The 113,940-nt window shown below is 41.6% G+C and overlaps 4 protein-coding genes across 4 annotated transcripts in view; 1 reads left to right on the top strand and 3 right to left on the bottom strand.

The window, feature by feature from the left end:
* The first annotated feature begins 461 nt into the window (after window positions 1-461).
* On the top strand, window positions 462-6,572 carry chgb (chromogranin B). The gene is made up of 9 exons (XM_072449945.1): window positions 462-522; window positions 640-686; window positions 777-867; window positions 1,788-2,136; window positions 3,502-3,876; window positions 4,486-4,731; window positions 4,785-4,796; window positions 5,223-5,286; window positions 6,356-6,572. Exons 1-9 carry the CDS (start codon window positions 477-479, stop codon window positions 6,434-6,436), a joined length of 1,311 nt encoding a protein of 436 aa, XP_072306046.1. The 5' UTR covers window positions 462-476; the 3' UTR covers window positions 6,437-6,572.
* A 4,724-nt stretch (window positions 6,573-11,296) lies between these two features.
* On the bottom strand, window positions 11,297-40,568 carry trmt6 (tRNA methyltransferase 6 non-catalytic subunit). The gene is made up of 12 exons (XM_072440128.1): window positions 40,346-40,568; window positions 39,191-39,315; window positions 38,964-39,076; window positions 38,777-38,868; window positions 38,111-38,194; window positions 37,906-38,030; window positions 33,469-33,639; window positions 26,491-26,639; window positions 20,527-20,612; window positions 17,440-17,542; window positions 13,175-13,261; window positions 11,297-11,981 (listed from the first exon to the last, which is right to left on the bottom strand). Exons 1-12 carry the CDS (start codon window positions 40,441-40,443, stop codon window positions 11,796-11,798), a joined length of 1,419 nt encoding a protein of 472 aa, XP_072296229.1. The 5' UTR covers window positions 40,444-40,568; the 3' UTR covers window positions 11,297-11,795.
* Window positions 40,569-45,703: 5,135 nt separating this feature from the next.
* Window positions 45,704-67,797, bottom strand: fermt1 (FERM domain containing kindlin 1). The gene is made up of 16 exons (XM_072440127.1): window positions 67,698-67,797; window positions 64,539-64,684; window positions 62,626-62,723; window positions 61,195-61,330; window positions 59,659-59,787; window positions 57,110-57,293; window positions 55,638-55,740; window positions 55,431-55,538; window positions 52,328-52,459; window positions 52,145-52,194; window positions 51,222-51,346; window positions 50,451-50,557; window positions 49,419-49,643; window positions 48,122-48,246; window positions 46,600-46,741; window positions 45,704-45,918 (listed from the first exon to the last, which is right to left on the bottom strand). The coding sequence occupies exons 2-16, from the start codon at window positions 64,675-64,677 to the stop codon at window positions 45,745-45,747; spliced, it is 1,977 nt and encodes a 658-aa protein (XP_072296228.1). The 5' UTR covers window positions 64,678-64,684; window positions 67,698-67,797; the 3' UTR covers window positions 45,704-45,744.
* Window positions 67,798-112,610: 44,813 nt separating this feature from the next.
* bmp2b (bone morphogenetic protein 2b) overlaps window positions 112,611-113,940 on the bottom strand; it is a 7,374-nt gene continuing 6,044 nt past the window's right edge. Inside the window, exon 3 of the mRNA XM_072440126.1 lies at window positions 112,611-113,823. Coding sequence (XP_072296227.1) covers window positions 112,961-113,823 — 863 coding nt within the window. The 3' untranslated portion in view covers window positions 112,611-112,960. The remainder of the gene's footprint in view (window positions 113,824-113,940) is intronic.

The raw sequence follows: 113,940 nt of genomic DNA, 5'->3' as shown, positions 1-113,940 counted from the left end.
TATAAAGCTGCAGCGGTGGCGCAGTGTTTACACAAAGCGTCTTGTACCCGCCCCCCGGAGCACCCGTCTCCGTGGGCTCCTCGTGACATTCACCCCCACCACAACAACCGCGCGCACGCTCCCCAGCAGCCACTTCATCCTGTCAAACCTTGCCGTCCTCCTGCCTTTACGCGTCAGAACTCTCATTGACACTAAACGCGTGATTCTATTATCGTTTCCAATCAAGTATCGACAGCGGTTCGGCGCCAATACCGGGGTTCTAATGAGTCATGACACGAAATGAGCCTCGAGCCTTCCTCCCACGCGCGTTTCCAGCCCACTCCGCGCTTTATTAGAGGCGCGGGGAGAGCTCCCGAGTCATCAGAGCGGCAGAGCGCACCGTGAGCGCAGTACAGTCTCTCAATCACGGGAGTCGGTCGCGGGCTCGTCCACCGCATTTCCCTGGATAAAAAACAAAAAAACATCCCGAATCCAAGATGAGACTCCTTTTGGTGCTCGCAGTGATCGCCAGCCTCCTCTCTGGTGAGTACAAAGGCAGAAATTGCGCGTCGAACTACTTCAGGACCATGGACAGAGGTCGACGCAAACGCGCACCCGCCGCTAACGGACTTTTCTTTATTTGTTTTGCTTTTACCACAGAGAGTCAAGCGCTTCCCGTGGGCAAGGAAGGCCAGCGGGAGGACGTGGTAACTATTCCGTGATGATGATGATAAAACAGATTGATTGGAGTGGATTTGACCGCCGCGGGCTGAGTTTTATGTCGCGTTCGTTTGCAGGTCACGCGCTGCTTGGTGGAGGTTCTGTCCAAGGCGCTTTCCAAACCGGACTCGAAGCTCGACCAAGAGTGCAAAGACATCATATACGCAGGTTTGTGTAACATTATTAGACTTCATGTGGTAAATATTGAGGTTTTAGCTCTGTTTTGTTTGATAAATGAGTTATGTGAGTACCACAAATTGTAAAAAGAGGGGCAAGTTGTTGAATTGTTGGGAAATTCAAGCTCACAGATAAAGACTATCATAGGATTTTCAGTTTTTAAACGCCCATTAGACAGAAAGAGAGAGGTTGGAATAGTAATAGGGGCCAAACTTTATAACCCAGAACGCAAGAGCAGCATTTTATACAATTAATGTGGCTTTAACACAAAAGTGGGACATTCTAAAGAAGTGGGACGAGGGACAGGTTTTCACCCAAACATGAAGCTAAAATGAATAAAGATGACTTTATCAAATCAATTACAAATAAGTCTGCTGGAACTTAATACAAGAAAAATATGTACAGCATGCAAACTGTCTTTATTGTATTGTGTAATTTAAAAAAGACGGGAAAAATAGATCATATATATCAAACAGCTTTATCTCACCTTGCAATATCTAGAATTGCTCTTTGCACCAAATCTGTGTTTTCTAGTTTCTGTAATAAAAGCAAAAACACCAGGGAAAGGACAAAAAATAAAAGAGACAGTAAAATAAATAAAAGAGATAAGTAAATAAGTAGATCAAATTTTGAGCATGCACGTCACAATGAACATTTCATTGTGACGTGCATGAAAACAAGAACAAATCCACCACAGAATTAAGACTATGACAGGATATCTGTGTTGGCCCTGCGACAAGTGGGGTGTTCCCCGCCTTAGGCCCGAAGTCACTGGGATAGGCTCCAGTCACCCGCGACCCCAAAAGGGAACAAGTGGTAGAAAATGGATGGATGGACAGGATATCTTAAAGAACAGAACGATTAGACTCGATTGTTAGACTTTTTTGGGACCGATCTCCTTTGTGCTCCAGGCGTCAAACACGCTCCCGCCGCGGACAAGAAGAGCGCCGATGTCGGCCAAGGTCAGGCCGAAGTCCCGGGGGCCAACGGCGCCGACGCGACAGACATCCAAAGTCTCCTGAAAGCCGCGGGGGAGAGGCGCGAGACCCCGGGGGACGAGTCGTGGGGTCCGGCCGACGCGGGGGGCGAGCGGGAGAAGAGGAGCTGGAGGCCGGGACGCGTCCACCAGAGGAAACACAAGCGGGACGAGGAGGCGGAGGAGGACTTCGACCGCAGCCAGGAGAGCTGGGGCCTGGACAAGCGAGGGGAGGACGAGGGCGACGAGGAGGAGGTGGAGAAGAGGGCGAGCTGGAGGCCGAGGTAAAGCCGCGCGCGTCCTCTCAAAAACATGTCACGCGCGTTTGTAAATGGGCCCGACGCAGAATCGATGTCGCAATGTGTTGTTTTTGTTGTTTAAGTGTTCATTTAGTCACAAAAGAGCTAAGAATCGTGCTTTATGTCGTTCCTTCTGCCTTTTTATCATCTCGTTGTTCTTTTTCTTTTTGATACCGTCGTAATAACAGATTAGTGGAGGGAATTTGCACGAGAAAGGATGGAATAATACCTCTTTTTTTGTACTGAAATAGATTTGGAAACACTGATATGGACAAAGAGTGCAAGCCTTCGACGTTTTCTTTTCCCCTAATGGCACCTATCTGTTTTTGCAAATGAACTCTTGACTTAAATTGTGTAATTTTGGGGTTATCAAACTGAGACGAGATTTCACAGTTTTAGCTTAAAGTGACGTATGACAGGTTTTTACGATTCTCTAATTTTGACTTTATTTGAAGTAGACATACCTGTGGTACATGTACATTTTAGTTTTACACCAATTGAGTAGGTGTTTGTGGAGAGAACGTAGAAAGATTGGTAGGAAAATGACAGGAAGTGACATCACACAAGGGACTCCAGTCAAAGTTTATGCAGAATTTACATAAAAGAAACAACCTTTTTGACCCTTTAAACATTAATTGAACAAAAATGTTGCGCTCATATATTTTTGACATTAGATGAGTTTCGGCGCAGTGTTTGCTGGGTAATTGCCTAGTGCGACGTCATCAATTACAAACAGGAAGTGACATTATAAACCTAAAAAATGTGCTATTCTGTGATAACATTTTTTATAATTTTTTAGCAACATTTTAAATAAATAAAACTTAACTGCATTATAGTTTAATGAGTCGTCCGACCTGTAGGGGGCGCTTTAATGCAAATATTTTTGAACCATAAAAAGTAAAGGCCTAGCATAAGAAAGTGCATAACTGTTTTTTGTTTAATACATAAATTAGTCTAACTTTTCTCACTGTGCCTTTACTCAAATGTACAGTCACAGGTTCAAGGTGCACTACACATGCTCGTCTCCATGGAGATGTTACTGCTTTGCCTGCATGTCCCATAGTATAGCATTAAACGCATCCATCTTGCATTATTTCTTCCAATTACAGGCGTTTTTATGCTCAAACACAGCTCGAAAAGCATGCCATCTCACTGTAAGCTGGAGCCGCCTCGCCACAGATCTAACTTGGCCTGGTGGCGATCAGTAGGTTTAACGCCATACCGTGGAACTTTCTGGGCAAAGTGAGACGAGTCGGTTTGCGGGAAGAAGTCAACGGTTACTTTCAAAATCGAACGAAACGGACAACCGAGCGAGTCGCCCTTTAACCTCGACCAACTCTTGTCGCTTAGATACCAACAACGCAAACACAAACGCGACGAAGAGCCTCTGGGACTGTCGGAGGGGGACGACGAGCGCAGCCAGGAGGCGTGGGACGTGGACAAGCGCGTCTGGAGGCCCACTCACCGGTACCACCACAAGAAGAGGCTGCGCTCCAGACGCGGGGACGAGGAGGACGAGGAGGACGACGGGCAGCGCAGCCAGGAGTCGTGGGGTCTGGAGGACGAGCGCGACAAAAGGAGCTGGAAAACGGGACGAGTTCACCAGAGGAGACAGAGGAGGGACGAGGAGGTGTCCGAGGAGGCCCGCGAGGAGCCGGACGATGAACGCAGCCAGGAATACTGGGATTTTGACCCGCGGGAGAAGAGAGACTGGAAAGCGGGAAGGTAAGAGACATTTATACTACTACTACTACTGCTACTTCTAGAACTACTACTACTGTTTCTACCACTACTACTATTACTGTTTCTTCTACAAGTACAGCAGCTATTACTGTATCTACTGCAACTACTACTGTATCTACTGCAACTATTATTGTTTCTACTGCAACTACTACTGTATCTACTGCAACTATTATTTTTTCTACTGCAACTACTGCAACTATTAGTTTCTACTACAACTATTATTGTTTCTACTACAACTATTACTGTATCTACTGCAACTACTGTAACTATTACTGTATCTACTGCAACTACTGCAACTATTATTGTCTCTACTGCAACTATTATTTTTTTCTACTGCAACTACTGCAACTATTAGTTTCTACTACAACTATTACTGTATCTACTGCAACTACTGCAACTATTACTGTATCTACTGCAACTACTGCAACTATTACTGTATCTACTGCAACTACTGCAACTATTATTGTTTCTACTACAACTATTATTGTTTCTACTGCAACTATTACTGTTTCTACTACTACTACCACCACTACCACCACCACTACTATTAAAAACGTGGAAAATGATCAAACGTTCTCAAAAACGCCGCAGGTTCCACCAGAGGAGACACAAGCGCGACGAGGAGTTCACGGAGCCGGACAACTACCGGAGCCAGGAATACTGGGACTTTGACATAGACAAGCGCGACTGGAGATCCGGCCGTCACCACCAGAGGAGGCACAAGCGCGGCGACGACGAGGACGGCGAACGCAGCCAAGAATCCTGGGGCCTGGACAAGCGGGACGAGGAGGCGAACAGGTACGGTCACAAAAAGAGACTGAACGGGCGCAACAGGAGGTCTAACCCTAACCCTGATGGACGGGACGATGGACAGTGATCAGGGTCTGGAGGCCGGCACACAGGTACCGTCACAAAAAGAGGCTGCACCGGCGCGACAGGGGGTCGACTGAGGGGGGGCGGGACGATGGGCGGGGACGAGGCTCAAACCGAGCCGAGCAGAACGGTTCTAAAGCCTTATTTTAGCTTGTCGTTGTGTCTTGTGTGTTCTATTGCCTTTGTGCAGCACTGTGGGTCGTTGTGGTGTTTTTATAAATAAAGTTGGTTCGACAACTCATGAAAGACGGACAAAATATAACACGTAATTTACTTTCATAGCAGCATTTGTACAAAAAGCAGTTATCCCTTTCACAGCGATTAAAGTGAACTTTCTGCGTTTTTAATCTCCACGAAATACTCTGTAAAATCAACAGTGACGTAAGATAATGCAAACCGTTTATTCAACACTATTTACGAACCGTCTTCAAACGTTTTGCTGGTTGTGGTTTCAGGAGTGTGATGGAGAAACGTGAGCCGTGGATGAACGGAGGATGCTTCCATCCAGCTTCTGGCAAGGTACAAAAAACACCCCCAAAAAAAGACGAAAAAGTCATTTCAACTTCTAAATTCAGATGTTTTTTGGGCATTTATCCACTCTGTAATCTCGTAATTGTGTGCAGATGGTTAAGTTGTTTAAACTGTTAAATAAACCGGCTGCTCGACCCTTTTGATCACGACGAGGCGATAAGAAACACGCCTTGAGGAACTGTTGAAGCTTGAAATGGAAACGAAAAGGCAAAATTTGCAGCCACTTTTACGTAATCGCTCAAATCCAGCAGTGAAGTATAAACTGTGCCGTTAACAGAAGGTAAAGCTGAACAATTGTGCAAAGAAACACGACGCGATTGTGAGTTTTCTTCACGTTTGTGCAAGTTTTGTGAGAAAAACATGGGAAATCATTCAAATTATGTAACATCACAATTTAAAGTGACGTATGACAGGTTTTACGATTTTATAATTTTGACTTTGTTTGGTGTATTTGTACCTGTTGTACATATAAATTATAGTTTTACACCAATCAAGCAGGTATTTGTGGTGAAAATGTTGAAAAATCTGTAGAAAATTCATTCTAGTCTAAGTTTATGCATAGACACAAAGAAACAACTTTTTTGACTCTCTAAACATTAATTCGACAAAATAAAGTGGCTCTCATATATTTTTATTTGTCAAATAAAAACAATTGTGACATTAGATGAGTTTTTGCCCAGTATTTGATGGGTTGATTTCCTTGTGTGATGTCATCAATTACAAACAGGAAGTGAAATTAAAAACCTATAAAATGTAATGTAAAGAAAAGATTTAAAGTGCCCAAGGCAGCTTGGGACGACTTGTTGAACAAAAATGCTGTTGAGATAAATTAATACTTTCCATTTTTGCAAAAAAAAAAATTTCAATACACATTATCATAGAACAGCAATTATTTTTAAGTTTATCATTTTACCTGCTTTTTGTAACTGATGACTTCACACTAGGACATTACAAGGCAATCACCGGGACAAAACGGGGCAATCTAATGTCACAATTCTTATAACGTTTTTTTTTTTTTTTATAAAAGAAGTATAATTTTTGTATCTTTTTCTAACAGGAAAAGCAGCTGGAAAATCTGGCAGCGATGGACCTGGAGTTGCAGAAAATCGCCGGAAAGTTGCATGAAAACGCTGCATAAACCCGACGTCCTGAAGTTCAGATCCGACAGTTTGTTCTCGTCCATTTATTGTGCTTAGAATTGGGAAAAAAAGCCCACAAAAATAACATTCCTGGAGCCGTTATGATTTATCTTTTACTGTCTTTATGTCTTTACTGGATATATTCTGCATGGGAATGTAACTGTTTGTATAGAGAAGATTAACATGTGAAAATGAAGTCTATTGAAATACTCTTAAATGTACAATTATGTCCTGTTCCGGTCAATAAAGAAACTATTAGTGGACCAAAAGTACAAGTGATTCTGTTTTAATTCTGTGCGAGTACAAATGATTCACGGGCAAAACTGATAAATCTGTGACAAATGACACAGGGAAAGAATAAGTGAACTAAAGTTAAAAAAAATAAAATAAGATGTAGGTATAGATAAAGTGGAAATCAAAACATTCATAAGTGGACCTCTTCCAAACATCGACAGGAGGATAAACAAGTTTAGCCGGCTGCTTCAGCTGAACACATGGCTGACCAAAGAGTGAATTTCTTTCTATTCTGGAAACGAGAGGACCTGTTTAAGAGAAATGGCCCCCACCTATGCAGAGGTGGAGTGAGGGTGCTGACAGAGAACCTGCTCCACGCTCTGAGGCATTGGACTGGGCCTGGACACAGGGCCGGCCCAGCCTATAAGCGAACTAAGCAGCCGCGTAGGGCCCCGAGGTGTTAATAGGGCCCCCAATCTGGCAACCCGTCTTATGAGAAGTGCAAGCGCAGCGTGCGCCACTAGTGTAGTAGCGCCGCTGGCGCGGCAGCGCACACAGCGGTAACATATAAGGCACAAACCGCATTTATTTGTAATGACAATCTGGCAACCGAGACACCAAACCTGCGCTGATTGGGCAACTGCATTATGCGCGAGCAGAACAAGAGCAAAACATAAACACAACAGAACGTGGTCCCTGCGTGGTCCTCATGTCCAGAGGAATATATCCCCCCGATGCCGAAAAACGAAAGAAGAAACTTCTTGACGATGTAAAGAAACTGCAAACTCAACAACACTTTCCAGGTATTGAACTTCTCTTAATGCTGCTGTTTGAAACAACACGAGTCTGTCACGTTAGTTCGCTCAGGCTGGAGGCGACGAAAGCTCTGCCCCGCGCATAATATGTGTCTGAATGAAAGATAATAAGCTTAACATTTACACCAGCCCGGGAGTGTTAGCTGCAGGTGAGGCCGGTGAGGGGCCTCTATGCCCCGGGTCACTAAGAGGCGGAGATCCGGTCCGGACGAGCGCCATCTCGTCCAGAACCTCTGACGTGAGACTTTGGAGTGAACAGTGTGCGGCCCCTGTCCCGGGCCCCTGTCCCGGGCCCCTGTCCCGGGCCCCTGTCCCGGGCCCCTGTCCCGGGCCCCTGTCCCGGGCCCCTGTGCAGCCTCAGTCAGAGATGAGCGGGTTTGAGTTTGCGTCCCTCTCTCTCACATCACCATGTGTGAGATCAATCGTGACTCGTGATGTCTGTTTTACTTTGACTTCTTAAAGTGCAATGAGAGGAACGTAAAGGTGCAGGAGTCCAGTGTGGTGTTCTGATCAGAACAAACATTTATATTGTAATTCACTTTTAATAGAGCAATAAAACATTTCAATTTATTTAAAAAGCATCATTAGACTATTTGTTATAAATTATAATAAATTGATAGTGAAAAATAACCAGACATATTATGATTACGTCTGTTATAGAATAATACTATATATTTTTATACAAAAGTGGCAAAGTTGCAGAAACACAGTCTCTTCACTATAGCGAGGTTTGGACCTTCACTTCTAGTTCTGTTCATTCTCTGGGAATAACATGTTTGCACTGTTTTATCAGTGTTAATTGTTAATCAAGCAATGCTTATGCCATTTGTTTAATTTAATATAACTTGTTTTGTCACTTTGGCAAGAAGGAACAGTTGGGAGTTGTAAAAGATAAATTAGTAAGGATAACTATTACTTTTACATTTTCAGTTAAAATTAATCAATTTGACCATCATTATTTTTCATAGCCAATATTGTATTGAGTAATTAAGTACACTAATGTATTAATAACTGGCTTTAGTCATTTTCTCCTGGCACAGTTTCATCACATCATCATTTTATAGCATTACAACCTCAACATTTTACTCTTACTTTAGCCGGCTGGACCACATTAAAATGCACCAGAAGACCCAAAAAAGCTCTGAAAATTTCTGGGGGAGGGCCCCCAGACCCCCCTGTTCATTAATTTAAACTAATGTGGCTGTCGACCCTTAACGCCCACAAATACGCACAAAAACATATCTGGGACGTGTGTTATTTGTACAGGGAGTAGAGGTGATGTCAGCGGAATACCAAGTTGCATTGTGGGATTTAAGTTATCAATATTTGAGTTTGTGAGGTGTTGAGAATAAAGTAACTGTCAAACAGATGCCCTGGAGTTTTGGTGCGCTTTGTTTGCGTTGAAGAAAGTTCCCATATGTGAATTGTTTACTGACAATGGCAATAAAACTGATTCTGACGACGTGGTGAGGGGCCCCCAAAAATGTTTTCGCTTAGGGCCCCCTGAAGGCTTGGGCCGGCCCTGCCTGGACAGGGTCCATCAGCCAGAGACCGAGCCAATGTTTCAACATCAACAGCACCACAACCACAGCCTCCACCAAAGGATTCATCAGCAGCCGCTCCACCACCACCAGAAAAGGATTCAGCTCCAGCTGCTCCACATTCACCTCCACCGCCTCCAGCGAAGGACTCATCAGCAACAGCACCACAACAATCTTCAAAGTCCTCGGACCCATCTGTGACAGGCTCGACAACATCCCTGTCAATGCCCCTGCCTTCACACCAGCCCTGGATTCTCCCTGCAACATCTACTCCCACTACAGATTCCTCATTCTCCTTCTCATCTCCACTCTCACCCATGGGCCTTCCCAGCCATTTTGAATGTCTGATCAAATCAGGCCTTAAGATGGCTCCACTCACGCCCAATATAGCAAGATCAAGAGTTATGTCAATACATAACAACTCTTCCCTGCACAAGCCGACACCAACAAAAGCCCCACCACCCATTCTCCCTCGCCTTTCACCTGGTATCTTCCATAGATAGGATACATTGGATCTCAGCGTTGCCGAGACTTATGGTCATTATGGTCATATTAAAAATCAAACCGGCCCTATGTAAAAATAGCCCCCCCAGTGCTATTTCTGTAGTCACATCATACAGATGGGAAAACAAAATGCAAGTCAGTGCTGCCCAATCTGGGAAATTTGACTCATATTCCCTGTGAAAAGATAAAGCCCAGTCCCACTGAAACTAGTCTGAAACTTGCTGTGCTAAATGTCAGATCCTAATAATAATAATTTTATTTCTTCTTATAATCTTGATTTTATGTTTTTAACTGAAACATGGCTTGACAAAAACACAGGAAATGTAGTTCTGATAGAATCTGCTCCACGCAATTTTAAGTTTGAATCTGAAACACGAGAAAACAAAAAAGGGGGTGGAGTCTGAGCTGTCTTTAGGGATGAAATAATTACCCGCAGGTTGTCTTTTGGAGTGTTTACATCATTTGAGTATGTATCCTTTAAAATGGAGCTAAAACGGTCTCCATCCATTCTCTTCATTGTTTTATACAAGCCTCCCCAGCACTGCCAAAGTTTTATTGATGATTTTACTGAGATGCTTTCAGTCATATGCACAGACTTTGATGGTTTGGTCATTACAGGTGATTTCAATGTGCATGTTGATAATATTTGTGACAGAAACGCTAAAGAGCTTGATGCTGTCCTTGAAACCTTCAGTCTTACTCAGCATGTGAGAGGCCCCACCCACAGCAAAGGACACACTCTAGATCTCATAATTACAAAGGGGGTAAATATTTCAAATGTTAATGTGATCGATGTTGCTCTGTCTGATCATTTCTGTGTCTGTTTCTCCCAAACCTCCGGTTGGTCCTGCAGTTGTTCAGAGGAGACACATAAGTGATGGCACAGGTGCACTGTTTATGGAAATGATAAACTTTGAAAATGTCTCATGTTCTAATGTAAATGATTTGTTGAACTCTGTTACATCTAGTGTTTTGAATGTTCTGGACACCATCGCCCCTATAAAGGCTAAAATGGTTAAAAATAAGCAGAAGGCGCCGTGGAGAAATGATGATTCGGTCAGGGCACAGAAAAGGGAGTGCCGCAGGGCTGAACGGAAATGGCGCAAGTCAAAGCTCCAGGTTCAAAAAGAGATTTACAAAGAAAAGCTGAACATGTACAACCTAATCTTATGTAGAACTAGGGAAAGATATTTTTCTGAAATAATTGGAAGCTACAGTAACAACTCGCGTGTCCTGTTTGCCACAGTAAACAGATTAACAAACCCTCTAGCTCTTCAGAGACAGCTCAAACTGTCTTTCTCCGTCTTCATTTTGTCCCGAACACCGAGGGAACTATTCTATCTATTATGATAGATCAATGCGCTTAGACACGCGGAAACGTGCTGCTCTGCTGGGGACGAGCCGACGAGGCTGCAGGTGAGTGGTAGGTGCGTTTTATGATTGATATGTGGCAGGACTAATCGGCAGTCCACGCCACGAGGAAATAAAGACTCAGATTTGGCGCCAAAAAATCGTCCATCATTCCTTTAAATAATTGTCAACTAGTCATCAAATAATCCTTTTCTGAACTGTTCAACTCCAAAACATGCTGAGACGTTATAAGAAGTTATAAAAACACAAAGAAGGAAAGACAACAAAATGAACCAAAAATGTTTGTTTTTAATAAAAACTATATTTTTCCATAATTAAAACATTTTCATGCAACATCACAGAAGCTTTATTTCAGTCATTTTTTTTTATAAATGTCATTGACTGATTATCCAAATAATTGTTAGTTGCAGCACTAGTCTAAACCAGGTCTGAAGCAGGACTAAAAGACCACAAACAATCCAGATCTAAACAAGGACAATACCAGGACATAATCAGGCCTAAACTAGATCCAAACCAGGATTAGAGCCGCTTCACTTCGCTGCGTAAACTAGGTCAACTCTCCCACAGGAGGACTTTTTGTTTTTTCGTTCTTAACCTATAAAGACTCAACATTTACGAGGCATTACAGACATCGTACCATTCATTAACGCTTGTGTTTTCTCTTTGTTTAGAAAACCATTAACTGGAATGATCCTGCTTCAGTTCCATTGGTGTCGAGTAGTTTGAATATTTACGTTTATGGTTTTGTTTCTGTCGCCAAACGTGTCGCCCCTGAACACGTTACTGTGCCAGAACGACGCGCCCCACTGTTTGAGGACCGCTGTACTGGAGTCACAAAAACCAGACCGCTCTTTCCTCCTCGGGATGTGGCGGCGGCGGGTCCGATCGCCCGCTCATGCGTCCGTCGTCTTCAGTCTCTTTGGCGCAGGCTCGTCTTCGCCTCGTGATGCGGCCGGGTCGGGCTGGGCGGGTTTGGGCGGGGCCGGCTTGGACTGGCCGGAAGCGACGGTGGTCCCTGAGAGGAGGAAGCCACTGCCCCCGCTCATCAGCAGCAGGGGGTGTGACCGGTTTGGAAGCACCTGAAGAAGAAGCCGAGTCAGAACAGAAGAAGAAAGCAGGAAATAGATGATGTCATGATAATACGCAGAGACAACAATAGAGCCACAGAAATATGGGTTTGGTAAAAACAATACTTCAATTAATTAAAGTTGGAACAATATTTTTTAGGGCTTGATATTCAATCAAGAGCCATTTTCTGAAAGATTTGAGCTCAGGAGGAGAAAATATTTAACATTTGGGCAGGGAGATATTGACAAAAACAAATCTCCTTTTATTTTTTTAGTATCCTGATAATGATGTCAAACCAACAGAGTTAAAACATGTCCTTATAAACATATTATTTGAGGTTTTATAACTAGACAAATGTGAAACTCTTATTTGCATTCCTACTTTCATTCTGCTCTTTTTGATACTATTGCTTTATTGGTTTAAACAATAAACTCGACATTCAAATTCAAAAAACAACATTCACAATATATCTACATTTCCATATACTGCCCACCACTAATAAACTATATCTATATAATCTCTATAACTCATTAATGACAACTTAATTACTGCAGGGTTTCATTCTGCCATTTATCTATTCATAGCAGCTCAAAGTGATATTGTTAATTTAAAAAAAAAAAGAAAGAAAAAGATTCAATGGTTCAAAATCGGGATGAGAAAACCTGGAGTAAAAAGTCAGTTGAACGAGAGCAGTTCGTTTTGACATTGCAATACCCTCTCCAGATATTCAACATATTTAAGACTCATTAGAAACATTACCACGCGTAGCATCGCTTTGTGTAGTTCATTACCGTTAGCGATTAGCATCAAAATGAGCATACACGTTAACAACCGTGTAATTAAAAAAATCTCAAATCTAACAAAAAACGTAGCAGGCAACAAGGGTTTGAAAATCAAGTTTTAGTGTTATTTCTTCTTCTTTGGTGTTTTACTGCGGTTGGTATCCAAGTGTTACATTACCGCCACCTACTGTACTTGTAAGACTTTGAATTTTTTTCAGTTAGCGTTATTTCAGTTCAGTTATTTATTCAGTGAACTTCAGAAAATGAGGCCGGAAATTGAAGATTGACTCAAATTCCTTGTTGCCAATGTAATCAGAATATGAACGACAACCATTAAAATGAATGGACAGAGGGTTTACATCAGTACTAGGCTGTGATTAACTCCTGATGATGATTTACCGCTGCGACACATGGTACATTACCTGATAGTGCCTGAGCCAGGTGTTTGTGAGCTGGAGGTTGAGCGTTCCTCCTTGTTCCTTGAGTTTGGTGTAGCACTCGACGAGCGGCTGCAGAGGAAACACAAATCATCCACACGGAGACGATCAAAGTGGAATCATTCGTAGATGCGTTTATACTGCTTGCTCGCACAGAAGCCGTTATTATGAAGTGTTGCCGCTCGCTTTTAAACGGCTTTCATTACATTACAGTAAAGGACAATGGGTGTGTTATTGGTTTTGCACAGTATGGCATTAAACGCATCTATAAAAAAGCCTTTTTCCCCCAGTGCGGACGGTTCCATTGCTCAGAAAATGCTAATAAAAATGCATTCACTCTTATTGTGAGCAGGGTGGCCTCTCCACAGATCTGGCTTCTTATTCATAAAGTGTGAGAATGTGCAAAAATGTAATCTATAAAAAGACAACTTGACATGGAAAAGACCGATCCGGTCCAAAAACCTACGAAGGAGACACACAGAGCAACATCACCACCGTGGAACGTCACCACCGTGGAACGTCACCACCGTGGAACGTCACCACCGTGGAACGTCACCACCGTGGAACATACTTCTGTGTAAATATCTCATCTTACAACGTAACACTCACTAAGCACGAGCTCAGGAGCAGATGAACCAGACGTGAGGACACAAACACAGGTAAATCAAGGGTCATCAAGGACAGTAGAGACAGAGGTAGGGACAGTAGGGACAGAGGAGACAGTAGGGACAGTAGTAGGGACAAAGGAGACAGTAGTAGGGACAGAGGAGACAGTAGTAGGGACAGAGGGGACAGTAGGGACAGTAAGGACAGAGGGGACAGTAAGGACAGAGAGGACAGCTGTGATGTGTTTTCTGTTTGTTAAGCTTCAAAATGCGGTGAAGTTAATTACAATCCAACTCATATTCAGATTAGTCTAATTTGACCAGCAAGCGGACCACTGGGACACCACGAGACCCCCGGTTCAAAAAACAACCGGTACTACCGTGTACTATATATCCATGAGTACACATCTCATATTACGCCGTTAAAACAGAAGGTCATTAGGCCAAAGCGCGCCTCCCCATGGTACAACCAAGAACTGCGTTCACATAAACAAAGAGTTAGAAAGTTAGAGGGATTATTTCGTCGCTCTCACACCGAAGAATCCCTAAAAGCATGGAAAAGTTGCCTGCTGTCCTATAAGCAGGCTCTGCGTAAGGCCCAAACCAGATATTATTCAAATCTAATAGAAGTCAACAAAAGTAACACTAAATTCCTTTTCAGCACTGTAGCTAGGCTAACAAACTGTCACAGTGCAGTAGAGCCCTCAATCCCAGCTACACTTAGCTCTGATGATTTCCTCCTATTTTTTAATAATAAAATAAAAACAATCAGAGATAAATTAGATGAAATTACCCCCGCTATTAGCCCTGAACTAGCCCAAGCTGTAAATCTAACGTCCCATATAAATCCACCTGTAAACCTAGAAAGGTTCACAGCTGTTGATCAAGCAGAGATAACTTCAGCCATTATGTCCTCTAAAAGCTCAACTTGTGTCCTAGACCCCATTCCAAGCAGACTCCTCAAAGACATTCTTCCCCTAATTATAGACTCTATTCTTAATATAATAAATACTTCACTCGAAAGTGGCTATGTTCCACAGTCCTTCAAACATGCAGTCATTAAACCTCTTCTGAAAAAGCCTAATCTAGATCCCGACCTATCTGTAAACTACAGACCTATTTCAAATCTTCCCTTCGTCTCTAAAATCCTTGAAAAAGTTGTAGTAAAACAGCTTTGTCGCCACCTGCAGGACAATAACTTATTTGAAGTTTTCCAGTCAGGGTTCAGAGCCCACCACAGCACTGAAACTGCACTAGTTAAAGTCACAAATGATTTGTTATTAGCCGCTGACGATGGACTGGTCTCAATCCTGGTTCTGTTGGACCTCAGCGCAGCGTTTGACACCATCGACCACAACATTCTACTGCAGAGGTTAGAATGTGATGTAGGTGTTGGAGGAACAGCCCTCAGCTGGTTTAAATCCTATCTATCTGATAGGTTCCAATTTGTTAATGTAAACCAGAGCTCCTCACCAAGCTCTAAAGTAATTTACGGTGTGCCACAGGGTTCGGTACTCGGTCCAATTCTGTTTACTCTTTATATGCTGCCATTAGGCAACATTATCAGAAAGCATGACATTAATTTCCACTGCTATGCAGACGACACTCAGCTGTATTTATCAATGAAACCTGATCAGAGCGATCAAGTAGACAGACTTAGTACTTGTGTGAAGGAGATAAAAACCTGGATGACACTAAACTACCTGCTTCTTAACCCTGAAAAAACCGAGGTCATTGTGCTTGGCCCTAAGCATCTACGAGACTCTCTATCTGAGCAGATAGCTACACTGGACAATGTCAGTGTAGCCTCCAGTTCTACTGTAAGAAACCTTGGAGTCTTATTTGACCAGGAGCTCTCATTTAAAGCTCATATAAATCAAGCTTGTAAAACAGCCTATTTCCATTTGCGCAACATCGCCAAAATCAGAAGAATCCTGCCTAAAAGTGATGCCGAAAAACTTATCCATGCATTTGTAACGACTAGATTAGACTACTGTAACTCCTGCTTGCAGCGTGTCCTAAAAGCTCCATAAAAAGCTTTCAACTGGTTCAAAATGCAGCAGCAAGATTACTAACAGGAACAAAAAGAAGAGAGCACATTACGCCAGTGCTGAAGTCTCTTCACTGGCTCCCCGTCGAGTCCAGAATCAAATTCAAAATTCTACTCTTGACCTACAAAGCCATAAATGACATGGCCCCATCCTACCTCAAAGATGCTATAGAACCATATCATCCAAACAGAGCTCTTCGCTCTCAGAATGCTGGCCTTCTGGTGGTGCCAAGAGTCTCTAAAAGTACTGTAGGAGGTAGAGCGTTTAGCTACCAAGCTCCTGTGTTATGGAATCAGCTCCCGACCCATGTTAAATATGCTGACACAGTCTCTTCATTTAAGTCCAGGCTTAAAACGTTCCTCTTCGAAATCGCTTATGGTCAGAGTAGTTAGGAACAGAAAGATAAACCCACAGCTTCAGCTACGCTGCCCTAGGAGTAACTGCTGGGGGAAGTATGACAGCTTGAGCACTATCCTCTTCTTCTTCTGACTACTTATGCTATCAAACAATATTTATTTTTTGATTCCACTTGAAAACTGTTCACCGCCTTCTTTTCTTTCTCTCACTCCTGAGGACCTGTGGACCCAGATGCCCCTCCCCTGGTGAAGTGGTCCCTGCCCTGTGTGGACGGTCCCTCATCTGCCTGAAGAGTGGCTCCAGTTCGCCTCAGTCGGTCCCTCTTCTGCCTGAAGAGTGGGTCCAGCTCGCCTCCGACGGTCCCTCATCTGCTTGAAGAGTGGGTCCAGCTCGCCTCCGACGGTCCCTCTTCTGCCTGAAGAGTGGGTCCAGCTCGACTCAGACGGTCCCTCTTCTGCCTGAAGAGTGGGTCCAGCTCGACTCAGACGGTCCCTCTTCTGCCTGAAGAGTGGGTCCAGCTCGACTCAGACGGTCCCTCATCTGCCTGAAGAGTGGGTCCAGCTCGACTCAGACGGTCCCTCTTCTGCCTGAAGAGTGGGTCCAGCTCCAGTCTCCTCGTGTCCGTCTGTCCGTCTGTGAGAGTCGGATCTCTCCTTCACTGGAACTCCTCCAGGTTTCTACGCTTTTTTCCCAAAGAGGTTTTTTTGTAGTTTTTCCTGGCCGAGAAGGAGAGTCTAAGGACAGAGGACCCTGGGACATTGTCCCTCGCCACCACAGACATTGTCTGACTTCATCGCCACCACAGACATTGTCTGACTCCATCGCCACCACAGACATTGTTGATTCATTTCTCCCTGTGGCCCTCAGAGCCAACTGTTGTTGTGATTTTGGGCCTTACAAAAATAAATTGATTTAGATTTTTTTTTTTTTTGATTACATCATGTTTTCAAGTTTGCGGCTTTTATTCAGCAGTACGGTAAGTGTTTTCTTATATCGTGAAAGCCTAAATAATTCAGCTTAAACAAGGGTTTAAACAAGACTCTTCAGAGCTAGTAAAGGTGTCCAAAGTAGTAAAAGTGGAAACTAATCATAGACAGTGGAATGGTGCAGAGGACATTTCCCTCTGGAGCCGTGAGCAATAAAAGACACATTTGCAGCTAATGAGAGACAGTAACTAATAGGTCTCATTTGACGTCTAATTCTGTTGTTATTGTTCCGGTAAATGCTCAGGTCTCACCTCTTTGTACTGGGAGTAGACCACAAAGGGCCTGGAGGGGGCGAGCAGCGGCAGCAGGCCCATTAGGACGGGGCAAGGGTGGAACCGACTCGCAATGACCAACCTGAGGAAACACACACAAGATGGAGCACATCTGTCATCGGAGGAGGGAAATGTCAACAAGTCAATAATTATATGAATGTTGTGTTGAACTGGGGCTGAAACTAATCATTATTTTAGCAATCAAATAGTCAGACATTTTTCACATTTGTCGACAGGTCAAACTATTCTTTCTATTCTACGTTTAAGTGAGAGTTCATGAGAGTCTGTCCAACCAGTCCACATGTGCTCTGTGGACCTGGAGAAGGCTTTTGACCGTGTCCTTAGGGATCATCTCAAAATGGGTTGAAGCTTAAAAGACGGCATTTTTTCGTCTCTCTCTGTACCCCCTCCCCCCCTCAAAAGACTAAAAATGTTTTTGTCATCACAGAAAATGTTACGCGTTGATAAAACCATAGTAGCTTGATAGACCCTGCTCACCTCTAGTCCCTGAAAATCCTTTGGTATGTTTATCAGTAGAAGTTTTGAGATGATCGATCCCTTAGGGGGGTGTCCTTCGGGAGGGTGATATGGGGGGGGGGGGGGGGTGTTCTTGGGGGGGTGTCCTTTGGGGGGTGTCCTTTGCTCTGGGAGTACAGGGTCACAATATAATAGTAAAAACTCAAAGAGAAATACTTGTTTTAGAAGCAAAAATAGCACATTTAATTTGCTCCATAAACCTTTTCACTTGCCGTTTATGTCACTTTATATTACTTTATCGTTCAGAAAGTTCTTAAAGCTGGTCACACACTTGAGGAAAGGTGATCAATAGAAGATCAAGAGAAAAATCGTAAAATTGTCATTTCATTCTCATTCTCATAATAGTAACATCCCAATTTGAAAATGTTGCAAAAATAGAGTTGCTAAAGGATAAAAATGGGGCCAAACTATGTAAAAAACATGCGTGCTTGTGGGAAATCTTAGTCCTTTCACATTTGTCTGATACACAAACTTCTGTACATTTAAAAAGGCACTTATTGGCCCACTTGTGTTGGATTACGCTTTAACAAACGCCATCAACAGTACATTATATTTATGGAAATGAACAGTAAGCACTATCGGACAGAAGCATATGGATGGCGCACGACTAACGCTGAAAGGCACAGATTTAACGCCCATTGTTGAGATTAATCCCTTGTTTTATGAAGCTGCATGGGAGTTCATAAAATACTTTGATTTAGCGCGCCCCGGGAAATTGCGTTACGCCGGTGCTCTTTATGAAGGGCGTGTGCAGCCGAGCGGAGGAAGTCGATATACTGTAGGGCCCCGGCGCTGGGGGCCTTCCATCATCCGTCACAATATCGCTATATAAAGCAGGCAGTTCATTTCATTTGACAGAAAAGTGCAAAGCCATCACTTTCTTTCTCCTTGTAAGGGCACGAAACATCATGTGACTACGGCGACGCCGGGATAACTAATGCGAGGTCGATGCGTGACGCTACGATCATGAGCAGAAGTAGGAGGAGCTTTTTATTCCTGAGAGCCACATTGGAATATTGGCATGTTTAGTTAATTATTTATGTTTATTTGATAGAGACAAGTTTATTTATACTGACAACATTTTATACCGATTATCATTGTCCGTCCCTAGTTCGGCTTTTACATTAAAAATGACACGTATTTTCCCGACTATGAGTCGCACCTTTTTTCATAGTTTGGCTCAGGTGCGACTTATGTGATATTATTCTTTATTTTCACACTGGCAACCACATTTCAAATGTTGATTATTTTCACACTGATAACCACAAGAGGGCACTCTAGGCTCTAAGCAACGCAGAAGAAGAATCTGCACTTCCTCTTCCTCTGGAGTTTGTGGAGTTGTTTAGAAGTGACACAGAGGAAGAAGAATTCAATGGAATTCAATGCTTTGGTAAACTTGTTAGCATGTTCTTTATGTTATAGTTATCTGAATAACTGTTCATATGTTACGTTAACATACCAGACACTTACCACAGTTCTGTCTGTGCCTCATGTAGCTGAAGGTGTTAGCGTTAGCATACGTATTCACCATGTTCTCTAATCTGTTATAATTTTAAATTGTCTGTTCTTGGTCTTGAATTTTATCAAAGAAATTTCCCCTAAAAATGTGACTTAAATGCGACTCCAGCGTGATTTATATATATTTTTTCTTCTCTATTATTAATTCTTTGGCTCGTGTGACTTATACTCCGGAGCGACTTATAGTCCAGAAAATTCAGTAACAAAACATTTCGAAGATGGTTACACATCTGACCTTTGAAAGTCTGAGTTCTCTTTTGAAAAGGACCCAGCTCGTTTCTCTTCAGTTCATCCCTTGTGCAGCGAAAGGCGAATGTCTAAAAGTCGTTTTACGCCTCTGCAGTTTCCACTCTGAGCTCCTCTGGTGACTCGCTCGACTGTCCCGAGGAACTCAAAACAACCGCGCTGTGACCTACTCATGTTGTGGATGGGCCCGGCCTAATCTTATACCGTTATTTATTTCATTTGAACCATTTAAGAGATTTATGAATAAAGAAATAAATCAAATGTGTTCCATAATTGATTTTGTTTGTTTATAACCAGTACTGACAAACCCGGGACGTTAAAGTGTTTTTTCTTCCACCCATGAATATTTTTGAAGTATTACTTAGCCGTTTAATAGTTAGTCTTTATATAGTGCTGATCCTGCTGGACCCGGACCCACTATTTGAGAAACAGTGCTCTAAATTGTATTTTTTAGTGTTTTTTTTAACCGTAATCACAGAGATTTATAGTGATAGTGATTAGAAGTACCGCACACTTCCAGATCGAGCATAATGGAGGGACGGTCTGCTGTGATTGGTCAGTGTGAAGCGATGTTTAGGCACGAATTATGGGTGAGAAAAAGTTTAATGTCACAGTTTGATTAGGTTTAGGAACAGTTAAGGTGAGGAAAATGTGTAGAGTTTTACTGTGTACGGCACCGTTCTCTGTTGACGTCAGAGTGGCTGATGTGACTGCGATTGTGACGATGACGATTGTGACGATGTCGGGGTCTAAAGAGACACTCACCCGTCAGCGTTCCTGTCCACCAGCACCGCAGCAGCAGCCGCCAGCTTCCTGCGCTTCTCATCCGAGCGCTGCTTCTTCTCCTGCTCCTTTTAGATTTAAAACGTGCATTACAACAACAGCAAAATACAGGTGTAGGAGAATGAAGATGTGAAATTCCTCAACTGCAAGATAACAGGAAAACCTCTCTGAACAATGGAGGTTTTTCTCTCTTTCCTCACCACAGGAGGGCTGTGGTACTTTTGTGATAACAGACATTCTCCCCTAACAAACATTCCGTACAGGAAGACTGCCGTCGATGAAAATTATGTTTTATGTGATAATGTCATGAATGTTTGTCTGGATCTGCTCCATACACCGCATGTTTTACCTTGTGTTATGCATTTTTCACTGTTTAAGGTTTTATGTTTCGACGCTTTAACTCGAGTGCCCATCAAAGGTGAAAGAAGATGTAAAATGTATCTACCTCAAGAAATAATGTGCACAAAATGCTAAAAGTGTTTAACGTGTAAATGTTAAAACAGGGTTTAATGTTTTTTTTCCAAAATTACGTTATTCCAGTTTTATTTTTCTCGGTCAGGACTACGTTAAACAGGAAGTCGTCGCACTAGCGCCCGCCCCTTCCGCTTTCAGCCGCCCCTGCGCGCTTTGGACAAAAACGAAGCTCCCGCAGGCATACTCGTCTTCTTTCTTTTGTCTTTCTCTTTTGAAGCCGTCTCCACGGATGAGCTTTGACCCTTCCTTTGTCTCAACAAGCGTCCGACACGTGCGTCGACAACGCTAGGCCAGCTACGTTGCCCTCTGAACTCTGAAAACACCTGGAAACACCTGGAATTAAGCTAAGCGCTAACCGGACAGAGACTTTCTTTTTCTACCTTGTTTATTTTCTTTTTGAAGTAATCTACGTCGTTTACGTGGATCAGCGCTACGTTCTCATCTGAGTAAAGGCCACGTGAGGAGCCAACACGCCGCTAACGCGTTCCATCGCTAAGAGAGGAACTCTGGACCGGTTTCAAGCCACGTGCCACGCGGCAGCACGGCCGCCGCCGCCCCGCGGCAGCACGGCCGCCGCCGCCCCGCGGCAGCACGGACGCCGCCGCCCCGCGGCAGCACGGACGCCGCTGCCTTTGTCACGGACTCCCCCTGCTGACACGCACACGAGACGGACCGAGTTCTACAAACCGTAAGCCGATCTCGGTGTGTGGTCTTAATTTGCAGTGTGGCGTGATTTGGGTAGATCTGGTAACTCTTCCTCCTCCCTTAGCTCCTCATTTTCCCTCTTTTTGATATAGATTAGCATAGACACGTTTGATCGTTCAAGGGAAAAACCCTAGTTTAACACGACTACCTGCATGAATCTGCTGTCATCTGATACGAACATCACCTGTGATTTACCTGCATGAATCAGCTGCTCCGGTGCCATTTTGATTGCCTTTTGACAAATAAACTACACGAAAGAGTTACTGACTATTGTTTGTTTGATTAGACTATGTGTAAGTCCCTGAATCGTGAAGTCAGCCCTTCAGATTATTTTAACGAACGCGATTGAGGACCTTATTTTAGCTTTAGATTTTATCCTGGTGCCCCGCGATCAATAAGAATATGTTGCTAAATCCTCCTTAATCATAAACTGAATATCTGTAGCTTGAGACCCTACACAGGCACAAGCAAATAACATGAATCCCCTTTCAAGTAGAGAGCTTTGTAACTTTGTGCAACTACTGTAAGTATAAGACCAGTTGCTCTGGAGGCTAATTAAAGATGCACTGGATAACTTCATGGAGATGTTATTGCTTTGCCTAGAACAGGGCCGTCCACACTTAATACACTGAGGGACAGAGTTAGGTTTTGGATGTCAGGGTTAGTGGAGGGCGGTACATTTAGTGAAGCTTTGACAGAGCCAAGTGTACTTTTAATGAAGAACAATGATTTTACATTTGGGCCAATTCAGCGAGAGACCTGAGGGCCAACAAACACCGGTCGCAGGGCCGCATTTGGCACCCGGGCCATAGTTTGGATGCCCCCAACCTAGAAAGTCCTACAGAATCTCTTAAGAGTTTGCAGTAGAAACGTTTTATAATTAAATGTCAGATTTATGTCACAAAATGATTCTTTTACCAGACTTTTCACCAGTTTCTCAGGACAAAAACAGAATATACCCATTTATGAGAAAAACTTTGAATAATGCAGGTTTAAATGCTTTACTGTGGAACATTGCAGACAAAGCATCTCCATAAAGTGGCAGAACTCCAGAAAAGTTACACACTGCACCTTTAAAAAGAGCTTTAAGAGTTACCCACAAAAGCTACAAACAAAAACAGCATTTCTTTTGCTCTTTTTCCATCAAAACTCTTAAATATTTAGTTTAGACCAAACTAAATGTAAGACAAGGCATATTTAGATACAAATAAACAGTGTAGATACAATGACAGCGTGATTATGTGAGAGTCGAGATTATATTATTATCTGTAATAATACTAATAATAATCCTCTCCTTGAACCGACACCTTAACGTGGTGGAGGGGTTTGAGTGCCCGAATGATCCCGGGAGCTATGTTGTCGGGGGCTTCATGCCCCTGGTAGGGTCTCCCAAGGCAAACAGGTCCTAGGTGACAGGTCAGACAAAGATCGGTTCAGAAGCCTCTTAGGACGACGACACGAACAAGGCCGTTTACGTCGCCCGGATCGGCGTCACCGGGGCCCCATCCTGGAGCCAGGCCTGGGATGGGTGCTCCATGGCGAGCGCCTGGTGGCCGGGTCTTACCCCACGGGGCCCGGCCGGGCACAGCCCGAAAGAGCGACGTGGGGCCGCCCTCCCGTGGGCCCACCACCCGCAGGAGGATCCATAAGGGGCCGGTGCAGAGAGATCTGGGCGGCAGTCGACGGCAGGGGCCTCGGCGACCAGATCTACGGACGCAGAGACTAACTCTGGGGACATGGAATGTCACCTCGCTGGGGGGGAAAGAGCCTGAGCTTGTGCGGGAGGTTGAGCGATACCGACTAGATATAGTCGGCCTCACCTCCACGCCCAGTTTGGGCTCTGGAACCCATCTCCTCGAGAGGGGCTGGACGCTCCACTTCTCTGGTGTTGCCCGCGGGGAGAGGCGGCGGGCTGGTGTGGGCTTGCTGATAGCCCCTCAGCTCAGCCGCCACGTGTTGGAGTTTACCCCGGTGAACGAGAGGGTCGCGTCCCTCCGCCTTCGGGTGGGGGACAGGTCTCTCACTGTTGTGGCGGCCTACGGGCCGAACAGCAGTGCAGAGTACCCGGCCTTCTTGGAGTCCTTGGGAGGGGTACTGGACACTGCAACGACCGGGGACTCCGTTGTTCTACTGGGGGACTTCAACGCCCACGTGGGCAATGACAGTGACACCTGGAGAGGGGTGATCGGGAAGAACGGCTTCCCCGATCTGAACCCGAGCGGTGTTCAGTTATTGGACTTCTGTGCTAGCCACGGATTGTCCATAACGAACACCATGTTCAAGCACAAGGGTGTCCATCAGTGCACATGGCACCAGGACACCCTAGGCCGGAGGTCAATGATCGACTTTGTTGTCGTGTCATCAGACCTCCGGCCGCGTGTCTTGGACACTCGGGTGAAGAGAGGGGCAGAGTTGTCAACCGATCACCACCTGGTGGTGAGTTGGATCCGCTGGCGGAGGAGGAAGCCGGACAGACTTGGCAGACCCAAGCGCATTGTGAGGGTCTGTTGGGAACGTCTAGTGGAGCCCTCTGTCAGTAGGGTATTCAACTCGCACCTCCGGGAGAGCTTCTCCCATGTCCCGGGGGAGGTTGGGGACATTGAGTCCGAGTGGACCATGTTCTCCGCCTCCATTGTTGATGCGGCTGCTTGGAGTTGTGGTCGCAAGGTCTCCGGTGCCTGTCGTGGCGGCAACCCCCGAACCCGGTGGTGGACACCGGAAGTAAGGGATGCCGTCAGACTGAAGATGGAGGCCTATCAGGCCACTCTGGCTTGTAGGTCTCCGGAGGTCATCGACGGGTATCGGCAGGCCAAGCGAGCCGCGGCTCGTGCTGTCGCAGAGGCAAAAACCCGGGCCTGGGAGGAGTTCGGGGAGGCCATGGAGGAGGACTATCGGTCGGCACCAAAGAAATTCTGGCAAACCGTCCGGCGCCTCAGGAGGGGGAAGCAGTGTCTCACCAACACCGTTTACGGTGCGGGTGGAGGCCTGCTGACCTCAACTGGGGATGTCGTCGGACGGTGGAAGGAATACTTTGAGGATCTCCTTAATCCCTCAGTCACGTCTTCCGAAGAGGAAGTAGAGACCGGGGACTCGGAGGCTGGCTCATCCATCACCCAAGCTGAAGTCACTGAGGTTGTTCGCAAACTCCTCGGTGGCAGGGCTCCGGGGGTGGATGAGATCCGCCCTGAGTACCTAAAGTATCTGGATGTTGTAGGACTGTCTTGGTTGACACGTCTCTGCAACATTGCGTGGCGTTCGGGGACCGTGCCTCTGGACTAGCAGACCGGGGTGGTGGTCCCTCTGTTCAAGAAGGGGGACCGGAGGGTGTGTTCCAACTACAGAGGGATCACACTCCTCAGCCTCCCGGGTAAGGTCTATTCCAAGGTACTGGAGAGGAGAATCCGACCGATAGTCGAACCTCGGATTCAGGAGGAGCAGAGTGGTTTTCGTCCCGGTCGTGGAACACTGGACCAGCTCTATACCCTCCATCGGGTGCTCGAGGGCTCATGGGAGTTTGCCCAACCAGTACACATGTGCTTTGTGGATCTGGAGAAGGCTTTCGACCGTGTCCCTCGGGGTGTCCTTTGGGGGGTGCTCCGGGAGTACGGGGTCCGGGGCCCTTTGCTCAGGGCTGTCCGGTCCCTGTATGACCGGAGCAGGAGCTGTGTTTGCATTGCCGGCAGTAAGTCAGACCTGTTCCCAGTGCATGTTGGACTCCGCCAGGGCTGCCCTTTGTCACCGGTTCTGTTCATAATTTTTATGGACAGAATTTCTAGGCGCAGTCAGGGGTCGGAGGGTGTCCGGTTTGGGGACCACAGGATCTCATCTCTGCTGTTTGCAGACGATGTTGTCCTGATGGCTCCATCAAACCCGGACCTGCAACATGCACTGGGACGGTTTGCAGCCGAGTGTGAAGCGGCTGGGATGAGAATCAGCACCTCCAAATCCGAGGCCATGGTTCTCGACCGGAAAAAGGTGGCTTGCCCTCTCCAGGTGGGTGGGGTGTCCTTGCCCCAAGTGGAGGAGTTCAAGTATCTCTGGGTCTTGTTCACGAGTGAGGGAAGGATGGAGCGTGAGATCGACAGGCGGATCGGTGCAGCGGCTGCAGTGATGCAGTCGCTGCATCGGACCGTTGTGGTGAAGAGGGAGCTGAGCCGAAAGGCAAAGCTCTCAATTTACCGGTCGGTCTACGTTCCTACCCTCACCTATGGTCATGAGCTTTGGGTAGTGACCGAAAGAACAAGATCGCGGATACAAGCGGTCGAAATGAGTTTCCTCCGCCGTGTGGCTGGGCGCTCCCTTAGAGATAAGGTGAGGAGCTCGGCCACACGGGGGGAGCTCGGAGTAGAGCCGCTGCTCCTCCACGTCGAGAGGAGCCAGCTGAGGTGGCTCGGGCATCTGTTTCAGATGCCTCCTGGGCGCCTCCCTCGGGAGGTGTTTCAGGCATGTCCCACCGGGAAGAGGCCCCGGGGAAGACCCAGGACACGCTAGAGAGACTATGTCTCTCGGCTGGCCTGGGAACGCCTCGGGATCCCCCCGGAGGAGTTAGAGGAAGTGTCTGGGGAGAGGGAAGTCTGGGAGTCCCTGCTCAGACTGCTGCCCCCGCGACCCGGCCCCGGATAAAGCGGCAGAAGATGGATGGATACTAATAATAAATGATACAAATGCAGAGTGTAAAGTAAGAGAAGCTAAATATAACTAAAACACACCCAAAGGTCACTTAAAGGTCACACCATGTTCTGCTCTTGTGCCTCGTTGTGTTCTTACTTTGGCTTCCCGGCGTTTCTGCAGCTCCTCCTCCTCCGGGTCACGGAAGCGGGCGTCGGCAGCTCCGGTCTCCATGGCGACCGCCTCCGGCCCGGTCTGCTCTGCTCCAGGCTGTCGCTGCTCTTCCGCCGTGTTAGCCGCCCGCTCATCTGAGGAGCACATCCCAACGCCGCACACTTAACGCTTGAGATATTCATACATTTCCTGTAAGATATTCCGCAATGACGGTTTTCAGAGTTTTTTTTTAATTATTATTTATTTATTTAATAATTATTTAATCAATCTTTTTTCTTCGTCAATGAGTCATGTGCTAAAATGCGCCTGCGATTGTCTCGGTTCAGGTTCAGGTTTTGTCAAACAAAACGCGAATGGACCATAAAAATAACCCCCATAAAAAAAGGGGGAAAAAAAGAAAAAAAAAAGGGTAGATTATTTAGTAGATTTAAAGGTAATTTTTAACAGTTATAATGTCTTTCTTGGTTAAATAAAAAGGTCAAACAAACGATTATAGACGAAATGTGAAGCTAGAATATTGAGCTCCAAAACAACAACTGCAGCATTTCCAAAACATGTCCCACTTGTAAAATATAGAGAAGTTATAATAATACAGTACGGAAATAATACTTCACTTATAGTAAGATTACATGCTTCTTATATACTTTGCTGTGCCTTATCCACTCGACCACCAGGCAGCACGAGATGCAGTGTTGGGAAAGTTCACTTTCTACATGAGCTAGTTCAGTTCATAGTTCATTATTCACCATTTTTAACCAAGTTCACAGCTCCAAAAAATTAACTAGTTCAGTTCTTTTCAATATTATGCTATAATGTTTCTAAATTATTTCCACAGCCCATATACAACCACAGGCAGCAATTATTGTATTAGTTTAATGCTGAAACTATGTGTCAGATTTCATCTTCATATCCAATTTTGAATCCTTACCCAGGATTTACATTCACATTGAAGGGACAGACTTCCCCAGAGGCATGGGAACAATCTGCATTTCTGTTTGCACAGAAATGCAGATTGTTTCCATCCTCACCGACCATTTCATAAAACTCACGTAACTGGTCATAGGGTGACTCGTTGCTGCTCTGTTGCGGTCGCTGCTTTTTGTTTTGATGCGCAGCGCGGTGCGGCACACGAAATCTGTCTGCGCTATCGGCCTCTACAACTTCGGAGCTCTCACACTTGTCAGGCATAGGCTCTTTTTGGGCAACATAACGGTGTGTTTTTCGCCTTGAAGTCTCTAGATATCGGACACCTTATTGAACGAAAATGAAAAAGAATGAACGTGCTGTTCGTCAGCAGTAATACAGTTACGTTCAGTTCATGAACTTTCATTCAATGAACGCATTCAGGCACAACACTGACGAGATGACAGGGTTAACAAGGTGCTTTTCATATTCACTCCTCCACATTAAAGGGCCTATGAAGGGTTTTTACCATCTTCTAATTTTGACTATTTGGTGTTTTTATACCTGTTGTACATTTAAATGATGGTTTTATACCAATCGAATAGGTATTTGTGGAGAAAAGTCAATAAATCTGTAGACAAAGGACAGGAAGTGACACTCATTCCAGTACAATTTTATGCAGAATTTACAAAAGAAACAACTTTTTGACTGTCTAAACTTCAATGCAACAAAACAAAATAAACCAAACAAAATAAAGCTGCTCTCATATATTTGTTTGTGTCAAAAAAATAAAAAAATAAACAAGCCCAGTGAAATTATAAATCTAAAAAAAAGCTATTCTGAGATACCTAAATTAAAAAAAAAAAGAAAAATAAGCAAAATTCAAAATATATCTACCGTATTTTCCGCACTATAAAGCGCACCTAAAAGTCTTTAAAGTCCTCAAAAGCCATCCGTGCGTTTAATAGTCCGGTGCGCTTAATATATGGTTTATTTCTGGTTGTGCTTACTGACCGTGAAGGTATTTTGTGTGGTACACGGTGTATAAAGAAAATTTGGGACACGAGACGCGACTAGATTTACAGTACTCCGTACCCGGAAGTCCCAACAACATGTGTGCAAAGCATTCTGGGAACAGTAGTACCTGCACGCGGCACACGCGACACTTTGTCAAAACGTAAACAACACTTTCAGTCAGGCACAATGCAGACACCTACTGGTAAATAAAGGACCCCAAGAAACTTGGCAGGAGCCATCTTGGGCCAATAGACCATTGGAACTCGCGCTTACGGGCTAAATTATCAGTCAACTGTGGGATCAAAAGGCCGGAATCATCACTGAACTGCCGCGTGGATCCGAGATGCGGGATCACATGACCAAAGAGATTTTAGCACGGAGCACTATCGGCGCTTTGGCTGCTTTTACCATTATGCGCCCCAGCAGACATTAAACCGGGACACGGGACGTAAACAATCGGGGCTGTCCCAGGTAAAACGGGACGTCTGGTCATAGCTATGCGGGATGTACTTCGGCGCATTTGAAGGATTTGATGAGGAATGAACAGAAAAAGTGAGTGTATTGTGTTGTATTTTACGTGTCGCAACTGAGAGAGGCTGGGAGTTGTTGTGAATACGCTAACGTGTCTTTTAGCGGTAGCAGAGTGTGTTCTGTATTTGTATTTTACGTGTTTACAAGTGATCTTGACTGAGAATTGATTTGGATATGCTAACGTGTCTGTTAGCGATAGCAGAGTGTGTTTTGATGTTGAACAATGTTGATCTGAATGAGTTAAACACGTTTCATAAAGCTCAACTGACTCTGACTTGTCTGTTTTGTTTATCTTTTGCGCTTTAGAGTCCCTGCTCAGACCCGCCACCCGGCCCCGGATAAAGCGGAAGAAGATGGATGGATTAATCTGCACACTGGGTGGCGCTGTTGAGTTGTAAGAGGGGCTTGTGACAGGTGTAGACCCCAGAAGGGCAAATCAGGCTGAGAAATAGATTTTCAAAGTTAGGGGCCTGGGGGGCCCCTAACGGGCCCCCAAGCAATTTCAGGGGCCCACAAGCTCGCGCGGCGTCATAAGAACAAGATAAATGTGTCGTTTTAAACCTGTTATTAGCATATAAAACAATTTAAAGTACTTTTATCTGTTATTTGATATGAAGAGCACAAATACTGAATAATATAAACCAGAGATCATGACCTTTAAAACTGTTTAATTCAATATAATAATATGTGCCCCGCCGCCGCAATTGTCGGACCATGTCGGCCTCGGTGAAACTGAGAAAAACAGCATTTTACTTTTTTCCCCCCAAATTTGTGATTTTCATTTTTTTGCAGAATGTGCTAGTTGAAGTTATGAATAAGCCCCTGTGTGCTTCAGATAACACTATTGGTTGTCTTAAACGTATACATTAAGCTGTTAAAAATGTGGAGTTTTCGGGTCTTTTTCCTGCTCTCCTGGGGGGCGTCACCTTTTTCCAGCCAACGTGTTTACATTTTCCACCAATCAGCTGTGATCCGCATGGCTACAGCTGCGTGCTCCGTGTTTTCCTCTCATTACTCCAGACTCTGCAGAGCACAGTCTTCAGAGCTTACATTTCCTGGACTACATTGCAACGGAACTGTTTACTCAGGTACACTTTTACTTTACTACTAAATTATTGCTTTAACGCTGTGTTTTAAGGCGGTCTCGTGATCACTTTAGAATCTTACTTGTCTGCTCCGGTGGAGCTAATGCTAAGCTAACATGCTGCTTCAGTGCACTATGCAATACGGGCTTAATGTGACTACTTGCTGTTATCACCATGTTATCGGGTTATTTTTCGGCGTGGGTTGGCCCGTGGGTTGTGTGGGTCGTGCTTTGTGTCTGTTTTATGGTGCTAAACCGGCTGTTAGCCCCACAGCCCGGAGCTAAACGCAGCTATTCGGAGCTAAGTTGTAAGCTAAACTTTGCTATGTTATCGGGTTATTTTTCGGCGTGGGTTGGCCCGTGGGTTGTGTGGGTCGTGCTTTGCGTGTGTTTTATGGTGGACTAAACCGGCTGTTAGCCCCAGAGCCTGGAGCTAAACGCAGCTATTCGGAGCTAAGTTGTAAGCTAAACTTTGCTATGTTATTGGTTATTTTTCGGCGTGGGAAGAGAAAAAAACTACAACTCCCGATACCACTTCTGGTCACGTGGCTTACGTACGTTGTACGTCACGCACGCACTGCGTCACTCGAATCAATCACGCGCTTGCCTGGCCATTATCAGCTTCCTGTGTGTCTCTCTGTGCACGGTGTTGGGAGAGACAACAGGACGGCTGAACCAGGTAAGCTTTGCGACTAAAACACCCGCTTTTAATCACTTTAATGTGGGCCGGTTTTAAACTCGAGTGTATGTTTATGTTTTGGTGTGCTGTTCTGCAAGTGTTTTGCTTTTACGAGCCGTGTTATCTCAAGTGAGCTAGCTAGCATCGCTAGCCGAGGGCAGATGTCCCAATATCTCCGCGTTTTGCATCTTAAATACACCGTTAACGTCACAATGTGAACTGTTATCTGTGAAGCGTGTTATTCCCATATTACTGTTAACCCTAATCCTTTTTCCCCTTTTCAGAATTGGCAAAGACACCCTGACTGACATGACCTGTCTCTACGTGAAGTCTGCTAAGGAGCGTGGTAAGTGTAAAACATTATTTTGGTGATTTTCATGTTTTAATGATTAGAGTATAATTAACCATAAGCAACATCTGTTTTTCAGGTGAGCCTGCAGTTTGTAAATCAAGCTTCAGATCACTGTGGAAACAGCTTCTCCAACACACCAGAAGCTGCAGGCCACGCACAGATCTCTACAACAGAATCTAATGTGCTGTCTTTCGGACCCTCACCGCCAGCAAGCAAAAACATCAGGATACATTACAGCTTTGCACAGCAGGTACTAATAATAGTGCAAATGCAGAATAGCAATTATAGAGACATATACGTCTTAATCAAATGTCATATGTATTAATCTAATCTCCTTTCTCTCTCTCTCTCTGTCTACTACAGATACACTTTCCGTCCAACCCTCTGCAGACAGGGCCAAGCTTCACCACACAATGGACATCCACTTCCTCATTGCTGGCCACACCAAATTCTCCCCTGATTGCGGCTTTGGACTTATCAAGCGAGCATACATGAAGACCAGGGTTGACATTTTGGAAGACATCGCTGAGGTTAGTTTTTATTATTTGACTACTGTAATGTGTAAACATTAGCCTGGCAAAACTTCAGTGCTGCTCTCTGCTTAAGATATGTTTCTTCTGTTCTCATTTTTTTACATTGTCGCCCTTGTCATCAGGTAGTGGAAAACAGCTCTCCTGAGTCTCACCTCAATATCCCACAGCTTGTTGGAACGGCAGATGGCAAAGTGTTTGTCAAGAACTTCGACTGGCAGAAGCATCTGAGTCCCTTCTTCAGACGGCTTTCAAAGATCAAGAGTTATCAGCACTTCAGGTATTTATATTGAAACTCTCACATTGTGTTAAAAAAAAAAAAAAGTTAATGAGTGTTTTATGTGAAATAGTTAGCCATTTCTTAAATGTCCTGTTATTTGTTTACAGCTTTGATGCCAAGAGCCGAGAGTCACAGCACAGAAGAGTGCACAGACGAAGAAGAGGATGAGGATGTGATCTCTGCTGTAATTAGACTCTGGTGGTGTACATATCATATCTATTATCTCATATATTCAAAGCCATGGACCCGTTGCAGTTCGTATACCTGGCCCTGGCATCTGTTTATAAGTTCTTCTATTAAGAGTGTTTTTTAAACTTCCTATAAGTTACCTGTCCTTTCCCCCTGTATCTACTGCGTTGTAACATTAAAGGCTATCTTATCTTATCTTTTGTTGTTTGTGTTGAATCATTCAGTGCACCATTGTTGGTGCACTGAATCACCTGTGAATTATGTTTATCGACAAATGCAATGAACCCTATTCTGATTCTGATTCTTTGATTCTATTCAGGGCCTTTTGTAATCCAAGTATTTCCATTTTAATATAGTAACTTCTAATTCTGATTCAAGTCCAGTTACCATCAATAACAACACTCCTCTTGAGTCTTGAGTGACAGCTGTAGGGGGAGGTGGTGACAGGGGGGAGGGCTTATCTCAATGAGATGCAAATGAGCCCCCCTGTGACTCTGGGCTCACTCCGGTGAGAAACTTTGAGCCCCGTTTTCTCAGTGAATGGGTTTGAGAGTTGTATACATTCAAATGACCACAACTTACTCAAATATTATCAGATCTACATGAGTGAGACATCATTGGAAAGCTTTGAATTCACACTTTCAGAATCTGTGAATAACTCAAAATGTCTCTGGGTAGACATGTAACTGGTTTAGCCACGGTCAGTCACATATTTCTTAGATACAAAATAAATACTGTTTACAGCATTTGACACAAGGAGATCTTGTGGAATATATAAAATCACGTCCTACAAAATAAACTACTCATATATACATTGCCCCAAAAATTAGGCCGGGCATTTCCGAGGACACGTGAACGCAACACAAACGCAGCGGCCAATCAGATGTCCGCTTTCATCGATATTACGTCACGGAGACCGCTCGGTCAATGAGAAGCGAGAAGACGTGCCAAGTGGGCATGTCTGTCAAAACGAAACTTAAGCGATAAAAATGCCCCGAATATGGCCAAATTACTAGTTAAATCTTGTTTTTTTTTTTGAGGAGGGGCACGGCGGGCCCCCTCCCATTTCAAACCGCGGGCCTGCCGGGGATTCAACTGCTTGCGGGCCCCGGGCCCCAGTCCATTTCGCAGCCTGCAAATGTTTTTTGACACTATAAATGACAACCCAATACTGCGCGAGTGAAGTGTTGTTGGATTATATTGCCTCGTCGTACATTGCATGTCCAAATTGTGGAAAGACGAATCCCGTGGTTTAACGACATGTTTTAACGACATGTTTTGACACATCTCTGTTGCGTTGACATAATGTCGTCTGAATATCGTTGTCGGGATCTCGTTTATATAAAGCACGACCAAAACATCTCCTTAAATAACCCGGATTGAGTGTGTTTTCCTCACCGTTGCCAGGGGTTTCGCCGGCGGCCTCCAGCGTCCCGTTCAGCAGAGCGTTGACTCGGCAGAGGGGGAAGTCGTGCAGCGTGCGGTGGAAGTGCGCGGGGAAGCCAAAACTGTCGACGCCCGCGCGGACCGGACCGCCTCCCGGGTACATCTGGACCACTGAGCCGAAGCCTGGATCACATTAAAGCAACGGTCACTGAAAGGTCACTGGAAAGGCTTCGGAAACACTTTAAATATAATTTTTTTAACCCTTTTTTCCCCGTCTGGATTGTTCCACAGCGTTATTTTAGTGATCAAACGATTATTTCTTGTGTACATTGAGACATTTTTAACTAAATAAAGGTTGCAATATGTTGACTGTATTGATAAAAAACAACACAGAAATGATGTATTATTCTTGATGTAATAATGAAACATCTTGATATCTTGATTGGTGATAAAAATGTGTTTGTCCAGATTATGACTATCAAAATACAACTATTTGATTATTTTCTATAGTCGACTAGTCACGATTAGCCCATTTGTCGCAGCTCTAGCATTAAGCTTGCCGAGTTACGGGTGAGATCAGTGGAGAGGCGACCACCCTCAAAGTCAGAATGCACGTCTTTCCAAGTCATTTTGAGCAAAAACATCTATTATCCGAACAAATATTAGATACACGTTTAATAAGATAAGATATTCCTTTATTGTTCATTGATGCAATGCAGGTAGATACAGAGGTAGATACAGAAGAAAAGAACAGATCACTTATAGGAAGTTTGAAAAACACTCTGTAGAAGATCTCCTATAAACAAAAACTTCCATAGACAAAACCTCCCATTACCCAACAAGGGATGGAGGGAAAATAATAAAGATAAAATAAATACATACATACATAAATACCATTGCATGTGATCACGACAGTAATTGCACATGAATATGTGTCACGACGGCACATGGATTGCACATGTAATTTCACAGTAATTGCACATGAATCACGACAGTAATCGCACATATGACGGAATTGCACATGGTTAGGTCAGTATTGCGAGTGTTCAGGACTAACAATGCTTGTTATAAAGTCTGACAGCAGCAGGAAGGAAAGACCTGCGAAACCTTTCCTTCACACAGCGAGGGTGGATCAGTCTGTCACTGAAGCTGCTCTCCAGAGTGGACAAAGTGTCCTGCAGAGGGTGGCACTCATGGTCAAGCATAGATGTGAATCTAGCCAGGACCCTTCTGTCACCCACCTCCTGCACCGAGACCAGAGCACAGCCCAGGACGGAGCTGGACTTCTTGATGACTTTGTCCAGCCTCCTCCTCTCCCTTTCTGTGATGCTGCTGCTCCAGCAGACCACACCGTACAGGAGGGCTGATGCCACCACAGAGTCATAGAAGGTCTTCAGGAATGGCCCTGTCACTCCAAAAGACCTGAGTCTCCTCAGGAGGTAGTGCCGACTCTGGCTCTTCCTGTACAGTGCGTCTGTGTTATGAGTCCAGTCCAGTTTGTAGTTCAGATGAACACCCAGGTACTTGTATGAGTCCACTCTCTCAATGTCCGTGATGAGTCCAATGATGGCAGAGTCATCAGAGAACTTCAGCATGACACAGCTGTCCGTGTTGTGTCTGAAGTCTGCAGTGTAAAGGGTGAAGAGAAAGGGCGCGAGGACAGTGCCCTGGAGCGCCCCCACACTGCAGGTCCGAGTGTCAGACACACAGTCCCGTGCTCTCACAAACTGGGGTCGGTCCGTGAGGTAGTCCAGGATCCACTCTGCCAGGTCATACTCCACACCAGCCGTCTCCAGCTTGTTCCTCAGGAGCAACGGCTGGATGGTGTTAAAGGCGCTGGAGCGATCGAAGAACAGGATCCTCACAGAGCTGCCAGGCTTTTCCAAGTGAGAGAGAGAGCGGTGCAGCAGGGAGATGACGGCGTCCTCCACTCCGATGCCAGGCCGATATGCAAACTGCAGCGGGTCCATGGCTGAGCTCACGGTGGAGCGGAGGTGGTCCAGCACCAGCCGCTCCAGTGTCTTCATCAGGTGGGTCGTGAGAGCCACTGGCCTGAAGCTGTTGAGGTCTTTGGGGCGCGGTGTCTTAGGCACAGGTACCAGACAGGAGGTCTTCCAGACCTGTGGTACCACCCTCAACTTCAGGCTCATGTTGAAGACATGCTCCATAACTCCACACAGTTCATCTGCGCAGGACTTAGGGAGCCTGGGGCTGATGCCGTCAGGTCCTGCTGCCTTCCTCACTTTAATCCTCTTCAGCTCACTCCTCACCTGTGCTGCTGTGACAGTCAGTGGTTGGCAGGGGGACTGTGTGCTGGGGGGGATGGGTGAGTTCAGGTGGAGTGGGGAGCTTATGGTCCTGGGCAGAGAAGCAAAGAGGAACAGATGCAGGGCATTGTCCAGCTGTGGAAGAGGGAGCATGCAGCTGTGCAGGGGGAGGGGCGGGTGACCGATCAAATCCCAAGAAGTGAGCATTTAAATCATTCACCCACTGTAGATCCCCCTCTGTCTGGGCAGGGGGGATTTTGAAGCCAGACATGATTTTCAGGCTTCTCCACACTCCCTGAATGTTCTTCTGCTGCAGCCGCTCCTCCATCCTCCTCTTGTAGCCGGCTTCAGCCTGCCTGATCTTTCTCCTCAGCTCCTCCTTGTTCCCTGACTTGAAGGCTCTCTTCTTCTCCTTCAGCAGAGCCTTCAGTTCACGGTTAATCCATGGCTTGTTGTTTGGAAAACACTGCACCGTCCGGGAGGGAACAATGTTCTCAAAACAGAAGTTGATGTAGTCCCTGATGCACTCTGTGATGGTGTTGATGTCCTCCCCATGGCCGTAAAGCTCAGTTCAGACAGTGGTGCTGAAGCAGTCCTTCAGAGCCTCCTCGCTCTCAGCAGACCACATCCTCACCTCACGGAACACCACAGGCTGCCTGCGCACGATGGGTTCATACACAGGCCTCAGATGTACAAGGTTGTGGTCCCAGCTGCCCAGGGAAGGGAGGGGGGAAGAAGAAGCCTCTTTGTTGTTGGCAAAAAACAAGTCCAATGTTCTATTGTTTCTGGTGGGGCAGGACTGGGTGTATGTTGGTAGAACAGAAGAGGGAGAAGTGTGGTTAAAGTCACCCGAGACGAGGAAGAGAGCCTGTGGGTGCTGTGTTTGCAGTCTACAAGTGCAGGAGAGCAGTGCTTCACAAGCATATTCAGCATTGGCAGACGGGGCCACATAGACTGCGATCAAAATCACATGTGAGAACTCCCGGGGCAGATAATATGGCCTCATGCCAATAGCCAATAGTTCAATATCCTTGTTACATAGCTGCTCCCTCACTGTGTAGTGTTCGGGTTTGCACCAGCTCGTGTTCACATACACAGCCAGACCTCCACCTCTCCTCTTCCCGCATTCTCTCGTTCTGTCCGCCCACAGCAGATGAAAATTGTCCAAACCTACAATAGAGTCTGGCATTTCTGCTGTTAACCAGGTCTCTGTGAAAGACGCTGCTGTCCCTATAAATCCTCTGGGACCGCATGAGGCTCGCTATTTCCGTCATTTTATTTTGAAGGGACCTCACGTTACCCATGACTACGGCGGGAACCGGCTTTCTATTTCCTCCTCTCTTCTCTCGGAGTTTACGTCCAGCCCTTCTGCTTCTTTGCGTTTTCCTTAGGATGTCCGACGGTTCTCCGCAGTTTCATGAGTTTTTCCTTTGTGTAAACACGCACCGGCGCCGGCCGGGGGGGCTCGGAGCCGAGACACATCACGACGACACGACGAAAACACTCACTCTAGCCGAACAAAGTCAAAACAAGTTAACGCCAAACTGTGGGACAAAAGATTATCAAGTGGAACTCAAAAGAAAAAACATTATTTTTTTCATCCATGGATGAAACAAAGTAACAAAACTCGAGGTATTTTGACAGAAAAGCTAAGAGCAACTTTCCTGACAAACAATGCCATTAGCTTTACGATTTATGTTTGAGTCGTTTCATTACGTTCAGAGTGCACATTCTAAACAAGTCCATGCATTTCAGAACATGTTTGTAGAGTTCTAAACTACAGCGTGAACAGGATCTAAACCAGGCATGTCCAAACTACGGCCTGGGGGCCAAATGCGCCCCTCAGACCAAATCTTTTTGGCCGTTTGGCTCACTGCCAAGTTGGGCCAAACAACTAAATTTAGTACTTTTAACAGTAAAATTTGAAAAAAAAAAAAAAAAAAAAAAAAAATCAAGCATTTTGATGCTATACCAAGCTAATATTAATATTCCAAGTCTTATTAAAAGGTGGAGGCATCGAAATAATAAATGAAAACAGTTTGGACACCACCCCTTTGGACACTTTGATTTGACTGTAGTACATATCCTGATCCTACCAAGTACTGTATGCGCGTTTGAGTTTGAGTCGACGCTAAATCTGTGGCCAAAGCTCAAGTAATCCAGTTAACAGACACACACGTACCTCCCATCCTCTCCATAACAGCTCCCAGAACTAAACCAGCGCAGGTTTCGAACACCACCACTTTGCTGCCGGCGTGGACGTTGGCCAGCGTCAGCATCTGGGCCAGCGTGTCGTACCGAAGGTGGCTGCAAAGCAAACGCCAAGCACACGTTCAACACACACGCTCACTTTGGCTACAATTACACAATATGTGATGGCGACGGACCAGATTTTCCCCGGTTCTCTGCCGTGGTACATCATGGCCAGGATGCGGCAGGAGGGTCTCAAAAGGGTCACGCTGTTTTCATACCTGGAGACGAGAAACGGTGGCACTTAGACAAATGTCGAGGTCAAACGATGACACGAGATGCTTTTGTGAGGCGTTTGAAGCTAGAACTGTCGTCAACAATCTCAAAATGTATTTATGCTGGACAAAGCATCAATACATTAATGCTGAAGGTGTTACGTTAGCATAGGTACACCTATTCATCATGTTCTCTAATCTGTTATTATTTTAAACTGCATTTTAAGATGAAATGTTCTTGGATTTTAACAAATACATTTTCCCAACAACTTGCGACTTATGTATGTTTTTTTCTTCTCCATTATGCATAGTTTGGCTGGTGCGATTTATACTCCGGAAAATACGGTCATGTTTTTTGTTTAGTGTTTTAGATGTTAAAAATAAAATGGAAATAAATTGGAACAGTACAATAAAAGAAGAAAATACAGATGATTCGTTAAGAAGGTAATTGGCCAGGATTTTATGGTCACGTCCTTCCAGCCACATTATCCTAGTCATTTAAAGTTCAGACCAGTAACCCTGAAGCGATAACTACTAACAGTACAAATAATAACAGAAAATCAACATCACGTTTCTTATCAGACTTACTTCTTCTTTTTCTTCTTGATGTACTTGTCCTGAGCGTACTCTGTCTTGTCTCTGAACGTGGAGCTGTTGTCTATGAGCTGCTGGATGATCTCCTAGAAGCGATCCACGGCAAAATAATGCATTTTGTTTTAACTACCGGTATTCAAACAAACCATTCAATCACTGCTTAATAAATATAGACACTGACCTGGCCCTTTAGACCTTTCTCCTTGAGCATCTCTATATCGTCCCTGGTCAGCTTTTGTGACTTTCCATCATCTACAATATTTCTGTTATCGACGCCCGCGGCTTCCTTTGGGTCTGCGTACAATCCAGGGGAATAACGTTAAAAAGACAACATCAGACTACAAATGGACAACTAAAGACGGTTAATGTAATGTACGGGACGGTAACAAATGCTCTGGAGTGACAGACCGGTCGAGCTCCCAGTGTCGAGCTTCTTCGGCTGCAGATGTCCACCGTGGATCTCGAAAGAGGTGTTGTACAAATGTCCCACTGCCTTCTCAAGGAAGAACCACTGCTTTTCAAATATCACCTTCCTGTAAGTGCAGAGAAGAGTATTATTTAATTTATTTATTATTGTTTAATTTATGTATCATTTAATTTATGTATAATTACTTAATGTATTATTACTTTATGTATTATTTCATTTGTGTATTATTATTTCAATTATTATTATCATTACATTTATTATTATTTAATTTATGTATCATTTCATTCATGTATTATTATTTCAATTATTATTACATTTATGCATTATTTCATTTATGTATTATTTTATTTATTACTTAATTTATTATTATTTGATTATTACTTTATTCATGTATTATTTTATTTTTTAATTATATTATATTGTATTTTATGTAAATTGTATTTAGTATTATATTATTTATTACTTTATTTATGAATTATTTTATTATTATTATTATTTCATTTATGTCATTTGGTACTTATTTTATGTATGATTACATTATTTATTATGATTTTATTTATTATTAATTTGCATTATTTTTTATTATTTTATTTATGTATTATTTTATTCATGTATTATTATCTTATGCATTACTTTATTATTACTTCATTTATTATAATTACCATATTGTATTTATTATAATTCTTGTTATTTTGACCATTTATTAATTATATCACATATCAAATCAATCAACTGTATGTAGCACCATTTGTAAAAACCACAATCCAGAGTGCAATAAAAACTCACTAAAAACAACAATACAAACGCATAAATATGTATAAATCCAGACAATTTTGAGTCATTTGGTGAAGGAATTGGGATTAACTATTACTAATTCTAAATATACGAAAAAGGACAAATTAAGTGGATATTTTGCTGACATTTGTGACTTTTACACATCTACTAGTCTGGGGCATTTGACAGTCACTATGTCAAACACAAACCATGCAAGAAATATACCAAATTAATCTATAAAAACATGCAAAGATAAACAAGTTAAAACTAAGCAACACCCACCACACAACAGCAGCTAAATGCATATTAAACACACTCAGATCAGACTTTAAATGCATGTTTTCTGAAGGTTTTACACTTACTTTTTAGTCACTATTTGCGCAGCCTTGAATATATCTCCTCTCTTTAGCACAACGTAGTCTCCTTCTTTCAGTCTGTCATCGTCGCCGTTTGTTGCCATGGCGAAGCCGATGTGCGGGGTTAAATCTGAAGCGCGGGTTTTACCGTGAACGTGAATGAAAGTGTATCCAACAAGGCACGACGAAAGAAGAAGGCACTGTTCAAGCCCGAAGCGTGAGCAAAACACAAGCCGCGGCTACTTCCGCTACTTCCACGTGTTAGCCCGTCACTTCCGTAGCAACAGAGGAAAGTTAATCGAGCACAGATAAACGCAGGGCAGGCCAGACGAGTAGATTCGACACTTTATAATAATTGCCAAACAAATCATAAAATAAAAATAATAATAAAAAAGAACATTTGTCTATTTGTCTGAATGTATTATGGCTAAAGACTTTATAACAATTAATAATATTAGGGCCAAAAAGAGCGCAATAAAAAAATAAATCATCATATTGATCAATCATGACGCTTGACTAAATGATTGATTCTTATTTTGTATAATTAAAACCAATTCCCACATTTAAGGGGAGATACTGCAGGTGATCTTGAATTTGATCTATTAGAAATATATTATGAAAAATAGTTGAAGCCAGGTTTATATTTCTTACTTCATTTTGCTGACATATTAGATAAACAAACAAAAAAACTGAGGGGATTAAAAATAAAATAAAAAAAAAATATCGCATTTTGTAAAAAAAAATATTTTAAATATCAACAAATCCTTCTGAATGGAATGATGAATCAAAATCTACTTCAAGATTGTTAAGTATTGACGATCAGAAATGACACAAAAGTCGACTAAATAAATTTTAGGTCAAAAGACACGCCCTGTCGTGAAAACTGTCAAAAGTTCAAAACTTTATCTTACCCAAACTGCACTTACAAGATAAAACAGAAAAGAACTAGAAAACAGTGTGTTTATGTAAAAAGGAATATTAAACCCATTGATTGACACATTCTTCAGTTAACCAAGCTTTCTCATTTTTGCTTTTGTCCCTTATAAATCCTCATCTAAATAAAATAATTAATCAACTAGTACAACATTTGATCGACTAAGACAAGGCCAGCGCTACGTGATCTTGATTAAAATGTTATAAATTGCCCTACATAAAAAGTATGTTTTCAGTAAACTTAAGCTACGTACACACCGCAGATGCCTAATCGCGCCCGACGCAGAATTTGAGCGCGCGTATATTTGAAAGGTTTACGCACCGGACGCGCACTCTCGACGCCCCGGGCACACACACAGGCGTGCGTACGGCGCGCTCGAGCTCTCTGCGCACATGCACAGTAGAGGTGTTGTCGCATGAGCAGTGGAGTTGTTGTCGGTGTGGCCTTTCATTGTGTAAAATTGCAGATATCGAGAGTGTTGTTTTCACGTTTTTGGTTTGTTTCTGTCTCTGTTTTCCACCGTGAATACATCGTACAGCTCCTTTCTCCCACAAACAGCCACAATCAGTCGTTCGTCTGCCATTGTTGACGAGCAAGGAAAAAGTGGCGCTTCTTGGGGAATTCCACGGGGAATACCGGAAATGCGAGGGGCAATCATGGATCTATTATAAAATCTGGATAGGGTATGGTTAGCCGCAGCATGTCGCAGACTGCCCCAGTGGCCACTCCATTGGTACTGCATTGTGCGTTTCCCTAGAGCGCAATGTAACTAAAAACTGCTCATGTTCGGCTGACAGGGCACATAGAGCTTTCAAAAAAGTCGGATATGGTGGCAATTCTTACTAATTTATGGGTCATTGACTTTTTCCAATTTTAAGATTCTTCAGGTGTCTTTAAAACGCATTTAAAGCTGTTAGCTTCGGCTACGCTCTAGCGCGCCGCTCTAGCCCAGCTCGTGACCGTCTAGACCAATCAGAGCGCGTGTAGGTGAAGTGAACGGGCCGAGATGCCGTGGATGAGCCCAAATGCCTCGAATGAGCTACAGGCATAAAACTATGATCCATGAGTTTAATAACTGAACAAATCATCAAACTAATGACAACAAGGACCTGAGGGCCGCGGATCTATTACTCAGAAGCGATGTCTTGAAATTGTTATGCCTGAAAAAACTAAATCACGTAATAAATGCTATGGAAATGGAATGTTTTGCCAGGTATAAACTAATCGATGTTACGTTTCGTGTCCATCAGTGTTGTTATCTGTATTACACAGACAAGAAACCTAAATACGGACTTAATCATGACTTTAGCATGTTTTGCATGTAGATAAGCATGTCATCTGAATACATTTGACATGTTGTAGAATGATATGATTAAAAATCCTTAATTTAAGAAATCAATTTTAGATCATACATTCCATGTACTTAGGACCAGAATTATTTCCATTGACAGTGAAAATGTTTACTAACTAGACATTTTTTATGGTTTTATATTTTATTTGCGATAAACCACAAAACACTGAATAATAACTCTAAACTATTGAGCCATGGCAATAAATCTTTCAGTTTTCTTAAAACCACTTGTTTAATATTTTGCTTTATCTCACACTGCTCTGCGCTGCTCTAGTAACTCTCTCTGATTAATCACATGGTACGCTAACCGGACGCAGACCTACGTCACTTCTGGGCTGCAGTGTCCAAAGAGTCTAAAGGCTAACTGGCGACATGCGCTACTGAGCAGCTCTCATTGACTTGAATGGGCGGCCATCTTGGCTGCTGGGGGCAATAGGTACGTACGTCACTGGAGCGTCAGCTCTGATTGGCTGCTGCGGCGGATCTGCTGCAGAGACCTCAACATATCTGAGCACGTCGCGCGAGCTGCTTTAGGTACGTACACACCGCAGACGCCTAAACGTGCCCGACGCAGAATTTGAGCGTGTGTACATTTGAAAGGTTTACGCTCCGGACGCGCGCTCTCGACGCCCCGGCCACTGTACACAGACGCGCGTACGGCGCGCTCGAGCTGTCTGCGCACATGCGCAGTAGAGGTGTTGTCGCATGAGCAGTGGAGTTGTTGTCGATGTGGCCTTTTATTGTGTAAAATGGCGGATATCGAGAGCGTTGTTTTCACGTTTTTGGTTTTCAAAACTCTCACACGGAGGCGCCGGGCTTATTTCTGTCTCTGTTTTCCACCGTGAATACATCGTACAGCTCTTTTCTCCCACAAACAGCCACAATCAGTCTTTCGTCTGCCATTGTTGACGAGCAAGGAAAAAGTGGCGCTTCTTGGGGAATTCCACGGGGAATACCGGAAATGCGAGGGGAAATACGTACGTACGTACGTCACTGGAGCGTCAGCTCTGATTGGCTGCTGCAGCGGCTGCTACGCTTCAGCGGCAGAGACCTCAACATGTTTGAACGCGTCGCGTAAGCCGCATCGGCCGGCTCATACGCACGCTCAAAGCGTCGAGAGCGTAAGAAAACGCACCAATCGCGCCGCAAAAACGAAAAAATCGCGCAAAGGATAACGCACTACGTGCTCGACGCGCGTTTACTATAGACTTTGAATGTAAACTGGACGCTGCCGCGGTGTGGAAGCCCCTTTAACATTGTCATTTCTCTAAAGAGTGAATAGAATATAGAGGATATTTGGAACATTCACTCCTCCTTTGATATTTACGTAGTTTTCCTCCTAATGAGACGAAGGTCACAGCTTTTATACATCTGTCCCATTAGAAGAAACTATCTTTGACCCGTATGATAATAATAACAATAAATGCATAATTGCTCAATAAAATGACACACAAACATAAAGACAATTTCATTACATTATAACAGATAATGAGACAAAAAGACAAAGAAAGAAAGAAACCAACACAAAATTAAAAACACGAGTTATAAAAACACTTTAATGCACAGAATATTTTCCTTGTTTTGTATGAAAAATGAAGTCTTCGCAATAAGTCAACATGAAGAGAACATATTTACATGAATTCTGTGAGTAAAAATGACACTGGTATAAAAAACAAATAAAAGCAACAATTAGTGTTCATGGTCGCAGGAATGGAGAGCTTTACAGTACAAATACACACTAATAGTATTTTTTCTTTACTACACAGAACAGCTTCAGTGTGAAATGGAGATGAGAGAAGGGAGGACATGCAGCAAACTGTCAGAGGCGGCTGCGCGTGAAGCCTGCATGTGACCACCGGGGCAGGATTCGATCGACTTATTCATGTTTGAGCAATGCTGTTTGTCTGAGGCTCGAGTGCTCTGAAAAAATCCTGTTTTCACCTACCCCCTGTCCCCGCCCACTTCCATGTACAGTATTTAGACTTGATTACATGTAAGGTTCTATAATGTGAATGTGACGCTGAAGAAGAAAAAGGAGAAAAATAAGAAAAAAGAAAAAAAGAAGAAAGAGAAGAAAAAGGAGAAAAAAGAAAAAGAAGAAGAAAAATAAACATGTAAATGAAAACTCACAGTTTGTTACAGTGAAATGTCTTAATGATTTAATAATTATCACTATAAAAGCGCATAAAAAGGCTGGGCTTAACACTATGAAGAGGTGGGGCTTAACACTATGAAGAGGTGGGGCTTAACACTATGAAGAGGTGGGGCTTAACACTATGAAGAGGTGGGGCTTATCACTATGAAGAGGCGGGGCTTAACACTATGAAGAGGTGGGGCTTATCACTATGAAGAGGTGGGGCTTAACACTATGAAGGCAAGGCAAGGGCAAGGCAAGTTTATTTGTAGAGCACATTTCATACACAAGGCAATTCAAAGTGCTATGCAGCTAAGGATGAAGAGGTGGGGCTTATCACTATGAAGAGGTGGGGCTTAACACTATGAAGAGGTGGGGCTTAACACTATGAAGAGGTGGGGCTTATCACTATGAAGAGGCGGGGCTTAACACTATGAAGAGGTGGGGCTTATCACTATGAAGAGGTGGGGCTTAACACTATGAAGGCAAGGCAAGGGCAAGGCAAGTTTATTTGTAGAGCACATTTCATACACAAGGCAATTCAAAGTGCTATGCAGCTAAGGATGAAGAGGTGGGGCTTATCACTATGAAGAGGCGGGGCTTAACACTATGAAGAGGTGGGGCTTATCACTATGAAGAGGCGGGGCTTATCACTATGAAGAGGCGGGGCTTATCAGTTCTGCAGTTTCAAACAGGAAGTCGATGGCCCTGTCTCTATCACTGAACCGTTTACGATCAATAATATAGTTTACAATGTACAAAATATAAAGTGATGACCTAATTATGTTAAAGTTCAACACTGAGACCTTTAAAGAACGTTTGGCAGCCGTCACACAGTCTGCCCCGGGGCAGCTTGACACCGTTTGGCTCGTGAAGAGTGAACGAACGAGGCACCGAACTGTAAAGCAACATGGGACTAATGCATTTCCAGTATAATTACGATGATTGTACATGTGTTTTGAGGACAGGGGTTTGGCACGCTCGTCTCATTCTTGACCTCCAGTGAGTTTATGGAACAGTTCTTCGTCTAGAGTTTCGTTCTGGTCCTTGGATCGCGTGGAGAGGAAAATGTATCCCCCGATGAACTCGTGGACCACTTTGCAGTCGCAGCTCACGCAGCAGAACGCTATCGTCACGTTCTGGTCGAATTCTATGGTCACCTGGAACACACGGGGCCTTTTATTCACTTTACAGCCAATCACAGCGAGCGTCGGGAGGAACACATGGCAGTGCATGATCATGCCGTTTATTTATTGTTGTTATTTGTTTTTTATTTAATTTTAAGGCGTCACATCGAGCAGTAAAAGAGAGAAAAGTAGAAAAAACACTGTGTCCATGTACTTTTTCCCTAAAAGTTTTCTAATGCAGTACTCTGATTGGACTGGAAGAAATCGAGGAAACGTCAGTAATCGAGGAAACACCAATTAATGAGGAAACGTCAGTTATCAAAGGAAACGTCAGTTACAGAGGAAACGTCAGTTATTGAGGAAAAGTCAGTAATCGGAGGAAACATCAATAATTGAGTAAACGTCAGTTACAGAGGAAACGTCAGTTACAGAGGAAACATCAGTTATTGAGGAAACGTCAGTTGTTAAAGGAAATGTCAGTAATTGAAGGAAACGCCAGTAATCGGGAAACATCAATAATTGAGGAAACGTCAGTTATTGAGGAAACGTCAGTTACAGATGAAACATCAGATTACCGACAAGCGCTAATGAAGCTAAATGCTACTCCCAGCATGTTTTCGGGAACCCAATGTCAGAAACAAAAAAGTACCACTTGCATAACACGTGCCCTTCGAACGCACTGCCGTCGCCGTGTTCGCCGCGTTTGCCGCTCACCTGTCGGATTTCCCAGTTGACGTTCCACTGCTTCATGTTGGCAAACCTCCAGGTGGTGACGGGCAGCCCGGTGGACATGTCGATTCGAATCATACGGTTGTACGAGATGCCCAGGATTTCATCTTTCCTGCAGCCTTTAAATCTAAAACACACATTCATAATATTATAGTCGGGCGACGAGCGCAGATGGCGAGCACATGTGTGGAGGGGTGACGGCGAGGTGAGAACGCACAACAAGGGGAAGAAGTGTAAAGATGTCCTGATGTTCCTGTATTGATTACATGGGATTTTCATAGGGAAATATCCACCCAAAAATGTTGCACCTGATCGCTTAAATTAGGCAAGACGAGGTTAAATGTAGAGAGCAATTAAAACACAAAGTAACGGGAAAAGATGCATTAAAAGTCAAGTACGTACAAACCTAAATAATCGTTATAAAATGTACTTTAAAAGAGGAGAGTGCAGTCAGATTTTCAGAAAGACTTTCAGATTTGTAGTAGTAATTAGTAATAGCTTTTTTTGCATTTGCCTAAATTTATCCAACATCATCACACAAGAAATTTAGATTAGAAAACTTTTTTACATTTCAATGTTGACATACTTCATTGTGCATTTAATTATCATGGAATGTATATTTTAGTGCTGCATTTAGTCGTTTAGTCAATTAATCAGTTGATGTCTAAATGACTGTTTTTCCGATTTTCAAATTTTGACTTTATTTGATGTATTTATACCTGTTGTACGTATAAATTATAGTTCTACACCAATCGAGTAGATATTTGTGGAGAAAACGTAGAAAAATCTGTAGAAAATTACAGGAAGTGACATCACACTAGGAACAACTTTTTCTTTTTTTTTACATTATCAACAAAATAAAGTTGCTCTCATTTATATTTATTCGTCAAATTAAAAAAAAAGTGACATTAGATGAAGTTTGGCCCAGTGTTTTCTGGGTCCTAGTATAATGCCATCAAATACAAACAGGAAGTGACATTATAAACCTAAAAAATGAGCTAGTTCGGGATACAATTTGTATATTTTTTTTAGCAAAATTTCAAATATCTAAAACTTAACTGCATTTTAGTCCAATGAGTCGTCCAGCCTGTCAGAGGCACTTTTATGTGAATCGTGGCCAAAAGTAGACGGTTTGAGAATTCGGAGTGAATTGTGAGTTTAATCTGCCACTTTACTACAGATTAAAAACACTGTTTAGTAAAATTCAGGATTTTGTCTTGATCAAAGTTCAAAGTTTATGTCACAGTCTCATATTAAATGAGCAAATGATGTAAAACACAACAGTAAATGTGTTTAAAGCAGAATCCGGCATCACTCTCGTGTGTCTGGGCATTTTTATTTCGCCAAAAGAACCTTTAATTTAAATATTTTGCAATATTCTGCGGTTAATTCCAGTTCCTCCAGTGAAATCGCGCTTCGCTTCACCTTTGCCTCCGTTCAGCAACTGCGAATGTTCCCGCTCACACACATTTCAAGCGTCCGCATGGAACGTGGAACCCGTAAATACCTGACGATGTAGTAGTTGATGCCAAACTCCGGGAGCGACTGCCAGGCCTGAATGAAGCGCATCTTGGCGTCCATCAACGACAGGCGGGCGATGTTTTGATGGGCCTCCAAAAGTCGTGTCGTCAGCTGCAAAACAACCATGAATGAAGACAAACGAGCAGCTGTCATATTAGCCTATAGAAAATGAAATACCGTATTTTCCGCACTATAAGGGACCATAAAGCGCATTAAGCAAAACAAAACATGTACCACACAAAATTGCTTTGAGTGTCAGTGAGCACAACCAGAATGAAACCATATATAAAACGCACTGGATTATAAAGCGCACTGTCATTTTTTGAGAAAATGAAAGGCTTTTAACTGCGCCTTGTAGTGCGGAAAATACAATCTAAACTGTATTCCTTAGCACAAAATGAAAGAAATTAACACTCTTGCCAGTTTTTGTCCATTTAATTTGTGTAATCTTTATGCACTGAAGTTATTTATTTCTTTTATCTACACAATATCTATACAATTATGTTCTAGCGATGGGATATGTAATCAATATAGAGTATATTGCCCATTCGAGGTGGGAAATATGTTGAAAATTACATACTATTGTGATTGTTGTCTTGAAGAATTGCAAAATATGAATATTGAGTGTAACAATGCTGGACAAAAAGATGATTGAACATAAAAATGGGAAAAAGTTGTGTCATAAACTTTGAAATGAGCGTATAACGTGATATCTCTGCACTTTTGTGAGTCATTTCAGAGACGTTTCACATTTGTCTCATTAAACCTGAACTTTGACGTGTTTTAACACATTTCTGTTGAATTGAACTATTAAAACCCAATAGTACAACATGAGATTTTCACTTTTGTCAATATCGCCCACGTCTAATTGTCTATAACTCATAAAAACTATAAAAAATCACCTCAAAAAGAGACGGAAACGTTTAGTGTAACTCCCAAACAAGACTATGAAATTACATTTAGTTTTGTGCTTATGTTTATGGTCCATTCACGTTTTTTTTTGCAATACTTTACATTACAACACTGAAAAACTATTGAGATATTAATTTTAGTCGATATCTTCCTCCCGTATGTAACATTTTAATGGTTAGTTTATGGGCTGGTGAAAGTATGGGCAGATATTATTGATTTATCTACTTATTTTTACATATTCGCTTATTTTTTTAATATATAAATGCCTTGACAATATGAGCCTTACTTTTTGCAAACAGGATATCGTCTATATTTATTTGCAATAAACACGCTTCTACGTTAGTTGACACGTAATTGCTTCTGTGGCAAACCTGTTTAGTTTTGTGCTTCTTGGAGTAGCGTGGAGAGACGAAGCATTCGGCGTTCATGTCCATGGCCTCCACGTCCGGGGCTTCCTGGCCAGGAGGTGGCGCTAGACTCTTCATTTGCAAAAAGGACTGGATGTTCTTCACTTCAGACTTGTAGGAGCTGTAGGCCATCGTTTTGCCTTTGGACGCCAGAATGCACGCGGCTTTCCACTTGGCATACTGGTTTTCCTGGATAAAAGAACAGAAAAGATGTGTTTTTATTACGTTTTTGAAGACTTGATTTAATCTTAGTCTCGTTAGTGATCATTCGGATTAATTAGACACTTTGGCTGGTTATATTTTGTAAATATTTGGAATTAATCTCAATAATTTTCTCGATAATAACGATAAATAGATGATACTTATTTTGTAAACAGAAATGTGTCAGAAAATGTCTTTAAATGTATGAGTTGAGATTTAATGATCAGACAAATGTGAAATGTCTGTAAAGTGAATCACAAATGTGCAAAAATATCACCCTCTTTCCATTTTTAATCAGTGTTTGTAGTATTTTTCACTATAAACTTCATGCTCGAAATTGAATTTTTTTTTTATCTTCACAACAATTTTCACGATATTATAAAAACTGTGTGACGCAGAGTACTCTAATTTGACCAAGAAATGCATAGAAAGTTTTCAATCAACAACAGAAAAACTGCTGTAACGAAAAAAAAACTCAAAACAAATCTGTTCAGACCCAACGAGTTACTGTGTTTATCTTTTCTGTAGAGTCAGTTTCCTTAATCGACTGTTTCGATATCGTATTGCAAAGCTGTAGAAATAAAAAATATACAAAAAAAACAACCGCCACAAAATATCACTGGAGGATCCAATAATGAACTGACAACAAACTGTAAAACAATATCTAAATAGACTTGTTTTAATTGAAATACATTACTATTTATTTTTTGTTCGATGTGAAAAGTACTCCGACAAAAGTCCTGAGTGGAAAATACTCTCTCTTCGTGTGTTCAAAGTACAAAAAGCAGGACTTACGTTGTCGCAGCGGATGTACACCTCGTTCATCCCGTCTGCCACCGGGAGCAGGAGCTTAATCCCGAACTTTTTATCCGTCACGTTTACATCGGGCACCACTTCACAGCCTGCCAAAATGAAATACACACAAATAAATACAAACACAACTGAGTAAAAGGACTGAACTGTACATTATTATTTAATTCAAAAGTATCCTGCTGATGAGATGATTACACGCACACAAACATCTGATTATTATACAATTCCTGGACATTTAAGACTATTTAAAATGACGTACAAACAGGAAATGTGACGTTACTAATCCGATGTATTTAATTTATTTTCTTTATCATGGTCCCTTTAATTCCTCACATCAGATTTTGTGGTTTACATGTCATTTTAATAATATTATATATCTAAAAATGTTCATAATAATCAGATTTTGAATGCGTATGTGCCATTAAAAAAAAAGATAAGCTTTTACCGTATTTTCCGGACTATAAATTGCACCGGAGTATAAGTGGCACCAGCCAAAAAATGCATAATAGAGAAGAAAAAAAACAAGTGTGAAAATAACAAATAATATCACATTTAAGTCGCTCCGGAGTATAAGTATAAATAAGTAAGTCCCGGCCAAAACTATGAAAAATGGTGCGATTTATAGTCCAGAAAATACGGTAATTACGGGGGAAAATAACCATTAAAAACCATCACCCATGTTGTTCTGTAATATTTTCTTGTTGTTTGTGAAAATGTTCTAGATTTGAATAAATGGGCGTCGCTGGTTGGCACCTCGTAAGTGAAGCTGGTCGATGGGTTCTCCCTGGGCCGCGTCCTTGTTCTTGTAATAGGAAATAGTGGTGTCTTTGAACACGAACCAGTACTCTTTATACGGCCTCAGCGTCAGTCGCTTGGGTCTGAACAACAAAACAACAAACAAATAATAACAAAGAAACAATGCACATCGAGGAATATCATCGTGAGTTATAATAATTGGAATGCAGAATGTTAATTATATATTATATATTTTCATTGAAGGTTGCTATACAAAAAAATATTATAAAAATAAACCAGACTAAACCAGGAGTAAAACAGGACTAAACCCGAAACTAAATCAGGACTAAACCAAGACTAAATCAGGACTAAACCAAGACTACACCAGAACTAAACCGGGACTAAACCAGGACAAAACCTGGACAAAACCAGGACTAAACCAGGATAAAACCTGGACTAAACCAGGACAAAACCTGGACAAAACCTGGACTAAACCGGGAATAAACCAGGACAAAACCAAAACTAAACCTGGACTAGAACAAGACCAAACTACATCTACATCTGGACTTAAGATGGGTTAAATTTAAGTGTGAATGTCTCTTAATATTCAGTAGGTTCACAATGATTTAACCCGAGACCCATTCCTTTTCTTGTTTCTCTTAAATAGACAGAAATAGAAACAGTTTAAATAATTGGGTATTTGAATTTATGGCAGCCATAACTTTAAAGTACATGCTGAACAATTAATCAAGACATTTGGACAAAAAAACAAAAACTTTTTACTTGAAAGAAACCCACTATACTTGCAAAAAAGAAACTTGTAGCAGCGATATTTCTTCTATTGGATTATGTTAATTTTATTACTAATTTGCAGTGCAGTTATAGACAAAACAGAAAGAAATAATGAAGTGAGAAAGAGTATGAAAGTTGAATGTTATTACTTGAAGAGGCGGAGGGTGTCGGCCAGTTGCGGTATGTCGGTGATGTCTTCCTGAAAGTGGGACAAACAACAGCGTGAGCGGTCCCGAAGCGCATCATTACTCCGGGACCTTTTTGCCCGGAAACAGCTGTCGCGGTCGTAAAAACGGGTCTGGATTTTACACCCATTTGGCAGCGGTGTTTACCAGGATCCTGTCCGTGAGTCCGCCCTCCAGCGTCACCTCCAGATTGGACAGGGCCGCCTCCACTTCGTCGATCTCCGGCTCGTCCGAGTTGTCCAGCGGCTCGCTCGTCATCGTCAGTTTGCAGATGTGATACTAGGGAAATTAAAAAAAAAAAGGTTGAATGTGTTAGAGAAGACAGCAGAAGACATCAAAGACACAACTCGATTGCGCTTTAAATCCGACTCAAAAAGGTCCATATAAAACATAAAAAAACAGACAAAAGATCAAACAATATTGCGTACTTTCCGGACTATAAGTCGCACCAGCCAAAAATGTATGATAGAGAAGAAAAAACCAAACATAAGTCGCACTGGAGTATGAAATGCGGTTGCAAGTGTGAAAATAACAAATGATATCACATATAAGTCGCTCTGGAGTATAAGTATATAAGTATAAATATAAGTCGCTTATAGTCCGGAAAATGCAGTAATTATAATTTAGAGTCCATACAAACACTTTCTCCAGCACCTCCAGAGTTCAAAGTTGATTCTGACAGTGCTTTGCTCAGGTGTTGTTAAAATGTTTATAATTCTATTCTGTGAAGCCTCAAAGCGCTTCATAAATCTATACGCAAAGTTTCAAATCATTGCATTTAGTTTGGGGATATCATTTTGAGCAAATAACAGACTTGTCCATCTCATCATGGCACTTATCCATCGAGGAATAAAATGTGAAGTGCATCATTATTTGTAACCTGCAGTGTCCTGTTTTTACTTTTGCCATGGCCGCACCACAAGGGGGCAGTATAGAGTGGTGTGCCGTAAGATTTGACGAACAGGACTTCAGAGTAAGGAGGCGAGAGGACCAGGTGATCACATGGTCTTATTCTTCGAGCCAGAGCGTCCATACACAAACTGAAAAGCAGAGGTGACCAGACACCACCCTTTCTTACTCCTTTCGTCATAAAGATTGTTCGGATGTTACAGTTACCAATCTAACCTTTATTGTTTGCTGTGTTTACCAAAAATGTAACTTTTTATTTAACTTTATATCTTTTGTTTGCTCATCTACACTATTATTTTTTTAATTTTTGACTACTTCTACTGTAATGGCTGTTAGGTTTGGGCACTCTTCCTCCCCATTGTTTGCAATAATATTTTGTCTGTTCAGTTCTTGTGTAATGATCTGTTTAGTTTTTTATTAGATTGGCTCCCGGCCGCGGGTGCGCACCCTGGTGCCTTTAAATGGAGGCCGGATGTGCTCATCGTTCTCTCACAGCTCAGCTCCGCCCATCCCGTTACGCGTCCCGCTTTGCTGTCCCACTCAGCTCGCCTGCTCCCAGCTGGCACTCTTAGCGGTAGCGCTAGCTTCTTTGTTTGGCCTGGTGGGACCGGTAGTCCCATTTTCGTATTTGTTTGGGGCTAGATAGGGGGCTTTTGTACCTTATTTTTTGCTATAGTTAGAGGTGTCGGCACCGGCTTCGACGGCCCTATACGGGGCTGGCCCGGTGTTGCTCCTATTTGTTTCTGTTTGGATGACCCACCAGGTCCATCTTTCTTTTCTTCGACGTTGAGTGATTTTTGGGGCACGGGGGTTCGATAGTTGGCATTTATTTTGGTGTAAAAACCCAATAAACTTGTATAACCTAGTCTTCGTCTCCGGTGTCCTTTAAATATGTTGTAGCCTCTCTTCGGGGTCATAACACTGTAAATTACTGTAAATTTACTGTAATGGTATATGTAGAGCTGCAATAATTTATTCGACTAATCTGTGAATATATTAAAATAATTGTATTTTAATAGTTGCATTATTAAATCAAAATGTCTAACAATTTGTGATTGTCATTTGTAATACAATTATTTTATTTTTTACAATTTGATACTAACTTCTGCACATAACAATATAGTTGAAGGAATTTGCTCAAGAAGGGATGGAATACAAATATTGAATTGCGCTAAAATAGATTTGGCTTTGGAAAACACTGCCAGATAAGTTTTTGCAAATGAACTCAGCATATTTCAAGCTTTATTTGGTTAAATATTTATATTAAAAATCTCAACGTACACTATAAACGATGGTTTGACTAGTCGACTACTAAATAATCGTTAGATGCAGCCCAAGGCAAACATAACAATCAGATTTTGCAGATAAATAACACCACAGTCTAGATATTATCTCGACGGCAACTTCCATTTCTACCTCCAATGACTTAATTTGTATTTATCCATCTTCTGCTTACTTCCTTTTCCTTTCTTACGTCCCAATCCCCTTTTCAGGCAAGTCCACGCACAGTTAAATACCACCTCATCCCCACGTAGATAACAAGAGAATAACAAAACACATCTGCACTCGGCGTTTCACAGCCCACGTCACTACGATCTTTGTCGCGCGTTATAATGATACGGTACGTTTTAAGTTTGTTTCTTTGTTCAATAAATCACGACAAATGAAGCTGTGACTACAGAATATCTGGTGAAACGTCAGCTTTTCAGTACATATTTGAGTCTCTGCCAATAACCAATAGCAACAAAGGACGGGTCTACAGCAACTACCGTATTTTCCGGAGTATAAGTCGAAAAATACGCAAAAATGCATAATAGAGAAGAAAAAAACATATATAAGTCGTATCTTTTGGGTATTTTTTTTTGCTAAAATCCAAGACCAAGAACAGACATTTCATCTTGAAATGCAATTTAAAATAATAACAGATGAGAGAACATATTGAATAGGTGTACGTATGCCACCTACTGGCGGCAGAGGGAACTACCACGGGGAACAAACAATCACCCGCAGTTGTTTAACGAGATTTGGCGACGGAAATGCTTTGGACGATGGAAATGCTTTGGACGATGGAAATGCTTTGGACGAGCCTTGGCGCGATTAACGGAGGAGAACCGCAAGTCACGTCTGGATCTCTGCCGTTGACGTCTCCAAACCCTGGGGAAATTTGAAACTGAGTGTTTTTGTGAGGTTCAGAACAGGAGCAGAGACGACGGGATCGTAAACGGGGTCGACGAAACAAGCGCGGATCAAGGCAAATACAATTCCAGGCGCGTTTTTGACGTTAAATTGTCCATTATACGTGTCGTTTTACGCCTCAACATTTCTGCGTTTGTCCTTTCACCTGGAGAGAAGCGAACATCAGCATTTCTTCCTCGGTGCAATCGATCTCCTCCAGCAGAATGGACCAGCGAGCCTGTTCATAGAGCTGCGTAATCCTCACCGCGTCATACTGAAACAAATAAACAAACAAACAAACAAACAAACAACAGACGTCATTATTTTTAAAGCATTATTAGAGAATTTTGATATTTGGGCGCCGAGCACTTGCCTTAGGATTGAGATCAAAGAAGACGTTGTACTTGAAACGAAGCAATATCTTGTCATCTTCGAACACGTCCTGCTCCATCAGCGAGCGAGAAGAGTCCAGCCAACTGGAAATGACGAAAACAAACCTTTTTAATTCATTTAGGACATGATATCTCTATGGTGCGCTTTAATATGCATGAAACCCGTTGAACCTGTAGTTTAGACATGTGATACTTGTATTGGATTTACACTGAATATTTATCTTTTTTTTTGTGATTTTATTTTTTATTAGAGCATAGTACAAAACACAATGAGGAACAACAACAACAACAACTATAACATCAACAAATACATAAAAAGGGAAGAGCATGAGGTAAAGGAATTAAAGTATGAAATGAAGAAAAGAAAAAAATTAATTAAGTTCAAAATAAATGTCCCATTTTGTCCATTGTTTTTTTAATTTGTCAATTTTCAAGTTTTTTTTTCTTTTTTTGCAATTTTCTTTTTTATTAGAACATAGAACAACAAAACCAACAGAGCAGCAACACAACAACAACAACAATAGAAAAGGGAAGAGCATAAGGTAAGTAAAGGAATAAAAGTACAAAATAAGGGAGTGGCATCAAAACAAAAAAATAATAATAATTAATTAACTAAGTTTAAAATAATTGTTCCATTTTGTCTATTGTTTTTTAAATTTGTCAATTTTCAAGTTTTTTTTTTCTTTTTTTGCAATTTGATTTTTTATTAGAACATAGAACAACAAAACCAACAGAGCAGAAACACATCAACAACAACAACAACAACAACAACAACAACAACAACAACAACAGAAAAAGGAAGAACATAAGGTAAGTAAAGGAATAAAAGTACAAAATAAGGGAGTGGCATAAAAAAAGAAGAAAAAAGAGAAGAAAAATAATTAATTAATTAAGTTCAAAACAAATTTCCCATTTTGTCCATTGTTTTTTAAATTTGTCAATTTTCAAGTATTTTTTTTCTTTTGTTTGCAATTTTATTTTTTATTAGAACATAGAACAACAAAACACACAGAGAAACAACAACAACAACAACAACAACAGACAAAGGGAAGAGCATAAGGTAAGTAAAGGAATACAAGTAGAAAATAAAGGAGTAACATCAAAAAAGAAGAAAAAAAGAAGAATGAATGAATTAAGTTCAAAATAATTGTCCCATTTTGTCCATTTTTTTTTTTTTTAATTTGTCCATATTCAAGTGTTTTCTCAAGTGCAGTTAATGCATCTGAAACTTCACCAACTCATTTTTAAATACATATTACAAATCCAACAGAAAATAAATAAATAAATAAATAAATAATACCAATTATTCATACAAATCTATTCCACCTCCTGTACTCAACATCCAGCTGAGACTCATTTATACTTGTTATATTTTGATGGTAATTTGCTGTACCATGACTCCACCATGACACCTTTAAATAGAATACATTGTTACTTTGGTGGACTTGTTTACCCTGAGTTGATGTTGGCCTTGTCCACGAGAGACAGCGGCTGGAAGAGTTTGGCCAGCTCGGCGGGCGGGAGGTTGGGCAGACTTTCCGAGAGAGGATTATCTCCAAACCAAAGGCTCGTGGCAGAAAGTGGCATCCCGTTCTCAGGGTCGTACGTGGCCGTCATGGTTTTACTGTACATAGGGCCTGGAAACACGAGTAAACACGGTGATGATGAGGAATATCTGTTAGGCAGAGCAAAATAATATGGCTGTTTGCCGTAACCCGACCGAGCCGTCAAAATTATAGCCGACTGAAAAAAAAATATCAGCATTTTGTCAAAATTATGCCAAATTATTATTATTTTTTTTCTTATATTTCGCCGACTCACCGACCGTTTTTTCAAAAAAGCGCCGTGTTGAATAATTTGTGTCAGTGTCAGACCGGACGAAGCGAGCGAAAAGAGGACGTCGACGATTCTACGACATGAAAATGACCAAAAAATAAAATCATTTGTCCTGTACAAAAATTGTTTATTGGCTGGACTTATTAATTTTTTTGTTTTGTACATTTACGGTAGCATCTCTTTTGATAAATTATAATATTAACTTAATTTCATAGTTTTCACTTAATTCTTAATTAAATTCTATATACAAATTTGGATTTTTTTATGCTTTAAAGTAAAAAAAATAAATAATAATTTACCTTCCTACCTACCCACTTGAAACATTTTGGTAGGGTTACACCAAACATACAATTCATTTTGGATCTTTTTTTTGCCTTCAAAGAATAAAAAAAATATAATTTACCTACCCACTTGAAAAATGGTGGGTCGGGTTACAGCAAACATACAATTTATTTGGGGCAGCCTTACATTTGTTTATTGGCCAAATATATACTGTAATACTGCCAACGAACGATACTGTGAACGCGTTCCTTCTGGTGTGTTCATTTTTGGAGCTGTGAACGTAGTTCAAAAATTTGAATTATGAACTATGAACTGAACTAGTTCATTTTAAAATTTGTGAACTATGAACTGAACTAGTTCATGTAGAAAGTGAACTTTCCCAACACTGGTACTCGGAAATAACCGGTCTAATTTTGCACCAAAAGTGAAATCTAGGTTGGCGGGAGTCAATCTACTCAGTCCGCAACTATTCAGTATTTTTAAAGTTTTTTGCAACAAAAGCTGTAGTTTTGCACATTAGGGACAATGTCAATGTGGAAGTATCTGGAAGGGGGAAAACCCCCACAACCAAAAAAACTAAAAGTGACTGATAAAAAAAGAATAGATTATGAGAAGAATGATAGGGACAGGCAGTATATGGAGGGGTGGGACACACCTTTCCCCTGCATCATCATCTGTCAGGAGCAGGATTATTGTACTGCGTCGTGTGTTTGGCTTTTCCTCAAAAGGGATACAAGGCACAGGTATTTATTTGACAAGCTTTGGTATTTAACAGAACTCTTACAAGCTACTATTTTAACAATACTGATACTTTATTTGTTCCCTGACAAGAAGATTATGATTCAGAATATTTATTATAAAACATATAAGATCTCCTTGCTGTGTCTGTAATCAGGTTATTTTGTAGACTGTGATTTTATTTATTCCTGCTGCAGAACATATAAGATCTCCTTGTGTCAAATGCTGTATACAGTATTTATTTTGTATCCAAGAAACATTATTATATTAAATCAAACGGTATTGAAAGATCATGATCTCTGGTTTATAGGAATTCAGTATTTGCGCTCTTCCTTCATATCAAATAAAAGATAAAAGTACTTTAAATTGTTTTACATGCTAATAACGAGGTTTAAAACAACAAATGTATCTTGTTCTTATGATGCCGCGCGCTTGTGTGCCCCTGAAATTGCTGGGGGGCCCCTAACTTTGAAAATCTATTTCTCAGCCTGGTGCATCTTCATCTTAAATCCACAAAGCACTCTAAAAGACAGTGAGGTGAAGATTCTAAACAGGGAAAAAGATGGTTTGAAAGAGGAGTTAAAGAGGCAATCTTTGTTAAAAAAAAAAAAAAAAAACATCATTTAATAGAAACAACAAGTTAAGATTCAACCTTCCGGTTTTATATAATGGAGTTTTGAATCCCAGGAGAGATCGACGCCCAGAGCATTCTGATGCTAATCAGTTACACAGGGAGGAGAGAGAGTGAGCCAGGGACAATAGGAGGCTGATAGCCCATTAAAGGACTGACAGTAAACAAAGAGGCTAGTTTGATAGAAAACAAAGAGGTTTAGTTTCTGGTGAAAACAAAAACACCCTGTATCAGGAGGTCCCGCCTGGTGGGCAGGGCCTACTCAGAGTAGGATAAATATCTGAGTTCCCAGTCTTGATTCGCAGATTGAGAATGACTCTTGGATGTGAGTCCAAAAAAACAGAGTCCAGATGATACAACTGAATCTTTTTCTACAACTGTTTTTAATAAAATATTGGGGAACCGAGTATAAAAGGAAATTTACTTGCCACAGAAAATATCCTGAGAGGATTAAATTATTATTTCAAAAAGGGAAGTTTAATCATTTTTAATAAATGCACATCAGAAGCCCGTACCCGAGCCTCCAGCCCCTTGATTGACCAGATCAATGTCCCAGAGCTCTTCCTCCTCCTTCTTGTCTTTCTTCTTCTTTTTCTTTTCTTCAAGAGGCTTCAGGAGGGAAAGTTCCTCTGCTCGTCTTATGTCTGGAATGGGGCAAAAAGAGTGATCTGGTTGGTAAAACTAAGGATGGGCTCAAAGTAACAGAGTTACTCACACAACGAATAAATCATAAAAACAAATGGTTTAAACAGAGATTACAATGTTTCTAAAGGGAATAATTGTGGTTTCTAACTGTCTGGTTTATTTAGCTTGATATGAACATGTACTGACAAATGTATTGCTCAAGTATCATTATCCTCATGATCGGACGGCCCCGGTGGGACGTTGGACTTTTTCTTTATTTATTCCATTTTGTCCACATGTGATCAAAGGGAATTCTCAAGCAGCTCGATGTGCTGTACATGAAAATAAAGCTGTAACAGTATGTATGCTGTATTTCCAGTCAAATCAACAATTTTTGGATGAATCGGGTTCAGTTTGTTCTCCAAACCCACAAATAAAACTTTTTAGGGAAATTAGCTTAAACTTTTAAAGCGTCATAAACAAAACCCAACAAATGCCCAAACCAGTGTCGATCAGACCCCAGGATACAGCACTCATTCATATATTAAACAAAGAAAATCCAGGCAGAATGATAAAAATCTGGTAAATTCACATCTATGCTGGACCATGAGTCTCACCCCCTGCAGGACACTCTGTCCCCTGCAGGACACTCTGTCCCCTGCAGGACACTCTGTCCCCTGCAGGACACTCTGTCGCCTGCAGGACACTCTGTCGCCTGCAGGACACTCTGTCGCCTGCAGGACACTCTGTCGCCTGCAGGACACTCTGTCCGCTCTGGAGAGCTGCTTCAGTGAGAGACTGATCCACCCTCGCTGTGTGAAGGAAAGGTTTCGCAGGTCTTTCCTTCCTGCTGCTGTCAGACTTTATAACAAACACTGTTAGTCCTGAACATGTGCAATACTGACCTAATGTGCAATACGTCATATTCATGTGCAATTACTGTCGTACTCACACACAATAATGTCACATTCATGTGTATATAACTGATGTAAATAGAGTGTTTATTTTACCATTATTATTAGTATTATTTTGCTAGCTATTTTTTTATTTTATTTTATCTTTATTTATTTATTTTTCCCCTCCATTCCTTATTAAGAAACGAGAGGTTCTGTCTATAGGAGTTTTTGTTTATAAGAGTTCTTCTATTAAGAGTGTTTTTTTTTAAACTTCCTATAAGTTATCTGTCCTTTTCCTCCTGCGCTGCAACAACGAAATTTCCCCATGTGTGGACAATAAAGGAATATCTTATCTTATCTTAAAACGTGCCTGTAAATGTCGTGGCTGAGGTTCAAATATCGGCAAGACGTGAATTTACCATGAGAAAACGTTTTGGAGATTACGGTAGATTTACCCGTGTTTTTCCCTTATACATATGTAACTTTATGGCGTCTGCGCAGAAGGACTGAGCTACAAGGAGCAGGACTCACTGAGGACTTGGCAGATCTCGGCCACAGCTTTGAAGACCACACTGGAGAAGCTCACAGTCATGCGGGCGGTCTTCATGTTCGGGAGCTGCAGTAACAGGGGCTTGTGCTGCGGCGTGTAGCGCAGGTCGGCGTCGGCCTGCGGGGGGCGGGACACAGCGACACCGTCTCACAGCCGTTCGGCGATACACAATAAGCACCTTAGGGCAACGTGATCAGGGCAAACCTACTCCAACTGCCATGATTTTTACGTTAAACGACAATCAGGATTATTCAGGTCACAATATGACGTATAAGTGCAGTAGGTGGTGGTGATGTAACACCAACCGCCATAAAACACAGAAGAAGAAGAAGAAGAAGAAGAAGAAGAAGAAGAAGAAGAAGAAGAAGAAGAAGAAGAAGAAGAAGAAGAAGAAGAAGAAGAAGAAGAAGAAGAAGAAGAAGAAGAAGAAGAAGAAGAAGAAGAAGAAGAAGAAGAAGAAGAAGAAGAAGAAGAAGAAGAAGAAGAAGAAGAAGAAGAAGAAGAAGAAGAAGAAGAAGAAGAAGAAGAAGAAGAAGAAGAAGAAGAAGAAGAAGAAGAAGAAGAAGAAGAAGAAGAAGAAGAAGAAGAAGAAGAAGAAGAAGAAGAAGAAGAAGAAGAAGAAGAAAATTGTAAGAATCAAAAAAGAATAACCGTGACATTTTTAGATGGAAAGTTAAGTGTTTTTTGTTCAATATACAGCACAAAAAATAGACCTAAATGTAAAGAACTTTATTTTATCTGGCTGTTTTTGTCATATTTAACTTTATTTTGTCTTTCAGAAAGCTATTTTGGTCACAAATTGACATGTCAGAACAAGAGAATGAACCAAAACAATTAAATGTCACCTTTGTTTGGTTAAATCGTGATTTTATTTATTTTTTTACAATAATTTTAACACTAAAATGTAATATCGTGACGTCTGCAACGCCAACATGACGAATAAGGAAATGCTAAAACGGCCAATGTGTATATGTTTTTTTTGCAGGTGCAGCCAACAAGAAGAAAAAGCAATTATTACACAGATTATTTAGGTCACAATATTATAGGAAAGACTATGACATTGTAATCGTGACATTTTCAAATGTATTTAAAAAAAAAAAGCTATATTTGATATTTACTATGGTTTATTTCATTCTACGCAAACAAATACAAAATCTGGATGTAGTTTTTGCTATTTTTACTACTGCTCAATACAATTTTTTGCCATTTTGTGATCATATTTTAACAACTGTAAACATTGTAAACAACTGTGTCGTCCGAGTAAATTCCCTTGTGGATCAATAAAGCGATAACATCTCCATGGAGACGAGCGGGCGGCAGATGGATCGCGAAAAGTGACACGTGTCTCTTTTACCTTTCATTTCTAAAAACACAGCTGTAAATATGTAAAACGGTGCACGGGGCGGTGTTACCTGGATACCAAACTTGTCCAAGGTCCAGTGAGTCTTAAGGAGCCAGCATTTCCTCTGTTCCCACCACAGGGCGTGATCGGACCAGTCCTGTGGAGCCCCTGGAAACAGACTTTATTAGTGAAGCCGTTGCCCTTTTATTACGGCCTGAAAAGGCACTTAAAACGCAAAGTCACGGGGTTTTACGAAGCCTTAAGGCGCGGATCACACGCATCACTACCGACAATTACCGCCCCAAACCCCGTTAAGGCGAAGTCGCATCAAACGGGTTTTGTGACGCCGATCTGATCTGTCGGTGACGAGCTGTTAGTCATCGTCTGCCATGTCTCAAGTTTTGTGCCAAAGATGGGATGCATTTCGCTCGTAAAAGACATGAAAATATACTGTATTTTCTGGTCGCACCAGCCAAAAAATGCATAATAGAGAAGAAAAAAACATATGATATATCACACTGGAGAATGAAATGCAGTTGCAAGTGTGAAAAAAACAAATAATATCACATATAAGTCACTCCGGAGTATAAGTATAGATATAAGTATAAGTCGCACCCCGGCCAAAACGATGAATAAAGGTGCGACTTATAGTCCGGAAAATACGGTACGTAAAAAAGATCAAAAAACCAAAAGGAGCCGACACACAAACATTCTTTAACTGTCCCCTTTTTAAAATCAACAAATAAAGTATATAGTAGTATAATTCTGAAAGATACAATTTAAAATATTTTCTTTTACACATTTTTCGAGTAACATAATCTAGAAAAAACAATCTGGAATTGATATTTTGTTTTGTTTCTTTTTTTTTTTTTAAATTATTTTTGGCTGTAATTTAATTTATTTGCCTATGTTATTTGATGTATTTACCTGTAATTATGCATTTTGTTCTAACCATTTATTATTCCTATTGACAATTTAGTTCTAACCTGGAAATAATAATACATAAATTATCACAATTAAAAAAATAAAAAAAAATTAAAAAGATGAAAAAACAATCTACTATAATTATTAGTTTGTTTTTTACTTGTATAAAACATATGACCGGGCACAAACAAGTTAATAATAACCAATAACTAATAGAGATCATTCATTTTGTTGGAATATTAGGAGGGAGAAAGTTTCACAAACGCTGGTGGAAAAAGGCACTTGAGAATGATCTGATCTGAACTTTGGACCTGAGGGCGTGTCGCAGTGAAACAAAGACAACACGTGGAATAAAGCGAAGGCAAACACGGGCGTGGCACAGACGAGGCAGACTTCTTAAGCAGTTTGTTACAGAGCGGCACTTAATGACTGGAGGTTTCAAGAAAGAGAATGTTTATGTGCATTTATGGAAAGTGTATTATTGATGAAAATGCCCCAGGTTACACTTGAAAAAGGGGTTCTTATCTGGTTTTAAATAAAGGTTAAGTAATGGTGGAAAAAAAGGTTATTAAATAAAATAAATAAAATAAATAAAATAAATAAAATAAATAAAATAAATAAAATAAATAAAATAAATAAAATAAATAAAATAAATAAAATAAATAAAATAAATAAATATTTTTTGACATTTTGATTTAATAATGACACTGTTTAATTTTTGTAAAAAAAAAAAAAAAAGTGTTTCAGAGCCTGTATAGTCCAGATAACGATTATAATTATCCAACAAATATGACTACAAGTACCTTTTACCCTTGAAAAGTCACGGTTAGTCGGACTGTTGCGGCCCTACTGCTAAAAATGTTTTGCTTTACAAGATGCAACCAACTAAATGAAAGTCAATTTCAGGTCAAAACGATGACTTGACAAGAGACATTTGACAAAAGCTGGTCTAATCCAAAACTAAATTAAAAATATTCTACACAGGACTAAACAAAGAATCAACAAATACAATGCAAGTTATTTTGTTTTAATCAATTGTTCATCTAATACTAAACTTACTTATCTTTTCCACCAGTTTGAGCATGAGACCACCGACGTGCAGGTCTCCTTTGACTCGAAGCTTGATTTTCATGGACTCCACTTTCCCTTCCCTGAGGTCCACGTGAACAGACAGCTCCCATGACGTTTCTGCAGACATCGTGGCCCTGTTCGGAGGTAAACGGACGACAGTTATGGTTAAAAAAAAAACAGAAGAACACAAAGCTACTTTTCTTTTTTTTTGTTCAGATTGAGGGACGCGTTCAGCCAAACCATGGTGAGTCAGTGAATGTTATCCGTGGGGAAATTCCAATTCTGCCACAGCTGCCAAAACTCAAAAAACCTATTTGTTAATTTACTAGTAATCTGTCGCAACTACCGTATTTTCCGGACCATAAATCGCACATTTTTTCATAGTTTGGCTGACTTATACTCTGGAGCGACTTATGTGATGTTATTAACACATTATTATATCATTTTGTTTGTTGTTTTCTCACTGAAAACTAGTGCTCTAGGCTCTAAGCGACGCAGAAGAAGAATCTGCATTTCCTCTTCCTCTGGAGTTTGTGGAGTTGTTTAGAAGTGACACAGAGGAAGAAGAATTCAATGGATTTAGTGATTTGGGGTAAAACTGATGCTTTGGTAAACTTGTTAGCATGTTCTTTATGCTATAGTTATCTGAATAACTGTTCATATGTTACGTTAACATACCAGACACTTACCACAGTTCTGTCTGTGCCTCATGTAGCTGAAGGTGCTACGTTAGCATACGTACACCTATTCACCATGTTCTCTCATCTGCTATTATTTTAAACTGGTTCTTGGTCTTGGATTTTATCAAATACATTTCCCAAAAAATGCGACTTATACTCAAGTGCAACTTATATGTTTTTTTGTTTCTCTTTTGTGCATTTTTTGGCTGGTGCGGTTGTGAATCCCACAATAAAATATGAAGGAAGAACACATAAAGAGCGCAGATTTCATCAGGAAGTTCCTTATTCCGTCTTTGTCTCAGTTGTAATATGGGTAAAGTTGTTTCTTGTCACAATAATAATTAATAACTAAATTTTGATCTGACACATTTTGAAGTGTGAGCGATTGTGACAGATCACAATATACGACAACAAAGGGAATGCTTTACGCCACTGACGCAACAACGCTAATGCAGAAAATTTCCATTACACATTTTAAAATGAACTCTATTATAACACGAGGTGCAAAAAATAAATAAACACGGAATGAAACGGTAGTTACTGTTAGTGTTATCAGTTGTAGCAAGTTTAAACTAACGGGATTTGCCTGAAAAGAGTTTCTAAATCTCAGTGGGACTTCTTTCCTGGTTAAATAAAGGCAAATAAACAAATAAAAATAAATTAAATGTAAATTTCTGAATCATTTTTCTTGTTAATACAAAGCAATGGTACACAGAATAAATACAGAACCCCAAAAAATATTTGACAAGCCTGCTTGAAATAGTCCATGATTAAGGAGGTTAAGGTTATTGGTACACTTTAGATATTTTTTTTGTTTTTCTAGATCAAACCTGGTACATATTTTTCCATGTCAACTTATCATGACTTGTGAAATAAAATTGCAACGCTATTGAATTCGGAAATCGAAAAAACAACAACATTAGTAGTAATTTTACGCTACTTTTAGTGTAGTCGAAATATGAAAAATCAGATATTCATTTGAGAGAGTATCGATACTAAAACAAATGGCAAACAGGGCAAGAGTGTGACCGTTCCTGAACATTTTTAGAACTTCATCAGAACTAGCCTAAGACCAAAACTTAAAGAAATGACTATTTTTGACTATTCTTTGTTGAAAATCTGCTTTTTTAACGATCATTGTGTTATTTAAATCAGTATCAAACCTTTTCCTTAGCATTAAAATCGAGATTGAAATGTTGTCAGAACACTTATTATCATTTCTTTCATTAGTATCGTATTTTCCGGACTATAAGTCGCACCAGCCAAAAAATGCATAATAGAGAAGAAAAAAAACATATATAAGTCGCACTGGAGTATGAAATGTGGTTGTAAGTGTGAATATAACAAATAGCATCACATATAAGTCTCTCCGGTATATAATTTTATAAGTATATAAGTATAAATATAAGTATAAGTCGCACCCCGGCAAAAACTATTAAAAAAGGTGCAACTTATAGTCCGGAAAATACTGTATTCAATGGGCTCGTGGCTTGGACCGCCGACTCGCCTCAACAGCGAGAGGCGAGTTGGCGTAGTAAAGTGTATTAAAGCGTATTAAAGCGTAGTAAAGCCAAGGGAGGCGGTGGAAGCCGAGGAGGCTCAGGAGGTGGTGGAGATGGGAGGTTTCAGGTGAGGAATGTGAGACGAGCTCAGACACGATTTTGCAGCGGACGAGACCAACGCAGGAGTCAACAGCCTTCAAATCCCCCTCGTCGCACACAGTTATACCGTAAAAAGCCGACACACAAACTTTGAAACAGTGTTACGGTTAATCGTGCCGACGCTAATCCACGGAGGCGTCTGCTGCCGGGAGCGTGCGCGGAACAGGCCGGGTTGGCGGTTCGACTTCACTTAACACGGCTGCAGGCTACAGAAAGAGGAACGAGTCTGCCTAGGAAAAGTATTATAAGTATCAAATATTTAGCTTGGGGTTTGCTGTACAACTACCTTTTACAAGCAGAACTCAATTGTAAACATGGCTGTAAAATCAGTCCACATTTGAGAATAATTCAACAGGTATTTATATTTGAGCAAGCAGTTTTTATATGTTTTACTAGTCAGTAAAGACGAGGTAGGTGATAAAACAGAAGTACATTAACTTGATTCCATTGAAAGAGAAATGTAAATAATGAATGGCCACTCAATAACAACAGACCAGTGTTTCCAAACCAGTTTGTTTTTTTAGAATGGTGTCAATTGTTTAAAGAAATGTGAAATGAAATGTTATGGTATTTGCATTTATAGTCAAATGTAAAGCTTTAATCAGGTTTTGGAGAGTTCTAGTTATCAACATCACGAAAACAAGACAATAAAATAGCAATGATTGACGATATACTGCCATAGTACTTGGGTTGGGAACTGCACTGGTTTACTGACGTGGTAATAGATTAAATCACTGCATCTAAAAATGTCTTGGAGATGACTAACTTTTCTGTAAAATAAAAAAACAAAAACGAAATGGACTTACCTTGTTGATAATGGCCACCTTAAAATATCCGAATTCTTACAATATTTGTGAAAGAAGTAGGTCAGGAGAGGGACAAAAACACACCCAGGCAGCTCGCAGGTAACGTAACGCTCCCAGGTTAGGGTGGGAGTCGGACCGGAAGTGGGAGGAGTCTCAACCGGAAGCGCGAATTTACGAATTTTGTCTTATCCACGTTGTAATAACTATGAAAAAATAATAGTTGAGATCATAAACATGCAACGTGGTTTCTGTTTATTATTTAAAGGGGCTGTGTTTGGTTTTTACAGGTTTGAAAGGGTGAAAAACAGAACTAGTTTATTTTAAACTCATTACAACAGCTCCACTTGTATTACCACGATGAGTTTTTAAGCACTTTTCACAAGTTTCTAAGCAAGTTTTGCTGTACGGTAAAGCTAACAAACATTTGCGTGCTAATTATGCACTTCCTGCTTCTCGGAGAATAAAACGCGCTTTTACAATATATATGCACTGGGGGAAAAACACATTCGATTTTATTACAGGCAGAAACATCGGGCAAATGTACTTGCTACTTCTGTTTTTCACGGTTCAAAACAGTAACAATCAGGTAAAGTTATTTAACTGTTACAGCTAATCTGCTCCTACCGGACTTTACAGTCATAAACACAACCAATGACCTATCAAAGGACAACATTTGCACTGGAAAATGTTCTGTATTTACACTGTTTTATTGGTTACTTTCAAATAACAAAGCCGTAAAATGCTATTCATTACAACATTTATATTACATTACAACACGTTTTCCCAGAATATCGTAGTTTATGCTTATTATTTTTTCACCATGGAACTGTCTCTAACTTTCACAAAACAGCAATCACATAAATATGTATTTATTAAGTAAAACTGAACATTATTTATATTTCAGCTTTTAGAAATTAAATTATTAAACTTTTAATGTATACTTTTATGACACTTTACATCACAGGGTTTCAAATTAGTATTTCAAACACAGTTACTTCGATTTGTTTTGTGTTTACTTTTGCCACTATTATTATTATTTTATTTTATTTTTCTTTTTTCTTTTTATTGCTTATTAAGAATATGAGAGGTTTTGTCTATGGGAGTTTTTGTTTATAAGAGTTTTTCTATTAAGAGTGTTTTTTAAAGCTTCCTATAAGTTATCTGTTCTTTTACTCCTGTATCTACTGCATTGCAACACCGAAATTTCCCCATTGTCTGGACAAATAAAGGCTTATCTTATCTTATTACAGAGGGTAGATTTACAGGTATGAACACAACTAATTATAGACTATATGTTTAGTTTAATAGAAGAGAAAGGGACTGCATTTGCAATAGAGATATTTCTGTTTTATTGGCTAGAAGTTATTAATATTTCTACTTTTAGAAATTCAATTATTCAACTTTTAATGTAGGCTAGTTCATTTTATTTGTTTTGCATTTATTTATATTTAGTTTAATTGGACAAAGGGACTGCATTTACAATAGAGACATGTTTGTTTTATTGGCTACTTTTAAAAATAAAACAATCCATTACAGTCCTACCTCATTTTCACTGGATGTAAGCAGTGGTCATAGCCTCCTCCAGCCACAAAGGGGCAGTGTTGGCCTTTGCTCTGCAGAAAAAGCCCTGCAGCACGTGGTTGCAACCTGTTTTCACACAGCTCCAGGCCTAGTCTCTGGACAGCGTAATGGATATTATTATGTTGAGTCTAAGTTCATTTCATAAAAACACTAAGTTGTCCCCTGGAACCAGCCTTAAAACTCTCACCTCATATTTAGCCAAGTTGTTCAGGCTGCCACATGTTTGCTGCCGTTTCTCTGGCTAAAAACAAACATCTTACCACTTAGCTTTCACCATTTCAGTAGAAATGTAGAAAGATTTATGATGTACCGGTGGATGAATGTATTAATTTTAGCTTTTCCCGTCCAGAAAGAAGAAGAAACATTTGACTACCGCGCAAGGCAGTCTGAAGATGGTAAGTTTTCAAATATTATTACTATTATTTTATTTTTTATTATGAATTATTTTTGTATTATTATGTAGTATTATTATGATTATTTTTATTTTTTTATGTATGTTTTTTTGTGTGCTGTTTTTGCAGATTAAAAAAAAATAGAACCCCCTTTTTCTTTCTTTTTTTGTTAGAAAATGGAAAATTTTTAGGATTAAGGTCGCCAAAATAAGAGCCTTAACCTTAAAAGACAGTTCCACTGACCGCTTGACCGTTCTGACCACACCCTGCAGATGAACTTGGACAAACATGCCCAGAACACTACAAAAACAAACATCAACATGAGGCAAAGTCACTTCAAGTCAGAATCATGCAATTTATTTGTTTGTAGGACTGGATTTAAGATCTTTCAGGTTTGTTTTATTGAAATAATTTGTCAACTAATTTAATAATTGGATAATGGTCTGTGCACAGAATCCAAAACATGCCAAAAGAGGTTTCATGACTCAGACAATGCAGTAATTACTTAAAATAATACAGGAAATGCACACATTTAGTCTTTTTGATGTGAACTGTCTTTTCACTATAAGCTCTCTACGGGCTTTCACTACAGGCTAGAAAAAAAACTCATGTTCACTTTTTTTTAAGTTCTAAACATCAAATTGATTAATCGAATGAATAATTACCAGGTTAATAGATTTTCAAAATAATTGTTAGTTGCAGCCCGGCCTTGGAGTCGGATTTATTACTTGTTTGACATTTGTATGGCCTGACACTTTAGTTATCACCATGGACACAAGATGCTGGTCAAGTTACCGCTTACAGCAAGAATGCTTTTGTTTGTAGTATATTTTTGTGAGACGGGTGAGTTAAATGCCACACTGTGGAACATCCCAGGCAAAACGACAACCTGAAACTAAATTAAAGCCGCGGCAGCGGCGATGATGGCTCTCGCCTCCCGCGCCACCGCCTTCCCGCCTGTCCAGAGGCAGGAAAATAAAGAGGAGGAACTACAAAAATGGAGTGAGACTACAAAATGACCCGGGCTACAGAGTGGAAACGCGTCAAAAATCCTACAATCTCTCTCCCTCTCTCTCTCTGGCTGACTTCCTGTTTATCATAGAGCGATGCTGCCAGGTGCGTTTTACTCCTCAAAGGTCAGAGGTCAAAGGTAGCTCTATCACTGTCCATGTTTCATGTGCCTAGGCCAAAGATTAAGCGTTTCATGTTTTCTCTTTTTTGAACTAGTCGGCACTTTTGCGACGGGCGTTCTCGCAACCTCCATTTTATTGGAGTTCGGGCCGAGCCGATCGCGTCTATGCCCCCATGTGACCTATGCCCCCATGTGACCTATGCCCCCATGTGACCTATGCCCCCATGTGACCTATGACCCCATGTGACCTATGCCCCCATGTGACCTATGCCCCCATGTGACCTATGACCTCATGTGTGACATTCATCAATGTTAGGGGGTCAAAAATGCCAGAGTTGTGGCAACATTTTACCATGAAAAACTATAATAAGAAACCATGGCAAGAACAATGTCTCGTCGCATTCCATGTTCCATGGAAGGCTTGAGCCAATAATTGCAAGACGGGTGAATTAAATGCCATACTGTGGAACATCCCTGGCAAAACGATAACCTGATACTAAATAATTGTGAGACGGGTGAGTTAAATGCCATACTGTGGAACATCCCGGGCAAAGCAATAATCCCTCAGTGGAAAAGTTGCCCCTTCTCCTAAACCTTTGCTCGTTCGCTGGCCTTTCGGGCCCTCGTAGCTCTTCTGTTTTGCAGTGCGGTTGCAGCTGGCACTCGGGCTTGTCTTGGCCTCTTGTGCGACGGAGGAAATGTAAATTCCATGACAAAAAAACAAACAAATAAAGCCAGAGCCTCATAAAGTGTCAGTGCGCAGACGTGGAAAATAAGCTCATTCAGACCTGTCAGACCTGGACGCGGCACAGGGCAACAGCCGGCTCATGTCACCGTGACACCTGCGGCCCTCACAGTGACCCGCGGGAGCCAAGGGCCCCGTCAAGTAGAAGTACGGACCTGAATATCAAAAAGGTAGAGTATTTGGTCAAGTGCAGAGCCGGTGGTGCGGTGAGGCTCAAACACTGCTCGAACTGGTCCGTGCCGTTGCCGCTGCCGTCGTCGTCACCACTGTCCTTGGGCAAAAGTCGGGACGTCACGATATCGACTTTTAGTGTTGCGATTATTGTTGAGGAAAAACATCACGATTTAACCTTTATTCACGATTGTTGAGACTGTGAATGAACAACAGGGAAGTCTTACTGTTAATCAACTTTGTGACGGGCTTTACCAAAATAAAGTTAAATGTGGCAAAAATGGACCAATAAAATAAAGTCCTTTTACATTTTAAGTGCATATGACAGGTTTTTACGATTCTCTAATTCTAAGACTTTATTTGGTGTATTTATCCCTGTTGTACATATAAATTATAGTTTCACACCAATCGAGCAGGTATTTGAGGAGAAAACGTTGAAAAATCTGTAGAAAATGACAGGAAGTGACATCACACTAGGGACACTCATTCCAGTCAAAGTTGGGTCAGCATTAGCACATAGACGCCATCGGGACAAAGCCAACATGGCGGCGACAACATGGCGGCGACCCGACCGATCCCGCTGTTACAGCTCAGGCAATAATTTTCTCTCTTGGGTTAACCCTAACCCCTAACTCTAACCCCCAACCCTTTTTTGTAGTAGTTAGGAGACATTTTTTGTAATGTTTGCTCACCTGTGAGAGTGTGCAATCTATAAGTTTAAATTTTTTGATCTCAAAATAAAATGTTCTCAATGAGGGATTCATACCCATGATATCCTACGCCACAAGCCATGTCCTTAACCGCCAGGCCGACACATCTGGGGATTTTCCGCTGCGAGACAGAAAATGTACCAGGTGTCGCAAAATGGTGACGACGCCTTGTCTCTAACCGCAAGTTTTGGCCGCCACGAGGGCCGCCATATTGGACTTTGTAACTTCCGGATCGATAACTTCCGTTCCGATGGCGTTTGTGTGCTAGTGCTGACCGTCAAAGTTGATGCAACTTTTTTGACTCTCTAAACATTAATTCAAATAAAGCGACTCATTTGATTTGATGCGTTCTGAGGCATGCTGAGGTGTTCAGAGGCGTTCTGAGGAGTTCTGAGGCCTGCTGAGGTGTTCTGAGGCGTTCTGAGGTGTTCAGAGGCGTTCTGAGGCATTCTGAGGAGTTCTGAGGCGTTCTGAGGAGTTCTGAGGTGTTCTGAGGTGTTCTGAGGCGTTCTGAGGCCTGCTGAGGTGTTCTGAGGCGTTCTGAGGTGTTCTGAGGTGTTCTGAGGCGTTCTGAGGCCTGCTGAGGTGTTCTGAGGTGTTCTGAGGCGTTCTGAGGCGTTCTGAGGAGTTCTGAGGCGTTCTGAGGCCTGCTGAGGTGTTCTGAGGTGTTCTGAGGAGTTCTGAGGCCTGCTGAGGCGTTCCGAGGCGTTCTGAGGCGTTTCTGAGGTGTTCTTCCTAAGCACACACGGTGTATGTAAAGATGTGCTTGTGCATTTCCTAAAATACTACCGATTTCATTGCAGATAAACAAACTAAATAGTGGTCGTCAAGCATGAAGCACAGAGGCTGCTGTGTATCTACATTTATTTTTACAACTCTTTTTTTGTTGTTGTCGTCTTTGGCTCCAGACGTGGATGTTTACACCAATTAAAAATATGTCACGGCGAGGACGAGCGCTCGAAACCGCTCAACTTAAAACAACGTCGCGATTCTAATATATCCCGCGTTGCCAAGTATGATTTCCTCTTTCTCTTTCTTTTACCTGGCAACGTGCGATAGGAATAAGACGTTTCATGGTGTCAGCTCTGATAAGCGTGAAGACCCTCGCGCACAGGGGGGGGGATATCGCACGTGACGTTTTAGCGCATCTTTCTGACAAGTGACCACTGTTCAAAAGCAAGTCCATCATAGAGTATTGCTTTACCTGTCACTGACCGGTTTTAAGGGGGGGAGCTGTCCAAAGTTCACTTATTGTGGATAAAAAGTGACAAATGTTATGTCTCAATAATACCACAAATTATTATGATCAAATTCAAATTTAAACGTCTGTGGACCCAATGGGACTCTTTTATTTTAGTTAATCTGTTGACGTCTATTTGTATTTTTTATTCTTCATTCTTCATTAATTTCGCTTTCTGGTCGTGTTCTATTTGTATTTTTTATTCTTCATTCTTCATTAATTTCGCTTTCTGGTCGTGTTCTATGTCTATTTTATGTTATGTTTAGTCTTAGAAATTGAAAAAAATTTAAATAAAAACTGTCAAACGCGTCTAAAAGATATTACATTTATCTTGTTTGTTTCAGTAGAAGAGGTGGGAGATGATAGATTTGAAAATGTATAATATTGCAGTTGTTGTTGTTGTTGTTTTTATGGAATTCAGCAAAATTTGAATATTGAGTATGTAATGAATAAAATTACCTCAAAAAGAAACAGACACGTCTATGTGATCTCTCAAACAAAGATATAAAGTGATATTTCTGTCATTTTGTGGGTAATTTTATAGTTTTTTCATGTTTTGAACCTAAACCAAAACATTTACATACATTACATTACATACCTTTAGCACATTTCTGATTGTTAAATTATAGTTTGAATATTGTTCAAGAGATATTGAGAAAAGACGGCATTATAACTCTTTTACCTGCGAATGGTGTGCGGTGTCTATTTATAGTAAACAGTATATAATATAATGAGAAACAGAGACACATTGCAGCAGCAGTCAGAAGACCCAATGTCTGAAAAAAAAAAATAGATAAATTAAAATTAAATTGAATAGAGAAGATCATGGGTTCTATTCCCGGACCAGACCAACATCACATGATCTCTCTGGGTGGAGTCTGCATGTCCTCCCCGTGTTACCGTGGGTTCTCTCCGGGTTCTCGGGCTCCTCCCACCGTCCAAAGACATGTGTTAGGTAGAATTGTCAACTCTAAATTGGCCCTAGAGAATGAATGTGAGTAACTGTCTGTAATGTCTATGTCTCTGTGTTGGTCCTGCGACGAGTTGTACCCCGCCTTAGGCCCGAAGTCACTGGGATAGGCTCCAGTCACCCGCGACCCCGAAAGGGAACAAGCGGTAGAAAATGAATGAATGAAAAATAGAATAAAATGAATTGAATAAAATGTAATGCAATTTATAAAATTAATACAATTAATACAACTGATAAAATAAAATGAATAAATACATAAAATGTATTAAATTTAAATAAATACATGAAATGAATGAAATGACAACAAATGTTCTTCTACCTGATAAATTATTGTCTTAAAAGGAAAAATATCCTAATTTTCCGCTCCAATACACAGTAATGACTATAGAATACTTTATTAACATGCCATCCCTTCAGTAAAAGTCACACAATCTACGAGTTTGTATATCATTTATAAGAACCCCGGGGGCCCTCCTGAAACGCTTTGAGGCCCCCCAGGTTGAGAATGACACAAAAGTATTTAACACTCAACATAAAGTGGTAAACACTTCTCACCATGATTCATCTGTGTGTTTATTTACTCGTTCATTAATAACATAACATAATATCATTCCAATTCAATACATGTTTTAACACTAGGGCGGCGCTGTTGAGTGGCTCGCGATGAAGACGAGCTCATCTGCCTCCACGTTTTGACTTTGAGTTCCTACTTCAATGACTAATTGGCTCGTCCGTCACGTTCTTATTAGAGAAAAGCACGGAGTCCAGTTCTACATCGACACTATTTGTTTTTTCTTCCGCAGATTTCCTTCAAAACCCTCGACAATGCCCCGACAGACGCCCCGATTCATCGCGCCCGAGTCTCCGGAGGGGAAAAAAAAACACCGGCGCAACTCCACTCGCAAACAGGTAAGAGGAAGTAGTCTCGGTTTTCCTTTCCTCGCCGCCTCAATTAAACCGCCCGCTCTGAAAAGACGCCGTTTCAGAATCGTGCAAAAAAAAAAAAAAAAAAAACGCCGGCTCTTTACATCAGCTGATTCCATCTGGTGTTGTCGTTGGCGCCGACTCAAAGACGGTGAGGGAAAAAGGCGCGCACACACAAGAGTTGAAAAGGGTCGCTCGAACTGTCGCGGGATTACTTTAGCAACACTTTCCACGGGTCGAGGTTGCGTGAATGGCTCCATTGTGGGACGGAAAGTAAACCCTGTCAGGACCTCGTTCATTTGCACCTAGTTCGGTGTTTGAAGTCGTCTGTTTATCCGCCGTCTAAAGGGAAACCCCATTTTGACACCAGGTAAGTATGAAAGTCTGCACACGCACGCACACGCACACACCATATCCATGCGCCGGTCGCAGGTAATGTAATGTGCAGCAGCGCCTGTGCACGGGGCTCCTGGGATCTTCTGGGGGTTTCCAGTGCAAATTGCTCAAATGCAAATAAAAAAATCCCACGTGCTATAAAACGCATGAACAAGAGGGCTATTGGCAGCGCCTGAGATCAGAAATGACCTTTCGGTTATAAAGAAATACTGTTTAAGCCAGAGCAGTGGATATGGACAGAATGTAATGTATTAATCTTACGAAACAAGTAAATAAGTAAAATACACCCACATACATAGACTTTATTTCTACGATTATTTTGTGTCCAACAACAACTCGAGCACCTTTTCTGGTCTTTTGGTCTTTAGGTGCAGAGTCTAACGCAGGTCGACACGTTTTATCCAAAGAATGAGGGTTCCACAGCTGATTGTTATTGAAGTGATAAAGTGTTAAGTGTGAAAGTTACTGTGAAGCCTTTATATGCAAAGCCTGAAACGATGACTTTAATAAAGGTACACTATGTAACTTTTCTGCTGGGTTTCCTCCACCCGCTTGCTCTTCTTTGAGATGTAATAGACTTTCAGATGAAAACAAATAATAAATGAATTCATCAGTTATTTGGTAACTCAAAACCACAAGACCTGCACAACGCGGCTGTTTTCAGTCGAAAAACTGATGTGAAACTGAAAATTCAGCTAAATATTTTCATAACGTGTTTCAGAAACAACAACAATATTATAAATACCAAAATATTGTGGTTTATTGTTCCTGAAACACGTCATTAAAAAACCTAAAATCCATGGGGGAAATTAATGGAAAATATTCTTTGGAATCACAGCGGGTTTTGAAGACTGTTGAGCTCTATTGTGAGCCGCCTTTCCACAGATCAGACCTGTAACTTTGCACCATGGAGAAGTTTAATTCCACACTTTGGAACATTCCAGACAGAGGAATGACATCTCCACGGAGACAAGCAGGTGGCGGACCCTCCACGAGATGCCTTTAGTATTAATATTGGGGAAAACAGATATATAAATATATATGTAAATGAGCTTAGTCGGACTTAGTTGGGTTCAAATCAAACTTAATTCCTCCTCTTTCTGTCACGTCGAGCGTGAGCCGAGCCGTGTGCGTCTTCTTTCTTTTGTGTTTGTGCTTTGGAAGGCGTCCCTGTCTCTCTGGTCAGACAAAAGTGCCGCGTTGAGCAAAACCTCCACTCCACTTTTATGGTCCGTGTGGGCCGTCCTATTTGTACATGCTTAGAGCAAATTAGACCAGCAGCTGTGCACGGCTCGGCCTCGCTGTGTTGGCTTTTCACGATAAAAATATGCTTTGGTAAACCTCACAGCTCGGATATAGAAATATGCAGGGCTGTTTGGAATTCATCGTCGCACCATTTTTTTTTAACTATCAGTGCTTTTCTTTTACGGAGAAAACCAGGGATTGAAAGATGAGTTTGAAGTAGATTTGCGGCTGGAGGAGCGGCCCACCTGTGCACATGTTTTCCACCAGCTCCAGAAATAAACATTTGCCCCAGAATGCACCTGCATCTGTCTCTAATACACCCTTCTCTTGTGTTTTAGCGGAATTATTTTTATTTTGTTTTAGTTAGATATTAATGAGTTTTAATTCATAACTTTCCTGTTTTGTGTTTTCATAATTTTCGGTCATCGCCGTTCTTCCTCTCTCTAAAACCCATGTCAAAATATTAGGGCTTATATGATTTATTGGAATAATGAAAATAACTGGTATAATCTAGAAATTGTAAATAAATATTAGAGTATAATAATCATACTTGTTAACTGAACTGTACATTCTTAAACACATCCAAAAATACAATTGTTATATAAAAAAGACAGTGGTTAGATCGAAATGGCAAAATAGAATAAACTATTTTGGTTTTCATCTATAATACATTTTGATTACATATTGATTTGTTATAATTCTCAATCTAGAAGGCTTTAGTCACTGTATTTCAACCTTTATTAGGTTAAATATCAAAATAATCTTCTACTTCAAGCTGAACATTGTGCTCAGTTTGTGTCGTGATGTGGAAAGTGGTGAGTTAATATTTAACTTAACATGACACGAATCAGAAATAAATTAGTAAGTAAGTACATTTTTATCCGTATAGCACCTTTCATAGACAGAAGTCACAAAGTGCTTCACAAAAACACAGAATAAAACAATAAAAACACAAAAAACTTACTGTGAGCAGTACACATACAACAATATACAGTCAGATCAGTCCCTAAAGCAACTGTAATTAAACATAAAGTGTGTTCATATGTGATCACAGTGCAGTTCTGTCAGGATCGGTTTATTCTTAGGGCTCATGTGTTCCTCTGCTCTGACCCAAACACCATGGGACGCCTGCACTGCCCTCTAGGGGTGAGCCAAAGTACCAATATAACATTTTATTTCAATATTGTTGGCTGATGTACCGATTGATCACATTGAGCCTTTTGTGTTTTGATTATTAAATGGCACATTCTGCATTATTTGTGTTGTTATTGGCCTTTAAGCATACTCTTGAGCACCTTTAACATAATGTATCTACTAAAGGCACATATTACTTTATATCATCATGTCATTCCCTTATCAGGCATTTGTTAGCACTCTCTACTGGCAGCAGAGGAAATAACCATGGGGAAATAAACAAAAGCTAGCCTGCCCTAACATGCTAATTGCAGTCGTAATGAGCGGGATTTAACGGCAGAAATGCTCAGAACGAATCTGGTGTTAGGCTCAGTGTGAATGAAACTAAATGCAACTCCAGGTATGTTTTTGATGAGCGAACAATGTCGAAATGTCGTAAAAAGCTGAAAAATTTCAATTTTGCATAATGTTTTCTTAAATTAAGTGTATTTCTTATATGGACTGTACGTGTAGTGGTTCAACCAAGAAATACGGTCGTAAATATACACTGATATATCTTGTGTAATGTATAATATATTGATTATCACACGTATTGCCATATTGTAATATTATTATATATATTGTATTTCAGATGTGTCTTTTAATATTATGAGTTGAAAGGGGAAATACAAGTTCAAGAGTCAAGTAGCTTAAGAGGAGGATGTTTTTTATTTATTTCAATTAATTTTGTATATATTTTTATTATTTTTCACACTTACGTAAAAATTTGCTGGATTTTGAAAATATGAATATTGACCACAACAGCAAGACAAATATCGTTCATATCGGCATTTGGTTCTGTATTTAAAACCAGCCCGTGCCTTGCTACAGTCCTTGGACACCTGCTCGGACCAACACCGTCACTTCACCGTGGTTCACCGTGGACACAAACGCGTCTTGTTGTCGAAATCTGTTTGCGGCGTTTCTCCCCCGACCCTGTGGAAAGCGAGCGGGCGAAACAAACAAACCCGGCTCCGCTCACCTGCGCCTGTGGAACCGGGCGACCCGCATCTGGACGGAAACCATTGCAAATATTCCCCAGCCAGGTTTTTTGGAACAAGTGTTTAGCTGGGCCTCTCGGCGGGGAATTAACTAACTGTAAATGACTCTGGCCGCCTCCTGTTTGTGTCATGTGTTCCAAAGCAGATGTAAACAGTGGTTTTTACCCGTAGCACATTCGGAGGAGGAGGAGGAACTTATGGAAATACACACACAGACAAAGCCAATACACACCTTTTATTGCCTTTTACATGTGTGTGCAGCCATGCAGTATACGAATAACAGTGTGTAAAGTTATGACAAGGTTTCTGCGTCGTGCATTGGGTTGAAACTACGGCTTTGTTTATAACCGTCTGCAAATGTTTGGCTCTGGGACAGAGAGACCTTGGGAACAATTATACAAAGTGAATCATGACTAAACAAAGTGCTACTGCTGTTCTCTTCCACTCGTATGCAAACATTTACTTTTCACTAATGTTTAGCGTAAATTCAAGGTCTTTTAAATGTATGAATATGAATAAAAATGAATCATCTTGAATAGTTAATCAGGTCGTTTATGTAGAAAAAGATTCAGTCGTTTGTCCCATAAACGTCAAGTCATTCATGGGACAAAGACCCCAAAAGCCGATTTGTTTCCATTAACAATCCCATCAGATCGCCCGGACTGGCTCCTCTGTCGGCCCATTGAACGTCCACCTGGAGAACCAAGAGCACAAACTCCCTGACACTATCAGAGCCAGACTAAGCTCGCATCATGCTAACTTTTTAAGCCAGCTTTGTTTGCTCACAGCTGAGGCTTAAAAGAAAGGCAGGGCCAGCGCAGGAAAGGGCCAACTTTGACAATTCTCACACAAAGGGAGCTCTGTTGGCTAACAGTGAGCCGCCTGTTTCTGGGAGGTTTGCACTGTTCCTGGGGCCCGTTTCATGGAACAGTTAGCAGGGCCAAAGGCAGCCGCGGCCTGGAGTGATAGTGAAGGCGTTTGGGGCCAAGGCCGGGTCTGGCCTTTTGGCTCCGCTCCCTGTCCAGCTCTCAGACTCTCCAAAGTCCGGAGCAGGTGTCCCTCATAAAGACATCACATGGCTGAGCTGGACTCGTTCCCTCTCTCCAGGTGCTACGTGTCCACTGCTTTTTAACTGTTGTGCCGTGACTTTTATGGATGGCTAAGTTTACTCGGGGTGTTCATCAATATTTAGGGAATAACATTTGCACAAAAAAGTGAAAAAACAACAACTTATGTGCAAAAGTCAGTCTCGAACATTGAACGACAAGGGCAAAGGTCTAACCCAGTGAACTAAACGACCTTACCTGATTGAACTGCTCACTTCAACCATCAATTCATTACACAAATTAGTGCCTGTATTTCTAACTAACGTCTAGTCATTAGAAACGTGACCAGAGCCGGAGCTACAAACTAAGTCTGTAAATGCTAGTTTTTAAGTAACTTGGTGAAACTTGGCGCTGCTCTTGCATCGTTTCTCCTCTGCACATCCTCAGTGAGGCACAAGATTCCCACACAGGTTTATTCGGTGTGGTTTGAGCTCAGATCCATGGGTTTGAGGCTGTGTGGACCTCAGAGTGCATGCACAGGCCTCTAAAAGAAGCTGCTGTCCCCTCAGGTTGTAAAAGTACACTGCCACAGACTGCGCAGCTGCAGGAGAAGAAGAATTATGCTTCCCGCGCAGCACTGCTCAATGTAGAGGCCACTAAGAGACACTGCAGAAATTAGAAAACAGGCGTATTTGGATATATTTTGTAACAATTTAAATATAGTTGTGACACACGGTAGTTTTAGATTGTATTGGTCAATCACTGATTGCCCTGACCGCACGCCACTGCTTTTTAATCGTTTACTCTTACTGATAGAGAATGAAATCATTGTATTTCAAAGGTGAAAATTGTCTACAATTGAGTATGATTGAAATATCTAGAAACAATTTAGTTCTTGCAGTGTCTGGAGTAAGAATGCATGCGAGTGAGGAGGAGGATTATAATCCCGGGCTCTCCTCACGACCACAGAGTGGGCATAAAGGCTCGGCATCTCATTGAAGTCACCCGGGCTGAGTCTGTCCTGTAGTTTTCAGTTTGGTTTGGACGGAGCAGGCGGCCTGGCCTAAGGGGCCCTGGGTTTCCCACATCACTCAGAGACCTCTGATAGGTGGTTACACTCGCCGTAATGACAGGGGCCCACATTTAGTATTAAAGTCTGTGTGCTGCCTCCGCTGCTGCTGCCTGACGTCAGCCTGGTAAATATGGGGATGAGAGCATGGCATGAGGAAGGCAGCTAGACCTGTGTAAGTACACAGCTCTGTGCGCCACAAAGGCCCTACGTTTGGGTGTCGTTAAGGACACGGCTGCAACGGCGACAATTATTTGTTGTTGAGTATTTTTAGACCAAATCTATCTCATTAAATCAAAGTGAAATCGTTTGTGACTTGACATCAGAACATGTTTTTGATCCAATAAATGTAAATATATACCATTAACACATTTCCATTGCTAATCAATTATCAGTTATAATAACCTGTTTATGTGGTGATTGAGGCCAGGTCCCAAAGCGTCATGTGATTCAACCTAAAAGACCTCATTGTATTTGTCAGTTTACAAGTTAGCGGCGATGGCTAAAGCAGCTGAGTAGATGAAAGCGCTGGGCGACTCTGCACCTGCAGCCGAGCTCATCGCACCAGAGTGGCATTTCAAGCAAAGGCCTCAACACGTCCCCTGACCTTCTGCCGCTAACATAAACTAATTAGGCCGGCTCTGAAAGGCCCGTCACTGGAGCAGCCTCTTCCGATCTACGCCATGGGTCCCGCTCCGGCCGTGACGCGAGACCCTCATTATCTCACATGTTCAGAGCAGCGAGGGGCACACGGAGAACAAGCACACTGCAAAAAGATCACAGAGGCCAGTTAAAACGGCTTGAACTTGGGATATCAATAATGTTTTCAATAGTTTGACCAGATCGAACCCAAACAAGTTAATTGGTCAGTTGCTCTATGTTTTGACCTTGTTTCACGTAGAGCAGCCTAAAGTAAGAGGGGCTTAATAAGCAGCTGAGCCATCTATAACTATTTACATTTTCACTTAAATATTATAATATAAGTATATCTAAGTTTAGAGTCTTTTAAATGTTTAAAAAGTGAAATAAATGTATTTTGTTGCTACATTCTACTGGTAAAAATGGTATAAAGATTGGATCAGTATGTGATTGGGTAATATTGTGCTGCACTTAATTTAATTTCTTAGTTGAAGACACTGCAATTGTTCTTTTTTCAAATAAACTCTCCACAACGCCAGTTAAAAAATAACACTGGTGAACTGTGTACTGACTATGTATATTACTTGATACATTATTAACAAAAGATAAATCTATTTGTAAACCAGACAGAAATGAACGAAACGGATCCAAACATGTAGTCAGAAAAAACAAATTCATATAAACTAGACTATTAAGATTTCAAATGATTTTGCGATAAGCATCCGTGTTTTGCAGTGCGGGCGGCGGCACAGGAAGGAGCGTCCCGCGGCCCATTCTCCGGTTAGTCTTCTCTCACGTCGGCGTAAGAAAGGAAATGTCAAGCGTGAAGCGCCAGGAGTGGTCATTGCAGTTCAGCCCGATGGCCGGCACACAGGGGGCCTTTGTCCCGGATCACTTAGCGCCAATTACCGCCCGTCAAAATAGTTTTTTCTGCAGCGGGGCGACGTGTTAATGGGCTCGACGTTGGGTGTGAGGAGCGACCTTGTCCGCGCACACCGAGCAGAGTTCATGGGTTAACAGGGCCCCTCTGATGTGGCGGATGAGACTTTGGCAACCTTTAGGCGGTTATTGAGCGTTCGGACAAAGCAAACAGAATGTGATACAATTAGGCGGCGGGCGGAGCCACCGCGATCGTCCTCGCTCGGCCGCGGACGGACTGGATGCGAGCCAAACAGGTGCGAGAGGTCCGACCACCCCGTGTGAATAAAAAAAAGAGGGCGCAGGTGAAAGCGGAAAGACCGGCCAATATCGGGGCTTTATCTGAAATCAACAGCAATTAAAAGTCGATACAAAGACGGTCTCTTTGCGCTCGTGAAAAGGTCGGGGTCTTTGACTCTTTCGGTCGCGGTCCAACTCTGTACGATGCAATACAGTGACGCAGGTTCAATTCAAATCAATTTATTTTTGTAATGCCCAAAATCACAACAACAGTTGCCTCTGAGGGCGACAGTGAAAAACGGATTAAACATGAAACGTTGAAGCTCGGGAAGTTAGCTTCTTTTATTTGTTATGACAGAGAAAATGAACTGATTGGGGGGTAAAGTATCACTTCATTTCGAGACATGCTCGTTGTAAGCAGTATTTTTATTTGATTCCGCGACTTCGAGAAACGCGCTTTGATAAAGGAAGCCTGACGCGAACGAAGCTCGCTTGCCTTCAAAATAAAGCATGAAGTTGATGAATAACCGATGCAATTTGTAATTTTCTTCGTTCACGTCGGGCTGCTTCCAGTATCTTTAGGTCGCAGAATGAGAGATGACGAGCATTTCCATTTTCAACTTGAATACGCAAATATTCATTATATTTCACACACAGACCTTGGGAAATTTAAAAAGTTATTTGTAGAAGGAAATGTTAAAGGTTTACAAAATGACAATAGATATGAATGAAATCAATTATCACGTCAACATAATCAGGGCTGACAAGTTGCTAAGCTAACTTGTTACAAATCGTCATATATCGGGAACATGGACCACAACGAGAATCAGAACTAGTTTATTTAAACAGTTTGCTTCGGTCCAAAGTTATTCCTATCACATTCCTAGCTTCCGAATAATTTACCACAGTGAGTTTCTAAGCGTTTTCACAACTTTAGAGGCCAAAGCGGAGCGGTAATGCTAACAACAACTAGCATGCTAACAGTGCACTTCCTGGTTCTTGGGCGATACACTTCAACACTTTCTAATTATAAGATGAACAGCACACAGCGGTCTCAATTTGGCGCTTAAGAGCTGCTTTTACTGTATACATTTTGGCCACGACAAGCTAATAATCGCAACCGCGCTTTTCGCAGTTACTAAAAACTAGATATGTCAAGTCATGCCTCTTCGGACAAACAAACGCCAGTGCAGTTTCACGTGTCGAGGACGTGTTGTTTTACTATCATAAGCTCGTTGGGGTTCGGAGGCGTTCGTGACACGGTGGGAAAGAGAGCGAGCCAAACGTAAAGATGGACAAAACGCCAGTGTTTGTGTGGGCGGATTTCCAGCCTGTGTGAGAAGTGCATCGCGTTGTCCTCTGACAAAACAATTAAATTTCAAACCATCCATAACGTTGCCTGGGGTTTTTGCGTATAATTTCTGGCTTTACAAAGCGTCAACATTTAGAATATGTGCCGTTTTTAAACATTGGTACGCCGAGGTAGGAACCAAAACTGTCCGAACAGACGAAGATGTCGCAGGTTCTGTGATGTACGGACTCTGATTGGCTGAAAAAAAACAACAACAACAAACTACCAGGAAGGTAAACAAACAACATTTTAAACACGTGGAAACACCCGGAGTCGTCGTCCAACAGTTTTAGTTTCTACACCGGTTTGTTCGTCTGGAATCGTGACCCAAACGTGTACTATTGACACAATCGCAGTGTATTCAAAGTTTACCGTATTTTCTGGACTATAAGTCGTACCTTTTTTCATAGTTTTGGCCGGGGTGCGACTTATATTTATACTTATATACTTATACTCCGGAGCAACTTATATGTGATATTATTTGTTATTTTCACACTTGCAACCACATTTCATACTCCAGTGCAACTTATATAAGTTTTTTTCTTCTCTATTATGCATTTTTTTGGCTGGTGCGACGTATAGTCCGGAAAATACGGGTATATTAAAATGGTTGGACGTCGCATGAAGAATTGAGTACTCCTCTAAAGTTTTGCAGTGAACTTACTCTAATTGCCGCCTTCGAGTCTTTTTTGGAAACGGCGATGGGAATCTGGCCCCCAGCTTCATCTACTTAAGAGATGAAATAAAGAAGGTGATTGAACTCTGCCTCTAAATTGGATTTGTTTAATCTGCATCGAGTTTGAACATCCTGTGTAAACACCAGCGTGTGCAGATGCCGGAAGCGCCGCGGCTGGAAACCTAAACGCCCGCGGTTGACTTTGGCCGAGAGTCAAGATCTCCGAGGAGGAACTGAAGCCTGAACGGGAGCAGAGGGACGACTATTGTTGCTTGAGGTTTAAGCTGGTCCTGAAGACAGGACCAGCTTAAACCTCACACTGAATCAGAATCAGAAAAGGTTTATTGCCGTTGTCAATGAACAGAATTCACATAGGAACTTGTCTTGGTGATCGATGCAACATAAAACAATGATAAAACAACCTATATAAGTCAAAAAGAGAAACAATTTAACTCTGCTATGGGATAAAAATAACAATAGGCTATAAGATGAAAAAAAAATAGAATAGGCTTACTGTGCAGGAAATTATGGTTAAAGTGACAATGTCTTGAGTTCAGAATATGTATCTTAATTTTGGTAGTTTTGACCAATTAAGATGAGTTAAATGTACATAATAATGTGGGGTGTCTGATTATTAATTAAGAGATTTTAGTATTTCAAGACCAATAGAATATGATGTTTATATTTCATTTTTTGATTAATCTTATTTACTTCTTACTTTACCTCAACTAAAACTTTTGTATTGCATCTGATAGAAACACATGGAACAGCCCAAAATATCTTAAAACAACTGCTCAGCTTTAGTGGCTATTTTATTTTCGATTAGAACATGGATCAACAAAACAAAAGAAAGGGAAAAGGAAAACAGGCTAAAGAACGATTAAAAAACACATAAAACATACACGCAAAAACCCTGCAAAGTATGAGCTGGACCAGGTATAACATAAGGCAAGTAACTACTTGTTCAAGTCAAATTTAAGTTGTATAAATACAATAATACGCTTTTAACTCTTGTGCAGATATTAATTTGGCGGTGCAATCGTCGCTCCGCCGGTGGGAAAGCGCACAGAACCTCCTCGTCTCCTCATCACATCAGATTGCACTTTGGTAAATGATACAGAAGACACTTGTATAAACACAAACATCATTAAGCGCCTGTGCCTTGTTCTAACGGCCCTTTGGTTGCACTCATTTCCTTAATGACTTTGCAGCTGTACTTCACCGTGTGTCAAGTCACAAATCATCGACCACCAACGCTGCAAGCCAGGAATAAGTACCGTATTTTCTGGGGAATAAGTCGCAACAGCCAAAAAAATATATAATAGAGAAAAAAAATAACATATATAAGTCGCACTGGAGTATAAGTCGCATTTTTGGGGGAAATGTATTTGATAAAATCCAAGACCAAGAACATTTAATCTTGAAATGCAATTTAAAATAATAACAGATGAGAGAACATGGTGAATAGGTGTACGTATGCTAACGCTAACACCTTCAGCTACATGAGGCACAGACAGAACTGTGGTAAGTGTCTGGTATGTTAACGTAACATATTAACAGTTATTCAGATAACATATAGCATAAAGAACATGCTAACAAGTTTACCAAAGCATCAGTTTTACCCCAAATCACTAAATCCATTGAATTCTTCTTCCTCTGTGTCACTTCTAAACAACTCCACAAACTCCAGAGGAAGAGGAAGAGCAGATTCTTCTTCTGCATCGCTTAGAGCTGGTGTGAAAATGACGAATAATATCACATATAAGTCGCACCCCAGTCAAAACTATGAAAAAAGGTGTGACTTATAGTCCGAAAAATACTGTACATGAAATAAATGAAGCTCCTGTTCTACACGCTTTGACTGCGCTTCATGTTTTAAAGCTTAAAATAAAACGAGGGAAATCAAGTAAACGTAAATCAACCTCGACTTGTGAGGACACAGAATGCTTTACGTGTGATGACGAGGTGTGACGTTGTGTAAATGGGGCTACAAACGGTAGCTGCTTGCGTCGAAGTCGATGCGCGTCTTGAAGCTAGATTGCCCGGTTTTCAAACAGGAGGAAGATAAATCCATCCAACCGGTTGTTCCTGGCGCTCACAAAGCCCTTTGCCACATCGCCGGTATTCACATGCGTACATCTTCGACGTGTGCATGACTTTAAAGAAGCGTTATTCAAGGCGGCGAAGTGAAGCAGGGTTGGATCGCGATTGCACGGCCAACGGGCATTCAGCAAACGGCTCTTCTCTCTCAAAATAGATTCCTAGTTTATTTTGACTGATAGATACAGACTGTGCAACAAACATGCAAAGTGACGCTTTTACAACATACTCAATGGAGCGAAACGCATCTTACAAATTTACACGAAAATGGATGCTCGTTTAAATTTTATGCCTTTCAAAATTAAATTGAAACATTGCCAACTGTATTATCTTGTGACCAGTAAGAAGTGTCATGAAACAAATTAATAGGAATGAACTGATCCAACAATTTGATAAAAAGCTATTCTTGTCAAAACTGTCCCAAACATTTGAAAATTCAGTTCTTTTGTTGTTGCACTGAACACGACCTCTTCTCGCTCGCGCTCCTCCGAGACGAGCGAAAGTACGACTCGGTCCTGATGGGATTTATTTGCCTTTCTTGCCAAAGCCTCACCTTTCAAGGCCCTGCTCATTAGGCTGTGTGTTTTGGGGAAGGAGAGGTCGCGCGAGGTTAATTCCGATTGTTGTGCCTCTTTTGAAGCGGCTGACAGCGTGTCTCCTTCGCTCACGAACGGACGGCGTTCTCGGCGATCACGACGACGGGATGACAATGTGCGAGGGCTCCGTTCTTCTTTGTTAACTTTCGGCTGTTCTGTTTTCATGTAGGGATGAAGTGCAGATTCAAAGAGATTAGATCTTAGAAGCATTTAGTATAGAAGTATTTGTTTGTTTTTTTACTGAACGAGGTCTGCATAGTTCCTCAGTCGTTCACGTTATGTGTAAATTCAACTGTAAATTTGTGTAGGGAGTAAGCCTATTTTTATTTATTTTTCCCATAGCAGATTTAAATTCTTTTACTTTTTGACTTATATAGGTTGTTTTATCATTGTTCATTGTTTTATGTTGCACCGAATCACCAAGAAAAGTTCCTATGTTTCTGAATTCTGTTCATTGGCAATGAACCTTTTCTGATTCTGATTCATAGCAAAAGTAAGTTGATTTATTTAGTTCTTTTAATCAATTCTTCTGTTTTGATGCAGCACTAAAGGAACATTACCGTATTTTCAGCACTATAAGGCGCACTTAAAAGCCTTTAATTTTATCAAAAAACGACGTGCGCCTTATATATGTTGGTTGTGCTCACTGACCTCGAAGCGATTTTGTGTGGCACAAGTTTTGTTTTGCCAAAAAATGCATAATAGAGAAGAAAAAAAAACTATTACCAAAGCATCAGTTTTACCCCAAATCACTAAATCCATTGAATTCTTCTTCATCTGTGTCACTTCTAAACAACTCCACAAACTCCAGAGGTAGAGGAAGTGCAGATTCTTCTTCTGCGTCGCTTAGAGCCTAGAGCGCCCTCTTGTGGTTGTCAGTGTGAAAATAACAAATTATATCACATATAAGTCGCACCCCGGCCAAAACTATGAAAAAAGTTGCGACTTATAATCCAGAAAATACGGTATAATCTGCCTTTTTAGTAGTTCTCTGTATAATTATCTGTAATTGTGTGATCTCCGCTACTCTCACGGTCTTGCTAGTGCACTTTGGGTACAGATATGTAACAGGTTTGAGAGCGTTTGCCAGTGCAATGCCCCTTTTAGTAAACTATTGATGCGCAGAACCTTTTCTCATTGACCAAGGATGTCTTAAGTTGACTACGGGCTTAACATCTCCCCAGGTATTCTCTTTTCCCCGACTTTACTGCTTTACCAAAACCACTTTGCCTCACCATCTCTTTCTCTACAATTATTTTTTTATATCGAGAGTTCTCAGTAAAAGCATGACCAAACAAATACACTCAAGAAGAAGAAAACGCATCCATATCAAAAGCCATTGTCATTGTTTTTTAAAAGGACAAAGTAAAATAAATCAGCAAATTGTGAAGATCGATATGAAGAAAAGAAAACAAATACATTTTTTGTCACATCGCACTGTCGTCATTAAGCTACTGATGGAAATAAAGCTGGCGTTTCTTCTACCGACGCGTGAACCATTTGATCTTTGGCTTGCTCTTTTACACAGCGTTATTATCTGATTGCGCCGGTCGGTCGTGCTTTCATGGCTCATCAAAGTAAGCTACTGCGCACCTTGAACTACGTCAAAGAAGATTGAATAAGAGGACTAAAAAGACTATGGAAGAAGAAGAAGACATAACAAAGAAGAGATGTTTTGGGGTGAAAAATGTGCGACAAAAAGAAAATACTTCATAAAGGGATCGAGGAAAGCAGGAAAAGCGAGCGGGATGTGGGCCATTCGTAAGCAGACTTCTCCAAGAATCCGGAGCCAGCACACCTGCTACTATTCACTTCAGAGGAAATAGACACTCTGTGGAAGAGAGGCTTTTGGCCCCCGGACAAAACCGCTGCAGCGCCAAATTAGAAACAGGAAGGACTGTGGCCGAGACTCAGATTAAAAACGCACTCCCCACATGGACCCAATATAATGCAGCCCTGATCCCGCTCTGGAAACCCAAAACCCCACGGCGCTATTTTATGCCCCTTAGTCAACAGAACGCCCACTGTTTGCACGGTGACACTACGGCGACTCGCTCCAAAGTCAACCCCGTGAGTGTTGGTAAACTGCTGGCTGAGCGGGGGCCGTGTAAATACCGGACGGGCTAAGAATGGAAAGAGCTTCTACCTCCCGGCTTTTTCGGCCCGAGGTTGCGCAACGCCGTCGACAGGCTCAAAAAACACGTGACGGCGAGGCGGTGCTTTTGCGACACGGGCCCGTTTCATGATCGCGATTACCGTATTTTCCGGATTATAAAATCACACCGGAGTATAATTCGCACAAGCCAAAAAATGCATAATAGAGAAGAAAAAAACATATATAAGTTGCTCTGGAGTATGAAATGCAGTTGTAAGTGTGAAAATAACAAATAGTATCACAAATAAATCGCTCCGGAGTATACGTATATAAGCATAAATATAAGTATAAGTCGCACCCTGGCCAAAACTAAGAAAAAAAGGAGTGATTTATAGTCCGGAAAATACGGTAGTTAATGATGTAAGTCAGTTCTTTGGATGAAGTAGCAAGAGATTATTTTCCCGTAACCTAAACCTGCCGGATCAAAGCGCCTAAAGAAGACACTGTATTATGCCTCGAGGTGGAAATTAAGATAAATATGTTATGTCATCACAGAATAGCTCATTAGGTGTATAATTTCACTTCCTGTTTGTGATCGATGACGTCACACTGGGAAATTACTCAGCAACCACATCTGTCAAGTATTTTTATTTGACAAATACAAATATATGAGAGCAACTTTATTTTGTTGAATTAAGAGAGTCAAACAAGTTGTTTCTTTGTGTAAAATATGGAATGAATGTCCCTAGTGTGATGTCACTTCCTGTCATTTTCAACATATTGGTCAACATTTTCTCCACAAATACCTGCTCGATTGGTGTAAAACTATAATTTATATGTTTAACAGGTATAAATACACCAAATAAAGACAAAATTAGAGAATCGTAAAAACCTGTCATCCACCCTTTAAGTAAAAGTACACGTACAGTAGTGACTAAATTGAGTACCTCTTCCACCACTGCACAACACTTGCCCTCTCCTTTGCACCGTACTTCATCTCGTTTGCAGCGTAAACGAGGTCGTTGGTGAACAAAGCCCCCGCGCCGGCCGCCGAGTGACGGATGGATTGCACCAGACGGGAGCAGGGCCGCGAAAGGGTAAAGGCGTCCATGACATCACCCAGGGGAGCGCAGGTGCCGGGGCCCAGACAGGAAGCGTGAGTCATGGGCAGCTGACAGCACCGCGAGGGACGAGCTCCACCTAGAACTGACCGCATTCGACACAAACATACCTGCACACCGTCTGCTGCTCCACGTCAACGCGCGGAATAATAAAAAAAGCTGCTCCACACGTTTTGCATGTGAACTAAAGTGACGATACTCGGATGCTAATCGGGTCAAAAGCTAGTATCGGAAGAGTTCAGTAGAGGCTCATTTGAAGCATCAATACTGGGGGGGAAAGCAAATAAACAGGTCGAGTTTGGACCGTTTCTGAACTGTTTTAGAACGGTTTTGATTAATTTGTTCATAAATCAGAGCTAGTATCGAAGTATTGAGAGTATCGAGCGTTTTATTTAGCCGAAATTGAGTTTGTGAAGTAACTATACTTTGTTCCTGTCAAATACTGTATGTACTCTTACTTAAATCCAATTCAAAAAGTAATATGAGTAGATTATTATTTTTATTTTCATTTTTAAAATTATTATTAGTATTTATTATTATTATACATTTTCATCTCACTTATTAGATCTTTTTTTTGGGGGTTATTTATTAAAAAATTAAGATAAGAGATCCTTTATTTTCAACTATATTCAAAAAGGCATGAGAATAGTATTAAAAACATAAGGCTACAAAACATTTTGGAAACATATCTCAAATTAATTATGAACAAAAGATAGCCAGAAAACAAGTGATAAATACACAGACTTAGGTTCTTTTTTAAGTCAATCAGTTTAGGAGATGTATTTACCTTGTTAGTGTTGGCGTCGGATCCAATGACCCGTGCCCCGCCCCAGTCCATAATGTGGTTATTTCTGATATAGCTGATTTTTTTTTGATAATTGTAGGGTTTTGACCCAGATACAAAGTTTTTTGCCTTCCCAAACACATCTTCAGATTGATTTATTCCACTCGTTGAACAGCTGGTTGGAAGAGTCCGGAACAGATGGAGAAATAGGAGCAAAATATTTATTTTTATGGATTAAATCCTTTGACTTAGACATAAGTATGGGATGAGAGTCCATTTTTCAAGATATTTTAATTGTATTATAGTAGTAATAGTATTGTCATTAAAAAAAAAGTTTAAGTTTATAGATCTTTATGAAGGACCACACCTAAATAGTGAGAAAGAGATTCCGTTTACAATTCAGTGAAGAATACATGTTTTCAAGCCAATAAAAACCTTTATAATTGAATAAATGGTAGTTAGATAAGTTTAATAATATACTGTGGAACATTCTGGGCAAGGCAATAACATCTCCATTGTTAAAAGTTATGCAGTAAACCTTTAATTGTTTAGTGTGCCCAAAACGGTCTATAATCCAATGCAATATGTTTTAAATTAAGCATGAACCTTTGCATGTGTGCGGTGCATGTATGAATAGATGTTTTGATGGATGATTCGATTATGTGTCCCGCTCCTAATGTATCTATCGTTTTATTCTGTGTTTATTACAGTAATGGGAAAGGTCTGGGTGATAGATCTGCTCCGTGCCACCCAGAGGACGAGAGACCGTCTTCTTGAGCTGTGCATCTGGAAGCTGCATTGTGGTCATCTGCTTAGAGTACACGAGCTTCAGTCAGACTGTTCTCATAGACCACCAAGTCGGCATCATTACAGGTCCAGAGGTGGTCCATAGATGGTCCAAAGAGGGTCCAGAGAGAGTCCAAGGATGGTCCAGAGGTGGTCCAAAGATGGTCCACAGAGGGTCCAGAGAGGGTCCAACCAAAGAGGGTCCAGAGAGGGTCCAACAAAGAGGGTCCAGAGAGGGTCCAACCAAAGAGGGTCCAGAGAGGGTCCAACCAAAGAGGGTCCAGAGAGGGTCCACAGAGGGTCCAAAGAGAGTCCAGAGAAGGTCCAGAGAGGGTCCACAGAGGGTCCAGAGAGGGTCCAAAGATGGTCCAAAGATGGTCCAGAGATTGTCCAAAGATGGTCCAAGGATGGTCCAGCAATGATCCAGAGATGGTCCAGCGATGGTCCAGAGAGAGTCCAGAGATGGTCCAGAGAGGGTCCAACCAAAGAGGGTCCAGAGAGGGTCCAACCAAAGAGGGTCCAGAGAGGGTCCACAGAGGGTCCAAAGAGAGTCCAGAGAGGGTCCACAGAGGGTCCAGAGATGGTCCAGAGATTGTCCAAAGATGGTCCAAGGATGGTCCAGCAATGATCCAGAGATGGTCCAGCGATGGTCCAGAGAGAGTCCAGAGAGGGTCCAGAGATGGTCCAGAGAGGGTCCAACCAAAGAGGGTCCAGAGAGGGTCCACAGAGGGTCCAAAGAGGGTCCAGAGAGGGTCCGCAGAGGGTCCAGAGAGGTTCCAAAGATGGTCCAGAGATTGTCCAAGGATGGTCCAGCGATGATCCAGCGATGATCCAGAGATGGTCCAGCGATGGTCCAGAGAGGGTCCAGAGATGGTCCAAAGAGGGTCCAGCGATGGTCCAAAGAAGTTCCAGAGATGGTCCAAAGATGGTCCAAGGATGGTCCAGAGATGATCCAGAGATGGTCCAGCGATGGTCCAGCGATGGTCCAGAGAGGGTCCAGAGATGGTCCAGAGATGGTCCAAAGTTGTCCCAAAGAGGTCCCAAAGAAAGTCCAAGAGGGTCAAAGAGGGTCCAGTGATGGTCCAAAGAGGGTCCAAGCTTATACTCTTAATAAAAATAATAGTAACACTCTTATTTACAGCTGTTATATGGACAGAGAATATCAGGATGATTGAAATTATGTCACAGAATTGCACATGAATATGACAGTATTGCACATGATTATGAGAGTTTTGCACACGGATATGACAGTATTGCACATGATTATGACAGTTTTGCACATGATTATGACAGAATTGCACATGATTATGACAGTTTTGCACATGATTATGACAGTATTGCACATGATTATGACAGTTTTGCACATTTTTATGACAGTATTGCACATGATTATGACAGTATTGCACATGATTATGAGAGTTTTGCACACGGATATGACAGTATTGCACATGATTATGACAGTTTTGCACATGATTATGACAGAATTGCACATGATTATGACAGTTTTGCACATGATTATGACAGTATTGCACATGATTATGACAGTTTTGCACATTTTTATGACAGTATTGCACATGATTATGACAGTATTGCACATTATTATGAAAGCTGAATGACACACATTACACAATACACACATTTCATAATTTTTTGGTGTAAAATTAAACGTTAAAAAAGTTAGTCTTATTTATGTTCATAAAATAATACTGCAAGCCATATTCCTTTGTAAAATAGAAGACAAAAAACTGATACGGTTGATTTATTTTTGTATAAATAAATAGTTGTTCATTCTGTTCTGAATTATATGGGCTCTTGTTCTGTCCCACAAAAAGCTAGAGTGGCTTTAAAAAAAACTTTATTTTTTTTCAGTTAAACTTTCAACAGTGTGTATGTAAATAATTTCAATAATATCTGACAGGAAATAATTAAATACATTTACTATAATCATGCAGCCCTTGAATAATTTTAACATATATTAGTTCCTGATTTAACCTTGTTTTTTGTTCTACTGTAAACTTAATTTAATAGTATTGTTGTATTTTATTTTTGACAGAGTTTGGCTTGTAAAGTAACGTGGAATTGAACTTTTATTGACCTCACAGTTTGGCAGAACATATAAACTTACTAAACAATACTAGAGGCTTTGTACAGCTGGATAAAGGCAGATGAATTGTTGCCACCTGCTGGCTAAAATCCAAAGGTCAGATGAGATCAACTTGTGCAGAGAAAATCTAAATAGTTTATTTGACAGCAATAGTTTAAGAACAAACATTATACATTAGGACCACACTCACAATATCAACACTGCAATACATCGTGACGTACTTCTTGGCAACACACACAGTATAATAAGGTGGAGGAAGTACTTTCAGTTTTGTTAAGTAAACGTGCAGATACAAAGAAAATACTCACGTAAAAGTATAAGTAGCACATAAAGATATCTACTAAGTAAACATTTTGAAGTACCTGTTTAGAAATGTAATGTAAGGATAAAATGTTTTGAGAATGTTAAATGTGTTGAGAATTGTGTTATTATCATTCCTTTTCTAGTTAATTTTATGTGTGTAGTTTTGTTTGCTCTGAGCTCAAAACCTTAATGCAGAATGTCACCAGGAGTGTACTACAAATCACCCCTCAAACCCTATGTCAAGTACTTTCTACTTTTCAGTCCTGTTATCAGATTTTATGGCGTAGAAAGTACAGATACTTGCTCTCGAATGTAATGAAGTAAAAGTAAAACGTATCCACTATAAAATGATTTAAGTAAATTACAGATGCGAAAACATTCTTTTAAACGTACTTTTGTACTTTACTTTCCACCACTAAGGCTGAGCAAAATAATAGGTCTGTTTGCCGTAACCCGACCGACCCGGTCTAGCCAATATCAGCATTTTGTTAAAAAAAACGCCAAATTCTTTTATTTTTCAAATGTTTCGCCGACTCACAGACCGGTCTTTCCTAAAGCGCCGTGTAGAGTAATTTTATAGCGCTGGTAAACCTATCTTTCATCCCAAGGGACAAACAACCCATATGCGTCTTCTTTTTCTGTCCTCCATATGATTCTGTATTACACAGACCATGCCGGGGGGAACCTGTATTGTCTTTTACATGTTGATTTGGCTCTGTCAGCGCCACTGGCCTGCCCACCGCTCATATGTTTCTGCGTCATGGTGTGGCTTCATTTAAATTTGACTTTCGCATTGCATTCTGGGTGGGAAACATGCCCAGCAGCGTCATCACAACAAACATGGCGGCGTGTCCCCCGCATGTTCCCCCCGCTACCAAAATAACGGATAACGGTGTACAAAAGGTCGATTGAAATATCTTAAAATCTGTAGATTTAGTCTCCCGATCGGGTTGATTAAGACGTTTTCCGTCATTGAGTGTTGAAGCCTGACCCCTGGTGGTCACTCTGAGTCAAAAAAATGCAAAATTTTGATCTTTTTTTTTGCCTTCAAAAGTTAAGAAGAAAAAAAAAAATTACCTACCGATCAACCCACTTGAAAAATGTTAGGTCGGGTTACAGCAAACAGACAATTTATTTGGGGCAGCCTTATCGTGATGCTTTTAATTTATCAAGTGAATAATGGAATACACATCGCACTGAGATTTGCATATTGTTTTATTATATTATTATTTTCTTTTTAATTTTTAATTTTAGATTTTTTGTATTCAGTATTTATTTATTTATTTTAATTTAATAATAATTTAATTATAGATATAGATATATATATATATATATATATATATATATATATATATATATATATATATATATATATATATATATATATTTTTATAGATTATTTTATATTCATGTTATTTTATTCATGTTTTTTTATTCATGTTATTTTATTTTATTCATGTTATTTATGTTATATTATTTTTATTTTATTTGCAAAGATCACTGCAGAAGTAAAGAGAACACCTCTGTTCGTGTCTAATGCTCGTAGACTCTTACTGCGTGTTGCACTGACATTTATTCCGTCGGCGGGCCAGAGGTTGTCATGTAGCTTTTTGGTGATTGATGTCTGCACTTCCTGCTACACAGATGAGGGCCGCTCCCGTTACCACAATGCTCCTTTCAACTCGGGGGTGCGGGAGACGCCCATCGGCACTGCTCCTGGACCAGCGGGACGCGCCCTTCCCCCGCCCCCCCCCTCAAACCCTACTGTAACCGACGCAACGCTGACCCGGGATCGGCAGTCCATCTGTGACGCATATGGACGCTGTCGAAGGCAAACAGGTAGACTTCACTACAGGCCAGAGTTTGGCTTCTCAGTCTCACGAGCCACTTTGTCCAGTTGAATTTAAATGCATAGTCCATTTAATACAATGTAAGACCCAGACATAGAACCAATTTCAATATACTGTATTTTCCACACTATAAGGTGCATTGGATTATAAGGCACACTGTCAATGAATGGTCTATTTTTGCAAATTTTTCATACATAAGGCGCACTGGACTATAAGGAACATTAAACGAAACAAAACGTGTACCACTTAAAATCGCTTCGAGGTCAGTGAGCACAACCAGAATTAATCCGTATATAAGACGCACTGGATTATAAGGTGTTTTTTGAGAGAATTAAAGGCTTTTAAGTGCACCTTACAGTGTGGAAACTACGGTAAGTTTGTATTATACACCAAAACATTACAACTACTAAGATCTGAGGTGTTAAAACCTTATTTGGCTAGTGTATTTTGAAAAAGACAAGCATTTAAGGAACACATATGTACGCAAAATCTACTTTATTGAGATTTAACCGTGTTATAACATTTTTCCTCATCAAAAACTTACCTGGAGTTGTATTTGGCTTTATTCACGCTCGTTTCATTGATCCTGTTTACGAGGTCGTCTTCTCTGCTCCTTCTCTGAGCCTCACAAAAACACTCCTTCCTAGATTTGTGACATCATACATATAGATGCAGAGAACTTCTGTGCTGTTTTTAAGTTAATAAATCATCCAACTAATGAACTAATCTGGTTCATTCACCTGCGTGTTTGTATTAGAACGTCGGGGCAAACTATCTTTTAATTCCCCCTCATTGTAACTCCCTCTGCAGTAGGTCGAGCGCTAACACCAAATCTTAATGAGGGAACGCCCGATTGATATAAAGCTCTGGACGTCAGAGTCAAACTATCATATTTTTATTAGGGCTGTGAAAATACATTTAAATTATGATTGTTACGATTGTCGCTCCTCTCAAGTACAAGGTATAATCAAAAAAGAAAAACATTAGATTCTGTTCTGATATCTGGGAGCTCGTTTAGCCCATAAACCCTGGTTGTCCTCGTGATTTCCTACAATTATGTGCAGTAAAACATCACTTATTGCCTCTATTTAATTGTTTTATCGTTTTATCTTTAGTGGGATACTAAGGCCACAGTTATTTTATTACTTGGTTTACGGATTTTTAAATGAAATATATTGAACAGTGCTCTTATCTTTTGACTGAATACCGCTATTTATATTTCATTTAAAGCTATTTTGCGTTGACAGCGGTACTTAATTAAAAAAAAATGATAATTTATTTTATTTATATTGTAGAAATCAATAATCTAAGTCCGGCTGATCCGTAAATCAAGTAATAAAACAACTGTGGCCTAATGATAAAAGTAAAATGCTGATTTCACAAGTTTTGTTTGTTTGTTACTGTTTGTTTTAAGAGGATTTTAGACCATGGGAGTTTGCCACAATGTCTTCTATTTATGTTATTTTACACCCACACGTCTTCTATTTATGGAAGACAATGCGATTATTCGACAAAAATTAGCTTCCTGATAAGTTTTGGCTCTTGCATCCCATCAATACCGTGTTGACATGGACAGTTTTATGAGTACTTGTCATCTGAGCCATGATTTTTATGTTTTTTTCCCCCAAAATAAAAATCAAATTACTATAGCATTACTTATTACTTATGATGAAAATAAACGTTTTGTAATTTAAGAACTGAAAGCTTAAAATCACCGAAAACTGACAATTTGGGCAGTTATTGCACGTTTATTTTGGAGTTTATGTCCGTCGTCAACATTAGCAACTGGAACCAATTTCTCTGCAGGTAGAAAAATACAATATTTGAGCATTTCAGAAGCAGACCGTGATCTTTTCTGAATATCGCTCTGGTTTTACACATGTCTTTGCTGTACGCTCGCACAAAGGCACATGTTGTGGACTCGGAGGCTATCGTCCGTTTCAGTCGCACTGGAAAATCCATCTTCACATTTTGCTTTGCCTCTGAATCAGTGGAAACCTGTTTGATGTGTTCAGAGCTGGAGAGCAGATGCCACAGTGTAAATGAGGCGTTGGGAAGGAGACCAAATCTTGCGACCTCTGAAGGACTGTATAATTACTGGATATATATTTCCCTAATCTTCCCAGGTTGTCCGGCCAGAACAAAGGAGGACGTCAGCTTTGCTTATCACTCTTTATTTGCTTGAGGTTCGGGGTTAGATGTGGTTTGATGTTTGGTTTCTACAATACAGAAGTACAGTGAATAGTGGATATTAAAACACAATAATTCAATGAATATAGACAGATAAACATAGAATATACAGACAGTAAAGGTATGAATAGTTTGCAACGTTAAAACAAGTTCAAATGGGAAATAAACAGTATATAAGCAGCAACATTCACAACAACACAACAGAGCAATGATCTCCAGCCATTTTCTCGCCAAAAACTATAAATTCCGATCGTCCTTGAACGCATCACTACTAGCGCCAGCGTGCTGCGGAGTGATGCTGGCCTATGGGCCGTGAACGCATCGTCGGCGCAGATTACACTGCCGAGATGGAGCCGGATAAATAAGACAAACTAACTACAGGTAATGGCTAATAGTAGCACAGTTAAAACAGACAGAGACGAAGCATTAGGAGGATTAAACTCACATTCTCAAGGACCAAACACACAGGAAAAGCACACGAGGAACGGGAAGCAGACGGAGGCACCGTGCCATACGAAGGGGGAAAACAACACAACAACTTTGCTAAACGCACAGAAGTCCCGTCAGGTGCTGAACTATGATTGGTGGAGAGTAAGAGGACGTGATTGGCTGGACTATAGCTGGAGATTAGGTTACAAATAGAGAATAGGAACGTAAAGAATAGCTCTAATAATAAACTAATAACTAAAACCGGAGTGACTAACTAAATGATGAACAAATCAAACACTATATTTACATGCAAACACTAGACCCTTGTTAACAGCCGCCCCCAACTTTGAGAAGCAAAGTTGAATAAAGTCAGTTTGAGTCATGAGGAAGAGATGGGAGCCTGATGAGCTTGGCAACTGGTCTAGTATAGGATTTGTCTTTGACCTGGACATGACAAGTACGAATCCTGCCATCATGTCCAGGGAGAACAGTTGTGACACTGCCAATGAGCCACAGGGCACGTGGAAGCTGCTGGTCAATAATAAGAACAATGTCACCAACAGAGATGTCTTCAACATCCTGTTGCCACTTGGAGCGGCTTTGAAGGGATGGTAAGTAGTTCCTGATGAAGTGGATCCAGAATTGGTCCAAAAGAGCTTGGCAGTGTCTCCATCTGCGCCGGCTGAGGACCTCCGTAGCTGGAGAAACGACTTGAGGAGTGGAGGGGTCCAGCCGCCCCATGAGCAGAAGATTGGGAGTGATGGGATCTGGATCTGCTACATCCGAGGAGGTGTAGCCGAGAGGCTTGGAGTTGATGATGCTCTCAACTTCCACGAGGATTGTTCTCAGGACTTCTTCTGTGACCGTTTGAGAGCCCAGTATTGCGTGCAACGCGGACTTGATTGAGCGGATTTCTCGCTCCCAGGAACCGCCAAAATGGGGTGCACTTGGTGGGTTGAAACGGAAGCGGATTTGCTGGCTGGCCAGTTGTGACTGAAGATCAGGAGCCAGGGAGTTGAAGGCATTCTGGAGTTCTGAGCTGCCACCTTTGAAATTTGTGCCTTGGTCGGACAGCAGTTCGTGAGGCTTGCCGCGTCTGGAAATGAAGCGCCGCAGACTCATAAGAAATGAATCAGTGTCCATGCTGGACAGCAGGTCTAGGTACACTGCACGTGTAGTGAGGCATTTGAAGATTATGCCCAATCTTTTCTCGTTGCGCCTCCCAATCTTGATTATGAAGGGACCGAAGCAGTCCATCCCAGTAGAGTAGAAAGCTGGACGGTGTAAGCATAAGCTGGACGGCGGGAGATCTGCCATTTTGGGGATAATGGGTTGGCAGCGCCACTTAAGACAGTCTGCACAGTGATGCTGATGTTTGCGCACTGCCTCTCTGCCACGTAGGATCCAGAACCTTCTGCGTAGTTCGGCAAAAACTCTCTCTGGACCTGGATGGGCGAGCTTGCTGTCATAGTCTGCGATGATCAGCTTTGTGATGGGATGATGAGGGACGAGAACGATGGGATGTAATGTTTCTGTGTTGAGGGAGTCACAGCGTCGTAGTCTACCTCCAACTCTGATTAGGTGAGTCTCCGGATCATATTCTGGGGCCAAAGTGAGGAGTCTACTGCTGGACGGGATAGTCTTTTGGGAGGAGATGAGGGCAAACTCATCTGGAAAGCAGTCACTCTGCACCTGTCTGAGGAGTGACAGTTCAGCTTGTCTGAATTCGTCAACTGTGACCTTGTGGTCGGTGGCCGCCCCGTGACATGCCCGGACTGTAGCGTCTAGCAGCTCTTTGAAATTATTGAACTGGCTAGCGTCAGGCAAACATGTAGGAGGGGAAGAAGTGATGAGGCCACAAAACTTGGCCTTACGCAGCTCAACGGGGTCATCAGGACAGGAGAGGTCTGGACAGGGGGGCCAGGAGGAGTCACTCTCATGTAGGAAGGGGGGTCCATTACTACGGCGGCTGTGACGCTGAGGGGTAGAGGGCTGGTGACGCAGAACCTTTGCAGGACCTTGTAGAGTCCATCCAAGACGTGTCTTGAGGGCTGCGGGACCACCTGGTGGTCCTAAGTGAACAGGCTCAACTGGTGTGAGGAGGTGAGGGTAGTCTGAGCCTATGAGGAGGAGTGGCTGAGCATTGCTGAAGGAATGGAGTGGGAGACCCCTGAGGTGGCGATATGATTTCTGGAGGGCCTCAACTGGATAAGAATGTTTCGAGAGGCCGAGTTCTGGGGCAGTGAAGGCTCTGTGAATGCGGAAGCGCTTCTGGCGATGGACGGGGGAGGATATGCAGAAGGACACCGAATTGCCTGAAACTGTTGTTAGATCTTGACGGATTGTTTTCAGTGCCAGATCTTCTCTCTGTCCCTGGAGGTGCAGTATTTGGGCCGCACTGTGGAGGATGATTGTGCGTTCGGAGCCGTCGTCAAGAATAGCATAAGTCTCCAGGCTGTGCTGGCCATTGTGGAGGATGACCTTAACCATCTTCAGCAGAACACTGCTGCTTCTCCGATCTGGATCTAGATAATAAGTGACGGGCTGCCCAGGCTCTGGAGCTGGTCGCTCTGTCTTCACTGTTGATGGAGAGTTGACCTCATGCAGAATGTCAAGGTGAGTTTGACTGCATTGGTGGCACTTAGCTTTGAGGTAGCATTGGGCAGCTAAGTGGTTCCGGCCACATCTCCAGCAACGCCTCTCCGTCTTGATCCAGGTTGCTCTTTGCTCAGTGGTGAATTTCTTGAACTCAGAACATTGATTGAAATAATGCATGTTATCATTGCAATAGGGGCAGTATTTCTGGGGTTGTTCTGATGACGTGGGGAGTTGAGGTCTAACTGGTGATGAAGGCTTAATGAACTTGGAAGCAGGGTCAGAGCCAAACAGGACTGTGGTTGGGCGAACAGTAGGTCTCTGCACCTTGGGCTTGGTAGCTTTGTGGCGGTCGTCCCGAGGTGAGTGTGAGTAATGAGGTGGTACATCTTCATCCTGAACACGCACCTCACATTCCAACCAGTCTGAAAAGTCCAGCAATGTGGGTATGGGCTTACGAATGGGGTCGATGAAGCGTTTGAACTGTGTCCTCAGTTCATGTGGCAGCTTGGATAGTAGACGTGATGTGTGTGACCCACATTCTAACTCTGTCCGCCCCTCTCTTCCTAACTGCTCCAACATGCCGACAAGTGCTCTGACTTTCAGGCCAAAGTGACGGAACCCTCTGCTGTCACCACTCCTTAAGGAAGGCTCTGCAAGAACCTCGTTAATGCGCTGCAGAGCTAGTTTGTGAGGCTGTCCATACATCTCAGTGAGTGATGCCATTGTTTTGGAATAAGGAGTTGAGCTATTGCTATAGGAGTCAGCTACGAGGAGGGCATCTTCATGTTTGAGATGATCGACTAATATCTGGTATTTGAATCGCTCTGTGGCATCCCGGGGCAAGATATTGTCCAGTGCGATTTTGAGGCGAGCAAACTGACGAGGATCATCTTCGGTGAAAGGGGGAATATGTGGCTTCGGCCCTCTGTACGTGGTCTCGGTCAAAGGAGGAACATGAGCGGGGGTGTATGGCTGAACATACTGTGGAGTGGACTGCAGACCTGAATTATACGAGGGGTCGACGTACATTGGAGAAACAGAGGAGCGGGAGCTGGATGGTCTGTTGCCGGAGGAGGGGGTGGAGGCAGCGGACCATCTAATGGAGGAGGTGATGATTCAGGCCACGGCGGTAGATGGACATCCATTGGTTCTCTGGAGTAGTAGTAAGGAGTGGAAGTGTTCTCTGGAGGATGAGTTGGCACAAATGATACAGCGCTGACATCAAGCTGATCAGGCTGTCTTTGAGGCTGAGGTGGAGGAGCAGGTCTCTGGGAAAGAGAGCTGAACAGATTCTGCATGTCTCTCCTGAGCTGGTTGTTCTCCTCTCTCATCTCCTGAAGCGCTGACAGGACTGCTTCTGAGCTGAGGTTCTGTGGAGCACTCTCTGGAGCGGGAGAGTAGATTTGGGCAGAAGGATGAGGAGCTGCTCCCTCGTTGGAGTGATCAAGCTGACGTCTTGGGAGTGATACGAGGAAGTCGTCGAGATAGCGAGGCTGATGGACATCACGACGAGGACGAGGGTGAGCCATGGTTGGACTGGGAAAACTGAGGAAATCCGGCTCGAAGGACCATGGAAATGAGGCGTTGGGAAGGAGACCCAATCTTGCGACCTCTGAAGGACTGTATAATTACTGGATATATATTTCCCTAATCTTCCCAGGTTGTCCGGCCAGAACAAAGGAGGACGTCAGCTTTGCTTATCACTCTTTATTTGCTTGAGGTTCGGGGTTAGATGTGGTTTGATGTTTGGTTTCTACAATACAGAAGTACAGTGAATAGTGGATATTAAAACACAATAATTCAATGAATATAGACAGATAAACATAGAATATACAGACAGTAAAGGTGTGAATAGTTTGCAACGTTAAAACAAGTTCAAATGGGAAATAAACAGTATATAAGCAGCAACATTCACAACAACACAACAGAGCAATGATCTCCAGCCATTTTCTCGCCAAAAACTATAAATTCCGATCGTCCTTGAACGCATCACTACTAGCGCCAGCGTGCTGCGGAGTGATGCTGGCCTATGGGCCGTGAACGCATCGTCGGCGCAGATTACACTGCCGAGATGGAGCCGGATAAATAAGACAAACTAACTACAGGTAATGGCTAATAGTAGCACAGTTAAAACAGACAGAGACGAAGCATTAGGAGGATTAAACTCACATTCTCAAGGACCAAACACACAGGAAAAGCACACGAGGAACGGGAAGCAGACGGAGGCACCGTGCCATACGAAGGGGGAAAACAACACAACAACTTTGCTAAATGCACAGAAGTCCCGTCAGGTGCTGAACTATGATTGGTGGAGAGTAAGAGGACGTGATTGGCTGGACTATAGCTGGAGATTAGGTTACAAATAGAGAATAGGAACGTAAAGAATAGCTCTAATAATAAACTAATAACTAAAACCGGAGTGACTAACTAAATGATGAACAAATCAAACACTATATTTACATGCAAACACTAGACCCTTGTTAACACACAGTCTGTAGCCAACGACCGAGTACACTACAGAACCCGTGTGCTGCATGAATGTACATATACGTAATTCAGTATCGTTACGTAATGTGGATGTAGCAATAACCGAAATGTCATGATGTCATATCGCAATAAGTATCACAATAATATCGTGGGCAGTCTCAACGTATCAAATGACAAGCTTCTTTGCTCCGTTTCAGTGCTGGCAACATGAAGAAATAACCGTTTTTAAGCACTTTTATTTCTTAATCGTTTGGAAAATGACCCAAATGATTAGCACGAAAGGCTTGTCCAGGAAAAAAAGCATATTTACAATTCTGTCAACCTTAAACTTGCTTTCTGTAGTGATAATTTTTGATTCCACAACCTTTTTATTGCTCATAATCTTATGGACAACAATTAGTATCTGAATATCATGTTTTGCATTCTCCCAATAACCTTATTCAGACAATATATTCACAGTGCATCAAGAATGTGCTAAAATGTGTCTGCAAATGTCTTAGTTGTGGTGAAAGTATCAAATTCACTGCAAAAAGGCAGAATCACGTTAGACTCTTGTTTGCCAGATTACACTAGATGTTGTTTCTTTTTGAGATCTTTTTAAATAGTTTAAATGATAAAAAACATATTCAATATTGTCATTTTTGATATCTCCAGAACAACAATTGAATATGTCTCCCACCTTTACCTTATATAAGATGTACGTTTAAGATGTAGTTCTAGACTTTCAGTATATTATTTCCATTTTATAATCAATTGTTCATATTGTAACATACTTTTCAATTCAGACTCTTTATTTTTACCATGTGGTAATTTTACATCTGTTGACTGTGTTCAGGCTTGTCCTAGTGTTGTCCTGGTTTGAACTCAGTTTAGTTCTGATGTAGATATTGTCCTACCTGTCTGGGCGTTCCTTCTGTGTCAGGCTGGACTCCACCTCTTCACCTGCCCCGCTCTGTGATGTCCCCCAGGGTTTGATTTTTGGGCCTGTCCTATTTACGCTGTACCGCATCCCTCTTGGGCAGCTTTTTAAAACCCTCGTGCTGTCTTTGGGTCTGGATGACTCATCGGGCGTCTGTAGTGACTCCGCCCTCCCTCCACAACATGAAAAAGTGTTGTAGTTGTTTTTTTGTGTGTGTTTGTTAGTTTTTCTGTTTGAAAATGCATGCCGACGAGCAGCAGCCCCCAGGACACCCTTGCTAGAGTGCTCAAACATTGTCATGGTTTGGTCGGCCCAACACTTCCTAAATCTTATTGAAAACCAAAAGTGAAGTGATTGTGTTCGGGCCCAGTTTCATCTCGACCTGGGCCCAGTCAAACCCATAGCCACCAACCATGGCGTCATTATGGACTTTAAACACGATAAACAGAGCAACGCGGTCGTAAAATCCAGTTTTTTATCGTCTTCTATTTTATCTTTCGCCACAAAGTAAAATGTTGCTACTTCTTTTGATTGTGTACAAAGTTAGTGTGTTTTTTTATCACCATTGTGGTTTCTAAATTGGTACAGCGTATCAAACCTTTTCCTTGACTTTTTTTAATCTCTTGTTCTAGTCCTGGTTTAGTCCCAGTTTAGTTCCATGCAGCCTTAGTATAGAACACGTATGACGATGCTAACGCAGCTTGTTTAGTAATGTTTAGTTTTCTCCTGTTCCTGTCCTGGTTTAGTCCCAGTTTAGTTCCATGCAGCCTTAGTATAGCACACGTATGACGATGCTAACGCAGCTTGTTTAGTAGTGTTTAGTTTTCTCCTGTTCTTGTCCTGGTTTAGTCCCAGTTTAGTTCCATGCAGCCTTAGTATAGCACACGTATGACGATGCTAACGCAGCTTGTTTAGTAGTGTTTAGTTTTCTCCTGTTCTTGTCCTGGTTTAGTCCCAGTTTAGTTCCATGCAGCCTTAGTATAGCACACGTATGACGATGCTAACGCAGCTTGTTTAATAGTTAACGTGGTAGTAACAGAGTTGACATTTTCATTTTCAATCTTAGTCAGTTTAGTTTCCGTTTCACCAAAATACAAGCCATTTCTGGGGTAGAAAAATCTGGAGCTGGTCTGTGCCGTTTTAATTGTTAGCTGCTGTAGATAGTTTTAGTGCGGTCGCCGCAAACTAAACAAACGAGCAAGCGGTGCCACGCTGTAGGCCGCTCCTCCGCGCGGCCGCTCTGTTGTGTGTTTGCGCGGTAAACAAGGACAGCGAAGGACACCTTAAAATCATGCGCCAGATGTTTGTGGAGCGGGGAAAGGAAAATCTGTTTTCCAAGTGACTTTGCAGAGGTCTGTGGAGCAGGTGAAGAACGCGCTGCCAAGACAACATTTCTGTCTGTTGAGTTTCCATTATGGCAAACATGGGCCGCTTTCACGTCTCATACCGTACTTTAAACTTTTAGTGTTATCTCTTTCCATATCTTTATATTTGAAATGCCTCCTGGACACATTTTCCTTGTTTTGATTACAATTATTTGTTATTACCATTGACCCAAATAACTAAATGAAAATGTCATCCTTCATTATCAATTGCACTGCAGAAGAATAAACAGAAGTAGTTTGTTTTATAGTCAATTTGTATTTCCTTTGCGGTTCAACAGATGTTATAGCTTGACCTGAAATGTTCCACAGTACGGCATTAAATGTAAATATCTTTCATTATTTCGATTGCAGTGATTCTGACTGTAAGCAGGGTTGCATCTCTCCGCAGATCTGACCTGTAACTAAGATCAATATCAAAATAAAATGTCTTTTTCAACACAAAATAATGATACTTTCTTTGTGTTGCCATGTGGTCTTAAACTGGGTTGGATAAAGCTCAAGAACAATCTAAAACTGTTCAGGAAATTAAACTGTTCAAATGAGTTTCAAATCTAGTTTTATCAATAATATTTGATTTTTAATACTTTTGCTAACTCTAGTTTCAAGCTGTGTCTGACTCTGTAAAATCTGTTTCCTTCAAGCTGAATTGTCTTAAAATCGGTTGGTGTTAAATAATGTACCATATTTTCCGGACTATGAGTCCTACCTTTTTTCATAGTTTTGGCCGGGGTGCGACTTATACTTTTATTTATACTTATATACTTATACTTAAACTCCGGAGCGACTTATATGTGATATATTTGTTATTTTCACACTTGCAACCACATTTCATACTCCAGTACAACTTATATATGTTTTTTTCTTCTACATTTTTTGGCTGGTGCGACTTATACTCCGGAAGATACGGTAAGTCATACACAAGGGAGTTACATTTAGTAGTGACTTGACGAAGAAAATGTGCTTTTCAGAGTACTTTTCTGACTCTATACGTGTACTTGAGTAATATTTAGTCAAAATGTTGGTGATTCTATAGTGTTTTTTGTTGCTTTTAACACTTACACTTTACACCGTCAGATATGATTTTTTTTTTGTGTCTATTCTTTGGAAATACCAGCACCTATTCCTCATTTAATGTTTTTTACGTCCGATTACAATTGCTCAGCTTACATTCTTATGATATTATTAAGTGCATTTCAAATCCAAGCTGTTACTCAGTGCTTACAGTAGGTTTAGTTTCACCAAATACATTTTTACTATCTGGGCTACTACTTTTCACTTCTTCTTGAGTTGTATTATTTCAAATTAATGTTACTGCAGTACATATGGCTGCTCCACCCACCTCCAGCCTCAAAAGCATTTCAATCTAACCTTGAGAAAACGACTGAAATCGAGATGAATATTCCGCATTCGAGTTGTTTTAACCCCGTTGTGGATATTCGGTGGATATTTCTCCGTCCATAACGTTGGACGTAGCGGCTCCGTATCGCTTCGACCTTCCACCTTTGAAGTCCAGCATGACTCCCAGAGGACACAAGAGTGCCTCCTTTCTGCCGGAGGACCCTAAAACATGACGGAACAGCCGCTAAATCACGGCGACTTCAGGGGGAACGCTGCCCATGTGTCACCCACCCGGGAGCCGTATTTCTACCCCACAAAACCAATGAAAGCTTTATAGACTTGAACTACACAGCCAAGCCACTAAATCCCAACACGTTTTAACACTGAATTTCCCCGCTCTCCAGCTTTTTCAATCAGCTCCTGAACGTTTCGAATGTTTTAAAAGTCAGCGTTTATCATATGGCATGTAAGTGTACGCAGCTAAAGTGACTTCCGCCCGAAGTTCGTTAGCGGGTTCTCACTGAGGTCTGCGCAGCCCCCGTGCACGCCGGGCGCTGAGCTGCGAAGAGGAACGAGGACCAGATGGGAACAAGGGGCGGAGGAGCCATTGTAAAAAGGCTACGACAGATGCAGATGATTGAAGCTGAAACGTAATAGAGCATGAGCGCACCGGGCAAGGCTGCCGGGCTGCGATAACCCAATAGATAAACATTTCCTCAACATTGTCCATTTGTCTTCCTGAATGTGACGTAGAGGTATTGATTTTATTGAGTTTTGCTTTAGTTTCAGGCGGTTTGACCAATAGGAAAACAGAATTGGATCTTCTCAGGGTTTCCAGGTCGCGCATCTACAAATGAAGGGTAGTTTTATGGCGGGATTTTCATTAACATTTTCTTTTTGTCTTCCTGGATATGACATAGACTTATTGGTTTTATTGAGAGTTTTGCTTTAGTTTCAAGCAGTTTGACCAATGGGAAACAGAAATGAATCGTCTCAGGGTTTCCAGGTCGCGCATCTAAAAATGAAGGGTATTTTCATGGAGGGATTTTCATGAACATTGTCTATTTGTCTTCCTGGATGCTATGTAGACGTATTGGTTTTATTGAGAGTGTTGCTTTAGTTTCAAACTGTTTCACCAATGGGAAAACAGAATTTAATCTTCTCAGGGTTTTCAGGTCATGCATCTAAAAATGAAGGGTATTTTCATGGAGGGATTTTCATTAACATTGTCCATTTGTCTTCCTAGATATGAATTAAACTTACTGATTGCATCAATAATTATTGTTTTATTAATGATCGGTAAATAAGTTTGCTTTCTTTTCAAGCAGTTTATCCAATGAAGAGGCAGAATTGGCTCTTAACTCGGAGTTTCCAGACCTTGTATCCAAAAATGAAGTGGAAATATTGAGGAATCTTAGTAAACATAATAAAAAATAATGTAATAGCTGTAAATAGATCAACATAATACTTGCTGTCAGTTAAAGCCAGCAAGTATAATGTTGATCTATTTACTACTATTACATCATTTTTAATGGTTCTGAGGGCGACGAGCAACTCATTCTGTTTTTTGATTGGTTAATTATGAACCCGTTTGTAATAAATTGTTCTATAATTTGATGTGTCCTCATAATATGTCCGCTTATGCCCTCCTTGGTTCACTTTCAGTTGTATTTGTGATGCCATAATTACACTAAAAAGGACTAGAATATATTAAAATGTATGATGTATGTACAAAAATGATCCGAAACAGGTGGGGAAAAAATACATCTCTGCGGTCGCGCTCGACAGGCTCTTCATGCTCACGTTTGACATTTTCTAAGCGAGCAACAAACCCATCTTTGTTCGGCGCGTTTGTTTTTATGAAGAAGAAAAGGCCCACCGGGAAAACCTTTGAATAGATGATTTAAAAAACAACCACCGCACTGGTTTGTGCGTGCATGTGTCTGAGATTGAAAACCCAACATTCCTGGGTCCCGATGTGCGCTCGGATGAAAAAAAACATTCTATTTGGAGCATTTGGAGCTGCCCCTGTGAACCCTCCAAACCCCGGCTAATGCAAACACGGCAGAGGCTCCGTCCCGTCAACTCGCTTTACTCCCGCCATGGTTAAAGCCACTTGTATTTTAGTCTGCTGCATATTCAACCACTTTTAATTCGGCTAAAGTGACATTTTCTCGATAATTTCCAAAAACGATGCGAAATGAAGAACGCACAGCTGACGATTCTCAAACCTTGATATGGGAGTAATTGATGGTGCTTTAGCTACTCCTGATGGGAAGTAGTTAAGGTGGTTTTGGGGGTAGAAATACTGCTCCCCGGGTGGGTGACACGGGCAGCGTTCCCCCCGTGTTGCCTAAAGTCGCCGTGATTTAGCTGCTGTTCCGTCGTGTTTTAAGGTACTCTCAGCGAACTAGGCCTTTTCTGCCATTTAGTGAACAACTATTAACATGATCAGATCAGGATTTGACGTTTTCCTCATCGTAAAGCACAGTATTGATCTAAAACGACTCAATGGGTCCAGTAACTTCCTGTTCAAAGTGATGAAACATGGCTTTGCAACATTTTTGCAACATGGCATGACCTGGAAACTGACTTTGAAAATGAAAAATGGATCGCAAGTAAAGCACTGAGCTGTAGGTGGGGATAAGGGGAAGGTGAAAACAGACATTTCCTCAGACTCTTTCTAAATGTTATGTCGTCAGAATGTTCAAATTCTAACACGGAGGCAAAATAAAGTAGATCATTAAGTATTTCCCACGAGTAAATGACATCAGCTCAAAAATGCAAACGGTCTTAAGTCCACAATTTGGAATTTGGAGGCTAGAAATGTCAGTTTGCTTTTCTATTACAAAGAATGGGATTCATTTGAGTTCTGATCGAGACTTGGTTTGGTCCTGTTTGACTCTTGGTCTAGATTTAGTCCCAGTTATTACGTGGCAATTGTGCACAGCCTTTAGTCCTCGACCTGCTTTCATTTTAAACAAGTCGAGCTTCACATTTGATATAAAATGACAAAAAGGTTACACCTTTGTTTAACGTGAATAAAACAAAGGAGAAAATACTTTAACTGCACCATAATTAAAGCATGAATGAAGCTGTAATTTATAACGAACAAAGTGTATTAAGAAAGATTAAGAATGTTTTGGTAACTATTTAATTAAAGGGTTAGTAGGTAGTATATATATGAATTATGTACTTTCTAAGCCTGGATCAGCTGAATCATTTTTAATAAACTATTTGTTCATTATTAAGTAAGTCTTTAGATGGAAATGCAGAACTTAACCTCTGATTAAAGCATCATTTTGTTTGCAATGACACTAGTAAAGGTGAAATTAATCTGGTTGCAGTCCAGTCCTACTCGTTTAGCACTGTTCAGGTCCCTTTAAGTCCTGCTTTTTAGTTCAGCCAAGGTTGAACTTGACGAGGTCAGATCATCCATGCAGCAGGTCACTTTTAATGATTGTTTTGTTTGCTAATGTCTGACCGAAGCTTTCTTTTTTCTTTCTTTTTCAACCTCCCCGTTTCTGAAGTGACTTGGAGTGGGATGACTCAGAGATTACAAGGGGAAGCTGCTGAAGTGAATGTGTTGGAGCATGCTCCGTGTGTAGACAGGTGCAGCTGTTTGTTTGTCTTCTTTAATTAAAATGCCAGCAGACTTTTTTTTTTTCCGTCTTGCTCGGGGCCAATTGGCTCGCCTGTCTTGAATGGGCTCAAATCTCATTACAAATACAGTCGGTGCGATGTCATGCTTTCCTCTCGAACAATAACATGGCCCACGGATTCTCGTTTGCGTTTTCTCACTGTCGACAAGAGACGGAACAACACGAGGGCTCGAGTTCCCAGGGATCTTTGCTCCGACATGTAATGGATGAAAACATTCAGGCTTGTTTTTCTAAACCTCCCACAGGAGCTGATCACGTTTGCCGCTTGTAACGTTCTGCCATCCAGTGACCCGAGCCCCCCCTCCGCGGCCCCCCACAGTCCCCCCCAGGCCCCCCTCGCAGTTCATTACAGCAGTGGCACCTTGACCCGGCCTGTCACGACTCTCTCCGCGCTCGTGTTGTCGCGGGCGTTCGGTTTCGTGTTGTAATGCTTAGTTTACAATCACAGTTGGAAAAATGAGCCGCACGTCCCGTTCTGTCTGTTATTTTTGCAGCTAATTAGAAACTCTTGACGTTTTGTTTCTTTCCAGTGACACAAATGCGTTGGTCTTTACTACAAAACTGTATTTTTAATTGGAGTGAAGGCGTCTTATGATAAATACACATTTATTTACAAAGTGGTTATTATAGAAATAAATACAAATAAAAATCTCAGCAATATACTTCATGTGGTATTGCACCCTATTTAAAAATGTACATCTGAAATACATTTTTTAAACCAGTAAAGGAATACTCACTCCTTTGATAAAAAATTTCCCAACCTTAGGTTTAGACATAAATATATTGATATATATTTTCTTCTTTGATAGCTCTTTATAGTTTTTTCTCATAAATAAATGTCTTCATTGGGAAACTGGGTGTCCATTTTAAGCTCTCAAGTCTTGTTCCGAGGTCCACTCACCGGCAGCCGCAGCCCTCCACCACCATGTCCTGGTAGTTTTTCAGGATGACCTTCTCGTACTCGTCCAGGTAGAGCAGAGAGATTGGGCTGAGGTCAGTGGGCACGCAACAGGCTCTGGGGATGTTCGAGTTGACCGAGTTCACCAGAGTCTGAACTATGGCATGATTGGTAGAATTCAGGTGGTCCGCTAAGGGGAACGGACACTCGCCCTGACAGTAGAAGGCGTGGTACCCCGGAGGAGCTACTATCCACTCGTTCCAGCCCACGTCGCTGAAGTCCACGTACAGGTCGTGTCTCCTGCAGCTGGCTTTGTTCTGTTTCCGCCTCTGTTTGCGGAGTGTGGCCTGGCGTTTGTCCCGCCTGTGAAGCACAGCGTCCCCGCGCCCGTCGTGCCCATACGTGACCAGAAGGGGCCGCGCCTGAGTCCACGAGTCCTGGTCCTGGTGCAGGGACCGGCTCACCCTCACGTGTTTGTGTCTGTGCTCCTCGCCCTTCGCCTCCGGGTGAAGCACCTCCACCATGAAGCCGTGGTTGTAGCTCTTCCCAGAGGTCCACTGAGCTACGGCCGGACTCACGTCAAAACTCTCCCAGCGGCTCAAAGAGTCCCGCACCATCCGTGTGTCCAGCAGCCGGGCCAGAGGCTCCCTGTCGTGAGCGCCCGGACGTCCAAAGAGCTCGTAAATGTTAATGCGGTGCCGCCCACTGCTGCTGTTAGAGGAGCCGGATGGGGCCTGGACCTGGTCCCTGTAGATGCGCAGCTCTGCAGACGTGATGAGCTCCTCCTCAGGCACGGAGGTCAGGTTGAAGTAAAACTGCTGCGTTGTTTTGCTTTTCAGGCTGGCCAGCGCCTCCATGGCCTCTGCAAGAGGAAGACACAGTCAGACTTCATGTGACATCACAGCATTAGATGTTCTAAACACTTTTTTAACTGACAAACTGACATTAGAAACACGTACATCAACACTTTGCTTCCCAG

The sequence above is a fragment of the Eucyclogobius newberryi genome, unplaced genomic scaffold, assembly GCF_026437365.1.
Source record: "Eucyclogobius newberryi isolate DKJ021-1_F unplaced genomic scaffold, fEucNew1.0.hap1 SCAF_1, whole genome shotgun sequence".
Lineage (NCBI taxonomy): Eukaryota > Metazoa > Chordata > Actinopteri > Gobiiformes > Gobiidae > Eucyclogobius > Eucyclogobius newberryi.
The sequence above is the reverse complement of the archived record's forward strand: the minus strand, read 5'-3'. Positions and strand labels throughout refer to the sequence as shown.

Bases quoted from the DNA above. Each gene is read 5' to 3' on its own strand.
- chgb (XM_072449945.1), top strand. From the start codon at position 477: ATGAGACTCCTTTTGGTGCTCGCAGTGATCGCCAGCCTCCTCTCTG. The intron at 523-639 runs GTGAGTACAAAG...CTTTTACCACAG, and splicing joins GATCGCCAGCCTCCTCTCTG to AGAGTCAAGCGCTTCCCGTG. The intron at 3,877-4,485 runs GTAAGAGACATT...AAAACGCCGCAG, and splicing joins AGAGACTGGAAAGCGGGAAG to GTTCCACCAGAGGAGACACA.
- trmt6 (XM_072440128.1), bottom strand. From the start codon at position 40,443: ATGGCAACAAACGGCGACGATGACAGACTGAAAGAAGGAGACTACGTT. The intron at 38,195-38,776 runs GTAAGTCTGATA...TCTCGTCTCCAG, and splicing joins ATCAAGAAGAAAAAGAAGAA to GTATGAAAACAGCGTGACCC. The intron at 13,262-17,439 runs GTGAGACCTGAG...TTTCCTCTGCAG, and splicing joins TCTACTCCCAGTACAAAGAG to CCGCTCGTCGAGTGCTACAC.
- fermt1 (XM_072440127.1), bottom strand. From the start codon at position 64,677: ATGTCTGCAGAAACGTCATGGGAGCTGTCTGTTCACGTGGACCTCAGG. The intron at 55,741-57,109 runs GTAAACAAGTCC...CGTCATTTCCAG, and splicing joins AAGGCCAACATCAACTCAGG to TTGGCTGGACTCTTCTCGCT. The intron at 51,347-52,144 runs GTAATAACATTC...TTTGTTGTTCAG, and splicing joins GACACCCTCCGCCTCTTCAA to ACCCAAGCGACTGACGCTGA.